The sequence below is a fragment of the Dicentrarchus labrax genome, unplaced genomic scaffold, assembly GCF_905237075.1.
Source record: "Dicentrarchus labrax unplaced genomic scaffold, dlabrax2021, whole genome shotgun sequence".
Taxonomy (NCBI): Eukaryota; Metazoa; Chordata; class Actinopteri; family Moronidae; genus Dicentrarchus; species Dicentrarchus labrax.
The window spans coordinates 19,051,028-19,195,206 of record NW_026136708.1 but is presented as its reverse complement, the minus strand read 5'-3'; the positions used below and the strand labels follow the sequence as shown (position 1 = coordinate 19,195,206).

Below are 144,179 nucleotides of genomic sequence, written 5' to 3'. Positions count from 1 at the left end.
CTGCATCATTACTCTGGAGATGAAAAGTGCTCCTCCATGGCAGGTAATAAATATATTTCTGCAGTCACTGACAGAACAAGATACCTGACTTCACAGACTTCCAAGGTGTATGGAGAAAGGGAAAAAGTGGTCCAAACTCCTGCAACTCTTGTAAAGTAAACAACAATGTTATTGTCAGACTTATGCATTTCAGCTTGTGGGCTTCATCAGGTATAGACCAATACACCTGGTCTGTCATGATTTGGACCATTTTCTTCAGAACATTCATTTTTAAAAAGCACAAACAGTAAACTCACCTTGGCTCTGCTGAAAGCAATATTAAACTTATTTCAGCATATTCTCTCTAATTCATCCACTAAACACAGATACGAAGTCTGAAACCTGACTGACATACTTGCAGTATCCGGGCCCTGCAGAGTACAGTTATGGTTTCTTTGGGGGGTTTAAGGGCAGCGACTGTTGTGTGTATGGTGACGATCGCCACCCTCTCCCTCTGCCCACTCATCCTCTGCCCCCCCTCCACACTCCTCCCCTCTCGGCTTTCCCTGCTGCCTGGCTTAAGCTAATCCCATTATCAGTGAGGCGGCCTGACGCTGATGTGGCCTGCTAACTGACCAGCTGCTCTGAGTCTGGCCACCACACACACACTGCAAGAAATGTCAGTCCAAGCAAGTAAGCTTAAGTCATCCGTCACGAAGCTGCAAGAAGCAAGTTGAAATTCAAATAACGTCAATACAGTTCATTTAAAGTTAAAGTTACTTTTTAGAAAACAAATACATTTTTGTAAGATTTTCATGTGATCATGAGAAAGTTTGAGATCTTAACAAAAAGCATGTGTGTGGGTCACTCTGGCGTACAAAGGCTGAGTCCTTATCACAGCGGCCCAGGTTTGATTCCAACCTGCTGAGCGTCATCCCTCCTCTCTCTCACCTTCCTGTCACTCTTCAGCTGTCACTATCGATTAAAGGCTATAGGGGAAAAAAGCGTGTTCGCTTGAATTTGGTGTTTTGAGTCTGATCGTAATGATGACACAACAGTTTGGTGGCTTATGCAACATAAAGCAGCAGGAAACCATGGCAACGGCACTGATGCTTCAGGCTACATTACCAGTTATCTCTCACGGGTGGAACTAACGCTAACCATGGTTTTCCTTTCATGGCCGTGCTATAGTCTACATGTGACAATGATCCCCTGAGGTGTGTGTACATAATGGACCCGGTGAATAACAATAAAAATAAACAAACATGTTTTGTATTGTTGTTGTTTTTTGATCTCAATATAATTAATTATTCAATGTGACAAAACAAGCTGTCAAAACTGGTTTCATGTGATCTGGGAATACCTTTCTTCATAATCACATTGTCATTATAAACTGACTACACAGCAGATGTTTTGTCTTGTCTTTAATGTAACACAAGAATATAAAACTTTCATAACAGTAACAGAAAGTAACAGTGAAAGAGCTTTGGACTTTGGAAACTGTATTGAGTTTAAATCAGGAAGATATAACAATGCAGATAACTGATGTCTCTCATTTGAGTACCTGTTAATTCAAATGTGTTGATTATGAATGTTTGTGATAAACTGAAGGATGTTCCTTTATGGGTTGAGAACATTCTCCTACTTCTTAAGATACATAAACAACTTAAAAACCCTCACAGCATTGTCACAAAGCTGAAAACAGGCCTGTTCTTCTGAGCTTTACTTTTTAGAGATATGTGGCTCTCACAGGACATTGACGCTACAAACATATGATGCATATATAATATGATGCATTACTGTAGATTAAACTACCCAACATTAAAAAAGTAGTTCAAATGAGCTCAACTTTAAACATCTACAGCAGTAAAATGCAACATCAATGCAGCAGTAATATTAATCCAAAACATCATATATTAAATAAAGCACTACTAGAGACCATTTTACTGCACAATAAGTACTTTTAATACTTAAATACATACATTTTGTAGTAAGTAAAGTAATAATAGTTACACAGTTTTGCTAAAGTAAGGCTTTGAATGCAGAAATGATCCGAGTACTTCCACCACTGCCAGCCAATCAGGAGAAAAGAGGTAAGAGGCAAACTGTTTTCTATGACGCAGACCGCCCAGCAAAGGATAAACACCCTGTGATATAAACAGTGACATGTAAGACTACTCTTGCATATTATTTGACCCAAACATGGTCTGCTGCTTGACTTCAGGCAGTAAGGATTATTATCAAATTAACATTAGCCACAGAAGGCCCACAGATGGTGAGACAACTACATAATTCTGCATTATGAGTAAACTATTCCTTCTTCCTTACTCCATCCGCTCATGAAAATTGGACAACTATTCTCTCACCTCACGCTCTGGGCTAGTAGTATCTTCTCTTGGCAACTAAAACATGATTTTATCGATGTGTTTTGGCAACACAAAGCTGAAACACTGAAAACTCTAACAATGGCTTGAAGCACGAGACACGTTTTTAACCACAACCACCATCTTTTCCTAATCTTAAAGGATAGGTTCAGAATTCTTCAAGCTTGTCTTCAGAGAATATTCAGGTGCTCATATGAACACTGAAACAGTTTTTAGTAATTCCTCCTGTTCATAGTGGTCATTAAGAGATCCCTTTCAGTGTAAGTGATGGGGGACAAAATCAAAGAAGCCATTTCAGTTCATATGAAGATAATATTAGGCTTTAGCTGTCTGTTACACAAACAGACCTTCCAAAGCTGTATTCCAAATGTATTTGGCAAGACCATTTAGTTGTATAAAAATGTAATTTTAGGGGACTTTAGGGTTTCCACAAGTGAGAGTTCCCCCATGAGACTATACGGAAAGCAATGCATTATTAAAAACAGAGACAAATCCTCGTTCAGACCCTCTGGATATAATTAATTCATGTATAAAACCCATTAACATTTCAATAAGCCTCTGGTTTGAGCATTTTGTATCAGAACTTATTTGCTTATTGTTTTTGTCACTTCTTATAATAAAAACCTGATTCTGAGTCTTTTTCAGCCAGTGATTTTTTGCAGTGTGCTTTGGCTCTGAGGCCCAGCAGCCTGCCAGCCTATCAGCCACGACACTGGCTCTTCTATCCGCTAGCTAGCGCGCTAGCCCGGACAGCATGTGGCGTGGATCCCTGAGGAAAGGCGGCGTTGGAGTTCCACAACGCAACACAATAATGCCGAGTCACTCAGAGCGTCGCTAATCCAGCTTCCCAAACAATGTGAGAGGCCCAGAGGGTCTGAAGGCAGGTAGAAGAAGATTAGTGCAACCTGGAGACGTTTCTTTGTGCTCAGTGTGGCAAACGAGCTGAAAAGTCAATTCTAACGAGGCATTTCATCTTAATTTGACTCTGAAGACAAGTGAGAGGAAATGACAGTTTGCTGGTTTTCATTTAATCATTTTTTAAAAACATGCACTTCTTTTTTTTTGACGTGCATTTCCTTCAGGGCAGCCAATCAGGCTCCAAATAACAGTGTCAGAAAAGTTTTAAAATAGATTTTTATACTACATCTATAAGCTACAGATGTTGATTTTACATTGTTCTGCAGGCTCTGTTTTTGTCCAAAGATGTCTCAAAATTATTTGTTTGGTCAGATAAGACACACAGAGAAAGTTCACATCATCACAAATAACCGCGGGTATAATTTCCACTGCAGGTAGAGGGTGACTAGAGAGTAGACTTTTACAGTTTTATTTTGTTTCACTCTCTCTTAAATCTCTCTAAACAGTGTCCTCCGACTGTCCAGATGTCTGCCGGAGAGATAAGAAAGGAGTTAATGGTAAGGAGACCAGGGTTGAGACATTTAAGGGGTCTGAGGGAAGGTGAAGGTGTGGTGTGCACAGTGTAACTGTATACTGTAAATGTTTATTTACCTGTTTTATATAGAATCCACCAAATAATTACAACTGTATGTTCGTTAATGCTGCTCTTAATGAAAGAAAATGGGAAAATAAGATTATTTTCACGTACCAATGATTGTATCCAACAATAACCTGCTATCAAAATATTCTTTTGGAGGTATAAAAATGTTCATTCACTCTTTTGCTCCCCTGATTTCTGCCTGTCAGGCTGTTGTGACTATCTGATGGATGGACCTTGTTGGGGCTAGATTGAGCCTGACAGGCAGCTCAACAGACAGTTGTTGGGGCGGGAAAAAAGCAGACTCAAGCAGTGCACATTGACATTTATACATCCAGAAGACACAGAGAGCTGTGCCGAGATGGACCATCGCTCGGGTCTAGTCAAATAATGCCTAACTCACCTCTAAGCGTGTTGCTGTGTTGTCAGACTGTTAACACACCGCCAGTGACCGAACAGTGAGTTGATGTTGGCTGTAGAGGCTACTTGTAAGCAAGCACAATATTGGTTCTTCTTCTTTCTGTTACCATTCCTCTTCAAATGTGAAATGGTAGCTTCCCCTTCTGGATCCTATCTCTGTTTTTCAAGCAATACGCAGCATATGCCAAGAAAGACTGTAACAACAGTCTGACTGATAAATTGCTGGCTTCCAACAACCGCTTCACAACGCAACAGTAAACCACTCTACGCTACAGAGGGCGCTGCTTTTAAACGTCATCAACTCAAGTCATTGTCAGATGAAAATCCATGCAGTGCTGGGCTACGCTAAAGAACATAAAATTAATCAAAACCTGTTACTAGTTAGTGTTTGTTAGTAAGTCTTTCCAACAATTTCCTGGTTCTGGTTTGGTCGAAATAAATCCGTAATTCCCGGAGTTAGATGTGAAAATATTCACAAAACTGGCTGCTGTAGTAGCAAAGTAATTCTAAGGGCAAATAGTTGTTTGTTGCTAAATTTTCAATCTGATATAAAAAAAACCTTTAATTCATTTGTTAGAAAGCATTTATTATGGAATGACCAATTCTTTTTTACTGCCTATAAGTGCATAAAATAGCAAGTAGAGTATCAATCTGCCCAACCTCTGTCACCAAACCTAAAAATGAAAGCTGCCCTGAAATAAAAACCTTCACTTAAAACCTGGACATTTTTACAGTTCTGTCAATCTGTCAGTGGTCATAAACTTTCATAGTCTCAGTAACATGTCACTCAGCTCAACACCAGAGGAAAAAGAATTGTTTCTTCGATGGGTTTCTTGTGCAGCGGTGATGTCAGCCGTCCTCTGGGTTCAGCTCTAAACCAACACTGATTAATAATTTATGGATCATCCCATTATGCCACTTTACACAGTTCAAAGGCTGCGCATTTGCATCCCAATTTGTTCACTCTGGTATAAAGACACGCTCAGCCTTTTTGCATCAGTATTTCTCTTATAAATGGAATTTGCGACGGTCTGTCCTCACATCAGCGGATAAAGAAGATTAAAGTGCGGGCATCCTGCGTTCCCTCCCTCCCTCCTCCTCCTCCTCCTCCTCCTCCCCTCTCCCGCTCCCTCCTTCCATCTCCAGCTTGGCCTCGGGGCTTTGATGTGTCTCGTGATGCTTCTGAGGAAGGCAGACATGAAATACAGTTGAGTTACATCCAGAGAAAGGACTCAAAACGTAAAATCAGGGTTTGTAAAGAGGGTTTTTGTTCTGGTGATGGTGAAAGAAACAAACAAGAAACTGATGTCGATAGATGTTCACTTTAATTAAATAACTTTAATTTAAACAAATATATAACTTAACTTGTGACTCAGACAATAAAAAATAAGACATTAACTATTATTCCAACTTATTTGTCTGTTTGTTATAACATCTTACAAGCAAACCACTAAAAAAATAAAGGCTGTTGTCAGTTCACAGTAGATTTATTTTATTTTGTAGCCCCTTAAACTCCACTGATCCACTTGTGAGTCTTGTCAAACTCGGGCTGTGTGGTTCAAGATTGTTCGAAACTGTTCAAACTTGTGTAAAAAATGATTCAGAAAAACTGGAACTGAAACTTATACATAAAATGATACTTTTAGACAGTGAGGAATAATTAGATTTTATCAACCTTAATGGCTATAAAAAGAGAAAAGTTGATGTTAAAGGGTCAAAACCCAAGTTTCTTTTGATGTCTCACCATTCTCCTTTAAAGAACTTCCACTCATGTTTTTTCTCCAAAAATCTATGTTTTATGAACAAACAAAGGCATCCTCCTCCTTGAGAGAGAGTGAAAGGAATAAAGGTTAAAAGGATAAAACTTTCCCCAAAAAATAAGAAAATCGACAACAACAACAAAGCAACAGGAGGTAAGTTGGGCAACGTACCATTAACATCCCGCTGAAAGGAGGCCGAGCTGCATTAAATGTCACTGCATACATCTGCTTTCTGTGCTCACAAATGACTATTGATTGTGAGCCTGACACATTCGGCCCCAAACTCCTTTATTTACAGGTTTTGGTTTTCAAGCTGTTTTTAGTGTGATAACGCTTCGAGCAGCGGGGACAAACAAAAGCCGAGCGGGGCCACCGTCGCTTGCTGCTGCTGGCTCGCCACTTGTTTTTGTGAATCCCTCCACATCGCCAGTATCCGGGCAGATATGTACAGTCTCCCTGCCTGTCTCATTTCAATTGGCCTCCATCTGTTTTGTCTATCCATGAAAAGGTCTATTATGATCCTCTGCTCTTTGTACAAATGGACTACTAAGCGGATAGGGACCCCCACCACCCCCTCCTCATTGACACCCCCTCCCTGAAACATTAGCCCTGGATTCCAAGGAGCTCGTCCTGCCACTGCTTTAATTATCCAGCGCCGGCGGAGGGATCTTAATTTTAACGAGTTTTAAAATGCTCCGTCTTCAGATTTGCTGCAGAAAAGAAGCAGAGAGGGTGGAGGGAGGGTTAGTGGGCTCTTTATTAACCCTACAGTGACTAGCTAATGTGATTGAAGTGGAACCACCTGGCGGGGGGAACTGTATAGTCAGCTGCCACTGAAGGCCAGCGAATGGGGAGGACCAGGTGCTGCGCTCCAGCCTCTTAATTGTTGCCATGTAATAGCTTGCTTCAGTGCACAGCAGAGCTTGGGGCTAGGATTAAAAAAAGCTGTTGCTGCTAGCTAGCACACAGAAGTCCATTTTCTTTCACTACCCCCCCCCCACTCCAACTGCAACACAAGACAGACACACACTCCTTCAGTGGTAATGAAAGAAAAAGGGAAGGGACTCAGGGAGGAGGGGATGAAAGAGGCCAGGAGTGCTGTTTTTATTTGGTTACGTGGCTCGAGGAGGCTATCTGAGGTGAACAGCCACCGTGTCTGGGGGTTTGGATGCGTCTCTATCTGCTCCTGGATGACAACAAGGCCTGAACGCTGCTGGATGGAACAGAATATTTGCCTTCAGCAAATCTGACTCCTGAACCCTTGGAGTCACAGAGGTCCAAATCTCAGCCAGGAAAGTGCACAAGTAATTCTTTGCACCCCTTCAACTAGAAAGAGGATGTAATCCTCTGCTACAGGAAGGCTGCACAATCTTCTTAATTATTTTTTTCTAATAATAAATCATGTAATAACGAGTTTATAATAAAAACTATTTTATTCAGCATCTGGATCTAGATCTGTATTATAGAAAAACATTTGTTCATTCGGGTAGATTCAGCAGTTCAGAATGTACAAACATGCCTGTCTCACGAAAGCTTTTAAAAAATTCCTGCATCTGCACCAATAATAATCACTGGTTCTTTGACCCACAACAAAATATATCAAAGAAATAAACAAGAAAAAAAAGGATTCAGAGTTTAATGATACAGCCTCACAGACAAGAAGGTCCAGGATCTGAACCCAGTGCTTGTTAGACATTAGGTAATACTTCTGGAGTCCACAAGAGTTTGTATTTTCTCCTCACGTCCACAAGCTCTAAACATCTGCACATAAACTATAAAACTATAAATGAAGGTTCGACTTTAATTCATCAGGTGGACACAAACACAACTCAACATCGATGCTAAAGCTACTTTAATTGTAAAACATGGAAACAAAATAAAACTCACAGGAACCATCTTAGGATCCTTACTGTTCCAACAATCACCAACTCTGGTTTGGTCATAAATTCTCAATTCACTGACCTATATGTGAAAAACAGCAGTTTCAGGGACTCACATGCACGTGCAGCCAGACTGGCATAGATTCTCTGCTCCACTATAACGCTGCTATATATTTACATAGCAAATAGTTGTTTGCTGTTATATTAATGTTCAAAATCTTATATTTATATATATATATATAGATTTAATAAAGTATTTACAAAATAAAATAAAAACCTCTTTGCCTTAGATAAAAATAATTTTACAGACGAGTAAGTTTTACACCTGCAATGTTTTGTTTCACCACTTGGGGGCAGCGGAAACAAGTTGTGAACACAACAGTGACATATCATCACGTTTTAAGTTGATATGCTGAAATTATTAGCATTAAAGTTGCTTATTTACACATTACACAATATCCTGCATTTGTCCACCTGATGAATTTAAGCCCCATATTCACTCTTCTTTTAGCTCTGTTTTGGTTTTCCATCAACTCCTGAGGGAAATATCCGGCTAATTAACTGCTAAATGCTCCACTATATTCACCAGTTAACTTTGCCTGTCTGCTGTAGAGTTGGGTTTTAAAGCTAAAACAGACTTCAGCACCCACTTTCTTCACGTATAAATCGAATTCTCAGGTGAAAACTGAACTGGTGTGTTTTTCTATTATTTCAGTATAGAGTCAGTCAAAGTGTGAGTGCTCAGACAGACTGTAGATGTAACATAATCTTCCTCAGTGTGACTGTGGCCACAGATGGAGCTGATGCAGTGAGGAGGATCAGTGGGAGCAGGCTGAGTGCTGCTGTGTTCAGGGACCTTTGGCCTCCCTGCTGCACCGGCTGCCAGGTAACCGTCCACTGGGCTGGACTGCCTGATCTCCTGTGGGACCCCGGTGCTGGGAGGAGCCCGGCTGGGACTGAAGCAGCAGCAGCAGCGGGATTATTCTACTTACAGACAACAGAACAACACGGAACATTAAGGAGGGACGATAACCTTGTAGTTGTGCATACAAGGAGTACTGCGTATTAGGAGAGTAATTTCGACTGCTGTTGTTATTGTAAACTAGTAGCTTTTTAACTTGCTTTCGCTTTTTTTAAAGGATGCAATAAAGGAATATTTTCTGCATTTATAATTGCTCACTCTTGAAAACATCCAGAAAAACAAAAAACAAAAGATTAAAGATTAAAAATGATACCAGAGACAAACAGCAAATTGACATGAATAAACTGAAGAAAATATATAAATGTAACACACTTATTTGTGAAATAATTTAAGCAATTGTTAAAATTTAACTCATTGTTATAAAATGTTATTTCATTCTTTTTATTTTAACGGTTTAGGACTTTTTTCCCCCATAATCTTCAATCTTCATAATAACATTTTTCCCCAATAACACTTGCATTTCATGCCAATTTTTATTTCACTATGTCAGGTATAGTTTTTACTATGTTCACCATCTAAATTTTGCATGCCAACATCTGCTTGGACAAATACACATTTAGAAGTGATGATGGATGCAGTTCATCCAGAGGGGAACATGAATGTTTGTACCAAATTTCATGGCAATCCATCCAACAGTTGTTAAGATATCGCACTCAAAACCCTAAATGTCAACCTCATGGTGACGCTACAGGGAAAGCTCGGAGAATTGCCAGAATCACGAGGATTCATCATCTGGGAGCCATGAGTGTCTGTAAAAAAATTCATGGAAATCCGTCTGATAGTTGTTGAGATATTTCAGTCTGGAGGGTCAGTGGGTCAGTGATGGAAACCCCAATAGACCAACATTAACTAAGAACAGAGAGCCAATAGTTTGTAATTTTTCAGTTTCTGCAGCTCTTCTGGCAACTTGCACAGGTGTACAGGTGTCAGTTGTATCATACAACTACTCTACTTAGAGTCAATCAAGAGAACTTCTAGACCTTATTACACTTCCAACACCCATATATCTCAATGAAATATATAATATATCAAAGTGAAACATTGGTAAATAATATGTTTAAACATAAAAAAAGTCTGGACAGGAGGTTAAAACATCAATCTAAAAACCCACACAAAGCTACGTTTGACTCCAAAATGATGTTTGAAATATAGTTTGTGATTCAGTACGGCTCCTTTCAAAGAATATATCTATGTCTGAAATATTTGCAGAGCTAAAACTCCAATCTGCAGACATTTTAAGTGCTCTCCAAAGCACTTCTGTCATATTGTGCAAAGCGTAATACAGAATTCATTTCCTTGGCCCGTGTATGCCACACATGAAAGCATTTAATCAGAGAGTGCAGGAAAACTCAAGAGAGGAGAGGAAAAATAAAGAAATAACAACAAAGGACGATGACAAGAATGAAATTGAACTTTACATCCTCTCATGCAACCTCTGAGTTGTCTGTCAGTCATATCCCTCCATGTTTACAAATGGATGAATGGAATACTTGCAGCGTTAATACTCTGAGCCGGCTTCATCCTGCCGGTGCTCAGCTGCCTTTGAGGGGAATGTATCTATAAAATGTCTCAGGGAGCCGTCTCTCCATTTGACAGCCCTTCGGGAGAACAAAGGCTCAGCACTAATGCAGCACAGATCAACCGCCTGCTTTTCTATTGAGCAAGGTGCCAAGATGCACTAGCTTTTAAAGCCAGAGCGCACAACGCCGGCCACTAGGGACCGTCTTCAAAGCCTAATGCAAAGTGAGTCATCCACCACCCGTCTCATATTAAGTCCCCCTTTAATTCAGCCCCCTTTGGTTAATTATTTGCTATTGTGTTTTACCCATCTGAGCCCGTGTCAACATTCAAAAAATTAGTTGGAAAAGGGGCGGTTTAGTGATCGAGGACGACCTAAAAGCACAGCAGCCCGGAAAAATGTGGGGCGGCGCGGGGGTTGTGCAGCCATCTGTGACCCCTGCGCCTCGCCAAACAGTGACAACCAGCGGGTCCCATGTGGTCGACCGGGTTCTGCCGGGTGTCACCCTCTTGTTGCTATTTTGTTGTTGTTATTTATTTACAGAAGCAGTCAGATGAGATGATGAGTGAGAGAGCTTTGCCTCCGGTGCCAGGAGCAGTCAGGGAGTTGTTGGAGGAGAGGTTTTTTTTTTTTTTTTTTGGCACCAACGTGGCGTCCAGCGGAGAGCCGGTCCAGCCAGCGGACAGAGGGAGAGCGGGGCCGAGCCATCTGTGGGACAGACATGGTAGACGTGTCTCAAATAGTGCCAGGAAGTGATGGCACAGGGGCTTATTTTCATCTCAACCGGATTCACGTTTAGTCACACTGTTTTGAATGGCAGGGGCGGAAGGGAACGAATTCCAATTACTCTCATTACTATTAGAAAATCGTTATCTTGTGTACTTTATGTATTTTACTTTAAAACATTCCAACTTGCATCTGTTACAGAGAATGAGTCACCTTAAGAAGGTAAAGAAAAAGGTAAACCGTGTGACAATGTCTCATAAGACACCAAAAAAACTGTGAGCATCCTGAAACAAGGGTGAAAACTCTTGAAAATCACTAGACGGTGCTTAAATGGCAAAGATTGCTTTTGTTTTGGTTTTTTGACTCAATAAAATTGGCATTTTATTGGATTTTTTTTGGCCACTTGGGGGCAGCACAACAAGCTGTTGACACAACATTGATGTATCCACGTCAAATCCACCTGATGAACATACCTCCAATATTTACTCTCTTTTAGATCTTTGTTTTGTCTCCAACAACTCCTGAGAAAGATATCTGCCTCTTTAAGCTAAACGTTCGACTAAATTCACAGGCTAGCTGTTACTTTGTCTTTTGTTAGGTGCTGGGCAGGTGGTTTAAAGAAGGTTTTTGCTGAGAGCTGTGAGAGTGAACCAAAACAGTAGTTGTGGGGCCAAAACAAAGAGCTGAAAGGCTACTACTTTTTGCAGAGTGAAACTACAAGGTGGGATGGGGAGCAGAAGTGATTCAATTATTGCTTTTTGAGTGTAATGCAGCACATGAATGTGTTTTGCTACCGTCAGTGTGTGGACTGTGAGTGAGTTTGTGCCACTGGCGTATTTTGTAGTTCTTACAATTTCAATTTATGTTGATATATTACTAAATTGATTTCACTATTACATTGTGGTCACAAACATCGTTGCTAGCAGGATTTTGTTCATTTTTTGGAGTGACAGAAACACCAGCTCTAGGAGGTGAGCTATCTGGGTGCCCCATAATAGTTGTGTGTTCATAAGCGTATAGTCATCTGAAAATAAGAGGTTAGTTTTTCGTACCTTAGAATGAGCCTTTTTCTTTATCTACAGAGGGAGCAGGTCTTCTTCTACGGAGGACCCGATGTTGTTTGTCCAAGTCACTGTAGACTTTTTCTGTATTAAACCAGACAACAATTTTTCCCTAACCTTAACCAAACTGCTTACGTTGCCTTAAAATGCCATAAAATGTTTAATAATGCTGTATTCACTTGCTGTTGTATTGAAAGATTGAAAGACGCACTGTCAGCGAACAATAATGATACATTCACTCGCAACATTTACACTCATGTTAAGAGAAGAAGTAATAAGTCGCATTATGTTTTCTTCAAAGTTACAAATGAATGTAAATGCCAGTGAAGGTGAACTAACCAACAGTTGTGTCATGGTTGCCATTAAGCTTGTGACTACTGGCCTGAACATACGGCCTATTCAGACAACAAAATTGGATGATCCCCCTCCCACAACAACACAGTGCCTTTGTCCCTGCACATGAAACACACCCTCAGCAGCAGCAGTATGATAGTGCCTGTAACTTCAGGAGAGCAGAATGCTGATGTAGAGTGAGAGAATGTCCCCGAGGTTCAATTACCGAGCCGCCACAGGTCCTCTCAGCCTTCATTAGCTGCCTGCTGGAGCAGACACTCCTTCCACGGACCCGCTGTGGTTGTTGTATTGTGCCGAACCTCGGGGAGATGCCTTTCTCTCCTCTATGCTCTCTAATGATCACACGAAGAGCTTTCTCAGAACTCTGAGGCGCTGCTGTGTGCTGTTATGTGGTTTGTTAATACAGCGGGGAGGGTCTCGTCAGCCACCTCTGCACCCTCCTGCCGCCTCGGCACAAACTGTTCGCCATTCCCACCAGAACAGTTAACTAGACGCCCGGGTGTTGGCATGCCCAGACAGGGTGGAGGCTGATCAGCACTCAGGAAGGAGAAGGTAACAGAGAGTCTAGCTCCGACCGTCAGCTTTTGTTTTTGAGACGTAACTTTTAGTTTTATTCAACTTCTGCGTCATTTCCAGTTTGTCCTGCCTCCAAACTTGACTGGACATCTCTTTTTTTAAATGTTTTAATCCAACCACAAGCATAATAGAAAAACAAATAGTAAAAGGTATTCTTCACTGGATTCATTAGCAAGTTTTTCTTTTATTGTCACTATATAGTAGTCCATATTAACATAAAAACAACAAAATACATTACATGAACAACAACACAGATAAATAAAATAGTGATTAAAACAAATTCAGACATTTGTTCTAATTTCCAAAGACAACCTTTGACCCTGACCCTTGTGTCACTTAGTATACGCTTGGTTAAAGCCATTATTATTATTTTTTGACTCAATTAATTGGTACATGAATGTGTAAATAAAGTTCCTCAAGGTGGGAACATTTCTGGTCATAAACATATGACTTGCACTTGTCGATCTTGGGAGACAATAATTATGAGCAGTAATGTTGTTGGAACCCCCCGGTTCCCAGAAAAGTGGGGAATATTTTTATTTTGCTATTATTTCAATGGTTAAAAGTAAGATTGAGTATTCTGTTTATAGGTTTCACACTCTTCCCTGTTAATTACATTCATCTTGTTTTGACTCATCTCAGTTTTTCCTCAAGAATATGTATAATGTGAATGACAAAAGAAAATTCTTAATTTTCACCGTCACTGAATATCATCCATGATGAACTCTGTGCTGACAATCACATTTAGCCTCAATCAAGACTCATCTCTGTTACAGCACCGTCTTAATTTCCTAAACCCTAGATGCAGATGAAAATTTAATCTGCTCGCTTATTTGGGTAATGGAGATGGAAATTAGATTATATCGTATCTCAGCTCCAAGCCATCTGGGACAAGACTGATGCTTGTAACTTTCTGCCCCGCAGAGTCTTTGAGATCCAGGAGGTGGCGAAAGTATAAGAGAGTTGGTGTGATGCAGGTTTTAACTCACTGAAATATGAAATGGGGATTTAAGTTTGCCCTACTCAATATAAACAATAGCTTTTGTCCGGCCTAAGCAGCGCAGAATGCACCTTGGGGGTCGTAATCAAGTTCCCCTTTTAGTTTTATGTTTATGAGCATGTATGTTCATTCAACTTTTTATCAAAGAACCAGATGTTTTCTAAGCAGTTAATTTTATCTACTAATGCTTGAACCGAGTTTCATGCTGATCCAAGCTGTCGTAATGCTCCCGCTGTGAGTCACATAACATTTATTTAGTACATTATGAGCAGTGATTTAGAGTTAAATGGCCAAAATGTTTAGCTGTAGGCAACAATTGATCAAGTCTGGAACCAGTTCCTAGATAATACAACATGTGTTCGTAGTTGTATTTTCGAACAGATCAGAGCCGGGCAAGATGTTTCCCCCTGAATCCAGTCTTTATGCTAAGCTACAGGCTAACATTTCCTGGCTCCGTACATAATGGGATTAAATGGGAAAATAGTCGTCTTTTCCAAACTGTAGCTTATTGGTCCTCCTTTACTCTAATGACTCATAATTTCATTATAGTGTATATTTTTCTGTGCAAGTGATCATTGACATCCAGACGTATTGACTCAGGCAGGGAGGGATGGCCTCTATAGCTGCACCCTACTGAGCCCCCTGTGAAAGGCTTCATATTTACAGGCCAATTATCTCTCTGAGGGAGGGTCGCCGTGACCGCAGGCCTCTCGAGCATGTTACATGAAGGTCAGCGTCGTTGATGGGGGATAATTAAGCAACCATCGCTCAAGAGGCAAGCGAGTGTGAGTCACCCGGTACTTTACCCATCAGAGGAATTTCTTGAAACGAAGGACGTATCTTCTGAAAGCCGAGACAGTTTCCTTGAGCGTGCTTGACCCTTTACGCGAACGCTTCAAAACACCCCGTGTGGAATCTTCTCCTTGGTTGTGTTCACTTCTTTTTACTTGGTTTATGGAATAATTTTGTGGCAGAATTAGCCCACAGGATAATTCAAGGTTAAAGAAAAAAGAAGCACGGTTCGCTCCATCGACTGTTTTTCTCAAACACAGGTGACAGATAATGACCTGTCAAAGGCCAGAAGATTTTGTGTCCCTACATCGTCTTTGAGGTGAGAGACTTCTCGTCATGGTCTGCCATTGCAATAATCCCCTTGCCTGCAGCTCCATTAGGCAATGAAACAAGTTGTCCAACTGTGTGGTTGGAGGGGGTTAATCCGCCAGCAGCTCCTCTGTAAAAGGCCTCAGCTGCCACCATCCCCAAACCTTTTGAAACCTCTGTCAGTTTATGGGGACTTCAGACGACCCTTTCTCCCTGACCCTTATTGATTCAGGTCTGCACCGCGCCCTCTTCAACTCCCCAACCACCCACACACACACACACACACATGCTGTCTCCATAGAGCTCAGGCCCTCCAGCTACAACACTGGGGTGCCGTAATGTTTCAATTACTGATGCCTGTCATTGTTCGGGCATGACAGGAGGAATCCATTTGAACAGTCTGGCTTCACAATTTAGAAAAGAAATATCATATTATCTAAAATCTTATTGGGTTTGGTCATCAATATATTTTCACTATTAATATTGAGTCAAATGACTCGTTATGAAATACAAAAAGGAGGACTTGCAGTGCCACAGTCATCTACTCTCTCCCTCTTTTATCTCATTGTGTTGGTTTTACATCACATTTACTGTTTTGGTTCAGTCTCAGAGCTCCCTCAGCCTTGTTTCCAGCTCTTATAAATCAACTGTATATTACCTGCCCAGCAGCAAACAGCAGACAGTCACAGCTGCAGACTAGTTGGTCAAAAAAAGTGGAGCATTTAGCAGCTAAAGAGCCAGATATTTCCCTCAGGAGTTGGCAGAGAAAAAACCAGAGAGAAAATCACATAACTGTAATGCTAGAACCAGTGAATATTTGGTTTATTCCCATGAAAATGAAATGAATCGATTATCAAAAACCGTTGCAGATAATTTTTCTGTCAATCAACTGATTGATCAAGTATTTTTAATGTATATTCCATCTATGTTTTACCTGGGAAAACTCAATTCCACATGCGTAGAGTTCATTCACTGACTACTTTATTTTCATTTAACGATCAAAAACATGTTCAAACATGAGAACCAACATGTTTCTTGGAAGCACATGTGCTTTAAAATCACGTGGAAGTTCTGACTTCAGTGTCACTGTAACAGAAGCTGAGACAAACATAGCTCCACTCATTTCTGCAGAGGGGTCAGAGGTCACAGGCAGCCATCTGAGCAGGTGGAAGTTCAGTGTCTTGATCAAGGACTCTACAGCAACACAGACAAACGCAGTGTGTTATGTTTTATACCAGCCTCAGATATGTCTGGTAACATTTTACACAAACCCTCACAAGGTCTTTAACCGTTCCTTCAACCTCTCTTTGAAACGACGAGATTCCCGAACAGATGTACGTGACTTGAGTGCCTCTGTCTCGGATCAATACTCGCCCGAGGGAGTGCGGCCGGTCTCCTCGCTCCTCCTGATTTCATGTAACTTACCGGCTGCTCGTCCATCAGTGACTCATTTCTGTGAAACCGAATCTGAAAAGCTCCGTTCCTATGGAGATCAAGGACCCAGGTTCGTTTTAAATCAATTACTGCAGTTACATGCAGGCATTTGGGAAAATTATTTTGCAGCTGATTGAAGTTTATCTGTCGTTATTTTTAAAACACAGATGGTCCAATACTGAAAATTGAGCTTTTTTTTTTTTTTTTTTTAAACAAAGCTCTTAGTATGACTCATAGCATAAAAGCAAGCCCATAATGCCTTTCAGTTTAATGCCAGCAATCATTTTGTTTGGAGTGGGTGTCAATTTTCTGAAAATGGTGGTTTGTAACGTCCTCATTTAGGCTTTTTATATAATTGTCATAAAATGTTTTGATACTGTACGTTGTAAAATGTGTGATTTTGTGATGAGGCTTTGGTTGCTATAGCAGCTGAACTGGCTCTGTTATGACCCCCAATTCACCCTGAAGCATCCAACACAAAGAAACACAAAGCTGCAAGACCAAAAACAGGACATTTACAACATAGACATTGCATGAAATATTAATTATATTTGGGAATGATATGTAGGCAGGTTTTATTATCCCCAATATGGAAGCCCTAAAGGGCCATGCATTCATACATTTTATTTCCTCCGTTTTCCCGTGATAACTACTACTAGGTACTGTAAAAGCAGGTACAAATATGGAATTTTATTGTTGAATTTCTCCAAATTGGTACAGTAAAAATGCTTGATATTAAGTATACTTGTATTCTTATATGTGTAGAAGTCAAATATACCATCCATAGCCAGGAACTGTTGAGCAATGTGTTTTTACTTTTTGGTGCAGTAAAAATGCTTGATATTAAGTATGTTTTTTTATTCATCATGGGCGCATGAAACACTTTAATGTAACATATTTTATTTCAAATGTAGGTTTGAATTATAGCTTACTGTTCTTAATGCCTTTATTTTGAAAGCCGGAAGTGAATATGCTGTAAATTTAGGTGCGGCTGATTTGACCACGGAGATCGGAGTAACGGCTGGCTTGACCGCAGTTATCATATCACAGTCGTTATCTCGAGATCTCGAATTAATTAACTCGTTATCACCGGAAAACGGAGGAAATAAAATGTATGAATGCATGGCCCTTTAGGGCTTCCGTAACAATATTAAACAACTACAATGCAAAGATCACAATGTAATTTACATTGTGGAACATTTAGGAGGCTCTATTGGCAGATTCATAGGTTTATTTTCATTAGTGTAAAATCACCTTAAAATAAGAATTCTTGTTTTCGTGTTTTCGTTACCTTTGAATGAGCCATTTTGATTTATGTGCCATGTTGAGCCACCACGTTTCTACAGTAGCCCAGAATGGACAAGCCAAACATTGGCTCTAGATGGGGCCTCTAATGATGTTTGTTTGTGTGCAGCACACTTTACACTGCTTCCATTTGCACCTCACATGGAAAGCTGTTTGCATTTGTTGCAGTTACGTTTCCTTACATTGATTCGGAAACATATGTACATTACATTGCTAAAATGTGACTGTTCTGAACAGGCTGAGCATACGAAAGGACAGTAGAGGAGTAAATTAGGCTGCAGAAGATGCCACAGATATTTTAATACCTTTTTAAATTTGATATGTGATAACTTTTTAACATTGAAAATTGTAACTAACAAGAATTGACACTGACCTTATCTGCTGTACTTTTCACAGCCAGTTTTAAAGCTCAAACGGTAGATGATGAGCAAATAATCTTTTGAAAGGATGAGTTTTCTCACAACTTTAGTTTTTTTGTATTTGCAGGGAGTCTGGTTTCACCCATAGAGACTTGCAGCAGAAATGACACTCCTTCACATTGGGAGGAACCATTTAGGTGAGTCTGGTATCTGCCTCCTGGCCACCTGACTGTGGAGGTATTCCAGGCACATTCGGCAAGTAGAGAAACCCCAGAATACGCTGGAGGGATTACAAATCCCATCTGGCCTGGAAGTGCCTCAGGATTCCCGGAGAAGAACTACTAGGACGTGGCTAGGAAGAAAGACATCTGGGCTACCTTGCATAGCCTGCTGTCACCATGACGTGCACCCGGATGAGTGGTGGTAAATGTACGGATGAAGCCACCAAAGTATCTGCTGATAACAAGGCAACGGAGAACTCAGTCCAGAGGGGTCAGGAAACACGAGCAGTCAAAAGACCAGCTTGTAAACTGAGATCCAACTTAGAGATAACAAAGGCAAATAGTAAAATGGTTAAAGGGACATGTGTGTGTAGGAATTTCTCCCATCTAGCGGTGAAATTGTATTTTGCATTAAAACGAATAGTGCTCCCTAGTGCCTCGCGTTTCCAAATACGTATTGCAACTACGGTAGCCGTTATGTATCAAGAAGCCTACCTGTCGAGGAGAAAGCAGGCAACTTCAGTGTCCCCTTGAAAGTCTTTCTCCTTCATTAGCTCTTTCCACCTGGGAAAAGCTACCCCGATGTTTACCCTCGTTTTTTAAATTTGCCGGTCACGTTGCCTTTTTAATTCCCTTTTTCACTTTTTTGGCGACGAGGATTCCTTCTCCTGTGGCTCGGCATAAGTATGATCCTCCATTATTAACTGAAGTGCAGTGCAGACTTTCAAACGTGCCGGGCAGTGACAAGAGCCTCTCACTGATCTCCTTCTCCGTTATAGCTGGTTTCAGTCACATGGACAGGTAGGCTAGTGCTTTATGTCCCTCTCGGCGGTTATAGTTTTTCAAAATGGCGCAACGACATGGGAGCCTCCATGGACTTGCCCGTCCAATGTATATACAGATAAGAAATTCTTCGCTTACGAGGATAAGTCAGATCATTGGCAGAGGTAATTTTACACCAATGAGGACACATTTATGAATGAAGACATTGATTTTAGCTAATAAAATACTTAAAACACTACAACCCCACTTCTGGTTCAACTTTGACCTACTGTGCTCCCCGTAATTTTGCACACAGTTTTCCTGTGCAATAAGGCATTATTATTATCAGCTGTGCTCACTTTCACTGTGACCTCCAAATAAAGTGGTTTAGATAATTTGGATTTACTGTTGGCCGGTTTACAACCTGTCTGATCATCTGACGACTCTTATTTGTGGGTCTTTTTTTTTTTAGCAATGTCGAGGTGTTTCCAGGGGGAAGTTTGGCTCCTCTTAATAAGACATGAATTTCTTTCTTTTCCCACTCAGTCTGTGTGCTGAATTGACATTATTAATATCTCTGTTCTCTCTGAGCTCCCTCAAAAGCCATAGTATAGTTCATACACTGCGTGTTTCAGGATGTCAGCTATATGGAGTAGAACGGCCAAAACTAGGGGAATAATACCCAAATTGAGATAAACCTAAATGATCCTTTAAAGGGATCATTTAAATAGAATACTGGGGGCCGTTGGTGTTTAAGTCCTTTTGGCCATTTTGGTTTCATCTGTATGTCCCCACGTCTGTGCCACCAGACTGTTGGACCCCTCCCTCCATCCCTGACCTCTCCCACTGCTCGGTGGCTCAGGTGTTCCTCTGCGCGGCCTTGCGGAGTTCTCTTTCAGTGATTCGTCATGCCTCGGCCGGGCTGCTGCGCCGGCGCGTGCCAGCTCACCAAGGAGTGCCGGGCCGGCTCGCCAGACGGCCACTCGGCCCGACAGCCTGCTGCTGTCAGCCAGGGGCCCGGGAGTCACCATCGGCCCTGGCAACCGGTCCACGGCCCTGCCCCCCATCCAGGGATAAGAATAGGCAGCAAACCCCCCCCGCCCCGCCCCCCCAACTCCACCTCCTTCCTCTCTGCAGGCTTTTCATTAGCTGCAGTCATCAGGAGGTTAGGACTGAATGAGACAAGTGGAGGGGTTTGAACACACACACACACACACACACACATGCACACGCACACACTCAGCTGTGTCAGAGCGAGTGTTTAACTGTATTGACCAGTGATTAAAGTGAAGTTGTGCTGTGAAGGTCACTGGAGCATCGACATGGAAACAAGCAGATCAACAAATACTTGCAGTGTGACTTCAGGCTGGATTTTTGTTTCATACTTTTTGTCTCCCTCGTGTTTTTAATGATTTCTATAGTTAATCAACGTCTGTCTGTATTGGTTGCTGATGCAGTTACACAAGATTTGACTCAGCTGCATACTTATAAACTAATTATTATTTTTGAAATAGATTTTCAAATGGGGTAACAATGACAGAATGATGTTCCAAATGCCAGCATGCTTTCAATAAAATGACATTTTATCATTTTGTGAATAGAAATACTTACCTACTAAACTTACTTACTCATTATCAAGAGAAAAAGGCGCCCATACACTTAATAGATGCTCCCAAAAAGGGCATTTGTGACATAATACTTAATAAATGGTCTGTTTGGGAGCATCTATTAAGTGTGCAGGCATCTTTTTTCTCATATATTGCTGTTATATAGTGCCTTCTTTGCCTGATTGGATGTGCATTTACTACTTTGTGAATCACTATTGCCTACTGTTCCTGTAATTGTATTGTTTTTATTGGCTTTTATTACACATTTATTACAGATTTACAGTTTCAGGTCGCAGCAATTAGCCTTAATATTATATATAACCATTTAACTGTATGGTAAGATGTGCGTGTGTGTCCAGCAGACTGGCAGCATTGGGGATGATCCGGGGTCATTTACATAATTATGCCCCTGCTTCCTGCAGTGATGAGGAGAGGAGTTGCTGTGACCTCTGATGACCTTTCTTCAGCTGCTCCGAGACTCAAACACCTTCACAGCCAAAGCCTCAACCAGAGCACAAACACAACGCCGGATTACATGCTGCTTCGTTTCCTGTGACTCTCTCGTTTGATTCCCAAGAGAGAAAGGGGGACACCGCCACTAACAGAGAAAACTACCATAGAGAAATTTGCAGAAATGAGGTGTGATTCCATTAAATTATAAACTCATTGTTAGTAAGGGAATCCGCCATTGTGATTGCTGGATTCAAGTTGCCTTTATACACACTCAACGCAGATGCAGCATGTAATTCAGCATTAGTTTTGATCATGTTCGTATCAACATAAGATCCAGTGTGAAACATTTAAGCGGATCTATTGGCAGAAATGGAATATAATATGTGTTTATAATAACCTAAATAAGACCACTAGATGCCACTAAATCCTGCAAACTGGTCCTTTAACTGTTCGCTATTCACTATTCTATTCTACTATTCACAACATGTACAGTATGTATGTGTTGTTGTTGTTCATCAAAAAAGCTTTTACCAAACAAGACAACAGTCATTGTGGTCATTTTTTGACTGTGGATCAGTTTTAAGTAATGCCAACGTGAGCTGTATACCTCCAACTCTTTGCCCCGTTGTTGTGTGGAAAACTTCTAGCAGCATGAAACCATATCACCAACACTTTTGTGGCATGAAGGAAAAGGCCCAATTATTGACTGACTTCTTTATTAAAACAATGTAGGTTTGTTTGGCTGACCATACACCAGTTGTTGCTGTTCAACAAGTGTTTGATGTAGTATTAAAACCACACTTACTGTTACTATGGTAACCATAGGTGCTGCCAAAACAACCAGGACTATAATCTTATGGATTTTTTCGTTTTCTGAAGAATCTGAAGGAAATTTTAAGATTCAAAGTGAATGTTCTGTAGCTTTGACCACTGGAGTCCATATTGACAGCGATTTAGGAATTAGAAATCCCAAATATTAAAAAAGAAATTAAATCTGAGCGTGTTCATTGCTCAGATTCCTTTGTAGGCAGGTCGTCTGTCTACATCCTGCCGGTCTGTTGTTTATCCGACGCTATTGGTTTGTCAGAGAACGCTCACATCTCTGCATCAATGCTAAACAGGCGCATTTGTTTCATGGCTGACTGTGAAGCAGGATTTCTGCTGAACCAGAATCAGGTTTCCAGGGGAGAGACAGGCTTCAGTTTGCTCATTAGAAATTCATTCTGAACAGCTTGTTATTATCTTTGGCCTCTGGATGTGTGAATAGATTTACAAGCATTAGGGCCGGGGCATTGTGTCGGGCTTGTGTGGAGGAGGTCCCGGCCCCTTTGTGTTTGCCAGGGCCCTCAAATCAGCTGTCCCCCCCCCACCACCACCACCACCACCCTCGAAACACACACACACACACACACACACACACACACACACACACAGATACAACCCCCCTGCCCCACCCATTACCTCAACCCTCTGAACAAAAGCTTACAGAACACACTGATGTTTTGCAGGATTTTAGGAATTACAGAACAGACGTGTGCTTTCAACCACAGTAGAAGCAAAAAGCTGTTCCCTAATTTCCACCGCAAGCTTGAGTACAGTATTTGTGTAACAGTGTGCGCGTCAATACATACCCATTGACTTCATACAGTCACCTATAACTGAGTAAAACGTTTAAGTGTTTGCACAGACAAAAAAATGACCATAAGACACTACAAATGCTTCACACTATTCGATGAGGAGCTGAGGGAGTTCAGCCTGTGGTCTTAAGTGTACGCAGTGCAATGCTTTCTGGGTAAATACTTTTCTTGGCTGCTTATTCTTTGATATTTCATGATTTTTGTTATATAGATACGAAATTCTCTTGCCACTGGATGTCGCATTGTTGCACCACTATCTTAGACAGAAATAAAATAAAACACACCAAAACCATATTTGTTAGTCTTTCCACTTTCTTTACAACAATCACCAACACTGGTTTTGTAAAACCCTAATTCAGCGAGTTAGATGCAAGAAAATCTCTGGTGCCGTTACAGAATTCAACTAACTGAACGGTGTTAAGACGATTTTGCATTGGTGCATCTCAGAAGTCTGGCTTAGTTAATACTGAGAATATAATTTATGAAAAGACAATTTGCTGGTTAAACAAGCATTTAGTGTGCAATGAGTTGCCTTGTAAGAACACCTGAGAGGGTACTAACACACATTACTACAAGGACAACTAATGAAACAAAGGAAAGTTGTGTTTAATTAACTCAAATTATAAAGTAATAAAAGAGACTGCGAAGGCAAGGTCGGTTGCAGCTTGAAAATTTGAAGGCAGTAATTTCTTGTATTGGATCGCGATGATATTGATGATATTATAGTATACTGTTATTTTCCTCCTGTTTTCATCTTTCATATATTTTAGTATTTGTACGATGCTCATTTGCTTAAATTAATGAATGAAAATAACTTTTGTACCTCCACTTATTTTTCACTCTCATGTTTGTATCAAAGTTGGATATATTCTTGTACTTATGGCAGAATTTTTATTCATTTATATTTTTCTCTCACTAGAAAGCAAATATAGTATATTCCAACAACTCTGAAATTCCTCTCAGTCTCTCTCTCTCTCTCTGTTCTGCTGGCTCAAGTTAATTAGCTTTCCCACTTTGAGAGCCCTTTCAAGCCAACAAGGCGATTAAGGTTTTACTTGAGCCCTGCTAATCAGAGGGGAGATGGGTATCACAGCCAGCTGTATCCTGGTCTGCAAAGCTGATCAGCAGTCATCTGCAGACCCTGACCTTGGCAATGATATCACAGGTTTAAACAGGCAAAAAGGTGGACCTCAGTGACACTCAGTCATTCATCACAGAGTGGAGAGGATAAACAGTACAGTGGAGTATATTTCTACAGTTTATGCCAATAAAATTAATATACAAACATTACATAGGAACTGTTTGAAAGGTCCACCACAAATAGGGTCTCTAACTTGGTCAGGTATTCCTTACATGTTATTAAATCTTTGTACATACTGCAGCAGTGTTGGCTCAATTCAATTCAAGCAGCACTCAGTTAAGACTTTATGAACAGTTACAATCTTTGTATTTCTATACTTTAAGGCTACAGAGGATGTTCTGAACACACTCTCATACACTGATCAGCCCTAACATCATGACCACTGACTGGTGACGTGAATAACACTGATTATCTGGTTATCATGGCTCCTGTCAATAGGTGGGATATATTAGGCAGCAAGTGAACATTTTGTCCTCAAAGTTGACGTACAGTTTTCTTATCTTTCTTATCTTTATTTATTTATATTTTAAAAGTGTTTTTTTCTTGTGTGATGTTTGTGTGATTAGTATATTTTATGCATCAATGCACCAAGACAAATTCCTCGTATGTGTAAAAACCTACCTGGCAATAAACCTAATTCTGATTCTGATTCTGATGTGTTAGAAGCAGGAAAAATGGGCAGCGTGAGGACTTGAGCGACTTTGACAAGGACCACATTGTGATGGCTAGACGACTGGGTCAGAGCATCTCCAAACCTGCAGCTCTGTGGGGTGTTCCCGGTCTGCAGAGGTCAGTACCTATGAGACAAGTTTGTCTCATAGGTCTTCTGTTATGTAGTTAACAAAACATGAACGCTGTTTGACGGCCGATTTGAGCAGACAGAAACGTGCAGAAACAATCTCTTGATAACACGGAAGACACATCTGCAGTTAGTATGTAGCATCATATTATTGTCACTCTCATCCCTGTCCATTCTGCATCCCTGCACTACCATGTTCCTACACTGCCTATGCCATCCTCCGAGACACATTTCTGGGATTGAAACATCCTCAGTGATAGTGGACTTTCCAGGACACTTTGCAAAAATATCTGTTAATAGATCAACATACACTCTGGCGTAATAACCGTGCGTGTGCATATCTTTACTTCCTAAACAACACACAAAGTGATGAAGGGTGCGTTTGATCAATTGTTTCCATACTTTAAATCTTTTTCTCGACCAAACCACAAACTGTATTGATGTCAGCACTTGGAAAAGACATTTTGAGACGTTTTACTCTTCATCATCTCTTCTTTCATGAATATGGCCTATGTTCTGAAAACAGAAAGACTTGTAAACTGTTCAACTATTGTCAATGGATTTAGTTTCTTTTTATTCAAATTTAAAACAAAATAAATTGTTATGATTTTGAAAGTTAATTTGCTATACATGATATCAAGTATTTCTAATTTCTTTATTCAAAAATATAGGTGTAAAAAAAAATGTTAATGCATGTTTTCAGGGATGCATGAAGCTGGGGGTGGGAGGAGAACAATGTGAAGCGATGGAAGTTGTGGTAGTAGTACAGGGAAGAACTTCAATCTACTTTCACCCCCCGGCATTCAGCCATAAATATGCACATAAAAACATTGAAACTGGGTCCAGTAATATGGAAGATTAGCTGCGACAGACACAAATATAGATAATGACAGAATAAAGATGTAAAAGTCCCACCTGCTCCGTTGTGATTGACAGGAGGCCTGTTGGTCGTGCAGCTTAGAAACATTACAGTATATTTAACAAACGAGAAACATGAGGATTTACCACTTTAACTTTAGCACCCACATGTTGAGTGAACAAAAGTCAGTGCAGGCAGCAAACACTCTACAAGTAGAAACAGCTAAAGCTTAATCTGCACTTAAAACACACGGTTCCTGTGTTTGCGTCTGCCTCTCACTGCTTGTTCTTCTCCACTTGTTGACTCTCGACGACACGCTTGCCTGCCTCTGACACCAACACCTGCCAGCCTGGAAAATGCCCCCGGGGTTTGTTTGACTTACCTCGGCCTACGCAGAGAGGCAGCGAGGCCGTGTTTACTCTGTCTGCTCCTGCCTCTTTCTCTCTGTTTTTTGTCTCTTTGTTTGAGTGTGTTGGAGATAAGAGGAGGCGCGTGCAGGGCAGCAGCAGCTGAGAGAGGGCAGCCATGATGGAGGGCAGGCAGCGGAGGAGGAGGAAGAGGAGGAGGAGGTGAAAAGATGCTAGTTGATGTGAGAGACGGCTGGAATATCTGAGGGAGGTGGTGTGATGTAACTCACCACCTGCTCGTCAGGAATTTATGTTCTCCAACAAAAAAACCCCCCTGACATTTAGAGATAAAGAATTTAATACAGTTTAAAGTTAAGCAGCAGTTCCTTTTCTGAACAATTTAAAATGTGTCTGTTCTGTGTTATTTACCTTATATGTTTGAGTAATCTGCCTGTAAAACAATCTTATTATCGCTATTGTCCAGAAAAAAGTTTACATACACCAGATTGATTATTTACCTTGTTGTCTGGTTTGAAATGTTCACAAGGACCCTAATTGGACAGATTTCACTTGAACCATTTGTGTCTCTTTTTTAGATAGTTTCACATATTGGATAGTGCTCCTGGTGTATGAACCATCCATCCATCCATGTGGATGTATGATGGATGGGTAAATGAACATTTGGACGATGGCTGAAAGTATGGGTCGATGTTGGGTGGATGAATTAGTGGAAGGGGTAGGTGGATGGACAGACGGATAGATGGATTTGTGGATGAACAAGTGAATGGAAATATGGGTGATGGATGGGTGGAACAATGGATTGATGATGGTTATAAGAATGGTTGGAAGGGTGGGTGGACTGGCGAACAGATAGATGACAGCTATATGAATATTAGCATGATATGATGGATTGGTGAATGGAGTATGGATGATGGGTGATTGACAGAAATACGGATTGATGGATGATAGATCATTCTTATTCATTACTCATCATTCATCATAATTATTATCATCATTATTATTCTTAGTCATTTCTACTTGTATAATTGTTAGTATTGCTATTGTTATTGCTGTGAATATCTGTCTCTCTGTCTCTGTCTTTCTCTCTTTAACCCTCCACCCTTTCCCCCATCTACCCCCACTATCACCCTCTAACCCCGACCGGTCAAGGCAGGCAGCCGCCCGGGGGCTGCTCGAGGTTTCTACCTGTTAAAAGGAAGTTTTTACTTGCCACTGTCGCCAAGTGCTTGCTCATGGTGGGGACTGTTGTATCATTGTCAATAATTTTATAAGTAGTACTGCTTTATTTGAAAACTGTGCTGCGATAACTTTTGATTCGATTTTGGGGCTATACAACGGAGCGGACAGAAAGACGGATGGATCGAGGGCTGGTTAGTTGATTGGTTATTTGGTCGGTTGTGTTGATTAATAGATGGGGGAGCTGGTTGGATGGATGGATTAACAAATGGATAGAAGTCGGATGGATGGATGCTTTAATAGATTGGTGGACTGATTGATTGTGATGATGGGTTAATGGTTGATTGGATGGTTTAAAGGAAGGAATGGTGGATGGGTGGTGGAATTTATAACAGATGTATCTTAATGATGAGAAACATAAACACTACTTGTGTGAGTGTGAATTATTGTGAGTTGCAATAAATGACAAAAATAGAAGCTTTAAAGTCTACAAATGATTCTGTTTATCCCTTATATGTGCATCCACAAGCTGTAGGTAAACAAAAACACATTCATTTATCCACACACACACACACACACACACACACACACACACACACACACACACAGAGGTTGTAACATTACTCTCTGTCCTGGGCTAACAGCATTAGAGAGCAGTGGATGTCTGATTAAACCAGACAAATTGAATCACATCGTGTTGCTTTCATGTCTGATAACAAGTCGCCTGACGTGAAGAAAACACACAACAGCAGCAGAAAGACACAAAACCACCAACAGCAGATCTGATGAGGAAACACATTAACGCCGACTGACCACAGAGCATCTGTGAGGAGACACTAAACATATATAAATGCATGTGTTTTTATCTGGATTCTCTCCAGCATTGAGTCAACCTATAAAGCTATATTTCCCTTCACAAGCTTCTGAAGGCCTGAATATACAGAGAGCCAGCACAACAGACCAGCCTCTTACCTGAAGCAGTTTACCTGCTTCAAGTATAATGTGAACACACAAATGCAGTGAGCTACCAACTGTTCACTGACAAAGGACTAAACTATAAAATCAAAGTAAAATGTGGCCTCGATATAAATCGGATGCCACAAGGTGAGGTACATAAAGGAATGGCTTTCCCAGTTTGGTGTGGAAGAGCTGGCGTGGAGGCCTTCACCGAGCTGTGGTATCTGAGTGGGAGCTAACCCTGCAGCAGGTTCAAGATCTGGGAGAAAGCCTGAAAGATGAGATGAGTGGAGGCTGTTATAACAGCAGCTCTTTAATGTGTTAGAATAAATTGTTACCTCCACCAAGGATGTTATGTTTTTGGTGTCAAATTATGGAAAAACTACTGGCACTGACATATATAGTGGGTAAGCTTGCAGATTTGCATGTCATAGAGGACTGAACTCTTAGTACTAGTTTTTCCTAAAATTGGACTAAATACACAAACAGTTTTCACATCAGAATGTTTTTCAGACCCAGTATGGACAGTCGGTTGGAGGGATGATGAAAAGATAGATGGTTGGCTGGTTGGTTCTTTCACACATGGATCGAATGTGTAAAAGCTTTCAAGATGGAACATGACTCGACAGCAGTAGCAGCTCTGTGAATTGAAGCTCTACTTTGGCAAAGTGTTGCTTTGAAGCTAAATGCTAAGGTCTGCTAACAATGACAATGCTAATATGTTGATGCTTAGCAGATATAATGCCAAATTTCATGACAACAACACAAGTAGTGTGGCTGAAACGTTTCATTACATAAAGCTGATAAAAGACTAAATAAATAAAAGAACATGTTTATTTTATAGCTCAGCTGGGAGACATGTTCATATGTTCAGTTTGAGGTCTGCAGCTCTGATTTCTGTTTAGACTCTGTTCTCTTTATTTTCTGTGGAAACGCTGTTGTGGTCCATTATAGAGAGTGTGTGTGTGTGTGTGTGTGTGTGTGTGTGTGTGTGTGTGTGTGTGTGTTTATGTGTGTGGGTGTGTCTGTGTCTGTGTGCGTGTGTGTTAATATGCGTGTGTGTTATCTGTAGCTCTTATCTGCAGTCTGCTCCCCAGCTGGCTTACACCTGTCAGAGCCACACAAGGAGGGAGACACAGACTGATGGCCTGCCCCTGTGTGTGCGTGTATGGTGAAAGTGTGTGTGTTTGTGTGTGTGTGTGTGTGTGTGTGTGTGTGTGTGTGTGTGTTTAGTGAAAGTGTGTGTGGTAAAAGCTAGAGACTGGGAGAAAGTGCAGGAGTATGTGTGATGGAAAGGTTAAGGTGGAGGTGAGACAAAAAGGTCCAGATGTTGTGAAAATTCTCAGCAATATCTCCAAAAAAAGGTTGTTTTAATCATTATTTGTTCTGTAGTCACTGTTCTCTGTAAGTCCTGATAAATTATTGGATTTCATTAATGCTTAAAACATATTGAAGGCTTTTATTATTCATCTCTTCAGCTCAGATACAGTACTTAAAGAGGAAAAAGCTGTTAATTCATCTTTTACTTTGTTATTTTGCTGATATATTCAGAAAACAATTCATTCATTGAGATTGAAAGTTAATTGATGACATTGGAAGAAGGTGTTGATGAAGACCGTCTGATTCGATTGAAAGCTCCAGATCAGCTACTGAAAAAAACAGCAACTTATAATCTAAATTTTAATACCAACATGGATGAGCTGAACAGCTAGTAAATAGACCTTGTGGTGAAATTATTTTCAGTGTTGCAAATTACCAGATGTTACAAATGAGTAGTGGATTTATTTATATGATAAGAAGACACGTTGGTAAATGGAATAAATAAAAGTAAAAAGCCTTTTAAGAATCATATTGTGAATGGGAATCCATTAAAAGATCATTAATTTATTCAGGACAAAATGATAAAATGGATTTATTAATTGGCACATTTAATAATCATGTAAATGCAAATGTATTAACCTCAAAAGTAGTTTTCAATATAAATAAACAACTGATTAAAACTGAGAAAGTTCATTATTTTTTATTGAGTTTCTTTCTTCACGTTGGAAACAAACAGCAGTTAATTTGTGTTATTTGCTCGGTGTCGTGGAATCCAAAATGTTCAACAGTTCAAATGTTCTCAAGTAACAATAAGCAAAAGATTTTTAACTGGAGGACTTTAAGTTAATGTGCGCCATGTCGATCAAAGAAATACGTCAATTTAAGAGTTGTTATTTGTGTCGAGTCGACTTACAACAAACCTGTACAACGGAGTAAATTTTTCTGCAGTGGTGGAAGAAGAACTCTGATCTTTTACTTAAATGACTAAAACTTATGTATATAAAAATATGTATATATTTTGTTGAGTTATGCTCTGCGTTATCCCAAATGTTTCCAACTATATATTTAAACCCAGAGAAATGGGTAATATTATTTAGGTAACACTGCCTTTCTTACTTTATTATCTATAACCTAACATGACAGAGAGACAGAACTTAAATAAAACTTTTATACATTACCTTGTCTGTGAACAATTTCTGCCTGAGTCACTTCAGATTTTCATCAGCAATGGTGACTGTTTAACAATGACTACAACAACTCCCATGATCCCTTGCTACTTAAGCAGCCTTTTACTGTTGTAGCTGCTACAGGCAGTTTGAACTACTTCATATACAGTTAGCTAGTTCAGTCCACTGTTTCCAACCTAGGGGTCCCAGGGGTCAGGCCCCTTTCAAAGGGTCACCAGATAAATCTGAGCGGTTGTGAGTTGAAGTTCTGATAGACAAATCTGTTTTTATTTTTTGTTTCTGTTAACATTTGTCTTGTAAAATGCAACTTAATTTAATCTCTTTGTGTCTCAAAACTCATTTAAAGAAACCATAGAAGTTTCTTTAAGTAACTTTAAGTAACTTAAGAAAACGTTGACAGTTTTTAGTCAGAGGTCAGAAGGCAGAAAAGATTAGAAACCACTGGTTTAATCTTTAACAATACAATATATTTTATGTCGGTATCTCTTGTTTTTCATATAAAATCTTAATTTGTAAAGTAACAAGCAACTAGTTTATTACATGTAGTGATGTAAAAAGAATATTTCCGTCTGAAATGTAGAAGATCAGAAATATTAAGTAGCACAAACATTCAAGTAAAGTACAAGTACCTGTTAACTTCCCATCACTGGCACAGAAAATGTGATGATTTTTTTTGTCCGACCACCTTAAATGACTTTCACTGAGCGCCAACACCAGTTTAAGTCAAGCCTTAAAGTTGCTGCTGTGCAGAAGAACAAGGTGGCAGCCACATATCACTGTTTAGAAAAGCTGAAAGAGAACTGGAAAGAAAGAGAAGAAAGGGGGGAACTGCAGGAATGTCTTTCAGATGCAGAAATGTTTTTGTATGTGTTGACCTGTTGGTGACCTCTGACCTGACCTCCGACCTCTGGTAAACACAGTACACACTGCTCACTCTTACAGTGTGATCGCATTTACATGTTCATCCTGTTACACATAAATATAAAACAGAATATAAGTGCAGTTATTTGCATTCTGTATATGTTATTGTTGATTGTTATTTTGTACTTAAGATCATTTATACTGTGTACAGTAGGTTCAATCTTATTATTGATGAGCTTAACTGTCCAAATTCAAAAGATGGAAGATCTGGAAAACTTGAATTCATGGATATGAAATAAAAGAATAGGATTATTAAGTTAACAATTAGTTGTGTTTTGGCTCTTGTTTTCATTGTATGAAATATATATAAATAAATATATAATATGAATCCTGCAGAGTTCTGTTGTGTATGAACATGTGCTGTTGTGTCTTCTTCATCTTCAAGAAATCACATTTGTTGGACACATTTTAAGATACAAGAGTTAATTGGATATATATTGTACTTCTCTTAATTTGATCAGGATAACAAAGTCATTTTTGTTTTGCCACTGATAGATCATAAAAAATGGAAACATCAGAAATGTGTGGTTGTGACGTCATCAGTGCAAATACCTTCACATGAAGCTGCCGTTGGGAACGCAGAGGTCACGTCCTCAGTGACGTTTAATAGTTTAATGAGCCTGAGGTCTCTGCGATGCAACACACAGCGGCACTTTAATAGTAATACAACTGTGAAAATACTCTAAACGGTTAGCTAAATGTTGTGTCAAAAGTGTCAAAAGTAAAAGTTTATTATCATTAGATTATTATAACTGTTGCAGTCATGTGTAAGTAGAATTGTACTGTCTTAGTTGCTGACTATTTTACAGACTTTTGGGTAATTTAACCAAACCCAAAACATCATATTTGATCAGATTATCATATGTTTTATAAATTCTTGATTGAGTAACTATAAGGACAATGTAGCGGTGGAAAAAGGACAATATTTTATACTCTGATAAAGTACCTCAGATTTTTTTCTTAAGGACAGTACTAAAGTAAGTTTCCAGTGGTTACATTCCCCCACTGGAAACACCTTTTAAACATGTTGGTTTTTTAAGGTTTATTCTAATATTTTAAGTATTTTCAAAAATGTAACTGTTTTTAGCCCCAAAAAAACACAAATAAAGATCAAATTAAAGAGTTTTGTATTGTCCATCAGTCCAGAGAAATCGTTTGGAGATCAGATGTTTGTGGGGGGATTTTAGCCTCAGTGCTTCTAAACTGCTGGCTACGGCCCTGGCTGCTTTTTAAGCTGCATTTAAGTTGGTTTGGGGTTTAAATCCAGCTGTTAAACCAAATCTGGAAATATATTTATTATGTTAAAAAACATCCAGAAGACACACAGGACAGAATGAAAACTGTTTCTCAGTTTGGTTTTTATTATTTTTGGACATTTAGCAAAATACTGCAGAAACATCCAAAGCAGTATAAGAGCTAACGGTTACAAAGAAACCAAAACAAACATACAAAATCAAACAAAAAATCATGATTGCATTCAGTTATTATTCAAGAGCGGCTGATAAAACTCATTGATTGCTATGATGTCACTTGAACACACCGTTTTTTTTATATAAGTTAAAGAAAAAATAAATCAATTTGGCTACATCATTAAAAAGCACAGCAACAGATCACAGAGAGCACACAGAGCAATAATTTACACAAATAATTTAATAAATACATAAATAAATAGAAAAAAAAAAGGGAATTAGATATACTGTATAGTGGTAATACAGGAGGCTTTGTAAAAAATAATAATCATATTATACCCAGCCAGTGATAAATAAGTGATCAAAAAACAATCAGTTCAGTTTAAGGCAGTTTTACAGCAGGAGTTTCTAATCCAAAGGCATTACCGGCTACACTAGTTTTTACTCTTTTTTCTTTCCAGGCAACAGCTACTGATCCACGGATCCACAAGCTATGTTAAAGCTAATCAGAGTGATGAGATCAGGTCTTTTCAGGCCCTCTGGTTTCTGTTTTTTTTTTTTTTTTTATTGGCTACAGGTCGTCCCCTCTCTTAGGTCTAGAAGCTAATAGCACTTGTGCAGAGATGCTAGAAAAATAAATTAACAGTCTAACGCTTTAAGTATGATGTCAGAGATCCTTTAAAGGAGGGGGGGGGATTATAGGCCAGGAGGGGTTCAAACACACACCCAGAACCTGCTGAAGTGTCCTTGAGCAAGGCACTGAATCCCTGCCAGCTGGAGGTGAGCGGCTGACCTCTGACCTCTACAAATTGGTGCATTTGGGTCATGTAGTTACACTGCAAAAATATCCTTTAATTTCCTCTTTTACCTCAGTGAGTTGTCAAAATGTGTCTAGAAACGGCGATGAGTGAATAATTCCTCTTTATTCTTATGTGATTTGTGCATTTTCTTGAATTTACACCCAGAATGAAGACAAAAATAGGCAAATCGCTCTCAAAGTGTTCAAGAAAATTAATAGTTCATTGTTTTAAAATTCTTACACTAGGAGAACATTTTAACTTTTGGTGATTTTTGACCAAATAACTGAAACAAGAGGGAAAATAAATCACTCCCATCAACAGTGAAGTCAACCAGTTACAGTTTCTCACCAAAGTCCCATATATTTTTTTACTTGATTTTTAGAAAAGTAAGATTTTAGGAGCTCAAAAAAATCTTTATAAGGCGGATATTTTTGCTGCGTAACCCTAAAATCCTCCAAGAAACAAGGCTGGACTTTGCTGTCTTGTTATCTGAGAGTATGAAAGCGGCCCAAAAGTCCCGGATCAGCAGGCGGGGCGGAGCGGCATCTGCAGCAGGATCACCTGCCGGTTCTCGGACGGGTGGCATTTGTTGATGTGTCTGGTGAGTCCCGGGGAGCTGTAAAAGATGGCGGGGCAGTATTTGCACGGGTAGACCTGTGAGGAGTGTAGCAGGCGGATGTGCCGCTCCTGGCTGCCCCTGTTGGAAAAGTTCTCCCCGCAGACCGGACACAGGTGGCAGGTGGAGGAGCTCAGGTTCAGCGGCGCCGCGCTCTGCTCGCAGGCCGGCGCGTCCTCGTCCTCCGACGGTTTCGGGGAGCCGTGCTGAGACGCCAGGTGCTTCCTCAGGTATGCCTGGCGCTTAAACTTTTTCCCACAGTGATTACAATCATACAGCCCTTCCTCCGAGCCGGACTCGGACGGTCCTGGGCTGGGTGTGTCCCTGTCACTAGAATCCTTCACTTCATCCGCTGTCTTACCGGACGCGGACGCCTTGTCGCTCTCCAAATTGTGCACACCGTGTGCTCCGGTCTGAGGCTTCGGTTTGTGCCACCGCCGGTGGGAGGCGAGGTTAGCCGGGCAGCTGAACACCTTGTCACACTCAGGACACCTGTACTCAACCCGGACTATCCTGGAGCACTTGTGCTGCGCCAGAGCGAACGGGTCTGCGTACGCCTCCCGGCACAGCTGGCACACGAACTCGCCCATGGGGACGTTGTCACCTCCGGACGGCTGTGGTCTTGGAGGCTTCTGGTCAACCGGCGCCTCTTTAATCTTGAGCCCGAGAACCGGAGATGTGGTGACATCATCCTCAAAGTGCAGTTTCCGGATAGCTTTGGTTTTCTTGGACGGCGGTTTGCTTTTGCGCTCGGTGTCGCTGGACTGCCGTTTGGTCCCGGCGGTGGGGAGAGTCCCCGTGGATGTGGCGCTGGTGTCTGTGCGGCTGCTGTTGCTGGAGCCGATTTTCAGGTCCACTGGGGCGAAGAGGTGGTCCAAAGCGGTGAGCGCTGCTGGTGTTGGGAAAGACTCCGCGGAAACCGGTGATCCGAGGTTGAAGCGTCTCTCGAAGTAGGAGCGGTCGTGGTCCTGGCTGACGGGGCGGGTGGGGCTGTAGAGTGCTTGGTATACCGCCTCCGGGTTTCCGAATTGCACCGGTTTGGCATCATGCTCCGGAGCCGTGGCCGCCGCCCCGCAGGTGGGCGTCGGCGTCTGTGCGCGCACCGGGACGGAGGCGCGAGGCGCGGTGGAGCACGGCGGCAGCGGCGGCGCATCAGCTGCTGTTTGTTCCGTTTCCTCCTCGTCGGAGCGAACCCGGTAGGACACCGGGTTGGTTTTCTTGTTCCTTTTCACCAAAAATCCTCTCGGCATGTTCGCGCTGGACGGAGAGCTGAAGGCACTTTGGACGCTGCTGCAGAGAGAAGAAATCCACTTTTAAGCGCTTGCGGACAGAAACATCTGATGCGTCTTTTTGTTGTCGTTTCCTCCTGCTACTGATCCTCTGTTCTCCTCCCGAGGTGCTTTCACCACAACATAGCTGCACTCTTTTTAAGGCGACATGATGACATTGTTCCCGTCCCCCCTTGTTGCCTCATCCCCGACCAATCAGAAGGAGCCGAGGTCCCCCGTGGATTTGGGGAGTGGGTGTGGGAGGATGGAGAGGCTGATGGAGGAGAGGAGTGGGGTGATGGAGGGAGGATTTGCAGATTGCAAAGCAGATGTACCTGAGGGTTTTATTGTATTTCACCCCCCCTCCGCGCCCTTCCACCCTCCCCCACACACACACACACACACACACACACACACACACACACACACACACACACACACACACACACACACACACACACTCTCTCTCCTCCTCCTCCTCGTCCTCTTCCTTGTCGTCTCGACCCGGGCACACGCCAGGAGCCTCCTGCTTTTACGGTCTGATGAGTTTGTATAGAAATCTACACGTGCCTCGGCTTTATGTGTCTCCTTCGGGTGGTGGGTGGGGGCTCTGGTTTGTCCAAAAAGGAGACATCCGTCCACATAACGGCGTCAAGAAGATGTGACTGGAAACAATAACAATAAGGAAATATGAGGGAAAAAAATGTAGCATTGTAAGCTGGATATAAAAATCCAGAGAGGGATCAGAAGGGAAGAATGAAATTTAAGAGCAATTTTGGAAATAAAGGCTAGAACAGCTCCAGTCCTGAGGTAAAATACTTCATTGGACTGTTTTCAGGACCGTTGAAGAATTTGGGTTCATAATTTATAATATAAGACATTCAAAAACTTCCCCGGACGACTCGAGGTCCCAACAACAGATTTAAAAAGCGCTTTTACGCACTGAACAATGCGGTTCAATTCGACCAACCAGATTAGACAAATAACCAAACAGCAAACAAACAAACAAACATTTCAACCCACTGTGACCCTGCAGCATGTGCGCTGGCGTGACAGTTAACTCCGGACATATGAATCCGTCATTTTACGCATACATAATTAATAGCGAGAGGAGGGTCTCCTGCTTTGCATCACAATGGCTGCGCTTGTGCAAGCTGTAGACCCGCCGTGATTGAAAAGGAAATTGCACAGTTGAAAAAAAAAGAAGGAGAAGAAGAAGTGGGGGGCCCCCCAAAAGCAATCTGGCCCCCAGATACCGTCGGCGCGTGCTGTGCGTAATCAGTGCGCTTTTTCTGTGTCTCCAAATGGGGCAAACCGAGATTATCTGCGGGTTAAAACACACCAAACCCAATTCCTGCAGGTCAGATCTGACCCGGTCAGCCGGATGTAAGTCTGTCCTCCATCGTGAGGGATGACGGGATGTCAAGATGGGTCGGTGCTGAGCTCGAGGAGACCTCTGCAATGTTTAAAAGAGCGCATGCAAAAATCAGCGTGTGGATGTTAAAGGAGTGTGGAAAGCAGCAGTTTTCAGTTGAGGTCTTCCAGCTCAGGATCAGGTTGATTGATTTGGTCAAATATTTGACTGTTAGTGTTTTCAAACTTGGATCTGAAATCCAAACAATTACCATTTAAGACAATATATCATTATAACTTCCTACAATTCTTATTTTCCTTCATTTTTCATGAGTTGGTGTTTTTTAAAATTGGTTTCTAGTAAAAGCGTTTTACATTTTGTCCACTATTGAGTCCTAAAAGTCTCTTTAAAACAAGTAAAACAGTGATGCAGTGGTGAGATAATTTTAACGTGTTTCCAACATAAACCAACTTGTTTCAAGAATTGTCCTGAGTCATTTTACTGCAATCTGAATCATTCTGTCTTCTTTTTAAAGACACAAGACACCCATTTATAGATAACAACTTAAATAATATTGGAAACATGTTGAAATAATCTTATTGTATGAAGTTATTTCAACTGTTTTAAGAAAACAAGATTTTCAGGAGGCAGAAACGGACAAAAAATAATTTAAGAGATTGAGATTTCTTTCTTGCAGTGGATAAGTTTTGTATGTTTTTGTGTAGAAATAATTTATATATTATATATAACTCAATTTATTATGAATGTTTGTGACAAGTAAATAAAAAAAAACATCATTAGGGAACATGTTTTACTAATACCTGTGTAATAAATATACCATAAAAACACTAACATAACACAATAACATCATAGCAACATTAATGTATAAAAGTGCAGTAAAGTTTCAATTGAAGTCACTATACTACTATGAATTAATTATATTTATATCCAATTTCCAATAAAAACTTCTATCCAATAACTCTTTATATTTAATCTCAGATTTATATTTGATTAAAGAGTCCTTATACATGTAGAATTCAGAATAATCTGGTGATTTGCATCGTTATTCAACAACAAATCCACGCGACTGAATCCTGTAATATGTGACTTTCTATGTGGACACCAGTGTGTTTTCTGGGCCTGCGGGCTGTTTGTAGGTGCGGACATATGTTGTTCTGTGTGCGGTTATTTTCCCGACAGGCTTCAGCTCAGGCTCATTAGCATACAGCTGTAGAGTGACACCCTCCTCCTCCTCCTCCTCCTCCTCCTCCCAAAAGCTTTCATCTCCAGCCGCTATACAGGCCGTGTGATTGGTCACGGTGCTGCAGAGTCACCGAGGGGAGAGTTCATACTCACAGTTACAGTTGGCACATTGTGGAGGAAATAAAAACACACACGTCAAAGTGTGGTATAAGTAATGGGTTTCCACACTCAGATATAAACTCAAATCAGAGACATAAATCATCAATTCATCTGATGTTGACATGAGGAAAATGTACAAGCTCAGAAACTGTTATTGGGGGGAAAAGTGGGGCTCAAGTGCTGGAAAAGTCTCTTAATTTGATAGAATTAAGGAACAAATGAAAAAAAAATATGTATAAAAAAACCTTTTGGTGACTTTATTAACTGGAAGTCTCTCTATTTTAAGTTACTGTAACATGAAGGGACTTTTCTAATTAACTCATTAATGTCCACAGTGGAATTTGATTTGATTTTCTTTACAGTGAATTCATTTAAATGTTTCAAATCAGTTACATTTTGAGGTTTTTCTTAACATCCTTTTTTTAGTTGTTAGCCACAAGAAAACACCTCTAGAACAAAGGTTAGGAATATATATTTTAATACACATTCGGGACTGTTGCAATATAGATACATTAAGAATAATAAAAGTGCTAAGTTGTTGCTTGTTCCTGGTCCAGTATTGCCATCGTGCAGATTTTATATTCCTATAGAATGAAATGAGTAACCTCTAGTGGCTAACGATGAACTACGGTATGTTACAAAAAGGCTGTATCTCAAAAACTACTAGATATGTGCATCATTTTCATTACCCTCGAATGATATATCTACAGAGGGAGCGGGTCCTCTTCTACAGAGGTGGCCATGTTGATACAGTAGCCCAGAGCGGACAAACCAAGCACTGGCTCTAGATTGGGCCTTTGTGGCCGTAGTTTAACATTTAGAATCTGATTTAGGATTGCACTCATATCACAATGTCAGACTCACAACAGTTTAAAAAAACTATTTTCTAACCTGTCTGTAAAAGAACAAATAATTTTTTTTCCAAAAAATGTTGAATTATTCCTTTAACGTATTTACTGTGTTAGGAGCTCTCCTGGGAGACACTAAAAGCTTTATACAACTTTTAACACATACGCAGTAGAACTCACCTGGAAACACACGTTGATGTGTAAAGTTGTTGGAGTTCTTCTTCAGAGGTACCTGGTGAACTTTTCGACCACTAGTTGCTCTACGGAGCTCCCGCTGTCGGGTTTATGCTATTCCACTGATCCACAGCTGGTGGTTGTAACGCGTAAAGAAGAGGAGCAATGCACCAGCAAAGACAAGGAAGAAGAAGAAGGCATAAACTGATCTCGAAAACACTCAAAAACATTGGCTTTGCAAATGTTTTAATAAGGAAGAGAATACAGTCAACACGTTTTTTTAGACTTTAAGGATTCACACATTGTGGTGGGAATTTCACAGGATTAAAATTCATATGATGTCACAGCTGTCCCGGGTAGGCGAACATGGGCAGCAGGTTTCGGTTGTAGCTCAGATATTTCACAGCGCTGCTCCTCAGAGACGCTCGACTCTCAGCATCTTTAAATCTGCCCTGAAGGAGGACGTTTGAGTCGGCGGCGTCCTCCATCACCTGCTGCCTCGACTCATCGTCCTGCAGGGACACACGGGTGGAGGTTAAAGACACAGCAACGCTCTGAGTGACTCTTTAAATGACAGAGAATACTGTTGTGGTATTACAACATGTTTTATATGGGTTCAAAACAATTACTCTTCACAGCTGCAGTCCTGGCATTTTAAATGTGTTACTTATTAATATATAATGTATTTTATTCAGCCGTTGTAAAATGGTTCGGCAGACATTTTCAATAAGGTTAAAGAAAGAAAGACATGAAGGCTGGAGATTAAACTCAAACTAGTTGATTTCGGGGATGAAAATAAAAGTACGAACTGTAGTTGAGGTGATCTGCTGAAGCTCTTGCTCAAAGTCGGAGAATCTGTCGTGATAAACGGCCAAACACCAGCTCTGTCTGAAGAAACTGCAGGAAACACACACATTAATACACACCACCAGATCACACAGTGATTGAATCAACCTTCATGTCTTCAGTGATTCAGTACCTCAAAGGTAACAAAGACACAATGAATCTTATTTTCCGGTGATTATACACTAATGACAACATACCCATATAATAATGATATAAAATTTCTGCCAATATATCCTCCTAAATGTTACACACCGGACAAAGAGGTCTAATTATACAGTATTTCACACAAAAAAAGCAAAGATTATAGAAAAGTCCAGATTAACACAAATTTGTGTCGCAGAACTTAGTTTTTTCTTATTTCCTCTGCCATTAATCATCTCACGACCCCTCATATTTATCTGCTGACCCTTTGGAGGGCCCTGACCCCTAGGTTGGGAACCACTGGACTAAACTGTATAACTACGGTAAAGTAGTTCAAACTGCTGCTCTCAAATGTATCCATCAGTATTACTAATCTATGAATAATATATGATAGATATATCTGTCAAGGTCTATTTGTCTTTAACTTTTCATACTTTAAGTACATTTTATTTTAAGTAGGATTTTGAATGCAGTACTTTTACATGTGATGGAGTATTTATACATTGGTACTTTTTACATATCTATACTCGACAAGAGGCAGGTGAGGAAATACCTTTCTTTGTAATTTGGGTGAACTGACCCTTGAAAAAAGTTCAGTATCAGCAAACCCTTAGAGCAAGCAAACACACACACACACCAGAAGCTACACTAAGTGTATTGACTGAATAACCTCCAGCCGCCACACGGTCAATCAATTATTTTAACGGCTCACGTCGCTCCGTCAGCCTCCACAATGACTTTAGGAGTCAGCTGAGTGAGCGGCGTGACGAGGAATCAGCCTCTGCAGCGGGGAGACTCCGGCTTTGTCTCGTCCTGGACCGGCCACAAAGACAGATTGGGGAGCTGCATAAACAGATTAGGAGTTGGGGGACAATAGTCGTCCATATCTGGGGGTCATTTGTGTTGAAACCTCAGAAGCAGGTCACCCGTTGTTTGACAAACACACACACACACACACACACACACACACACACACACACACACACACACACACACACTGCAGAGTCACACCAGCAAACACACAGACAGCATGAGGACAAAAGACACTGAAGGCCTAAATCTCTCTCGCCTGTTCAGACCACTTATGTGTTATTTTGATGTTTGAGGTCAGCAGTCAGCAGATGAGTGATGGGAAGTTTGACTACCTGCAGCTTTCTGAAAGCATTTCCTCTCTCAGACTCACAAACAGTGAAAGCAGCTTGTTTTTGTTCAAAAATTGGTCATGACAACAGCTATTTCTTTTTTTTTTTTTTTTAACTTGACTGCATGCCATCTGTTACATTTTGGTACCAAAAACTGAACGTGCAACATGTATTCGTACAATGACTGGAAGTGGATAAATCAAATTACAGACACACGGTACAAAGCACAATAACAGTGACGAAAATATCAATTTGGTAAAGCTGTTATTGGTTTTGTTGACAACAAACTAAAACCACACATCATTTCTGCAGGTCTATTGTACGATAAGTCGTCTGTTTACCTGCTATTTGTTTACCTCCTTATTGAAGCTAATAAAAGACTTCAGTAAGATGATATTCAAGAAAAATATCTCTTCTTACACTGTTATAAGTTTGTTGTGTGTAATGCAAGAGGCATTTTTTCTGATGATAAATTGTAATTTAATATTTATGACCTGTGTTCACTCCACTTAGAAATTTATTGTATTTCCTAGAGTATATTTCAACAGCCTATACAGAAGAAATCAAAGTATAGGCGTGAATTAACGGATACTACTTAACAAAGTAGTCAAATTTATTCAGAGGAGTGAATGATGTCGAACAGTAAACTATCCTTTTCTAACATCCATCACAGTTTACAGACTCTGACCTCCTGTGCTTACTGTAGTTATGTGCTGACATTTGTCCTGTGCAATGTGGGATTCTTACTAACATTTCAGCTGTGCTCACTTCCAGTTTGACCTCCAAATAAAAGTGGTTCAGATAATCTGGATAAACTGTTGGTTTGTTTAAAACCTGCCGAATAGTTCTCTGTAGCGATGTCGCCATGTTCCCAGGGCTGGTTTCACTATGACTTTAATAGATCAAACTAATAGTCACATAGATGTCTCAATTAATCTGTTGCACACAGAGTTCTGTCTATGTAAGTAGGAGTCATTTGCCATGAAGTCTGGAGAAATGAAAGGTCCAGTGTGTACCACTTTGGAGGCTCTATTGTCAGAAATGGAACATAATATTCATAAGTATGTTTTCATTAGTGTACAATAACCTGAAAATAAGAATCGTGTTCTAATTACGTTACCTTTGTCGCTGTTTTTCTCTCACAGCTCAACAGCTAACTAGCTAACCTATTTACTGGCATAGTAAATGGCATAAAGCCTGCCACTTGCTTGATTTGATTGGCTGTATGGGCCAAGTTTAACATTAATAAGCAGCACGACAATATTTTTTACTTTTAATATTTATGCACGTCTAAGAACTGGTAGAAACCAGTAAGATGCGGCAATAAGAGAGGAGCACACGACAGGAGCACCATACCGTAGGTAGGTCAACAATAGTTTTGCAGATGAGGCATTTCTGTGTGATCAGCCTCTATGATTGTATATGTGACAATAAAGAGATTAGATTTCCTTTCTAACGGCTCGCTCAACAGCTTTGTAAACAAACCACAAATTACGAGCTATGTTTTTTTCTTTTTGTTATGTGGTGCTATGGCAGGCTTTACTACAAATGCCATGTGGTGATTGTTACCATGGAACCCTTGAATCTGTGGGTTACCCTGCTTAGTCTTTATTTTTATTAAACTTCTAACTTATTAAAAATATTAAGAGCAAAACTAAGACATAACACTACAGGCTAAATCAGAAACACTGGTGGAATCCTTTATATTCTATAAATACAGAAAGACAAATCAAAGTTTTCTTGACTCAAAATGTCTGCAGTGAATCATAAACAAATAGTAACTGCCCTTTGTTCTCCCACCTGTACAGGTCATGGATGAGGCCCTGCTGGTAGCGGGTCAGCAGCTGGCCGAGCAGCTGCTGGTGTTTCCCGTACAGACACAGGTAATTGGAGACTGGGAGGGGCTTCAGGGAGAAACAGGTGAGTGTCTCCACCAGCTCATAGCAGTCGAGATGTAGACAGAAGTAGTTCCCTGTCTCCACTCGCCCGGTCACGACACTTCTATCCTGTAACTTTACATGAACAAACACACAAGATAGTGAGATAACTTGTTTCCACTTGTACTAACATGATAGATGGATTAAAAGATACGGTTGCAATATTCTATTTTTTTTCCCCCCCACAAAGTCTGTTGATTTCTGAGATGTGACTTTCAGCTCCAAACCAATTGGTTCATACCAAAGGCATAAATCTTTAAAAATGTCACAATAGAAAGAAATAGTGCTGTGTCTCTTTCCCTTATATGTGACACATCTTACAATCACAATAACAATATCTCACATTTTCAATTCAGATTTGGGCCATTTTCATACACATTGCCCTCAATCTGATACATATCTAGTTTGTGGCAGTTATAATGGGATTCAACCAACTTTCATGTCACTCCAATGTGATATTTGTCATGATACCGAGACAGTGGTACTCGTGATGAAGCTCCAGAAGCTCCAGCTACATAAAAACTGAAATAAAAATAAAATACTAAATAAAAATCATGCTTTTGTGTAGTGTCAGTTTTGAATAATTCTGAAACTTTCTGTTTCATTTGGTGATTTCTCTGTGAGTCAGGTGTTGTGTTCACTTGTTTTTCTTTTGTACAAGTGGGGTAGTTGAGGGGGCAGTTCAGACTTCACATCCTGGTCTTGAAAATAAACCCTTGCTGTTTCAAGCAGACTGTATGTAAACCAGAGAAAACCTACCACTGACAGATACAGTAAAAACTTACATGTTCAGCAGGAGCACCTGTCAGGCTGGTAGTGGACGGTTTGGTAACGTGCAGGTAGTTATATCCTCCAGGCAGCTTCCCACCTGAGGAGAGGAAACATATGGTGAAGGTTAATGTGTGTTTATATAATTCATATTGTAATAGAGAACAGGAATCTATTATTCATCATCATCGATGTTAGAGCTGCTTAAAATATATAAAACAATAACTCAATAATAGTGAAAGCAGCAGTCATTCAACTGATCAACTAAGTGATCAGTTGATGAACAGAACATTCTCAAAAACAACTTTAATAATTTATCATTTGTCGATTATTTATAAAAAAAAATATCAAAGATTCTCTGGTTCCAGCTTCTGAAATGTGGTGATTTAAAAAAAAAAAGGAAAAGTGGAATATCTTAATAAAAATAAAGAATTTTGCACCTTGTACTCTGTGACTGTTTCTTACATATGCTAACCTAAAAGAATAATCAGAAATATAATTCTTGACAATAATAAAAAGCATCGAAACATCAAAAATTCATAAGAAAAAAAAAAGTTAAAAAGACCAATCGTGGTGTTATTATTAAGAGAAGGTCCTTTAATCAGAAGAAAATATTCAAATAAGATTAATTTCAGTGCTGAAACATGAACTGGCAGCAAAGCAACGGATACATTACAATGTGTATTTCACTGTTAGCATCCGCCCACAGAGGAAAAGAGAGCAGAGGCAATGAACTCAGATAGCTGGCGGCTATATGGCGTCTCTGCTCTCCCTGAACATTGAAAAGTTCATGTGTGTTTCATCTCTCTGAGAAGGGCGAAGCAGAGTGGCTGTTGTGTTTATGTAACCTGTGAAGTGGCCTTGGTTATTCCGTGAATACACAGCGGCACAATACAGCATTGTTATGCCCTGCTATGGTTTGAGTGTTTGCCACAATAACATCGGCAGTGCGTGGGCGGGTGAAAGATTGGAGAATGTTCGACAAAAACATAATGAAAACATTTTGGCAGTGTAAATTCTCTCAGATAAAAGCAGACAAAAATGGACGGACAGGAAGAAGAACACATAGACACTGAAAACCTATGGAAACCTGACATCTGCTGATGAATGTGAAGGAATTTTGCGTTCATGATTAACCTACAAACTATTTAATGAATGCCAGTTGGAAATGGAATAAAATAGCAGTGAAAGGTAATATAGTAGTGAAGTGGGACACGTTTATTGGGTGTCCAGGCCACCCATTCGTTCTTAATTATTCACCAGTACACCACCAGTACAAAAGATGAATAAGTGAGTTTGCACCATTGGGTCTCATTTACTGTGTGGGAGAGTCCCTGAAGGTTGTATTGAGAAGGTAAGTGAAAGGGCCGTGTGTTGCTCTTCTGTACGGAGATGTGGTGATTAACCAGACGTACAATTGCAAAACCAACCAGTTAGTCATCGCCATCCTTGAAGTCTTTTCTTTTGTAAAACCAAAATATAGAGTTTGAAAGCATTTCTGATAAACCATAAATCTTGCTTGTTCAATCTCTCTTATGAGCGTGAAATGGGCTTATTGTGAAATCCACTCACTACAACAGCGGTTCTCACCAGCTGCCAAGTAACAGTGGGTGTTTTTCTATCGTCTGGCCTCTGGGAGCAGTAATGAGCCCATTATGGCTTAGTGCACTCACAAAGGCGAGATTTATGCTTTATCTGGAGTGTATTTTTTGGTTTTCCAAAAGGAAAGACTTCCTGGATGAAGACTAATTGGTTGGTTTTGCAAATGTACATGTGGTCAATCACCCCACCTCCATTAAAAAGGCAGCACACAACTGCTACTCTGAGCTTTTTTAACATGACCGTACGGGACTGTGTGTGTTGGAAAATATCCGGTTCTTTGATGGTTCTCAAAACTCAAAAATACAAAACAGTGGACATAAAAACAAGTCCAATACACATTCCAAGGATTAGGAATTGGATAAAAATCAAAGAGCTAAAAAGCTAAAAAGCTAAAAATTACGCATTGTTGAACCCTACTGAAATATACAGTAGTTTAAATCAGTTCAGTTTCAGATTATGGGACACTTTAGAGGTGTTAGTACACGTTCAAACAAATCTTTAACACTGAATCTACAAAGTGAACTGGCTATAAGGAATCACTAGTGCCATTGAACAAATCAGTAGGTTTTTTTTCGAGTTCCCTCACTGGTGACTGAGACAATGACGCTTGTCAGCTCAGCTGTGATATACTGTGCGTTAATTCCTCCGAAAAAGCTTACTGAAGGACAAACAAACAATGTAATTTCTCTGTTGCAGATGGTCGGATAGCTGAGCTGTTAACCTTACAAACAGTGCTTGTACTGAACTAAATGTAACAACAGAAACCAACAACAGACGTAATGAAAAGTAATGCATTCACTTGCTGGTGTGCTGATGTACATGCCGATGTGCATTTGAGCAATAATGTAATCGCTTAGCTTAGAACTACATAGTGACCACAAATCTTTGAACAGAACTAAAATGATTCAAATAAGAAAGCATTTTTTGATCATTTTGACAATGATGGATGATTTGTTTCTCACAATAACTTCTCTGTAGCAATGATTGGCGAGGCTCATGGGTATTGTAATATTAGGACACATACCAAACTAAACTTAAACCTATAATATAATTATATTATACAAGAGAATCCAGCGTTTCTATGTTAAGGAACATTGAGGAATCATTAAAAGAAAACGTTGTACAGTTGGAAAAAACTACTTCCAGAACCAGGGCATCTCCCACTCTATGGTCTATCAGTGAGGTCACACACAATAAATCAAACCTAGATGGATAAAATGTAAGAAACTTATGAAAGTGACTTGAAATCAGACCTTGAATCTTAGCCTGTTTGTACAGCGGTATGAGGCGATCCATTTCAGGTGGAGGCTCGTCCGCTGGCTCTTGTGTTGGGTCAAACAGGGGCAGCATCGTTGCCGCCAGGTCCTGGCCAACTTCCTTGGAGCTGAAGTTGGCGTGCGACCACTCGTCTGCGTGGTAGCAGCGGGAGAATTTGGTGAGAGGTCCGGCAGCATAAATGGCTGAATCTCTGGTCTGGAAAGTGGCATTTATGACTAGCCTGCTATCAAAGACCAGGAAGGAGTTGTTGATGCTCTTGAAGACGTTGTAGTCAACTCCTTTATTGGAGAGGTTAATGAACACCTGAAAGGAGATGATTTTATTTTTTCTGTTTTCTTGTGATATCATGATTAGATTCAGTGTAAAGGTACAAATTCTAAACATTCAGACCACATTCTTCCTTAACCAACTTTTTCCTGTTGAAGAGCTGACGTTTCTGCACGTCCCCTTCAACTTCCCTGGTGTTCATCCTTATATTACAGGGTGTCTCTTTGCAATAGCTTGATCACACCTTTTCACTTTCTTGCTGAGAGTTAGATTATAAAACTGATTCCACTCCCATTTCCGCCTGCTGAATATGAAGCTACAGCCAGGAGATGGTAAGCTTTAGGGCTGCAACTAACATTTTTTTCATTATCCATTGATCTCTTGATCTTTTTAGTTCAATCAATCAATTAGTTGTTTGGTCCATAAAGTGTCTGTTTTATAAAACCCAAGGTGACGTCCTAAAATGTCTTTTGTCCACAATTCAAAGATATTCTGTTTACTGTCACTAAGAAGAGAAGCTGAAATCAGATAATTTTGACATTTTCTCTTAAAATAATACTCAAAAGGATTAATTGATTATCAAAATAGTTGGCAATTAATTCAACAACTAATCACTTAATCAACTAATCATTGCAGCTCTACTTAGCTTAGTATAAATACTATGTGGTTGTTGATTTGACAGTGCATATAGCACTTGACTTACTTACTATAGCAGAATGTAAGGACAACAAGGCCTCACTTACAGGGTGTTTCTATTTCAGACTAAAATGAAAAAAGGACAGGAATCCTGTCTGAAACAATGAAAATGGGAAACACACCAACATCATTTTGTGTTTGACAAACACAGTTTGCTTCCAGGAGAGAAATTAACATCCAACCAACAGCCACAAGCTGGTGAATTCAGCCTGTCGTTTGTGAGCTTGTCAGCACCACCAGACAACCTGGCCAGTAACCCACTATTGTTTGGAGAACATTTTCCTTTGTAAAAAAGAAATAACTGACTGGGAAAGCAGTGAAATCATCCAGTGGATTTTGAAACTTTGACTTACTCCACAGTGCAGATGGAGGGGCTCTGCGTCGGTGGTGAATGACACAGATGTGAGAGGATCGGGGTGTTCTCCATTGTTCATCCTGGCCAGCAGGCAGTTATTGTGGACCTGGACCTCTGCCTTTTCCATGGCCGTCGCCACAGCCTTCTCCATGACAGGGTCGCTGAAGCAGGAAACGCCAAGCTTGGGAGGAGGGAGGACTAGATGGATACGATATCCCTGAATGCCGAGGCTGAGCAAAGTCTCCACAGTGGTGAAGACATCGATGCTGTTTCCATAGACGACGGCATTATCTGGTAAGATGCAAGGAGTAAACAGTTAGCCTACTGTCAGAGACACTAATGTCAATATATCTGGCCAAAACGTAATGGCAACGCATCCACTATTCCCTCCTCTACAACTATTTTGGACAACAGTTGTAGATGTTTTCATCATCAACACTGGACATCCAGTTAAAGTAATACCTCATGCTAAAACAGCAGCAGTTACTCCTGTTTATGGAGAACAGATGTCAAAAATCAGACGTTCTTATGCGTTAAAAAATATAAAAGAAAACTACCCACCACAGTAATAACACTTTTGCTGAAAAAGAACATTTTGGATTCATTATTCTCAATTTCAGCGCTCTCGTAGGCACAGTGAATGTTTATCTACTAAATTATAATATTTCAAATAGGAAAGAAGCTCTGCAATTTATATGAGCTGAATGACGACCATGAAGCATTGATTTCTAAAAAAAAAAAGAGTAGTTTGTAAAGGAGCTCTTTATTTTCACAATAGAGATATGATACAAATGATTCCCTTTTTTCAATCCAAAATTTTGTTCTCAAGTTTTCAGCAGCCTTGGTAGAGGACAGGAAGCCTTCAGATTCCTAAACCATGCACCATAGGTGCATGGAGAGAGAAACAATGTGAAACGAAAAGTAATGTAAAAAAAATCTCAATGGATCTTTTTTCCTGTGCAAATACATCCTTTGATGCTCGCTCTTCTGAGAAGCCTCTTGACATTTTACAAGCTCCTATATAATGAGAGTATGTGATCCTCATCTCTCACTGATTATATTACATTTAAAGCACAAAGCCTGGAGCAGCAGGGCCGTCATGCCAGCGGTCTGTGATACAAAGACAACAAAAACTGAGATTTAATATGTGCATTAATTTGTATTTTTAATTGTTAATGTCTTTTTTTTGTTAGTGCTGGAGTTCATATTTTGTTGTTTGTGCGACGGATCCTTTTATTACGTGTAAACACGTAACCTCTGTACCTTGCATTATGCTTATGTAAAAGAATAATTAGAGGTGTCATTATACTACGGATTCCCATTTGGATCGACTATATAAAGCCTGATCCATTTCCAAACCTTTGTTTTGTTTATTACATAAAACTGCTTTTATTTTAATGTAGTCTCACTGTAGGCTGTGTATTCACTGTACTTGACCCATTACTGCCATTTACTGAATATCAAAGGGGTGGGGATGAGGCTGGAAAATATGTGAAGTCTTACTAGTTAACAGAGAGGAGTAGAGAGTAGATATGTATTCAATTATCAGAATGTGGACTATCATGATTTTAACAGAGGTGTAGCAGAACTGTTTCTTTTGATACTTCATTTAGCTAATAATACTTCTTTACTTAAGTATGTTGAATTCAAGACTTGGAGTATTTTGAGTAATGGAGTATTTTTTACACTGCAGTTGGAGTAACACTGAGCTTTAGCTGGCTGCCGTTGAGTGTCTCTGTCCATGGTGCTGAAGGAGAGGAGCGCTGCTGCTACTGAACCATCAAGGCCAGCAGAGTGCAGAGCTTCTCATCAATAAATCTATATCCCACTGCTCACTTCATCTGTGTACTCCTGCTACTATGACTAGAACCATCCAGAGAAACGTGTTTTTATGTCTACAAAAAAAAAAAATGGGAATGAAATCTTCAGAAAGTCAAGGCACACTGCTTTGTTAAGGTAGAAAACTAAAAAAGCCTCAGGGTCCTGAGGTAGACTGGTATGCTGTCTATATAAACTTAATCTTGTAGCCACTGTAATAAAGACCTTGTACCTTTCATGAAGGAATGTGCCTTGTCCTTTTTTTGGGGAATTAATTCCCTGTTTTAGGGGACACTGATTGTCTACTGGTTCATCATTCATCATCCTGGGCCACTGCAGCAAGGACTCAGCCTCAGTACATGGGTCGCCAGCTCTACCCACTGAGCTAACCGGGTGCCCCCACTGTAGTTTATTTTGACTCATTTGACTGCCCCAAATACCCACTAGAGCACCAAAGTGGATTAATCCTGAAAATACTCGCCCACAAATGGGCTATTTTCTCCTGTTTGAGTAACGTTGGATATAAACAAAACTACAGTGACCAGCTTTTTACTTTGCCGTTCGGAAAAAGTGAAAATATTTATTTGAGATTTGTTTTACTGTAGATTTCCATCTACAGTTTGAACCAATAGACTTGGAGCTGAGAGCCACAAACACAAAGTTTTAAGAAAAAAACACATTACTAGGTTTGATGGGATTTGTTGTCAATATCCTTTAAAGCTAGTGCTGAGACAGGACAGAAATGACTGCTTTAGTCTAAATTTACATTCACTCTGTTCCTGTTTGCTGTTGTTATTAAAATATGGAAATAAACATGGTATCTGCGGGAGACAATTTACATTTATTAATGGTTTTCCTTTATGACTGGGATCAGCTAATTAGTATGTATAAAAGCCTCACTCTAGATCACTGCACAATTCCTTCAGAGAGCAGATTAATTTTGCTTAATGACACTGTGTATTTTTTCCTACTCTGAAAGGCCTGGCTCTCAGAAAGTGATATGATAATGGAAATGGATGGAAGAGGCTGACCTGATTCACAGAGATGAAAGATTTCTCTGCAGCTAATTAGCTGCTAATTATACCGGGGCACTTCAGCGCTGACTGGCTGAGTAATGACATACTACTACAGATTAATTTTAGGGCTGCCTGTGTGTGTATGGGTGTTCACTTACCCTCTAGCTCCACAAAGTTGGCACACAGCCAGCGGCGAGCAGCCATGCAGTCACAGAGGTCGTTGAGGGTGAAGAGGTTGGATGGGACGGGCCCGCTGTATGTGTGGTGAGCGGACTGAGCCTGCAGCTGGCTGTTTGTGACGGGCTGGCTCAGATCCACACCAGTAGGACTGGGAATCTACAGTACAGCATCACATGACACACATTTGATTTATAATGTACATTTCAGAGAACAATGTCACCCAAAGTGCCTTAGAAACGGTTGAAACAGCTCAGGATCTTAATAAAGATAATGAATCATAGAAGTAATGTAGGATTGTCAAAGAACAGATTAATGGGATAATTAATAGTGGCATATTCTAACGGACATACAGCATTTTGTTTACATGGGTAATAGGCCTTTAAGGAGGTGTTAACTAAGCAAATAACTCACCTGGTACTGCAGGCCTGTACAGAGTATGAGGTGATCGTAGGGCACCTTCTTACCACCAGACACAAGGACATATTTGGACTTCCTGTTGATGCCCACCATCTTCCCAGTCACCGCGCTGACACAGGCACGCAGAGGCAGCTGGGCCAAGTCTCTGCGGCTGTATGCATGACTGCAGGAAGTTGAAGAAGACTGAGTTGATCGAGAAACCTGGAAAACTACTTCCAACTTCATCACTGCTGACCATGGACTTTTAGCTTTTCAAACCTTATTTTATTGCTTACATTGTTTACATTTGCAATTTTTAGCTAAAGGTCTCTACAGCTACTGGATGGATTTCCATGAAGTTTGGTTCGATCATGTCTCCCCTCAGGATGAATTCTAGTAACTTTGTTGATTCTCTGACCTTTCATCTAGAGCCATCATTAGGTATTAAATTCACTTTGTCCAATTCCAATACTTTGGTTTATGACTAAATACATTTAAATCTAATGGCATTGTGTTCAGCCTCAGCTGTTCGTGTCTAGTCCTAATTAACAAATGTTAACATGCTAACATCCCAAACTAAGATTATGAAGATGTTAAACATTACACCTGCTAAACATCAGAACATTAACATTGTTAGCATGCTGATGTTAACATGTAGCTCAAAGTACGGCTGTGCCTAAATATAGCCTCTCATATGAGCGGCTAGAATGGCTGCAGACTCTTATTCTTGTTCTATAATATAAAGTTTCACATTTCAGTTTTTTTTTTTTAATTGTTGCATTTTCACTACGGAGAGGAAAAACACTGAAATCCCCTCGTTATGTGTCTTTCATTACAATCGGAAGTCGCTAAATTAATTTATGAATTTAAAACAATAACTGGGAAACTTCTGGAGCTAACGAATGTAGTCGTAAGTAGTAGTTGAGTTTAATTTCACATAAAATAATTAAACAATTTAAATGTTTTTAGAACTGTCTCATGGTATGCTGAGTTTTTAATGTAAGATGCCAAAACATAATTTTCCATTTTCATGTCTGATGTCGTACATTCACTCACCTTGTGGACAGAAATCCAATGTCCTCGTGGTTGTAGTCACTTGGGAAACCGTGTGTTGAGATGAGGGTCAGGTTGTTGAACCTCAGGTGAGGGCTACGAGAGAACAAACAACAACTGAAAAGCAAGAGTGCTTTTCCCCAGAATACAGTGAATACATACAGGACACAGTATGTTAGGAATGTTTTCTGTGGAAGGACAACTGCGACAGCTGCCTTCTTCATCCACTGACGTGCAACAACATTTAGCCTGACTAATGTCAGGCACGTCAAGAGATAAAGAATAAAAAAAATGTAATAAAACTCTGTACAATAGATGAACACAATGATACTTCTCCAAAGATGCTTTGGTTGTTTAGGATGTTTCTCAGACAGTCTGACCCTGAATAAGGTGGATAACAGAAAGGCCCTGAACACCCAAAGTACACCCACACAGGTCATTTTACTGGCTGATTATACCTCTTCTCATGTCTGTGAAGGTCTGATCAACATCTACCTCTCTGTCCTGTTAGCTGTGTTGCACGTTAGGACAAATGACACCATTATCATTCAAATAGTTAGTTAGCATAGATTTGCTCATCTTTATCCGTAACAGAGGTTTAACCAGCCAAAATAACTAAAAACAAATGTGTGGATGTGTAGTTATTTATCTATCTTCATAGTTTTTGGGGTTTAAACCAGAGGAATATGCTGGCAAACAGCAGTTTCAGCAGTTTAGGTGATTTTATTTTCAAAAACATGATTCAATAAGTTTTTAAGACTGTGGGGTGCAGTCTGGAAATATTTAAATTGAAAATTCATAGTTAGAAAATTTGCTTCAGTAAAACTCAAACACAGTCGCTCTATTTGAGAGTCTCCCTCAAACATATATTCTGAGCATTATTAAACATAAATTAAAAATCTCAGGCGTTGAATCAGTGGAGGTTCTCACGTGGAAATTCTGCAGCCTATACACACATTTGTGGTTCCCAATGGAAAATCCTGAACTGCCCTCCTACCTCTTGTGTGTTTACAGTCCACAATATACAACATCTCTTGTGATGCAAATGACTTCTTTTGTGGTGGCATACGGGACATTACACAGCTGATAACAGCAGCTCCAGCTCCTCCGTCCATTGAATAGCACAGTGTGTACCTCGCGGTGTTCAACCTTATCACACAGACGCCTCTGATCGCCTTCTGCGCTGTTCTTATCTCAGCTTCCTGCTAAATTAACGCCCAGTGGCACAAAGCTACACCACCAGGCACTAAAATGCTGGTAAACTGACAATATGGGAATATATGCTGTGAGCGAGATGATGACAGCTGATGTTAACCAGCAGAGATTTTGTAAACTTCACATCTCTGGTTATATTAAACCATTGTGGATAATATTGCATATCAGTGAGAACTCCTTTATGATCATTTACAGGATTTTTGCTTCACTGTTATGAAGTATCTTGATTTATCAGATATTTAACTTGGTGGATCAGCTAAAAATGGACAATCCCATCTGATTATTATATGATAATGAGGATGAGGAGAGGAGAGCCAGATTTTTAATTGTGGCTTTTAGTGGAGCTATGGATGCTACTACTCTACGGAGGTGTGTGTGGATGCAAAGTTGGAGCCAGGAGTGGTGGGATCGTGATGTGAATGACCGATTTCATCCAAAATTTCAGCAGGTCAAAGGCTACGTTTAGCGAGACCTGGTGGGAGACAGTCGTATGAATTCCAGTACGATTGTTCAGACTGAGGTCGCAAAAAAAGCCTGTATCCGAATAAGGACAACATACGTGGCCATATAAGTGGCACAAATCAGAATTGAAAAGATCAGATTCCATGTGAGCTGGACTGAAAAAATGTTGCCCACTTGTGCCTGCATGCTGAACCTAGCCTAACAATGGTTCTCATTATTGATTAACCCTAATGATTTTGTCATTGATTGACTAATTTTCCATTTCCTAAAACAAGAGCCTAAGCTGACATCCTCAAACTGCTTGTTTTGAACAGCCAACTGCCCAAAACCCAAAGGTATTCAATTTATGATGATATAAAAACAGAAAAAAGCAGCAAATTCTCACATTTGAGTAGCTGGAACCAGCAAATTTGGGCATTTGTGCTTGATAACTAAATAACTGAATAGTTGATTAATCTTATGTCAATCGACTAATGGATTAATTGACTAATTGATTCTTTACAAGTTATATCACTCTCTTGTAGAGAGCAGCAAAATGAGCATGTTTAAAATGAAAATGAATATACATACAGATTTATTGATCAAAACAGAGATTACAGAATGATCAAGTCAGGAATCCTCAACTGTCATTTCTGAGTTTTGTGTCATCAGTGGTTTGATCCTTGATTTTGAACATGCAAATAATAATAATGATCAACCATCAGACAATGACTGCAGTCAAACTTTCCTTGTTAATCTGTGCCAGAAGGTGGATTTATGCCACAGCACTGAGGCATTAAGGCCCATTATTGGTGTCTGGATGTGACTGAATCAGAAGCTGCGGATTTGCTCTGTTATCAGCCGGTGACAGACGGCCGTGGTGACCCTGCAGCCTGACCGCAGCGAGCAGAGGGCCGAGCCGCCACAGAGCTCTTTATCTGTCTGACCCTGTCCCAGCCAGTAATGGTGTTAGGGGGGTGGTGCTGGTGCTGCTGGGCTGAATTCAATGAGCACATGGAAAGCTGTGTTGGGGTGGGGAGGGGTGAAGGGGGATGGACGTTTGGGCAGGGCTGATAAGGGGGCCCCAGCAGGCCGAAACTGACCCATCATTCACTCTCTCAATGCGTCGCCGCCTCACCATTAGTTCAGCGGACACTAACTGCCTCATTAGTCAACTCATTAGTGACAGCAAACACAGATCGCTGCAGCAGATCCCTGACGGGGGGAAACAGTGGAGTGGCTAATTAAAGGGGGCCAGCACTGGCCCTGCTGAATGCCAGGCCTCAGACAGCTGCGTGCGCCCGCCCCAGCATCACTGCCATGCCAGCCTCGCCAGCGCTGAGAGCTGTGAGATCTCACTCCACAAAACAACGACCCCGGTTGCCTGGCAGCTATCGCCCGGTTCTGAATCAGCAGCCGTGCGCTTCTTATTATCTGCCGGAGCAGTTAATCTCACAAAGGCAGGACGAAGGCAAACATGTAAGACGTCCGACCCGGAGTCAAGTGACATTTCCAGAGATTGGATTCCTTGAATATAAAACGATTAAAATAATGAAAGAAAAGCTTCATTGTGGGACTGCTCTCCTTGGGTTCAGTGTTTCTGTGGACACTGGAGTATTTCTCCACAGACACATCCGAATCTGTGATCAATCATCATGTGAATACTTTTATTATGACAGCTGCTAGCTGTCTATTATACCTCCTGCATCATCTCTGAGCACTTTACTACTCGACTGTGTACTTGACACTTTTCTTCTGTTACCTGCCTGACCGACACAGACAGTTTTTCCTCTGCTTACAGAAGTTCTGGGTTTAAGTTTTGATTTGGTGCCTGGTCCTAATTTGATTCTACTGCAGGTTGCAGCATGTAATGATTCCTAACAGTGTAATTTACTATGATTAAAAGCACTTCTAGTATACAGTACAGTATACAGAAAAAACTAAGTTTTAATATTTATCATTTTAATTTTCCTCTGCAGTGTTGCTGTAAATACCCAGCCACTAACCCAGGGCTTCAGACTATGAAAGCCCAGATTGACTGCATGTCAGTTGTTTTCCGGTAACATAAACAATAGCAGAAAACACACCACTAAAGTACAATATCAGCTATTAACTTGTTTTTAAGTTTTTAACAAATGTATTGTCTTAGATTGTGTTACGCTCACATTATGGTTGTCCTCTAAATAAAAGATAAGGCTGGTGTAATATTTGTCTTATTGTTCACAAATACCATGAACTGACTCAGACCAACAATGTGTCTCACAGTACTTTCCGACTTCCCTGTCTGTGGCCCATTGGTTGCTACTGAAGACATACATGTTCAAAAAAGGTCACAAGTTTATAGTTTCCTAAAAAAAAGCCCAGGAATTCCCTAAAACCGCTGGTCACTGTAGTTTTTACTAAATGTCAAATAGGAGGAAATACTGCCTTTGCTGGGGACTATTTTCAGTGGTGGATTAATACACATTTGGTGTGGTATTTCTGGAAGCAGAGTGCTGTAAGCACTGTTCTTGTTGTGGACTTGGAGATGACAGGGTGCATACACAATGCACAGATGGTGAGAGGTGTGTGCGTGTGTGTGTGTGTGTGGGGGGGGTTAATAGGGGCCCAACAGCAATTTTGTTCCCCAGGGCCCTTTAAGAGGTTAATCTGCCCATGGTTACAGAAGAAGAATTGTGACATTATTTGTCTCTGCTGCTACTAATTCAGACAAGGCCAGTGTATACACAGTTTACTGCACATCTGGGAGGAAAATGATACCGAGGAGCTTGTTCTGAGACGGACTCACCAGAAACAAAGCACCTCAAGGAAAGATAAACCTGTGTCAGAAGCCCCCACCACCACAATCCTGGCGTTAATGGTGACCTTTGGCTCCATGGTTAACTTTCTGCTGATGAGGCTGAGAGCAAACGGTTCCTGAGAAACACAGAGAGAAGACAAGTCAGTCAGATTCACTGGATTTACTTGAGTGAAAAAATCTGGAGGGAATTTGTCACTCCCAAAATGACTGGTGCCATTTTCTGAAAATTAAATAATCCATCAAATGCACATAGACTTAATTATTAATACACTAAAAGCATGACAAAATGATGTGTCCAATTTTTCTCATTTGAATATTACAGGATGAAGTGGAACTAGCTTTCATTAAAGCACTTAATCTGCCTGCTGAAGGGACAGTCCAGCTTTCAGGCAAAAACCTTTATAGTCTGCAACATTTAAGCAAGGTTTGTGCCAAATCTTACGCTTCTGAAATCTGTGCCAAGTGAAGCACCGTCCTTTTACAGGTGGTTGGCATATTCAGATTTTTCCAGACATTAGAGTAGCTAAAGTAGATACACCTTGAAGGAAGAGACATTTCACAATAGAAACTGTGTTTCTGAAAGGAACTTGACTACCTGTATTTTATAGGCTAAAGCACTTTAGATTAGAGAAAAAAAGAGAAGGAATTATGTTTTACTTTTTTGGGCATTTTAATGTCTTTAAAGGATAGACAGTAAAGAGATGACAGGAAATTAGGAAAGAGATGGGGGATGACATGCAACAAAGGTCCCAGGATAATATGGTAAGTGGTTGACTAAACCCAGAGGTCACCAGGGAGCTCCTAAAAATTGTTTGTAACCTCAGTTTCTTTTGTGCACAGCTCTGCTTCCGATTAGTCTACAGACTTGTCTGGTAATGCCATTGAAAGTTTGTGTTTCTGCACGTATTTCATATTATGTGTTTCATTTTTTTCACACAAATAAAGGGTTTCAACAGGTTTTAAATTTAAGATATTTTTAAGATCTTTGTAAGACCATCATGAATGCAATTTAAAATCTATTTGGTCCTTTAAATATTCCCTAACGTAAATTCAAACTGTGAAGAAAGCAGGTTTTGCACCTCCCTAAAATAATTCAATCAAAAGCCATTGCAACCAAAACCATCAACTAAGATATTTCGTGTTTCAACAGAGAATCGCCTCATAATGGGAGCTAGTATGATTACTATGTACACTAACAAAATGTCTTCTAGAAAATATGTTTACATCCTACTAATTTCCAACAGCAAATAAGTTTGCCAGAAACTTTTTGCCACCTGAATATTGTTTTTTAATCAACATAATGAGGAATGGTAGCTGCCAAGTCAGAAAATGTCCATCTAGAACATAATGTCTGTGTCTCCTGGGACTTCATTCAGTGGGGAAAAAATCTTATGCAGTTGCAAACTGCCCCTCAACATGTGTTTGGCAAAGCAGATTATTAATATATAACAACATTTCTAGAAGACTAGTTAGAACATAATTTTACTGACCTAGAACAACGTCCTACTCACACTCTGTGGTGGGGAGGTGATAAACTGGAGAAGCTCAGGTATTTGCTTTGTGGTCCCACTGAACAATTCAAGAAAACATGACAGCCTTTTTCTGAATTCTTTGGCCAATTAAATTGTACAACGTCGAGATAGTTGTGTTGATCTTCGAAACACTCTTTTTGTATTTTTGAGATAGTATTTATTCATATTTTCTGCTTGGTGTTCTTTCATCCCACTGTCTACCCATGTTTGTGTATTAATCAAGTGTTTTTCCTGTATTCATATGCTCAGAACTCAATAAACACAGAAAAATAAGAGAAATGCAATAAGTGAAGCTCAAGATTCTAATGAGATGGAAACACAGAGCTCGTGTTGACGTGTGACCTGACAGTTAAGGAACACTTTTCCACAATAATTACAAAAGAGTCCCACAGGAATTAGTAGAACACTGCGTTCTAATTTCCCAATTCCTCCACCGCCAAGCGTCTCTGGTCCTCGCCCATGTGATCTGAGGCAGCTAATGGCTCCTTCATCATCTATAATTAGGCAGATTGGCCCCACAATGCACCTTGTTGGATGAAAACAGCATTGAGCAAAAAAGGGGGAAACCCGAGGGTGAAATTAACCTTTGTGTAATATTCAAATAATTTCCAGGAGGGCCTGTGTGCCCGACATCTGTCACATACTGAGAGATGTTGTGGCACAGGAAAATAAAAGAGCATATGGCTATTTTAAATGATAAATGTATGTGTACGCGCACCAAAAAAACAAGTGATCTTATAAATAATTTTAGTAGTAGTAATAAAACAAAAGCAGCTACTGAAACTGAAGAACATATTCCTCAATTGTTGTAAACTGTAAACATTTAGCAGTTCACATTAAGGTTCTAGGTCAGTTTTGAATGAATTCAGCAACTGTGGCAATGTATTGAGTTCCCAAATGCAATGATGAAGCGTTCTGAATCTGCTTGTGGAGTGGAAGAGATGAACCAGAGGTCAGCAGAAAAATACTGCTTGTTATTATTTTTTATAGAAGTCATCCATTAAAACACTTTTATCAAAACAATATTTACAAACATGTCAGATAAACAATCATTTTTAAGCTGTGTGTCATGCAGACGCTGTATTGTGACATTTATTGAAAATGAGTATTACTTTATATGTAAAAATTGTATATTTGTTATTGCATGTAGGCAAATAAATTAAATGCCTATATGCATCCATCTGAATACTGCAGGAATTAACCAGATGAGGTATTCAGATAAACAAAGCTCCTGTCTCATCTGCATGTGCAGTGGAGCAGGTGCAGCGGCTCTTATCAAGCTAGAGATGCCTCACCTTCCCTAAACACAATGACCGTAGCTCTGTGTAATATGATCCTGTATTGACAGAGAGGGAACAGGTGCTTTAAATTTGATTAATCATCCCGAGGCCCACATCGGGAGGCAGGGGAGAAGCTCGGAGGCGAAGCTCTTATCTGCACGGTAGCCTGAAAATCATGACTGCTGTGTTACCGAGGTGAAGGGGGGGCGGACTGGGTTTGATAGAGTGAAATGAACATGTGAGTGTACGCGGCGACGCCTCTGGGTCTAAAGAGCACTGCTGTACACGCGGCAAGTATTTATGTTAAAATAAATCACAGCAAGAAGATCAGAAGATTTAAGACTATGATACAAGATTGAGGGTTCAGAGGAGAGGAAGAGGAAACCATTCAGAGCTGTGATTATCGTTATTCACCTCCGACTCATTCTTTTACCACCTTCTTAGGTTTTTATTAAAAAATAAATAAAACAAAGTTGCCCTCAACTATCGGCTTAAGTTGCTACAAACAGACATCTAGCCCTGAGGGAGAGAGACATACCTAGGTACTTATAAACACTTAAATAAAAAGATGAACTGAAAGCTGGGGTGGTAAAAGCGTTCTGAGTGGCTGCACTCAAAGGTGGGCAGACTTGTTGTTGAATATGATTCATTCAGACTCAACTATCTCATCGTCTTCACAGTGAATACTCTATGTGAAGAATCTTATATCAGAACAAGAGGTTTAAAGCTTTAGATTTTCCAAATACTTAGTGCCTTTTAAAATCTTTTGTAGATTTTAGAGTTATCCGAGAGGACACAGACAGAAACTCAGGTAAAACACTCAACACAACTCCATTATTCCATTCTAACTTCCCTTCCTTTCTTTTTAGATCTTAGTTTTTTTTAAGTGTGTGTTTAAATGTTTACACTTAAATTGACTCCAACTCCTTTCACCACTTTCACTTAAGCTAACACTTCATCTACTTTTGGCGATTATATCTTGTGAATATGCCTCAACTAACAACAACTCCTTTGAGCACTTTCACGTCAACTTCTTTTACTGCTTTAACTTGACCTATTACTCTCCATATGAATCATTTCTAAAGCCAAAATAAATCAACATTTTAAGTTTAAAATGTGCAGTTTTAAGCAGAGGTCTTCTTCATAAAAGTCTACTCACAAATATATTTTGTGTAGACTTTCTTTAAAAATTACTTTGAATTCTTTAAGTTTCATAGATATCTATAAAGCTAAACTCTCACGACATATGTAAAACATGTATTTCTGAACTCTGAACTGAGTTGACCGACAAGAAAATATTTGTGGCCACCTGAAAAGAAATATCTATAATACAGATGTATTTGAAATAAAATTAGCAAACTGAACAATTTTCACACATAAGATTTTCTTTTGTTCAAATGTCTTTAGAAGTCTTTGTTAAGTGTGTTCAGAGGTGACCATTATTATGGACCATTATTTGGAAATGCTGTTTGAGGATTCACTTTATGACAAGATGTAATAGAAAATAAAATGTGAATGTTCATTCCATCATACTGTGTTTTCTGTACTGGAGTTTCCCCTCCATACCTTTAAGTGAATCACATTCTATGTCACTCTGAGCTTTATCCTTTTGAAACAGCACCGTCTAGTGGTCACATTAACTCCCTGCTGTGTTCCCCCTGTCAGCGGCCTTCAGCTAATCTAAATTCCCTGGCAGGCTGCTCCCTGTCAGCCAGCTGCTACTGTGCCCACCTGGTCCTCGGTGATCTGCGTGGAAGGGGCGTTGATGCCAAGCTCCTCCAGTGGGTAGATGATCTGGCGTCGCGGGCGGACGGGGACCGCACAGTTGAGGACAAAATCCAGATGGTGGATGCAGGAATTCTGGGTGCAGAAGAAGAGGGCACAATGACAATGAGCTCAGAATGAGAAAAATCCCCTCAGAGGTTAAACAGCATCAGTGTGGGGCTCGGGAGGCAACTGGAAGGCGACAGAGTGATAATGAGCTCCGGTGAAGAGGTTAGATGATGCAAGGTTTACACCACTGATATAAGCTGCCTGGAAAACATCACCCAATGTTTCATCCACTGCCTGAACAGAGATAATTCTCTGGTTATCTTCTGCCATTATTCTATTTGCACATCAGCATCTCCCAATCTGGTGCTTGTTTGTGGAAGGTAATTAGCAGAGGAAGTTGAGGCCTCTACACGTTGAGGAAATGTCTTATTATGGTGTGGAGAGGTGGAGCTGGCAGCACTGTCGGCACCTGCTGCCCCGACCCCGGGGACAGCAGCCTGCTGAGGGCGGCACTCTGCAAAAAATGACCTTCTAAAAGCTACAGCATTTTAACATGAACAAATCCATTTGTCTGAAGAGCCAAAAGAGGCTGTAGATTCAGTCTCTTTGTCCTAATGAAATCCTGGTGTATCACAGGAAAAGGAAGGAAATGTTACTTTTTTGAACAACTCGAGTCTGACATCTTAAAACCTTTACATTATACAATGAATAAATAATTACATGGTATCACTAATTTATCTTAACTGGACTTGTATGCAGTCTGAAGTGTCGAATGAAGTTGTATGAAGTTGTAGCAACAAGTAAGCTGGTGGGTAAAATGTTATAATAACAAACATCATTGCCAAACAAAAAGAAGACCCAGGTTTGGCAGAACTAAAGAGTACATTTCAACATGTCATTAAATGTTTACCAAATCAAAAATCATGCCTTCTCTCAGGTTTTATCGACTATTTTGCACAAGGTTCTACATATTTAGCAAATAGAAGAAGTCAAGCATCTAAAGGTAGGCAGGCAAACTGTCTGAACGTGCTTCTCGAATTTGCCTATTCTTATATTCATGCAATCGGTGTTAAGAAACTATCACTTCTGTTAACTGAAATCAAGAGTTTAAATGATATTTTTTGCAGTGTATGAACTGACGATCATTACACTAATGACAATGTGTATCTGAGCAGACATGCACAGAGACTGGAAGGGGCCCAGAGATAAGGGGCCAGGAAGGGCCTGAAGGTCCCTGTGCACCCACCTCCTGGCTGTGGTAGGAGGGGTAGATTCTGTGGTACAGGCAGGATTTTTGAGCCAGCCGGAGGACCTCCTTAAACAAGTGTTTGGTGAAGTGCTGGAAGGAGGGTTTGAGGACAAAGTGGAGTATCTGAGCATGCTCCTCGTAGTGGTGATGGCTGAAATAGATGAAGTTCTCGATGTTGTAGTGGGCACGAATGTACTCGATGTCCTGAAAAAGACAGATTAAATAATGAAGTCAGTTTTCTGTTGACAAACTCGGTAACAGAGGAATATTTCCAGGACAAATTTTTGCTTTTTTGATATTTTACTTTAATTTTTATTTTATTTTATTTTGCTTAATACAGTTCCCCTGTTTTTGTCTCATTCAAATAATAAGAAACACAGGCGGCTGCTGACTGTAACGTAACAATTATTTCAGAAACATCTTAATCATATCAACCTGTCCAAGTTTTTTCAACATTACTTCTTGATTGAAATTACAGCAAAAAAAGTGCAGCAAAAATAACTGACTTTTATAGTTCATTATACTTTCAATGTATGTGTGATATAACCCCAATAAAGCCAATAGAACAGTCCAAAACCCACATATATTAAACTTACAATGATGAAAGCCAGAAATAATCATAATTTATAATTGGTAACTGAATGATTAATACTGGATATCATGAAAAACTGTTTCACTTTAATGAACACGTGGCAATTCGGGATGGAGTCTGTGGTGCTATTTGTAACATCATTCACTCAATGATATAATACAGTAGATACTGATTACATGTAATGTTGTCACACAATATGTTACGCAGACCCAAAAACAAGCACCAGCCCTTTCAGGTTCATCTGAGGACACTTGTGAACTGCACTCACCTGCTCGTCTTTCATGATCAGTATCCCAACAACCTGACTGTGCACCTGGGCCACGAAGGCCTGCACCGGCACCCCGTCCTGACAAAGAGCAGAACAAATCAAAATACATGTAAAATACATTTGTGTACTGAATTGAATGGGAGCTAAATGCACCTTCTTGTATTAGTCCAGTGCCATGAATACACATGAAGTGGCTGCATTCTCATTTGAGAAGTAATTATCAGTTTTGGAGCTGCAGCACTGACAGCTGGGGTGTCAGTCAGAGAGGAAAATCTGTTCAACTGAATTCTCACCAATCTGTTCCCTGGCATACGTGCGATATTCCTCGTTATTCCAAGACAATCATCATCACCAGCTCGAGTCACACTTGATTGTCCAAAACAATCATCATTTCATTTTAAAAGTCAAAGTGGGCTGAGTTAGATTTTCAACCTTGATATTTACTCTATTTACTGTTTATGCTAATTAAATGATTTCCAAACAATGACCATATTACAGGCCAGTTTTAGGAGGATATATTGTATAGTACTGAACACAGTTTTATTATGTCTTTATTATGGCATACTTCAGCAGTGTTAGCAAAATTAGCTTGAAAGTTTTAGCTGCAGTGGCAGACTGTTACAGCATCAACAATGAACAAAGATAGGGAAACAAATAAAAACATCAAAAAGTAAATAGATAAGTATATTCAAAGAGATGACAGGAGGAAACTTCCAAGGGACAAGGGTGCTGGTTTGGCTTCAGAGGTAGGGGGCACAATGAAGTCACAGGCTCTTAAACCAAAGGAAAAAAAGGAAGAAGAAAGGACAGAAACTATGTGAATGCTATTTCTTGAATTTAGATACATTTAGCAAAGTACGCATTATGGTGAAATTGGTTATTATGCCTAAATAATAATATTAATGCACTAATCCTACCCAAATCACATTTAGTTAATAAATAAATACCTGATAATTTTCAATTTTTACTAAAAAGAGCACTGTCCTATTTGATTGATTTGATTGAACTTCTTAGGAAAATACCAGTATGCAAATAAAAATATATGTACATTTGGGTAAATGCTTTTTCAACCCCAAAAAAGGAGGCATAAGTATTTCTTCCTCTGCCCTCAGTAGTGTCTGCACACCACAAAGCACTCATTACTGTTCATAAATGATTACATATTGCTGTGAGTAGCAACATTTTGATAAACTCAGAGGTTCTCTCATCTGGATTATGGTGGCTGTCAGAGTATGATGTTTAGAGAGTATTTCATAATTATATCAAACCTGTAAAAGTGGAGGGGACAAATATAAGATTTTTATGTTGGATACATGTTTACATCACTAAGATGATGTACTTCATTATTGATTTCTCCAGTCTGGTCTGAAGGAAACACATTCACAGAGTGCCTGTAGAGTGGCTGAAGGTGTGTTGATATCACCGTGTGTTGACTGACCGGGTCTCTGCGGGTCTCATAGAAGCAGTCCAGGTCCTGCAGCAGGGACTCGTTCAGTCTCAGATCCTTCACCAGATCGGAGACAGATGGCCGGTCTGTAGCTACAGCCGGCCTCACCTCCACACTCCTGCAAAAATAACCACAAACTGAGAGGGATACTGGTTCGTAGATGTAACTTTCACAGCCAAAAAATGCGTAGGGACCTCTACCCTGAACCCTAACAATATTGAACTTCCTAACCTGAGAGACACAACCAAGACAGCAACATTGATCTGACAGTGACATACTGATGCTGTCTGTAAAGTCATCTGTTGGTTTTTTTAAGAGGACAACCCACCTGAGTCCGGTCCGGGATAAGACGTAGAGTTCACAGTGCAGCGATCTGGTGTCACGGTGCGGCACCCTGAGGAAGCTTTGCAGCAACACGAACTCCGGTGACAGCATCGGGACAGTGATGATGCAGAAGTCCAGATCCTGAGAGACAGAGACAAGATGTAAATACTTCACCGAGCAGATAGGTTCAATATATCACTTACTAAATAATCCTCAGTGAACTTAAACTTTATAAACTTTCCAAGGCCCGTAAATAAATACCATGTTTGTTCAATAACTTGGAAATCCTTCCTGCTGTGTAAAGGAATCCTTTTACGATTACAAACTGGGACTTTTTCCTTTACCTACATACATATACATACATCTTTGACATATTTCCTGTTGTCTGTTTGTGCAGTTCGTAAACAACAATGACAACAAAAAAACTGGTAGAGAGCATCAGGCAAATGACTTAAACATAACATGCAAAGGTTATACTTACAGGGAAAAGTCTGAAAACGTATGGAATAAAGTCCACTGATCTGGAAGATAAAGAAAAAGGAGAAGAAGAAAAAAAGAAGGAGGGGACGTTAAGTGAAAATATGTCTGTGCCAACTTCAGAACCAAAGCAGAGCTTGCCAAAGCTGGTGATCACTGTGGTGGAACAACTGGCCAACCAATCTGCCCGCTGCTTCCAGCTCAACTTCTCGCCTTCAGCTCTGTCACGCTGTCACTTTAAGCGCAGCTCTCATTAATAACATGCTCACTCTCTGCAGGAAGCGACTCGACTTCATATTCAGTAACAGCTGGGAGGTAAGGCGGTGGTGAGAGGAGCTCAGCAGGAGCCAACTAACAGTCACTCTCCCTGCTTTAACACAGCATATGACTGATGTAACTCTGGACAGCTGCCATCAGCACCACCTCAAAAAATTGTATTCTAAGTGAGGAAATATTTAAGTAAAAAAATATGGAATATAATGTTTTTTTTTTTTTTTAGAATGGACTTCGGGTATCTGACTTTTGATTTCTGTGAATTATAGAAACTTGTAAGAATATAACGGCACAAATTACTGTATCTTCTTCACTTCTTCTGTTGTATTTCTCATATTTTTAAATACAACTTGCTATTCTGTCCAACATAGTGCAGCACTTTGTTTTACTGTGTACTTTCCTTGGCTTACAAATCATGTTACATGTCAGAAAATGTTAAATATATCTTTTTTTTAAGTTTAGTTTAAATTCTATTTCTATTTACTTTAATTAAAAGAGATATGTTTGAAGTTCATCACATATACATTCACAACATATAAAATCAAGCCTAAAATGTTTCATGCTCAAGACTATTTAAACATGCTACAGGGAGTTTTAACTGGTTATGAAACAGTCTCAATTTAATACTAATGCCTCTATATGACCTACATAAACCACCATCAGGAACAGGTGGTAGAAACACTACCACTTTTGTCCACAGGGATTGCCAAGATCAACACAAAATGAAAGCTGCTTGTACAGACAGACTGACCTTTAATTTTACCCTTACCCTGACCTCATCCTGACCTTACCTCGTTTCATAATTCTTGTCAATAATGAAGAACTGAATACAAAAAGCGTTGGGTTTCTCTGAAAAACGTCCTGCTTCAGTCGACTGTGTCTCCTCCTGCTGAGATGTAAGTGACGACAAAAACAAACATACCACAAAGTAAAAGGTAAATACTAAAAACTATACAGTTTATAACTGCTACACTAACGGACAGAAAGTTTATGTCTTTATGTATCTGACCAACACCAATAATGTGAGTGAGTGAGTGAGTATACCTGCTGTGAATCTGAAGTTTGAGTTGTCTGGTTTTCTTCTTCTGTTGACTCAGACTGTGAAGCAGACTCATCGTGTTTTATATGTTTGTACAATCCATCAAACTCACTCAGCTCAAAGCTGTCCTGCAACCGTTTCAAATCGACCTCAGACGTGACACTGATGAAGCCAACAGCGACTCCGTCACTCTGTGGAGAACAACACACAGTCCTTAACAATAATGTTAGTTTTAACATGTTCTGTTGTAAACATCTTTCTCCTGCACAGTCAGAGATGAACCTTTACCTTTCTGGTGTGTTCACTGACAAGAAAAAGAAGGTTCCAAGTCAACCTTGGAAAAAAGTAGTTGACAGACCTCTCTCACCTCAATGTCCACTCAATGACCAAAAGCTGTTCTCCTCACAATTGGACAACTGGAATTGTAGGTGTTTAAAGATTTTTCTGAGCACTTAAAGGGTAAATTGCCTTAAACTGAGCACTCTGTCTGCTGATAAAGATCATGTGATATTATCAAAAGCACCAGAGCAGCTATTACAGGGACCTTGAGGTGAGATAAAAATATTTTTGAATCCTCTATATAATATCATATTTTAGAAAGTCAAGTTTTTCAGTATGAAGCTGGGCTTAGAAACAGCTGTTTATTCTCAAGCTGCTTTGAGTTTGAAGCTGAAACGCTTGTGACCCGTAAAGCACAAGTAGACACGATCTGTCTGTAACAGATTGTCTAAACAGATAAAAAATAACACAAAAAATATTAAAGTGACACATTCTGTAGCTAAAAACTTTAAGGCGTTCAGTGGAATGAACAGCCCAACCCTCTGGGGTAATGTTTGACTGTTTGTTCTCTGAGTGCTCAACATATTCAGACAAAAAGCCCAAAATGCTTCAGATGTCTGGACACAATATGTTCAGTGAGAGCATGTCTTGGCCAAGTATCAGCTCGTATCTGCCATATGCTGCCATGAACACATGTCAGCCCGAGTGGCGGGGAGGGGAGAGAAGATCTGTCGTCTCGCAAGTCCAGAGGGAACAAACCCCAGTAGGGTCTCTGACAATCAGTCAAAGCACCATCAGTGAGCTGCTATTACATTATGTTCAGACTGGAGCAGTGGATCAGGAATGACTGGGAACAAATCACATTCCTCACGTAAGGTCAGACAACCAGGAGGGATGAGCTACAGTAAATGGTTTCTCAATCTAATACATTCTGTTGATGACTTTTCAAAAATGTTAAGATCAAAAATGAGTGTGAGAGAAAGCTAAAAGCTGGAACAAACCTCACAAACAGCTGTGGGATTTTCCTCATTCTGTGTCTCAATGAGCTCTGCCAGGAAGTACGGCTGACGTTTGGACAGTATTTTTGTCTGCTCTGTAAATATGCGCATGATGTCATCGTGATCTTCAACCCTGTAATGTACAAATAGAGGAGCAGCCTACACATTAAAGCTCCACCAGTAATTTTTTATATTACAATGAATCAGATTACTCTGTAGCATTAAAGGGCTCAAGCCCTTAACCCACTAATAATTATCACCAAATCAGCTGGGCTACAAGACGTTCTTCATGAGCTGGTGGTGACTAAACCAGAGCTAGAAGAAGAGGTGGATTTTCATTTATCAGGTGGACACAAACAGGACTCCAATAGGATGATAATTTTAATCCATGTCCTGTGATTTGACAGCATGTAAGGGAGTTCTTCCACCCCCAAGTAACCAAAAAAAATCAATTAATGCAACTTTACCTTTAACCAGTTACAGTGCAACAGATCAGACACTGTACGTGACAAATATATCACAACGTCTACTTCAAAATATGAGTGCAATATTTGACTGTTAAAGTATATGTTTGTCTTTTAAGAAAGAGGGGATCTATCCAGCTGATAACATCTTAAGTTGAAGGCAAATGTACACATTGATGTCCACCACCTTGATCTCCACTCTCTTTTAAATACACTATATGAATATGCAATATATACACATTGTTTTCTAGGCCGATACTATGTTAGTAGGCGAGGAATCAACTGATATCACCTGGCTGGGCGGATATGAAGCCTTGGGTAGTGCTCATGTCTGTGACAGATTAATGCTAAGCACTGAGGCCCGGGGTCAGTCAGGCGCTGCAGCGGCTCAAACATCTCATCCAGCGCTGGCTCTGGACAAACAGCAATCACAAGACTCACAAGTCTCTACAAAGTAAGTTTGAACAACTGATAAACTTAACAATGAATTTAAAGCAGTTCTTCACCTAAACCCCCGACATTCGGGCTGACCAGGCAGATGTACTCAAGCTCTGCGACAGCATTAAAGACCGCCCTGAAAAAAGAAGCATAAGAAGAGAATTATAATTTTGCAGACATTGCATTAACCTTTATGAATCTATATTTTGTGGCTGCTTCTAACCAAAGAACCTAAGAGTAACTACCGTTTTCATATTCTACATTTTACAGTACAGCTGTCTATAAGCACTACACCACACATCAAATGTTTAAACATATACAGCTATATTTTATTCTTCAGATGATTTCTTATGGAAACACACTGGAATTAATTTAAATTTGTAAACTAGGTATTCCAGATAAGAATACCACAAAACCCTGACAAATTGCACCACTTTTACACAGCTTTTAAAATATTTTTTCGTACCTCATTATTTCCTTCACACTTGCTGTGCCGAAATTCGGCTGTGCCACAAAAAGGTGGAGGAAGAGTGTGTTCAAAGGCTGCAGAGGGAAGAACAAATAGCCAGCTTACTTCAAACCTTAAACAGTGAAAAAGTCTTAGTGTGAGTATATAGCCATATTAGTTCTGTTGGTGCCAAAGATGCATGTGATCCTGTCCAATTAAAAACTATTAGCACACATAAACAGGATTAATCTTGATACAGACTGTGCATTTTTTACTGCTGAAGTGTTTCTGCAGGAAAGGTTCCCAGCGATTCTGCTCCACCAAGTCTCCAACAGGGTGATCGAAGAAGGAAGCGTGGGCCAGAATTTCCTCCTTGTCATTGGCCAGAGTCACAGCCAGATTGGCTTTCTCTCTGGAAGGTGAAGGAGCGTAAGGGGGGAAACAAGAACAAGAAAATCATGTAAAGATGACATTGACACTTCCTCAGTGACTTCTTTACAAAAAGATGCTGGAAGAATACTTTAGGTATGTCATCATTACTATAATTACTTACAAGGGCAATATTCCACAGTCTATATTATGTATGTAATATTTCAAAGTACTCATGCAGCATAAATAATCCACCTTCAGCTATCCACCCATTCGTGTGTTTGCAATGAACCAAACGGAGAGAGGACTTCCTTTTTACATACTTTGACAAAGTAAAAGGATCAAATTACTAACCTTTAATGGTTTTCACTATCAAATTACAGAATAAGTAATTAGATTAGATTATAGTGCCAGTATAACAAAATGGAGATCTCCCAAAATGGGCATCTAACCAGAAAGTACAAACAGAAAATCACATTCTAGATACATATTAATGAATGATACTAGGAAACATACACAGAATGAATAATAAGCCAATATGGACTATGTGACTATGATATGTATGAATATAAATCTCCCCCAAAAAAGCCTTTATTTGCAGTCAACAACTAACTTTGGGTCAGTGTTAAATGACAAGTGAATTAACATAATAATAATAAATCAGATAAAACCTTCTTTAGTTGTCATCAGCATTTGTCAATTATTAAAGCCCCTTGGTGACTTACAGGTATTTACTGTGTGCCTCTATACAGAAAGCTTGTCTCTACACTAAAGACACTGAAATATGTTAATATTTATTATCATTATATTCATTTATATGTCTTACAGAAGATGAATTACATTGACCCTTCCAAAAACCGCCAGAGCTGAGGGGCTGATGAGGCTGTCGATCCCCTGAGCATCCGCTGATTCGCTTCTTCTGACGGTCACAGCTTCCTCTTGCCCGCTGGCCGAAGTTATAGTCCTCATCTTCAATCCACCATCACAATACCAACAACAAAAACAGCAGCAGCCAAAACAACAACAACAACAACAACAACGACGACGACGTTAGTTAAACAAACTATCTTAAATGTCCAAATGTTAAGCCAGTCCAGAACAACTGTTACTTACCTTATAAACTACAACGTCGGTCTCATTGGCGTAACTTTCTAATACTTTCTAGTGTTTTCTGAAATTGGAAATAAAAGCACAAGCTCCATACAAACTACAACTTCTCGTCGTTGTCATCGACGGTTGTAGCTAGGGAACGCACAAACCCCTGTCACCATGGTAACAGAACGCCGCGGCGGGAGAGGGGGGAGAAAGTCAACGGGAACTCGCAAGGCATGCTGGGTACTGTCATGGTGTAACTCGTTAGCTCGCGGTGGCTGTGAGCGAAACGTTTCATTGATCGGTCGTAGTTGTCGAGACGCTTTAAGGTAGTTTTTTGGGGGAGTTTTGGACAAGACCTGCCGGCAGAATGGCTTCCACGGCGGCAGGGAAACAGCGGATACCGAAGGTGGCGAAGGTGAGAGGACAAAAAGCCCGAATCCGAGCCACGAGCTCACTTCGGCTAAGCTAATGATAGCACATAGCGCTAAAGTTTAGTGGTAGCGGAGTTCTCCAGTAGCCGCTTTCAGGACACGTTTATATGTTTTATTTTGTAATGTCGGATATTAATGTGCGTTAAAATGTGTTGTGGTGGTAGTATTAGCCACACGGAAGCTGTTTACCGCCGACTTTACTTTCCTACCTGAGCTAGTTGTTGGCTGTATTAGCTGTTGTAAATATTTTCTCCACCATGCTGCTTTTTTCTTTTCTTTTTTTTAATCTGGGGTTTTATTTTTATACCTGTTTTTGTCCACGAGTGATATCCTATTAGGTGTTTCCTTCTCTGATGCTCTGAGTAGTTATTTGAAACCCTTCTTGAAAAAGCCAAATCCCATTAATGTAAACGTTAGTTAGACAAACACAGCTACCAGATGTCTTAAACATTGCATAGACATTAGGTTGAGTTGGCAGTACTGCATAGAGTAGTAGTATGGAGGAGGAGGAAGAAATACACAACTCCACATGGATGTATAAAGCACCTTTATATGCCCTGGCAGTGGTGAAACAACATATGTACACAGTTATAACATTAAAGTGAGTTGTTTACACTCCAGTGCTCCAATAATGATTATTTCTGCCACAAAAAATACTGATTGAAACCCTCAAACCATCATGTAATGTCCACTAAAACATGAACTGGGATTTATCTTAGCTCTCACCTATATCATTTTATGCTGGCTCCCAGTTACCTCTAAAATAATCCCAGTTTATTGAGTGAAGTTTGGTTTGCACAGTTGACAGGTTAAGTATATTCAGCATTAAGACATCAACATATTATGCTCACAACTGGAGCAACGACATGTTAAATGACTTCTTGTGTTTCAGGTGAAGAATAAAGCTCCTGCAGAGGTTCAGATCACTGCTGAGCAGCTGCTGAGGGAGGCCAAAGAGAGGGAGCTTGAACTTCTGCCACCACCACCAAAACAGAAGATCACTGATGAGGAGGAGCTGAATGATTATAAACTCAAGAAGAGAAAGGTAAGTGTTTACCTCTTATTTTCTCCACTGACGGCATGTTTTGATGTAATTATGCAGATGTGTGAAATCTCCAATTCATGCTCCTAAGAATTTTTTACTCACATTTTAATATAATTTCTTGTCCAGTGAGACATACAAGTGAACCATGAGTTGAAAGAAAACGTTGTTTTCTTTTACTTTTTGTCTAACTATTGTCCGTCTTTTCTTTCAGGGGTTTGAGGACAACATCAGAAAGAATCGCACGGTCATCAGTAACTGGATAAAATACGCACAATGGGAGGAAAGCCTGAAGGAGATCCTGAGGTATTGTGCCTTTAGCTACAAAATCATTTTTTCCTGCAGTTTTAGAAATTATATAGTAGGAAAAAAAACCTAGAATGTCAGTGTAGGTGGCTTCAAAGGTTTGATTGTTTTGCTCAAGTACATCATGGAGGGACTTTCTTTGCTTGTCCATACAGTTTTTCTCAACTGAAATAATAATGTTCTAGTGGCAAACTTGTATGTGTAACCTTCTGTACGACTGCTTCATACTTGGATTAGCCTTTTGCACATCAGTATTTTGAAGAAAAAAGAAAAACAACTTAACATTTTGATATTGTAGGTACCTTTCGCCTGTTTTACACAAAGCTTCTGCTAGAACAAAATCCTTAACAGTCCTCCACGTCCCTGCTATATAATCTTCCTTCATCAATGCTTCCTCTGGTTTCAGGGCTCGTTCCATTTACGAGCGAGCGCTGGATGTCGATCACCGCAACATCACTCTGTGGCTGAAGTATGCCGAGATGGAGATGAAGAGCCGCCAGGTGAACCATGCCCGCAACATCTGGGACAGAGCCATCACCATCCTTCCACGTGTCAACCAGTTCTGGTACGAATTACATCAGTATACAGCAACATTTGCCTTGGCTTCTTCTGGTAATGACCAGTGGGAAATGTATTTCATTAAGGAGCAAACAGCAACAATCAAACATTATACATAACAAGGTTGTATTACAAAATGAGTGTTTAGAGTTGAAAGACTAGATGACATGGAAAAAAAAAAATCTATATAGTTTTTTTATATACATATATACTACCAAAAGCCTCTTATGCATAAACTAAAGCATACAACTCAGTGTTTCCTCTATGTTGATTTTGGAGCGGCGGCCCGCCGCTGTTAAATTTCTGCCACCACGGTATCAGAAATGGGGCAGACGCACAATGTAGTCCCGGTTGCCTTTTAAATGATCCTGCCGACATAATGCACCCCTGTTGGCTGCCGCTCACATTGCAATTTAACAAAAAGTAGAACTATTCGGAGGTTATTGGGGCTGTCCAGTGTAACTCCACATACTGTTGTGTTGATGTAGCTTATTGTCAAAACGTTCACTTTCTTCCAAGTCGACTATTAAACTAACAGCTCCACCAAAAACGTCACCGCGGTGGGTCCGTTTTAATTGGACAACGTTCAACTTGTCAGTTCTCAGCTCAACGTCCTGATATCAAACATCTGGAAACATATATATATATCTGGTAAATATATTTGTTTGTGTCGCAGCGAAGTGTCACTTCTGTTTCATACGTAAAACGTTTGCCGGCGTGAGGGACGGGGGGCGTGACCAGGGGGGTTGTTCGGATGGGCCTGCCACCACTACTAAAAAGAAATCCTAGAGGAAACACTGCAACTAACTTATTTCACTTGTCTTTTTGCAGTTAATATGAACTATAGATTGTAAATACTACACTAAATTAATTAAACGAATAGTCAATAAATCAACTGATCAGTGCAGCTCTTAAGTTTCCAAAGTGGAGTGACAATTCTTTTGTCTGAGTTTGGACATATTGTAACATACATGCCTATAAATCAGACGTCGTAGTTTGTAGCATCATTTCACATGTACAGACAGAAAAAGTTGGAGGAATGGACTTCTAAATTGTAATGCAGATTCTTTTTTAATTGGATTGCATTGCTAGGAAACAGGTGATTAGCTGTTTACATTAGAAAATGCAGGAAACAGAACATCTGTTGAGAGTGTGATTAAAACCTCAGAAACCTCTAAAAATGTCGTTGGTGTGTAGCCTTCTTTTATTTTTACACATGGCTATCCAAAAGCCTGCCTCCGTTTAATTTATGTTTTTACTTTTTTTCCTGTGAAAGGTACAAGTACACCTACATGGAGGAGATGCTGGGCAACGTGGCCGGCTGCAGGCAGGTGTTTGAGCGCTGGATGGAATGGGAGCCTGATGAGCAGGCCTGGCACTCCTACATCAACTTTGAGCTCCGCTACAAGGAGGTGGACAAAGCTCGCACCATTTATGAGCGATATATCCTTTTGTTGGTGTTTTCATGTGTTGTGTTCTGAGTAATAACCCACTGAGATGAGGGGTCTCTGACTTCATGTTCATCATAGGAGATACAGGGCTGCCTGCACACTCCTCAAGCAAACAGAGGGACGCAGCAGCAACAAGGACTGTTAAAAAAAAAACTGATACGAAAACACACACAAGGAGGCACATTATGGTTCTCCCTCAAAGAATGTTGAAAGTTAATTTAGGCACCTAGCCATAAGCATAAACAAGCAGACATATTATTGGCATATATGTTGATGAAAACGCTTTTTTTTCCCCCCGGTGTATATAATGTAGAAGAAAATACTAGATACTATAAAATGTTGTGAAAAATGCTCATCACTGTTTCCCTGGCCAGAACCCAAGATGACATCTTCAAACAATATTATAAAACTGAGAAATGCAGTAAATCATCACTTTAAAGAAACTGGAACTAGATAATGTTTTGTGTTGTTGTTGTTGTTTTAAAATCTTTGTAATATGTTTTGTAGAAGTGCAACAATTAATCAAAATAGATTATCAAAATAGTTGCTGACTAATTTACTTTGGCTTGACTCATCCATCAATCACCTAACCTAATTATTTTAGCTCAACTCTGAACAGACGCACCAAAAGAAGACATCGGTGACAGTCTTTGTATTTTGATGGTATTTGTTTTTTTATGTAAAAACTCCTTAACTCCGCTGTACTCGTCATGGTTCACCCCGAAGTGAAGAACTGGATCAAGTATGCTCGTTTTGAGGAGAAGCATGGCTACATTGCTCACAGCAGGAAGGTGTACGAGAGGGCGGTGGAGTTCTTCGGAGAGGAACATGTGGATGAAAACCTCTTTGTGGCCTTCGCCAAGTTCGAAGAGACGCAGAAAGAGGTTTGTGCAACATAGAACAAAACTAACCTGTAACATATTGTATGAATTAATTCATTGCTTCGTAACCAAACTTGTTGAATGACTGATTGTATGAAATGTCCCTTCCTTTACAGTTTGAACGTGTTCGGGTGATCTATAAGTATGCTTTGGACAGAATTCCTAAACATCAGGCACAAGAGCTCTTCAAGTACTACACGATGTTCGAGAAGAAGTTCGGAGACCGGAGGGGAATCGAGGATGTCATCGTCAGCAAGCGAAGGTTCCAGTACGAGGAGGAAGTCAAGGTATTTACAATATGAAGTTGTAGAAAATCTATATGGTCACACTCAAATATTTATAAAAATCAGAAGCTCTTCATCTGTGATTCACATGAATTAATGCTAAGATTTAGTTATATCTTGATTTTTTAAATAATCAATCTGATATCATAATCGTGAATCGTGAATTAGGTTTAGGGGCATTCACACCAAGAACAATTAGTATAACAGTAACGATGTTTGCATCCACACTAATGAACGATAATCCCCCATGAAACAAATAAACCTGACCTAAAACAAGTGAGGTTATGTTACATTACCTGTTTTAAGAGAAAATATATCTTAAGAAGTGTTGACAGAGTACAAACATACATAAAAGTTACTTCCTTTATTCACTGACATTTTTCTATCAGGCGAACCCACACAACTACGACGCATGGTTTGATTACCTCCGCCTGGTGGAGAACGACGCTGACCCCGACACAGTGAGAGAGGTTTATGAGAGAGCCATCGCCAATATCCCCCCAATCCAGGAGAAGAGACACTGGAAACGATACATCTATCTGTGGATCAACTACTCTCTGTATGAAGAGCTGGAGGTCAAGGTCGGTTCACTCGCTTTTCTTCTTCATCATCATCATCATCATCAACCTTCATTTCCCTTCAAGAGACTAAGGAGAGAGGAATCATGTATATTGATGAGTTAGAAAAAAAACAAAATAAAAAAAACTTAGCTGACCTGCAATTATTTTCTAATGAATTAAGAAGCCATTTCAAAGAGAAACAAATGAGAAATCAACAGTAAGCTCTGCTAATTATGTTGGATGTATGTTCATTCTTTATTTAATCTTTTTGTCAGGATCCTGAGAGAACACGACAGGTGTACCAGGCCTGTCTGGATCTCATCCCGCATAAAAAGGTAAATTTATTTTTTGCCCTTTCTTAGAATGATTGTTTTTTTGTTTTGAAAAAATAGTGTTTCTGAACTAAAACAGAATGCTTGTATAGTCAATATAGTGGTTAAACTTTTGGTTCTATTATTACCAGATTCCAATAATCTTATGTTTTCATTTCAGTTCACATTTGCTAAGATTTGGCTGCTATATGCTCAGTTTGAGATCCGACAGAAGAATCTGCAGGGAGCCAGAAAGGTCATGGTAAGATTCACCAGAACTGATGGGTTGTCAAAATAATAAATAATGATAATAATAATAATAATAATAAATTAGTAAGTCTAGTTTTATTAGAGTTTAATCTGTTCTGATATTAACTGTGTTACATTTACGTAAATGTTTTCTGCGTCTCTCCATTTTAATTTTACTTTCTTTAACCAGGTTTAACCAACCATCGTTGTTTCTCTTCTCAGGGTACAGCGATCGGTAAATGCCCGAAGAACAAGCTGCTGAAGGGCTACATCGAGCTGGAGCTGCAGCTGCGTGAGTTTGACCGCTGCAGGAAGCTGTACGAGAAATACCTGGAGTTCAGTCCGGAGAACTGCACCACCTGGATCAAGTTCGCAGAGCTGGAGACAATCCTGGGAGACATGGAAAGAGCCCGAGGCATCTTCGAACTCGCCATCGGACAGCCACGACTGGACATGCCAGAGGTATTGATAACCGATCTCTTCAACCAAACACTGGCACCATCTAGTAGAGGGGCTTTGGGATTTATCCTGCTCGGTCTACCATTTGCCTGAATCCATGTCAGCGCAGCACAACAGTTTTTTTTTCCTCAGAGTTCTTCTGTCATCTTTTCAGGTGCTGTGGAAGTCCTACATTGACTTTGAGATTGAGCAGGAAGAGTTTGGAAACACCAGAAACCTTTACAAAAGGCTGCTGCAGCGCACCCAGCATGTCAAGGTAAGGACTGCAGTTTAGCTTTCTGTGCTCATTGAAAATCTGGGAAAAAATGCTTTCCAATCTGAGAAAGATTTGAAACTGATCCCAATTTTCTTAATGAACCAACCAAGTCATTACTCTGAGATGTGACTCCTCTTCTTCTGGTGCAGGTTTGGATTAGCTACGCCAAGTTTGAGCTGTCCATCGACAGCAGCGACAGGCTGCAGAGGTGCCGGCAGATCTTTGAGGAGGCCAACAAGAGCATGAGGAACTGCGAGGAGAAGGAGGAGCGGCTGATGCTGCTCGAGTCCTGGAGCGACTTTGAGAAGGAGTTTGGCTCCGACACCACCATGGAGAGGGTCAGGAATCTGCTGCCGGAGAAGGTGAAGAAGAGGAGAAAGCTGACGGCGGAGGACGGGGTAAGAACTGGACGTCGACCAGCAAACCAGTTTATAACGGAGCGCTGTGATGTTATATTGAAGACGCAACAGAATGTCATTTGCAGTGTTATTTATCTATTTAAGATAAAATTTTAGTCTTGATCTGATGGGGAACAAATAGAGGTTATAAAGTATTTTGGCATTATGGTTTTATAATTATATCCATGCCAACAAAGCTTGGTAATCAATGTATTTTTTTAAGTTATTTATCAAAGAAAAATAAACCTGTTTTGGTTTCAGCCTCTAAAATATGAGTATTTGAATATCATTGTAAACTGAATATCTCTGGTTGTTGGACAAAACAAGAAATTTCAATTACTTCACTGTGTTTTACATTTTAAAGACACATTGACTAATTTAATAAAGTCTTAGCTTCAGCCTGTCATAGGTATTAATCACAATATCTGTTCCTGATTCTTTCAGTCGGACGCAGGTTGGGAAGAGTACTACGACTACATCTTCCCAGAGGACGCCGCCAACCAGCCCAATCTCAAACTGCTGGCCATGGCGAAGATGTGGAAGAGGCAGCAGATAGTGGAAGAGGACAAGGACGTTCCAGAAGAATCTCCATCGGCTGAAGAGACGACATCGCCGGCGTCCTCCGACGAACCTGCAGCTCCTCCTGAAAACATGGCAGAGAAAAACGACTCCGACAGAAACACTGCGTCAGAAACAGAACAGGAGAAGACGTACGACGACCGAGATGATGATGATGATAGCAGCAGCAGTAGTAGTGAGAGTGACAGTAATGATGAAAATGATGGAGGGAAGGAGGTGAAAGAGAAGAAAGAGAACAAGAGCGGAGATGAAGATAAGGATTAGATTTATGTTTTTGTCCTCCGCTCAGCGACAAGAGTCCATCCTGGATTGATTTTTCTACTGATGTTTTTTTTTACAAAAACAACAAAACCAGCTCACAGGCAGTCTTTATTGTATGACCATGTTTTCTTTGCCACTGTGTCATTATACATACATCAATTCAAACTCGCTTGTTGTCTTACTTCTTAAGCAAAAGTTAATTTAGAATTTACAGGAAATGAATGGGTATCCGATCAATTAGGAAATTAAAAATGTGTACAACCAGTGGCTCTCTGACTAAGCACTGAGAAATGATGAGCAGTTTAACTATGTACAATGTAACCGAGCAAGACCTGTAATTACATATAATTCACATGTGATTATCAGGACACACAGCAGAGCGTCAGAGAGCCACAGTCTACTGTTATTCAATGTCTTCTGGTCTGACAGGATGTGGCAGCGGGATGATCGACTTCTTCTCTGTGTCTCTGGACAGAGCTTTCCTCATATCTACAAGGAGGGGGAAAAAAATATATTGTCAGTTATTTTGTTCTGGAGAAACAGCGCCCTCTTCTGCTTTCTGTGATAAAGCCATATACATCTTCAGCACAATTTGTTTATAATGCTCTGGAGTTTGATAAGTGGAGTGTGATAATTGAAAGTCATCGAAATACAGTAAAATGTGAGTTTCCCTCCAGTGGATTTTGCTTTATTTGTTTTCTGAAACTTCTGCTGAAGCCCCAGTACAATTGAGGTTAATACAATTGTATCTGTGCTGCTCAAAACTTTGAAAATTAAAAAGGAACCTCAACAGAAGATTATTTCTTCAGTTTCAATGAAAACACCAGGATGTTTCCCAAAAAGAAATGTTGGTGTTGAATTTTTTTAATACTTTGAGCAACAGAAACTAAATTCCATTCACCTCCATTGTATTAGGTAAGCAGACATCTAAAAAAAAAATAACTATTTGCAGGCATGGACACAACTAAAGGTAGTTAAGAAAATTGTTCATAATTTGAGTTAACTTGGCCCTTTAAATGCAGAACACTGACATTCAAGATATTTATTTAAGGTTCTCTCAGACTGCCACCTCCACTGCTTTCACTTGCTGTACTTTATGTAACCAACTACTGTACGAGACCTCAGACTACATCTGCACCAACCCTGCTGAATCAGTTTATCGACACAAACCTGGATTTTGGTTTTTTTGAGAACCCCTAAAAACAAAGCTTTCCCAAAATGCCAGCCCTGTGTTTTAGATGGGCCATAGTCTGAGGCTGCTTTCCAGATTACACTTTTTCTTTTCACTTTCCGTGCTGCAGCTGTCCTTAAAAAGTACATACTGTTTAATGCAGTATTATTACAATTGGGACATACTACTTCTTCATAACATTACACCCTGAATTTTTTTGCCTTTTCCTCATACATCTGCCAAATTTGAAAAAGTATGCTATTTGGAACGGGTTACTACCCTTGGAGAGGAGAAACAACAAAACACTATTTGCCGAGCTCACCAGAAAGTTCTGCTGTTGTTATTTTGTAATGTATGCAACATGCAGCATTATATTGGCGACAGTAAAATGACATCTCTGTCTGGCTTGCATACTTCAAAGTACGACTGGATGCAGTACAATATCCTGGTATTTTTAGCGTACTGCATGTGACATACTGTACAGTATGGTAGAATAGGTGAGAGTCTGCAGAGCAGTCTTTAATGCAAGAAGAGTCACATGATCCCTTCATTATTATATTTGGTTATTTTGGTTTCAGTTTCAAGAGCTCAGTAGCTTTTGAGTGTTTGGTAGACGACTCAAGTTTCACACCATCACCTAAACGCACCACAGTGTCAGATGTTTCATATCCATCAGTACTTTCAGTTACATTACCACTCAACAGGTGATTTAAAGGACCAGTGTGTATGATTTAATGGCATCTAGCGGTGAAGTTGCAGATTGCAAACTAACTAAACACTGCTGGCATCTGTACTCGACAACCTGGGAATATATATTATATATTTTTTTTCACTTATTGTCTGGTTTCCGTTTTGATAACTCCTCTCACCGTATGCGTCTTCATCAGGTTCTCCGTTGCTAGCCGAGTAATACTCGATCACCGTCCTGTAGACGCTGTAGCCCAGACGTTTGTACATGTTCACCGCCACTTGGTTGGAGACTCGTACGAAGAGATCCACGAAGAATCCGCCCTTCCTACAAGACGACATTAAAAGTCACAGTAAGCCCTCCATGATGGTGAAATAACTTCCCTCAGCTCCTAAACCTCAACATCTGTTACTGCATAGAAGGTGATTTTCAGAATAAAAGTATCAGAACAAAGGGTATTGATGTGTTGAGGGAATTTTAACACAAAAAGCTTTAAAACCTCACGCATTGAGGGAAATGTGTATTGAAAAAGAGTTGTGATGTTTCCTGGGCATTGATCGTCAAACATTCATTTGTGTAATTTTGGTTGAGAGCTGATGGACAAATGTAGAAAGGAAAAACTAAATTTAGAAAGAATTCAAGAAAATTTGGAGTTTAGAATAAAATTTCATCAGATTTTAGGGATCTTACACATTTTTGTTTCCCACATCTTAACACAAACTAATCTCAAAAAGCTGTGTATGCACACTCTGCTTAAATATATTTTTGTTCCAGTATTTGCAGATTTTAACTTTTTTAAACTAAATTTTAATTTGGGATATTCCTTCAATTATCAGTCCAACATTGTGTTTTGTTGTTACGGTCCAGTATGGGCCGTATACTCTGGAAAACGATGGTACAAACCTCTCTGAGATTTCCTCCAGCATCTCCATGAGTTTGGCGGCGAGGCCGAGTCTTCTGAACTCAGGGGCCACAGACAGAGCGGTGACATGACCGTGCCACTCCTCCCGAGCCACAGATCCCTCCGCCTTCCCCATGACTGCAAGCAAGCAACGAGTCAGAGTCACATGAGCTTTATTGAGTTTATTGTACTAAACCCAAAAAGAAAAAAAAAAAAAGAAAAACATAAAGAAGTATGCTGATAAAGTGAAATGTGTGGCTGTTATGTTAGATTAATAAACCAAAGACAGCTCACTTCAAATCTGAAATCCGATGTTCTTCCTTTCACCTTAATAATGAAATTATTTTCAAATGATTCAGGATTTTTAAAGCGTAATAGAGCATTTCATATGAGACACTTAATGCAGCTTTTAATGAGCAATTTGATAAGAACAGAAACATATGTCCAAAGGGCAAAACACATGAAATGTTCAACATTTATGAGACAGTAAATGTTTAGAAGATTGTACTTCATTAAACTTTCTGATTAACATGTCATCATATCGACTGACCACCAGATGGCGATAAAGTTATTCCCCAGCTTTTAATTCATGTTTTAATCGTTCACTTATTTCTATTTTTTGTCTCCCAGGGAACATTATACTTGTTGATCGGATTCTGCTCGAATATATTTGTTGTTGACATTGCTTTGTCGTCGTGTACAGTTGGTTTAAAATCCAACCAGGAAGAGATAAATGGTTCTAGAATTCTAAACATTCTACCACCAGCAGTTGGAACGTTCTGTTGCTAGTAGCAACCACTTCTGCCGCAGTTCCATAGCAACGGTAGTTTAAGTGACATTGTTACATCATTGGGGGTTTGTTCTAGAAACGAAAACAGGGTTTAGTTTGTTAACTCTGAGTCGAGGGAAAACGTTTCAGTTTGCCATGGTAACTGAGTCTGTGTCCTCCTCTCTGTCCAGACCCTGAAGGAGCTGTTTGTTTACTCATTCACACAGTCCACGTAGACCCCCAGATCTGGGACCAAACTAACTGGCAGCCATCTTTTGGACCATTATCTGTATGCAATCCATTTATTATTGATCTTACATTGTTTGTGTAATATAAAAATAGTAACATAAAAGTAAACTGTTGATTTACTGAAAGGCTACTGTTGATTATGTATAATACTTTTACTCGTGAGTATATTAATACCATGCTGTACCTCCTAGGGAGATTTGATGTTCTTTCACTACAATACATGTAACTCTTGTTTATGGTATCTCATCTTCTGTCCGTAACAAACCAAAACTCAATGGCACCAAATGTGACGTAACAAGGATGATGGATCTGGTTTATTCTTTCTTCCTACGTATGACATTATTTTTACTTTATTATTTATTATTACTATGTTGTTTTTTCGAAAAGCATGCACAGCCAAGGCTTTTATGGTCTGTTGTTATGTCTACACTTTTTGTATATTGCCTTCATATACCATAATTAAAACAGAATTAGTTATGGAATGGGTACAAAAAGGACATTTAGTTTCTTGCCAACAACAGGTAAATGTGATTAATGTGTGCTAAAAGTTTTTAAAAAACCAGAGGAAAATCTATTCAAGAGGAGATTGATTGTGAAAACCTCATGTGGTGCACAATGTAAGTCTGTTCAAGTACATAGAATGAAAACAAATGGTTAAGTGAAGTAAGCAAAGTTAAATTCTCTTATTAAAAAAGGGACAATCTCACCACCACTCAACCATCCAATGCAATAAAATATTAAAATCTGACAAGAGGACTTACTGTAGCCCATCAGTTCACCACCGGGAGCCTCAGCAACGATGAAGTACTCCGGCCAGTGGGCAAGGTACTGGAGGTAAAATGGGATCCCATACTGGAGGTGAAGAGTTAAAGAAAACTACAGACTTCTGTTCCATATAAAACATACAGATATTAGAAACACTCCTCTGTATAACACAATACAGTTCAACAGCAGCACCAACTACTTGATCCACTTATTAAACTGACAACTGAGTGTATATTAAATGTGATCATTTAATATAACCAGACCTAATGAAAGAGAGACTTATGAGGCTTATCAAGTTACATGTGAAATGACAGATGAGCTGATATTTCCATCTGAATATGAAGGATACAGTTTCTGTCAAAGGGTCCAGGTTGCTGTTAAACAAAACAGACAAACAACAGTTAGTTTTATCCCTCGTCAATAATAGTTATTCTAGGAGAATAGGGATATATTTTATAAAGATACAAACAATCCAAGGTAAGCAACATAAAATTACACCTGAACAACTGATCTGTATGGTTAAGGTCCTAGCTAGCTTAGCTACATAGCTAGCGTAAGCAGGCAAAGAGATTCAATTTTTCACGAAACCAGAGTTAAATAGCTGATTAAATCTATGCCGTTTTATTCAGAGGATATTATAAACTCACACTGTTTCAGTCAAGCACTAATAGGAATCATTTACTTTGGCAATAACAACGGCACTACCTTAATTCTCTATTTTTTTAAATGGAGTTTGGCACAGCATTCTTTCCAGCCAGCACTCTTATCTGTGGTCACACTGCTAACGCTGCCGCACATCAAAAACAAGGACGTGCGGATAACGTAACACAAGACAGCTGGTTAATAAACAGAGCCTACATAGTAAAACTGACAAGAGTTCACTCACATATTGTTGAATTTAAATAAATCATCGCAAGTAAATGGTCTCAATGTTGTCATCTTGGCTTGCTTGCTCTGTGTCCTTTCACCTCACAGAGGAAGAGACTCATTGGTTTACTTTAAAAGGCAGAAATAAAACGAGCAGCGCCCCCTGTCGAAACGGAGGTACTGCTTTAAAACAATATAGGAACAAATACTAACTCATGTGTAATGTGTATTTATATGAGTTTGGCCTGTTTTCAGTATTCAAGGTTGTGTTTTGCAGTGTTGCAATGTAACTAATACATTTAATTTAAGTGTCTGTTATTACTAGTATTTAAGTAGGCTACAAGTGTTCTTTATACTTCTACTCTACCACATCTAAGAGGCAAATATATCGTACATTATACTCCATTTGTCTAATAGCTTTAGTAACTAGTTACATTTCAGATTTTTATATCTTTAAAGTTCAGTAAAAACCATGAATCTCCAAATGTGTTGTTTATGAGTATTTGTAATAAACTGAAGTGTTCCTACTTTTTAATCTAAATAAACTATTTAAAAACCAAAGCTGAAAAGTCAAGGAAAGTTCACTTTTTAGAGATACGTGGTTCTCACTGGACAGCGACACTATAAACATATGATGGTCTTAAATATGATGTGATGCATTGCTGTAGATCAAAGCATATAAATAGTTTAAATTAAATCAGCCTTACACATTTAGAGCAGTAAAATGCAACATACATATTAATGCAAGGATTTCAAAACTTTCTTTTCCTTTCATCCAGAACACAATATGTTTTTTTCTTCCAGTGATTAAATATTCAGCATTTTCATCAAAGTTTGACTTCACTGGTAATCCTGTTCGTTATCACCATCTGCTGTTAAAATAAAGAACAACATCTAAAAACATCTAAAACTAACATTAAATCTGCTTTTCATCACAGTTAAACTGGATACGAACCACTGACACTAAAGGGAAAATGACAACTTCATGTTTATGCGGGTGCACACACTTTAATTTTCATGTACCAAACAATAACATTAGCTGGGAGTACTAATTTACATAAAACTTGAATTGCATTCTCGTGTGTGTGTGTGTGTGTGTGTGTGTGATTAAGCGATTACATTTTCTTTTAATCAGTCTTGCATGTCTGTTACATTGGGCTAATCTGTTCTTGACATGTGAGTTAAGAGATCCTGAGCTGTTCCTCAAAACAATTATTGGCCCCTTTCCAGTGCCAGAGGTGCTTTAAAAGGGTTTACAATAGTTTATAAAAAAGAACATGTCAGTACAACCTTTGTAGCTCCAGACTTTCTGCACATTGAGTGCAAATCATTTTTCCCTCACAGGCTAAAACTAAAAAAAATGTGAGTGCTTGGCAAGGTACAGTAGCTTCTGTAGGGGTGTTAAATGCTCCTCTTTCAATGATGCAGCTTGAGGCGAACCTGTCAGCACATCGCATGTCTTCATTGACGAGTCTGGGAAATCCTTCTTAGAAAAAAGTACCTTGTTTTCGTGACAGCAAGGAGATAACAAGAGGAAGCACTCAGGATACACTGGATCTTTGACACATTTTGCCTATGCCTTTTTAATTGTAACACAAATTGTGTTGATAGAGCACACAGTTATTTATTCTATTTCACCCCTTCAAAAAGTAACTTTAAATTACTTTGCTTCATTGTACATTAATATTATATAAATAAAAAATAGTGCTGTATAGATTTTACATCAGTATACGGTATAGTATTTATACAGTATATCTTTACTATATTCTTTTGGTTAAGTAAGTTCTAAGTTGTAAGTTTTAACTGAACTGCCTGTTGTTTCTTGATGCACCTTTAAGATTAGGCTTCTTTGAAAAATAGGTCAGTATCTCTATAAAAGCCATCTAGCTATACAAAAATAAAACAGCATGATCAGTAAATAGCTCTAAGTTATCCATGTGAATGAGTGTAAATATGTCCAGACAAAGTGATAGAAAGTGGTGACACATCTATGATGTATCACTGCTTTTTATCTAGTGTATGCTTGGATAGGCTGCAGCCCCCCAGCCATGACCCTGAGGAGGAATATTAAGGAATAGAAAGAATAGAAAACATATGGATTGATTATGGCTGAGATATTATAAAAGTCAGCTTCCTATATGTTGAAAACAATTGTGTTTTAGCTTTTGTTGCGCCAATCACAAGCGTCCACTGTTGCAATCCCATTTGCCTTTTGATTATACCTAATTGTTAAACTGTGTCCCTGTGAACCCAGCAGACGTCATTACAGCGTTGCTTTTGTCATCCATTTATGGGTTTGTTTTTCTTCCCAACATAATGGGTAACCAATGGACTTAGAACATCTCTCACAGGTATAGTAATCCACCGCAACTCCAGTTGCTCTGCTAATCCTCCACTGACACAAATGCACATTCACAGGAAGACACACACAGATACAGTCCAACATCACGTGACCAGCTTAGGCAATAAAGCCAAGGCTTTATATACTACCTATAGGGGCTGCTCTCCCTCCAGGGAGATCATTGCAGTGCAGGTGTCTGTTGGTGTATCTGAGTGAGGGAGCAAGGACAGTGTCTGCGGACACAGGGGAGAGCTGCCACACTCAGCTTGGTGGAGCAGATCCAGGCCAGAGAGACACAGAAGGCAAAGGAGCAAAGGGATTCACAGGGATAAAGTTGCCTAGCAGAAAGTCCTGAGGGCTGCTTGCAGAGGGGTTTCTTGTGGTCTCAGCTGTGAAGCACTGGAGAGAACAACAACAACAATGTTTTTTCGCATCCCTCGACTGACCCCTGGATATATTAGATACCTCCAGGTGGGTAAAGCGCTTTAGGGCGATTTTCTTCTTTAGATAGATTAATGATTAGTCTTGGACATCAAGGGACATCTGCAGTGGTGCAACAGTTGAGCAAATTCCGTTAGAGCCTCTAATAACAAACAACTTGAGCTCTAGAGCCTCGGCCCTGCACATCTCCCTGTCTAACCTGCTTCAGCAAAAATATGGTTGCATTGTAGCAGACAGAGCCGTTGTGTGTCGATTTTAAACATAATAAACCAAAGATTTTATTTAATACTGCTTTAATATTCATTAAATAGATCCTTTTATGCATACCTGAAGAAAAGTTAGACATAAAAAGAAATTAGATTTGTTTTGAACTGTCACTTTAAATTGATGCCTGACTCATCATTGTGCACAAAGTGCCCATTTGTGTCTGTGTCATGGCAGGATTTAGAATAGAGGATTACAGCATTTCTTTGAATGGATTTGAATCAGAGATGCCTTAGCTCCCCCAGGGTCAGGTAAATGCCTTCTAATTGGATCTCCAGAGGCCTAGCATGAGAGCCATGTTCCCAACCACCCTGCTGGGTATTTCAGAGACCTGCAGCTGGATTTAGGAGCTTACAGTGTGTTTGTTTTAAATGGGCCACCTCAAACTACATTATCTGTGTCTCAGCTCATCAGAGTTCATGTTAGATAATTCTCACTTGTTGATAAGATTCTGTTGCTGTCTGTGAAGATCATGTATCTCTAAAATGAATGAAACCATCAATGATCAGCTTTGTAACAATGCCATTTTCAAATATTCCATCAATGGGGTTTTAAATTGTTTTTTATTCACCCATCGGGAACATTCAAGAGCTTCAGTTTATATGAAAAATTCAAAACCACCACATTTGGAGACCCTTGATTTTCTCTGTCTAACATAAAAGTGATGAGCTAAGAAAATAACTGCGTTTATATCTGACTTTAGGACATATCTTGGATTGGCTCAAATTTCCGAGACGTCTCCAAACCCGCAGAGGACTGACACACACAGGCAATGACTGTATGAGTTGGTTCAGTGTGTATTGAAACATAATGGAGGTTGTAGTGCGGCTCTTCCCTTATGGTAAGACCATCGCTGGGATGAGACAGGTGTGTGACCAGTGTCACCTCTTTAAGGACTCTACTGCGGCCAGAGCCCGGAGGAATGCTGCTAACACACTGCCTTGGTCCCTGGCGCTGATCGCACCAGGTGGTGGCTGCCGTGGCTGCGTGGGTGGTGGTGACCCCTGCTTTCTCTTTCAGACGCAGGCAGCCCAGACTGTGCTGCAGAGCCGGGAGGCCCCTGTGATGGCACGCATGGCCGTCCTGCTGGGTTTCATGGGGATCGGCATGTCCGGCTACAGCTCCCGTCAACTCACACTGCACTACAAGCCGTCAAGTCACCTCTTTAGATGAGACGAATGGATATTTTACTTAAAGATAAAGTTTGACATTTTGGGAAATCCACTTTCTTGACTCCAAGCTGTTGCCAGGCAACAAGCGGAGACTTAGTTGAGAAGTTAGTTGTTATTAAGCAAGCTTCGACACATAACAGCAAATTGTCAATTTCACACTTCAGGAATAAAGAAGCAAGAGATAAGGTCCTAATTATTGAGCTTTAGAGATGCTGACAGGTGGATTTTATTTTCATTTCACAAACCCAAGCTAGCCTTTCCCATGTGTGTGGCCTATCTCACCAACCAAGCAAATAGTTGAGTTTATTTCCCAAAATGTCTAACTATTCCTTTAACAGCAACATTAAAAGATTACGACTGAGGGAGGCGATGCTACCAGGTTATATGTTTCTGCTTTTGTTTTTCTCTGTGCAACCCTACAGTATTTGTGGTTCAGGTTCAGTGTCATCCTTGTTCTGGGTCTCATTATGATTTTGTTGTGTCTGAGATGAAATGATTGTTGCCTTAAGGCTCAGTTTGTTCAGTAAATAGTAATATTCTCCCTGTTTGAAACTACCGCTCCTTTCAAGCACGGTGTAGTTTTGTTTCTTGTGTTTAATATGCAGTGAAACTGAAAGGCAGCTTTTGATGTGTCCGATGAACTTAGTTGATGTTACACTTGAACCACAATCCCTCCCCATGTCCCGTGCCTTATCATGGGAGTATTTACTCAGAATTTACCATGTAAAGGATATTTTTCAAATGCACCAATGGTCTTTAAAGACACTTTTGTAAACGCAGCTTGAGCTGAGCCCTTTAGAAATCTTCTTCAAAATCCTCCGTTTTTTAATCACCATTACTTTTCCCCTGGCATTTTCACAATTTCCATGATGTAACACAGAGCTGGCAGCTCCCTCCTCTTTCGGAGGACAGCCAGTGTTGCGACGTCTTGTCCTGTTTGCTCTTTTTTGGATTTCTTGAGTGAAATTGCAAATAGACAAGAAACGGAGAGAGATATCACATCAGAAGCAGCTTTAACTCAGAGGATCAAGGCATTTATATTTCAGTCGGATTTCACTCTTATTTCTGGAGTTGACAGTCTGAGTTTTGGTGTTTCTAAAGATATCTTCCTCCTGTGTGTGTGTGTGTGTGTGTGACAAAATACCAGAGGAGTAAATAATGAACTGCTCTCTATCTGTTTGGCTGCACTCAACTCCTAAAAATGCCCAGAGAAAATACACTCCAAACAGAAACATAAGAAATGAAAATGACATTTGATGTGTGAACAATGCTACTTTGCACTTTGTACATACTTTGTGTACATATCTTGTACATAATCACGTACATATCACTTTGAAGCTGTTTGAGATTATTAGAGCATGACATTGGGTGCTACCAGCCTGTGTTGCGAGCTGGACGGGGCGACATCTAGCTGGATTGACTCACGGCACTGCTGTGTTGTTGTCAGGCAGAGGAACCAGGACAGCCACCCTGGATACCACCTGAACCAACATGTGAATCCACCCAGATCTCTCCCTGTTGCACACCACTGTCAGACAAGAGGAATGTAGATGAATGACCACTACGGTCTCCTAACATAGGTAGATTTTTTTTGGCTGTATATCTGATGCGCGTAATAGAATATGACAGCATATGAATGTTTCACCGACCGAGAATGAAAATTAGCAGTTATACTGTAATTGTAAAGATTATTGTGTGTCCTGTTCTGGTTGAACAAACAAGAGTTTATGTCTAAATATGTAAGAAAAGATCAGGATGTTAACAGGTCAACATGTGTGTGCAGTGATACAGTGATCCCTTACAGATCCTCTTAGAATACCTGTCTTTTTTAGACCAGCTTATACTTACATATGAGATGGGTCACTAACCCTGAAATGGAGACACGTAAGAGTGTGACAGTGCAAGAAGTGTGGTTATTTATGCCACCTAACCTTGTGACAGGGATTCTAGTTGAACAAGGGTATTCAAATGGATATTTGATTGATGAAGGAAGGGTGATTTTGAATGTTTTAAAAAAAATAATAATTTGCTAGTTTATTGTTTGTTAGGTTTTTTTTTGTTGACTGTTAGTCCTTATTGTGGTACAGAGGCATTGGATGTCTCAAATACCACTTTAAAGAACAATCTTATCTGAGTTTTTATTGAAATCTACCTTAAAATTGTGTATATTTATCCCAATCATATGTAAATCCTTGCTGATTTTCCAGAGTTTGTGCTGTGAGTTAATTACAAGGAAATCTGATTTTATAAAAGACATAGAGGTTCTTTTATGTTACACATTTGCATTGGTGCATATATACAGTATGAGGGTGTTGTATAGTTTGTAATGTTGGATTACATATAGTTGAGTAGTGAATTTAACTCAGTTGTGGTGGCATTAGGCTCAGATCGACTATCTGATGCATTTTAAATGATGCACTTCATTAATCCTAATTTTGTGTTAACAGATATACAGCAAATCAAGTGTTTTTGTTTTTAGAACTAGAAAGAGACAGGGAGAAGGAGGGAGGGAGACAGTGTCCTCTGACAATATGACGGTATATGAAAATACAGAAGTGAAGCATTATAAATGTGAAACAAAGCACCTTTGAACATTTATTATTTCATATGATTTAATCACTCTGTATGCAAGAATAAATAAAAATGATTGTTAACAACTGGGCAGATGTTGTTGTTGATGATGTTTTTGTGTCTTGTTTTGTGAAAAAGAAGAAAAAAATACTTCCTTCATTCACTAGAGGTCAGCATAGACTTTCAGCCATTTTCGCACACTGAGGCAACAGTGTGAGATTTACTCTGCCATTATCCATTAAGGTGTGCAAATGGACTGGACTGTGTGTGAGAGATGGAAATTGAAACCATTGACCCTTACAGAAATTGTGGCATTTGATTAGCAAGCCAAATAGTTTCAGAAACAAGTGGCACTTCTCATAATTCCACCTCAAACCTGCTTAGTCTGTTAACCATCACTTTAACACTGTTTTGATGCACAGAGCAACATTTTGGGCAACTTTTATGCTGCAGAGATGCTCCAGTTCCTGGGATACATAAACGCGTTTTTAAATGTGCATCTCACTTTTGAGGTTCGTGGTTTGTCACTCCACACCTGAAATGTGTTTGTTTCTTGCCTATTCACCATTACTCAACCCAGGAAAGTTGATAAGTCACCCAGTGTTGCTAGTTAGCTGCTAGCAATTCATCCTCAAGGCTACAGATGCAGAGTTCTGACCCAGTTATAGATCTAAGCTGCTTTGGAAGAGAGCCCAAATCTATCCCAGTAGGAGCCAGCCAGGGTTACAGTTGTGCCACTCTGGGCTCAATGGGAGCTTAGAGTTTGAGTTTAACAGAGAAAATGTTTGGAAATATACTGTGAGCTCCCGACACCTACAGGGATAACACAAGGTTTGACCACTAGTTGGACACATACAAACATCACTGTGGTTGTCAGAAGCCTTTTGTGGAGGCAAACACACCCATTGGTCTGCACTTTTTATCAGGTTCCCAGCCTCAGGGAAGAGAGGAGCCAGGAGTCAGGGACAGCAGACACAATTTCTTACTCTCCCTCGCTCTCTCCAAGTTCACACACACACACACACACACACACACACACACACACACACACACACACACACACACACTCGCGCACACACACACAGAGGTCCATTGTGTGTCTGTTTCAGTGGCTTCTCCTCAGGAGGCTCTTGTTACCGTCTCTTACAGCCAACAACAAAGAGCTGAATGTCTTTGCTACCAAAGAGATGGATGAGAAGGACTGAGGGACATATCCACAAGGTCTTCTAAACATTTAAAGCCTCAGTATTGCCTGTGTGTGTATGTTCAGGTGTGTGTGTGTCCCTTGAGGAGTTGTGAGTGTTTGTGTCACCTGTACTCTAATCTTACAGTATCATACGTGTATCAAATGAGAGCAAATACCAAGAGTAGCTTCATATATCTGTGTATGATGTACTGCTGCACCCGTGCTAGGCTCTGTAACAGTTCCCTCAGGTCATCAGTCATAAGTGTCAGCTAACATGGTCACAACTCACAAGCAGACCAAGATTGCGATTATACAGATATTTAACAGAAAAAAAAAAAAAAAACAATATATAAGGAACGCATTTCAACCTCTCACACTATCTTCAGAGTCTCAGCTTGTAAAGAAACCTTTACATGGAAAGAAAATGACTATAAGTTACACATAGATAGATAGCTGGAGGCAACACTGTTAACATAGAAGGGCGTGCATTGTTCCCATGTGTCAGTACCTAATGGCAGCCAAGTTCAATCCCTAATGTTTGCAACTATCGAGTAAAGTGTCCTTAAGCAAGACATAGAATCCCTCTCAGATTCAGGGTGGCTCTTCTGTTGCAGATCTTGACCCTTGACCCCTTTATAAAGGGGATGTAAGCAGATAGGAACATTTTCTCAGGGGTCATACAATATGTCATATCAAGTCAATTTCAAGAGCTCAAAGTTTACTGCTAAAGTTTTGTTTAGAGACAGAGTAGATCATCACCTTGTTCATCTACATTTAACAGGGCAGGAATCATAGAGTATTATTCTACAGTAATGATGTCCATTTCCTTATAATGAACATGAGGAAGCTGTCTTATGAAGGAACAACAGTGGAGAAAGACTGGTTGGCAAGGTGTTTTAAAATATACAGTCAGGATGTAACAAAGTAATTGTTACAAAAATGTGCTGAGAAAGTTACTTCCTTAATGTATAATCAATGTTTTTATGATAAAAAATTATCAAATGACAATGTGAAAATAGTATAATAGTGTGAAAACCTACAGAAAAATATCACCTGAATCTTGCCTTGGCTTTACAGAACTTTATTGCGAGCTTCATCTCATTGTTTAGCTATTCGGCCCTTGACTTTATAGTTTTGGTGGAACATTTAGAAAGATGAGTGGCAGAAATGGGATATAATCTTCATAATTATGTTGTATGTTAATGTATAATCCCCTGAAAATAACCATTACACTGCCATGTTTCTACAGTAGCCCAGAACGGACAAACCTAACACTGGCTGTGTTTCTTCGCGTGTTTTGTGACCATCGTTGTTTCTCCTACAAATTTGGAAGCTGAACAATATTCAGTTAATTGTAATCTGCAACTTCACTGCTAGATGCACTTACATCCTACACTCTGGTCCTATTAAAGGTGACAATATGCCAACATGTCATGGGTTCAAAACGTGTTTCCACTGCTCCCAAGTGGCCCAAAAAAGTTATTGCAGCTTTACGTACACTGATTAGTAGCTCTCAAAATCATTTATCTTACTTCTACCTGTGTAATTTAATTACTACTCTTAATATTACTCTCCCATTCTACAATATTACAATAGTTTTAAATATTTTTTGGTGTATTTACATAATTATACATATTTTGTCATTCTCTTTTTATTCACACACAAACATAAACACACTTGTATACACGTGGTCTGGCATGATAAAGCACAATTCCTTTTTTTAGCCTGGTGGATTTGTCTGGCGGTTTCTGTGCGTCTTCAGTGACGCAGCACATTCTTCCTTCCTTTAAATGGCTCCTCTTAAACAGCGGAAGAGCTTAGCCTTGTTTTAAACGTGTTCTCTACCTCGAGCTCATTAAAACACCTCTTGTGTACAGGAGCTAATGATTTTTTTCCCATGCTAATGTAAGCGAGTGCCGTCATGCACACACACAAAGACAAAATAATCACACATATGAGCAGATACATGCATAAAACCTAAAACATTAAATATTAACCAATGATATTAGCTACTGTGTGTGATTAAGTTGTTGTTCTTGGCTTATTTACAGACCGAGAGGGGACACAGCAGCTGTTTGGATGTGTGATGTTACCTGGCAGCTTGTTGCCAAACACAAAGAGGTGTGTATGCCAAGACACATCCAATCTATTTTAGGTCTGCTGGGCAGAATTGATGAGGTGTGACTGAAAATTACCATGTTGTGAATTGACTTAAAGGTCCCCTCCAGACATGTATTAAGTCATACATACAAATAGTCTTCTTAATAAGGCAGTAATGTGTGAATGATGTGTTTTTTTCTGCAAAAAGAAGTTTAATTTCCAATTCAAAATCCTCGAAAAAGGCATCTTCTCCTTCCAAGAATCTATGAATATGCAAATTCTGAACTTTAAGTAGCCAATTATAAGTCTTCAGTAATTTAAAAATATCCTCTTGCAAGTATAAATGTGATGGTATGCTCCTTACACATATGGAAGTTTGTCCACAGATGTATAGAGACATACTAACTCCAATGCACAATTGCCTGACAGACCAATAGAAAGAAATCTGAAGTTACTTCAAAGCACAACTGCATGAGTGAAAGAGCACGTACTTTCCTCTGGGCCCTGTGTTAAAGCCGCAGTAATGACTCAGCACTTCAAATTCACAGGTGTCAGATAATCAAACTACCTGCTCTACAGCTTTAAGACCCCCCAAGATCTTTTACTTTTCCACTACCTCACCCCCCAACGGTTCTGTCTCTGACCTCTGACATTTTCTGACAAAGGCTTTTAGTTCACCCAGAACCAATTTAACTGAGCAAACTCAATAATAGGTAGGTTTTGAGCAGGAAACACTAAAGGGGAAAAAGTGCTCAAAGTAGTGATTCTTTGGTTTGTAATTTAAAAGTGTTTAAACCTCTAATATTTCCTTAAATTGCTTTGCCAATGTGTTTAAAGGTTTCAGGGCAATCTATAATTACACTACAGTGTCTCCTGTTGAAACAAGCTTTTTCTCGCTAATGATTTAATTTCTGATTTACTCAAAGATATCTTTTCTTACTCTGACCTTTCTTGCTCGATCTTATTGTATATTTCGATGATTTACAACTTTGAAATTGACATTGCATGCAAAGTGTCCTACAGTGTTTAAATGAGCACATACACTTAAAGAAGACAGTAATTTAAATCCTATATGGCACTTTAAAGTCACTCTTCAGATACCAACTCTTCATTAAAGCTACACCAGAGTCTCTAAGGAACATCTCTGAGAGTTGGCCTGTGAACATAATTAAAGCTTTAATCTCTGTTCTTGGCTAACAAGTTTTGATGTGGTCCCGTGGGTTTTGCACTGGACAACTGTGTGACCTGTGAATCTCATCAGATAGTTGTTGAGTCATGGTTAATCTCAGCTGGCGCCTTCCGTTTGCTGTGTAACCACAACAGGACTGAGCCAAAAACATCTCTGTTGTGGTTACTTTAACAATTCTTTACATTTATAAAGATGTATAAAGAAAGTGGACATAGATTATGTGACCAGTTTTGGTTTGCTAATTAATATCAGGAATCGCGTGTAATCTAACCTAATTAACATGGATAATATATAATTATATATATTTCGTATATGATGTGATGAACGGGTAAGCTAACAGTTAGGTATTTATGCACATGTCATGGAGTTATAGCAACCTTGTGAGGCAGCTGATCGAAGTTCACGTGAGAATCCATGTGGCCAGGCCTTCAAGCTGTATCCAACCACAGTGGTAATGGACCAAACAGCATCCTATGAGGAATTACCGGCAGCTATGGCATGAGCTTATGGTGTGGTTTTAACGCTAGATGCGCGTGACGAGGTGTGAAGTAACAGTTTGCTCAAAAACAATAATGGCGGGGGTTAAAGAGGTCATATCAGAACTGGAGAGTTCATTGAAAGAAAAGCAAAGAACGGCACTGAAATCTTTTCTTGATTCTTGTTACAGCTGGATAGTACGCTGAGGAGAGCTGCAGAGTCAGCTAATTCTCCGTGTTATCCTCTGTTAATATAAAACATTTATTTTAACCACTTTAAAATAATAAGAAGGAAGTTTAGAGCTGTACTACAATTTCTGAAGCACTTCACATCTTGGCGAAGCACACTTAAGCAATTAAGAAGTGAAGCACACTGTCCTCAAACATTCTTCAGGCCCAGATCTGCAGTTTAAGCTGTACAGTGCATCCGTGTCCATGTGAGACACTAGAAGCAGGTTGGATAATCCCAGCTGTGTCCTACCATGACTGTGTGATCCTGTCAGATCTGACCTGCTGTCTCAATGGTCTGAACATCTGACGCAACAGTGACTTATTTGCTCCTTAACAATGCACATACAGTACATGCCGACACACATACGGTACATCATGAAAGGCTGTATCGCTAAGCAGGGCTGGATTAACTCACTGGAAGGCCCCCCGGATGAAAGATGTGGGTTACGGAAACTTTTTCATTTTAATATACCCTGCCAATTATACTAAGTGGCAGGGTTAAAGTACAGTGTTACCATGGTAACTTAAGCGCATAATTGTACAATCGTAAAATGCACTTTATAAGCACAATATATATTTAAATAATAATAAAAATGGCCATAAAAGTTTTAATTTGGTCTCTTCTACAAAATAGGGTCTTAAAATTAGATATAAACTGAAATGCATTAAATTAGACCATGTGTTATGGTAAAGCTAATGGATAATTCACCCTCCTAATACAGAGCACATGTTAGTTTGTCCTCAGAGCTATGGATGTTAATAAGGTGAGAATGTTTCTAATTTGTAAAAACTGGTTATTGTAGGTGCAAAGCCCATCAAAAGGATGGATTAGGGACATTATGTTGGCACCTTAGACTGTAAATAACCCCTGCAGAGATACTGTGGGAATGCACGTTCCAGAGAGGGTCTCAAATGGACAGATGACTGGCTGATGACCTTCAGTGTCAAAGGTCACTGACCCGCCAGTTAACAGGTGATGGATACGTCCTAACAGCCAGTCATGGGTTGTGTCAGCTGGTACTAACAAAGAGCTGACCATATTAAAAAAAAACCCCATATGAAAGCAACATTGAATAACACCTTGTATGACTAAAAGCACTGAAGTCGCTCAGAAGAGACCGTCCAAAATGGAGTCTGTGTGTTTCTTTGGGTTTCTTTTCCTGTAAGTTATACACATCTAACAATCCACATTCCCCACTGACTTACTGTATAATGTGGACATTGAAACGGGAATTTTAAGGACCTTTGAATCAGGTGAGTGGTCTTAACCGGAGCTAAACTGTGGCTATTTTAAGAGGTCAGCCCACCAGCATAATGTGTCATTTGTTTCGCCTGGCGTCAGAGGTCTTAGAGAGGGAGGAGAGAGAGAGAGAGAGAGAGAGAGTGTGTGTGTGTGTGTGTGTGTGAGAGAGAGAGAGAGAGAGAGAGAGAGAGAGAGAGAGAGAGAGAGAGATATTAGATTTATTTGTAAAATACACAACCACAAACTCTGAAAATGAATGTCTTGTTTATATAACACATTATACGCACATTTCTACCCATTCTCGAAACTGTGTACGTTATAGACATTACTGTAATACAGAGCGGTGGATTTTTATTTTATACAACAGTCTCTGTCTACAGTAAATATGAGATCAACCTTTTAGGAAAACAAACCTATAATCCAGTTGTTTTCATGTCACAGACTCTCAAATACAGCTTTGACAGGAACTGACTGAAGAACTGATTTAGTGCCTGAAACTAGAAAAGATTTATTTTATTTGGTTATTTTGCAGTTTGGGAGATAAAAAGTGCAGAGAGAAGATGACTGAATAAAAACAACAAATTAAACAAAATGTAACACCTGAGAGTATTTCTGGATTTTGTCAATCAATTGATCGATCAGACTTTTCCAGATGTAACACAATCATAAATTTCCTCTTAATGTTTCCCATTTTTGTTAACTAATGGCAGAAATACTGGCAAGATAATTACTAACATACATATTTACATATTATTAAGCAACATAAGTAAATATTACATCATCTATGTCACATATAGACGGTAATAAGTACTTAAGTACAATTCTGAGGTATACTTTATACTATTTTACAACATTTCATTGTAGTTTTTACACTGCATTTATATGAAAACTAAAGTTACTTTGTAGATAAAGCTTTTAAGAATACAATGAACAGTTTATAAAATATGATGAATTATTAGACAAACCTGCCCCACTGAACATTAAGTGGTTAAAATTAGGTCCACCTTGACCTGCAGCAACATTAAAACACTGTTTATGACATTTTGATGCTGCATTTAAAAAATCCCTTTATTTTGAATTTCGCTGCCATAGATGATGCCACAGATGTAGGCCATCTACTAGTAAAATCTGACTTCCTAGAAGCTGAATAGTGCTTCACTGTGAGTCAGACAGCTTCCAAATATCCGTTTCCGTGTTTATTTTTCAGGCTCCAATTCATTCAAAACATGAAAAAAGTTACATTATTTTGCATGAACGCGTAGCTCAACGCTTGCATTGGCCAGGGATGAGACGTATGACCCCTTCCTCCCTCTGCCATGGCAACTTCAGAAGGAACCGGAGCAGGGAGGTGGAGAGAGAGAGAGGGGGGGTATGGGAGGAGCGACGCTTTGAGGTCCAGGTGGTCGAGACTGCGTAAAAACGCACCAAACACACGCCAAACACTTACGAAATAGTGAGCGTCATTAAAAAAAAAAAAAAAGAAAGAAAGAAAGAAAGAACCTCGACCCGTCCAGCTCCTGGCACCTATCTGAATGAATAAGCTGTTTGCAGAGAAAGCCTCCTGGATTTACTGCAGCAGAAATAACTCAAAGAGCGGAACGCGCTTCAGCTGGTGCGTCGCTGCGATCTCTCCAGAAAACGAGAAGACACTTCAGGGGAAAACATTTTATTGGCCAAACTTTTTATTTATTTACTTATTTATTTATTTTTTTACAAAAGATCAAGACGGCTTGTTTCAGCGACAAGTGGAGATATGTTTAAAAAAAGCAAGAGTAAAGTGCTGGTGGATTATGCGTCAGAGGAAGACGACATGTCCTGGCACTATCATCACTCCTACAAGGTAATGAGACGGATGGAAAGTCAAACAATCCACCGCTAACAACGAGAGTTCATGTTCGGGGTCTTTACTTAAACAACGGGGGTTAAAGATCGGGGGAATGATCGTGTGTAACTCTACTTTAATGTCTTATATTCCGCTCGTTCTGCCCACCGTTTCACTTGTTTCAGGATTTAGTTTAAAGAAACACTGCTCAAATTATTTGTAGAGATGTGTTTTTAGAGTGAACCAATAGGCTACTCAATTGGTTGTAAAGTAAATGAATAGTACATCCATTAAAATAATTATAAATAATCACAACTACAGTACAGTAATTACTCTTAAATCTCTTAAATGACTGTGGAAGCTGCTAAACCTCCTAAAAAGTAACTAAAAACATCCTGTTAAATTGAGATCATGGTGCAGAGAGAGGAGGAGGAGGAGGAGGAGGACAAGTGCTCCAGCTTAGAATGTCATGTCAGCTGAGGAGGAGAGTGATAGAAAATAGAGAGGTCAAAGAAGAACTAGTTCATTGTCTCCCCAGAGAGAAACAAACCGATCCTATAAACATATTTTAGAAGGAAGTAAAGTCACAATTATAATTGAGCACTTCAGAGACATAATAAACCCACAGGTATAAAACAGGAATATTATAGTTACAGTTTAAAGGTTTTTAGACTTAAATTTGTGTCAGCTTTGAATCTATTTGTGTCCTTTAAATCTTAAAGATAAAAGTTTGGACTGGCAGCACTTGTTTGTCAAGAGGGAGCAGCTCACAGTGACTGTTGCTGCTGTCTACTTGTTATTGGAAAAAAGAGAATGATAAACACTCAGATGCAAACAAACGCACGCACACATTTGCACAAATCCTTCGTACACATCCACATTCGAAAGGTGAGCAGCGGTGTGTGAGGTCCGGGAGCCTCTGTATCATCTGTATCAGCACTTGCAAGCAGCTGGGCTCTGTCAAGGTGTTTAGGGGGGTATAGGGGAAAATTCATGATAACACGCTCACAAAGACACACACACACAAACAGAGACACACACACAGAGACACACACACAGACATACAACAGTCCTGTCTCATAAGAACTAGCAAGCTGACACGTTATTTCTTGTGTAGTAGAATCCTTTTTAATATAGATTAGGCTCCTGGTAGAATTTAAATAGGTTAGTTTCAGGTGTTTTTCAGGTGTCATTGCACTTTGACTTACAGTAAAACCACAGAAACTTACAGGTTATTGTACGGGTGATGAAAACCTTTCAACTGGGTAATGAATCATGGCTGTATGGACAATGTTAATCAATACATTTAAGCATTCATAGACGTTCTGATGTATCAATCGGACGTGTGTTACAGCATTTGAAGTGGTTAAACTACACATTAGATCCCGACCAATATTGTTTTTTTAAGACTGATTTTTGAAGTGATGAATTGAACTTTTGAGCTGGAATGAAAATAGACCAATTCTGCACCGATATGATTCTGCAAAGGTACTCAGGAGGCTGCTTTCTTAAACAAATAACTATGAACATGTTATTAACATGAGTAATGTAAAAACTACAAGCCTTTTTGCTTTATATACTGGATGACATATACACCAAAACCGATACAATACAATAATATATCTGCCATAGACCGATATCAGGTCATCATTGGTAGGGCTCTACTACACATTAACAAATAAGATAATAATACAGGAGAAGATGTTAATACTTTTGTTGTTTCAACAGGAGAGAAAATAAAAGTTCATTTTAAAGCATTGTGAACTTCTGATAACAAACCCTGTCACATTTTTATTCACTGCCTGTAGCTGCTTCAGTGCCATGCCAGACAGCATTCACTGGATGTATAAATGTGTCATGTATAAGCAATTGGGAAGATCAGCCAACACCATTTCCCAGCATTTTTCATTTGTTGTTGTGATAATGTCGAGATCTGTGACCCTTGTCTGGGTTTTATTGGCCGTTCTTAACTTCTACCCTGGGAACCCAACGCATGTGGTCCTTACCTCTTTGGATCTGCTTTGAGTTCAGCTTGTGTGTTACTCAAGTGGTACCAGAAGTACTCTGGCATGAAAACAGCTGATCTGAGATCAGAGCTGCACTTCTCCTTAGAATTCCTGGGAAAGTCATCAGGGAGGTCTCGTCGAGTCGCCATGGCAATAAAGTACATCCAAGGGTCAGGGGTCGGATCATAAAATGTCGTAAACACAGTGAAGAGGCAGATCCAACCCGGTAGTGATACAGGATGAAGGATAAAAAGTTATGAAAACACAGTCTGGACATGCAGGCTTTTCCTTCCCCTCATTCAAATTGCACAGAGCACGGAGGATGAACGGTAGATTATCTGGAGCATTTTTGTGTCATGACCACGTATCTGTTTAGTGTCTTTTTAAATTCTTTTGGAGATCCTGAAGTCAGTAAAAATAATAAAACATAGAATCAAGTTTAAAGCTACATGAGGGAAATTAAAGGAGAAAGCCGGGGTTAAAAATAGGTTACAAAGTATATATTAATCTGCTGATGATTTTCTTGATTTATTGATAAATTGCTTGGTCTGTACTTGCTCATTACAATTTCCCAGAACGTAAGAAAATAAAAGTCAAAGGATGCTCCGATTGCGAAATTTTGGGCCAATAAAGAAAAACTGGATAAGACTTTATTAATCCCACACCACAGAATGTACTTATTACAGCAGCTCAAGATACAACACAACACAAACAGAGAGTTATTTATTCGTCCATTCGTTCCAGGAAAAAAACAAAGAAATGTTCAAAGATAAACACCTCTTCTGTGTTGCAGCTCAGTTTATTTCTCTTCTCATCCCAGATGTGAGATACAGCTGAACAGCCGCTCACTGTCCGTGCTGCTGCGGGGAACTTGTGCCAGTGCTGACAAAAAATGGCTTTAACATCAACAAGTTGGAAACAACAAACACAGCATTAACCAGCCTAAAACTGATGTAACACGAAAGATAAACGTCGGCCACTGATATCGGTGATTGTCATCTTATTTGCCGTCGTCTGTTAACAGCTGATACTGATGTTCGGCCAATTTATATCGGTGCATTACTTTATACATTTAGTTACAGTTAAAAACCCAAATATATATGAAATGTACTATTTTAACACAACCAACACAAAGAAAAGAAGCAAATATTCACATTTTGAGGAGCTGGAACCCGGACGTTTTTGAAGAATCACTTAAACGATTAATCAATCATCAAAACAATATTAATTGTTCATCGTTATTCCAGTAATGTTCCTTTGAACTGAGACAGATTCAGATTAACAATATAGATGAGATAATTTAAATAACATGTTTTTGTCGCGCAAAGAGTGCCATAGGCAGGATGTGGTTAGGGATGGGAACCGAGAACCGGTTCCAATTGAGAACAAGTTCTAAATTGTCTGATCCATCGGAGTCGTATACCGAGCTTATCAATTCTCTTTTATTAATGCCAGCGTGTTTTTCTGACAGCTGCACATTGCGAAACAAGGACATGAAAGTCACGTGTCTACACTGCTGGAAACAAGAAAGAGTCAGAGGAAGAGACTCTACTGAATACTGCTCTTTCTCTACACTGTGTTCAGACTCAGAGATAATAAAACAGTTGAAGCTGAAAACCAGTGTAGGGCTACTTTTTCTCCCACACCGAAAATTGATCAGGAATCCTTAGGGGGACTGACAAAGGTGCAGATGGTAATAATGGTATTGCGATCACTAAAAATCAATTCCCCTCTCTAGTTGTGTTAAAATGTATCACATATACAGTGTGTGAACGAAAGGTGGACAAAATAACAGAAACACTTGATATTTTAATCCAATCCAATAAAATAATCTTTAAACTAATACTAGATCTGCCTGTTTTTACCTTTAATTATCCAGAGAGGTTACAAATGCTTTCCTCAAAAAGAAAACCTCACTTTTACACACGTTCCAGCTCAGAACAACCACAGTCTGATCTGTTAGGTTAGGGTCAGGGGCCTCATTCAGGGGCCCCATGCGGTGCTGCTCTCTTTCCAGCAGCGTTAATCTCGGTGGTACAGGGATGGGACCAGTGACCCACAAGTCCTTCAGCCCAGCTCTGTTACTTTGTCTGACTCTTGTACAGAGCCACTTAAACATAATGCTGTGTTTACTTAAAGCCATTACAAAGGACAGTAGCTCTCTTTCTCTTTCTCTTGTTTACTACCTGTTATCTCAATCAAATGAGCTGAAAATGTGCATCAGCGTACAGACAGACACAGACAGAGACCTGCAGGCAGACAGATAGAGACAGACAATTATAAAGGGATAATGCAGTCGTAGACACACAGTGGAAAAGAGGGAGTGCATAAAGGGGGAAGGGAGGAGAGAAAATGCAGGATTTAAAGTTAATATCTGTCCTCCCTCCACAGTGCTCTAGGGCGACTACAGTACAGGCCCTGTGCGGCTGTTTGCTTTCTCACCACTCACTCTTTATTGAAGTTCAACGGGGCTGTAAGAGGCAGCTGGGAGCTTGCAGGAGGTGCGTGCGTCTGTTTGTCTATGGCTTAAAGCGGTAACACACCTGAATACTTCAATAAAACCACTTTAATTCCACTGTTGGGTGCCCTCTTTGTGAAGTGGGATCATGAGAGCGCAGATCAGGTCTGAGCGAAAACTTCAGACGGCTTCACGTCTAAATCATTAGTGGTGAGGAGAAGAAAGGTAAAGCTGAGTTGAACGTCCGTCGATGGGGCGAGGGTTCAAATCGGGGAAGTCAAAGCGTTTGTGAATTTCGTCTTACGAGTTCATCACAATGCCGTTCAGGTCAGCCTCAGACCCTCTACCCCTAACTAAAACATAACTCCAACCCTAATTCTTTTGGTGTTTTTTTATCAGTTATGTGGCTTTATTTGTTTTTCCCACCAATACTTCGCAAAGACCCACTGCTACCTCACTCGAGCTATTCTTTTAAGTATATCTTGTCTAGTTTTTGGTGAAAGATAACATTTTCTGAGTCCCTGGGTTTGGAGAATGTGGAGTACTGTTGGTGTGCAACGGCTTTTTGGACACTTCGGTTGGTACTTTGGTATTTAAATTCACTGTGCGTCTTTATTGCCTAGAAATCTGGCTTTTTTTTTTTTAAAGACAACACTGAGCTAAAATTTACACACAGACTCAGTCAAAGAGGGAAAGACTGAGGAAAAAATGGCCCCCTGAGGTGTGAAAGCCGAACTCTTGCTTTCTGTTGTTTGGAGCGTTTTCTTTCCAGAAACACTACTCTCTCTCTCTCTCTCTCTCTCTCTCTCTCTCTCTCTCTCTCTCTCTCTCTCTCCCTCTCTCTCTCTCTCTCTCTCTCTCTGTCTCTCTCTCCCCCCCGAATTCTCCCCTCCCCTCACTCTCTCCCTCTGTTCCAAGTTGTTAATGCTTTTACGCTCTAACAGTAGTCAGCAATCAGTATGTGTGAGTGTGTGTGTGTGTGAGTGTGTCTTTGATCTGCTCAGGTGGCGGAGACCCAGCAGACTTTGCTCTGACTTGTCCAACCACCGTTTCTCCTCCTCGCTCTCATGGAGTCGTTACATGTTAGAAGTTCTTACAGCTTTGATCATTTTACAAGAATTCTGGCTCCACTTCAGTAATCTCAAGCTCAGCGGCACGTCGGGTGACTTCTTGCTGCCCTCTTTATGATTTAATGTTGTAAAGTCTTTTGGAGCAAGTCCAGATCCAGTCATAAGGTTTTACAAGCACTGTGCAAGTCTATGACAACGGTTGATATCAGTGAAAATGGATTTCTTAATGAATTTAAGGAAATGACTCTTAAGGAGTGCTATGATGAGGTTTATGATAACCCTCAGTGTAATACTAAACTAGATCATGTTTAAGACTGATTTTTGTTTTGCCCTGTGCACCGATGTAGTAGTCATAATCTGTTAAAAAAACAAGATATTTACATGGCTATATGCCAAGATGGTGCAGTTCGGGGAAGCCATTAAAATGACACAACATGTGATAATTTTCCTTTGTTCAGATTTGTGTATCTCACATATCAAGTTGCTTTAATTCAAGCTGTGTGGATATGGGAGCCCTACCCGAAGCTGTCTTGTTTGTTTTATATTTATTAAGGCCAAATCTGTGACTTGAATGTTTTGGCTTCCAAGTCAAGTCACTGTAATTCAGTTAGATTGAACTTTCTGGTCATTATACTTGCGTACAATGAAACACAGGCTGGAATGACTTCCTAAAAAAAAGAGAACAAGTACAGAAAAATAGCAGGCAGATGTAATAAAAAGTATATAATGAATAACACTGATAAGTTATGATTTGCAAAATGATTTCAAGAGGCAGGTTAATCACAGTGAAAACTGTTTGCATTGTAAACATAATTTACAAGTCAAGTCTCATGGTAGTCGTCCAATTCAAGTATCAGTTGTACAGCTCTATGTATTCATTAATCATTATCACTGTTATTATTAGATTCATAGAACAAAGCAAAGTAGCAAAGTGCCTCAGATAACATGATAAAAACAATGAAACTTTAACGCAAATATTATACAAAGGATAAATGAAAAATGGAAGGAAAAAAAAGCCTGGAGACTGGCACACAATGGAACCAAAATAGCTCCACTCATAAACCCAAATAGTTTCATGTACTGTTGCATGTACTGGTGCATAGGTCATGAATTTGTTTTCTCTCTCTTTTGTTTAAATATGCCCTCTGAGCTCAGTGGCTTCCCCTCATCTTCCCCACTCCTCCATCCATCCATCCATCCATCCCTCCATCTCGCCCTCCAAACACAGCGTGTTTATGTTACAGCTTTAAAGCGGCTGCCCTCTCTTTTTACAGGAAAGTCTGCACACACTCCACATACACACATCCTTGTGCCACACTCTGTGGATGTGGTGTGTGTGCGTGTGTGTTTGTGTTTGGTGGTTGCTATTTGTGTTAACTCACTGCTGGCGTATGTGTGTGTGTGTGTGTGTGTCTCAGGACAAAGACATAGAAGGAGAGGAAGAGGAGGAGGAAGCTGTCACTGCAGTATCCAAGGTAAACAGCACAACTTCACAGGTATTTGGATGTAACACAGGCACAAACACGCTACTTTCTTTTAAACTTGCACTCAATGTACACACCCTTACCCCCTAAAGATACGCACTCGTCCAACATGCTCTTATCTGCTCACACATTGACTGCACACACACACTAGTATTGCACTCATGATGCCGCAACCATAAACGTCTATATACTTACGTTAACCTCAGTGCTCCCAATGCACATCAGCAGCTTCTTCCTGTCACATGATCAGAAAGTGTTTCATGGGGGAGCGGAGGTAGAGCAGGAGTGTCAGAGGACTACTGAGGCTGCAGTGTTTATCTATAAACACACCAGCCTTCAGCTGTCATCCCCTGCTTTATCTTTAACCTTATCACTGGAAGACTGTCTTGTTTGTTGTTATGGCGCATGTGTGTGTGTGTGTGTGTGTGTGTGTGTGTGTGTGTGTGTGTGTGTGTGTGTGTGTGTGTGTGTGTTCTGTTTTCTTTATCCTTAAACTCAGAGTTTGGAACTGTGGAGTGAGGTCACTTTAGTTTAAGGTTAATATTTAATGGATAATTCTGGTGAGCATCATTTTTTATCAATGATATTAAGATTGCTGAGATCTGGGAAAGCTCCAACACCAATAAAGATAATGTCAGAAAATAAGAATTATCTTGTAATGAGACGTTTTTATCTGCAGATAATGGAGTCTCCCATGTTGAACCGCCCTGTTGTAGCCCAGAACAGACTCAAACTCTACACACTGGTCCTTTAATGTCAGTCAGACTATTTGGAAGAAAAAACAAAAGCAAACAGTAAAATTATCACTCAAACAGTCTGTTGTAAACATTCATCACAGTTTACAGACCAACTTCCTACTTTGAGCTCCTATACTTTCTATTATTATTATTGTGTGTGTGTGTGTGTGTGTGTGTGTGTGTGTGTGTGTGTGTGTGTGTGTGTGTGTGTGTGTGTGTGTGTGTGTGTGAGGGATTATTTTAGAAATGTCTGGTTCACACACTTTCAGTTTACCCTACAAATAAAGTTATTTTGATGATCTGGCTAAACTGTTTATCTCGTTTACAACCTGTCTGACTGCCCATACATGTTTATGTATTCCATGATCTCAGCAATTGTTTTTTTGACTATGTATTATACTGGGAAGCTTTTTCAACACAGCTGTGGACAGTTTCATAGACACTATATCTCAGACAGTATGGGTCTGATATAAAAATAATCAGAATCAGAAACAGGAATACTTTATTGATGGGGGGAAATGGGTAAATGAACCTGTTACAGACTCTGCATTCATCACAATTTAAATTTTTATTTTTATTGACATTTCAATTTGTAACAGATGTTTGTAGTGCAACGTAGAAAAACCAAAACTCACATACATGAACTACATACATAAAAGGTGTGAAAGGTCTACTAAAGCCAACCAAATTGTGTCTTTTACGCACTCTGTAACTGTTACAAACCAATATTGGCACTAATATATGGAAAACGCCTGATGCTCATGACTTTTAAAGAAAGCCTGTTTAATTTATGTACCACTTTGTGGCCTCCTTTTATTTGGTGTGATATTTGTTTTGAGAGGTGTGAGATTTATGGCCCCTAAAACTAACTTTTTTGTATTTATGTTATTATACTTACATATTATATGTTAGTTCTACACCTCTTCTATATATTTATAGCTCCACACCTTCCCTGGCACAATGCTTTAGAATTTAGGACTCCACACATGATGGATTTATGAACAGTTGCTGCAGCACCATCCAGAATTTGCTAAACCATCAACAGCACTCAGCAAGTGCCAAAACAAGATCCAAGGAGGATATCTTAGTCAGGTAGATTTACCTATAGGTAGGTTTACCTTATAAGATGAGTCGGGTTGATAACATTTATTTGTCTGCAGCATCTATAATCATTTAAATAATGATTTTATGATGTGGGTTTGAGGACCTGAAATGGAGAAATCTGCAGCTGTGTCCACTTTAAACATTGTGAGAGTGAGCTTATGTGCTGTGTCTCTGTTCATGAAAGATATGTAAGATCTCCTGATCTGTACTGACAACAAGTCTTTACTCATGTGTGGTCATGTCTGAATTCTGTGTAAAGCTTGACTGTAAAGCTCAAATACTCGCAGTGAATTGTCTTTGAACTCTGGCTGCGGTCCTTCTGTATGTATAGCTACTGTAGGTGACGCAGTTCACAGGATATGTTTCATGACCTGTCCTGTTTGTGAGGATACGGGTGGCTGTGGCTGGAGAAGGGAAGGAAACGCAGCATTCTTTCGAGGAGCTGGGCCTTCTGGATGGGAACAATCACCGTGGAAGAAAAACAAGGCTGAAAATAGCCACAGACTGCTCTGACACTGTGGAAGGCTACAATTCTTCCACCGTCGGTTGTTTTATGCTCATATTAGGAAACACAAAGTAGACATGGAGTCCTGGAAGTGGAGTTTACCGTTCACTGTGAACGGCTGATTCTATTTCTAGATGGAGGGAGTTTCATGATACCATTTTCCAACATTAAATGAATCAAGCTTGCAAAACATTCTTGATTTTGCACTTAAAAACATACATTTAACAAGTGGCTCTCATTTGTTAAAGGGCCGGTGTGTAGGATTTAGTGGCATATTGTGGTGTAGTCGCAACTCATGGGCTTCCACCATCCCCTTCCAGGTGTGTAGAAGAAACTATGGTGGCTTTGAAAAACGCGGAAAAAGGCGGACAGCCTTATCTACAGCCAGTGGTTTGTCCGTTCTAGGATACTGTAGAAACATGACCTCCACAGGCGTCTGTAGATAAATACGGCACAAAACTGAGGTCAAACTGTCAAACTAGGCAGTGCTGATCCAATACTGCATTGCCTTTTCAGAAACATATTTTAGCGTACTGTTTATCTGTAATACAAGAACGTGTGTGACCAGGCGCACCGCCATTGTTTCCTGCTACAGAGGATTCAAAATCGCACAGCCAACATGGCAACGGCCATTATGCCAAAACCGAGGCTTTAAAACGGTTCTCCACAAACAAATGAATGACTTCACAATAGTCTCACACTTGATCAGAACCCATTTAAAGTACATGTTTTTTTTTTTTACCAGAAGCTAAGACTTTTACATAACCTCCAAAAGCAATGACCTGCTTGTTGTCTCTAAAAAAAGACTGTATTATGTCTGATAACCAGAATTAGCAATATTTCCAAATTCAAATGCCTCTTTAATCTCCCTGCTTCCATCTCTGGGGTACGAATGGAAGAATTTGGTCCAATAAGAGCTCTATTGTTCTGCCAAGCGTGGAGCTGTAGGTAAAGCTCCCCCACACAGCGAGCCTCAGTGAGCTGCTTGGTTTACCTACTTTTGGCTTGAGAGATTACTGGGCACTGAGCTGCTTTTGGATCTAGAGGCCCGGAGGTTAATGCTGAAGAGAATGGTGAATAGGCAGGCCTCTGTATGTGCACACATGCATGCATGCACATACACAGCTGGAATTTAGTTACACACACGTATACACACAGATACACTCAATCTGTTTTGGCATCTCTGGTTTCTGTCCCTCAAAGCTCAAACTACAGCAAATCTGATCCACAGTTTACACTTGACGGCGCGCAGGAAACAAGAAGCAGAGCGAGAGGAGAGACAGAAAGAGGAGAGGCTGGGTGTTGACAAAGTTGAGATGAAAATGTTGTAAATATTTTTTTATAATAGTAAACTACGAGGAACTGGCAGAATTCTTGCCCTCAGGCATGTTCACGGAGATGAGAGGTGAGACGAGGAGGATTAGAGTTTTCGTTTATCAGTAACAGTGCCTGAGATACCAAAGATAGGCCGAGTCTTTACAAATCCATCAAATGTCACATAGCTTTCAAACAGAGGTGTGAAGAAATTAAGAACAGTACGAATACTTTATTACTATACTTAAGTGTTTTTTTTCAATCTGTACTTGAGTATTAACCTTTTGCTTTTAACCCCCTACATTTTTACACAAATACGTGCATTTTTTTTCTTAAATTTTTAAACCAGGCTTGTTACTTCAGTTTTAATGCATTTGAGGGGAATTATGTATTATATTACGTCTTCCCAACATCAAGACCGGTGCACATCACGCATAAGAGACATAACATGATGAAAAAGACGTAACAAAACAAAACAGATGAGAGGCAGCATCGACATTTGAAGTTGCAGGTAGCTTTGCACAGAAGTACTTTTTACTTTTATACTTTGAATACTTTTCAGAGCCTGTACTTTTTCACTTTTACTTGAGTAAAGAAGTTGAATCAGTGCTTTTCTTTTATTGAAGTCTCTTTTTTTTTTTTTACACAAATCTCTGTACTTCTACTTGAATAGACAATGTGTATACTCCTGCCACCTCTGGTCTTAGATGAGATGTAGAGCTTGTGCAACCTGTATATCAGTAAGACAAGCTGTCTTGTATAAGTTCATGTTATCTACACTGACATTCTGAAGCTTGACCTCAGACGTGCTAACATATCTTATTGTACGTTCTCCTGTTTGCTTTGAGAAATGGCTGCTTTCATGTCCAGCTCGTTGTTTGCTTGTTGTAGCTGCTGTCGCATCCTCCGATCTTGAAGATGAAACGTGCGTGTTTCATGCATTCTTGCTCACAAACACTTTGAATCCAGCACCTCCTCAGTAGGTGAAATATAAAAACAAAACAAGCAGTTAACAGGGGTTGCCTGGGTCAGATGCACTCATCTAATAATGTTGAGTACTGAGAATGTTTTGATAACGGTAAAGCAAAGGCAGGCACGGATGTGAGTAGGAGTAAACGTTATGACCTTGACAATTGACATTGGGAATTCTTCCCAGGAATGGAGAGAAACGGAGCCAAAAGTTTGTTCCATAATCGCTGTGGAGGGCGGTATCTGTGCGCAGTGGAGAGCTTGCGAGGGCAGGGAGGAATTCTGATGTGACGGGGGAGTTTCAGAGGGAGTGGAGGGTCTTCCACTGGAATGTGCCGTGCGTTAGTGCCAAGTCAATGCCACTCAAACTCTCTCTGTATCTGGAGTTATTAGTTTTTTTTGTCCAGCAGCAATAAGAAAGTTGCCTGGTGTATGTTGGTTGTAGCTTTACAAATCTACCTTAAAGGAATAGTTAAACATTTTGGTTCGACATTTTCGCTTTCTTGCTAAGAGGTAAATGGGAGGATCAATATCACTTTCATATACAATAACGAGCATCCTGTTTCCCCCTTTGCATGAAGCTAAGCAAACTAGCATGCTGACCACTTAGCTTAGATTGATCCCATTCTCTTGTTGGTATGGTAAATATGAAGCTAGAGTGAAATCAAGCTTCATATTTATGGGCATTCTTGTCTCCAAGAATTCACTGTGCCCAGTTGAGCAAGAGCTAAAAAAGTGAGTTTCCTGGAATTTTAAACTATTTCTTGGTTTCAGAGAAACCTTCTTCTTTGTACTTGTTGAAGTGGTGTTGTATGAAGTGTGTACTTATCCTTGGTCTGTGTAATATAGCAGTTTTCCATCAGAAAGGGCTGATGGAAGGTAAAGTGGGGAAAATATTTGAAATTTAGCATACATACAATGATATAGATTTTTTTTTTAGGTGTGCTTTTTTTATGTTGATAAAATACAGTTTTCCATAGCAGCCCATCACTTAGCTTCCATACTGGTTCCATACTGACAGCTTCTCCGGACTGGGGGCGTGTTGACCACCATCTACTGTATGTAACACACTGACTATGGATGAGAACCTTATGTAACCCCACAAAAAAACATAACTCACCCTTTAACTTGAAAAGAGGGGTTTGAAAATGGATGATGGCTGTATGGATGATTTAAATCTGAGGGAGAGCACGTTTCATCAGTTCAGAGCCAATGAAGCCCACAGCAGAAAAAAACAAAACTGCACATTCATCAATCTGAACACAAGGTTTCTTTTCTACATTCCTGTGAAGCTGACTTTATGAAATCAACCTCTTCAGGGAACACAAATCACTCACAAATAGGCATCAGAGATAATAAGCTAACATGCAACAGATGAGGGCAATCATTCTAGCTCTGCAACTCAACATCAAATGCTCTGTTGTCTGTCGGTTTCTGTCAGGACGCCAAGGTGAAGAAGATCATGTCCAAGAAAGAGAGGAAGGAGAAGAAGATGTTCTCCTCTAAAGATGACGAGCACTTCTTGTTGACTGGAGTAAAGCTGGCTGACCGCAGAGGGTGAGGTTAAACACACATAATACTGTTATCATGACAGATGTTTGCCCATGTACTGACGCTGCGTTTACATGAAATTCAAGTATCAATAACTTATAAGATTCCCTGTATACAAGCACTTTTAAAGACATTTAAAGGGATAGTTTGATATTTTTGACATATGCTTATTGGCTTTTTTAGATCTATAGTATGAAGCTAGAGCCAGAGTTATATGGCTCTGTCCAAAGAAAAAGAATTGCCTACTATCACCTCCAAAGTTTATTAATTAACACGTTATATCTCATTTGTATCTTTGGACAGAGCCAGGCTCAGTATGCTAAGCTAAGCCTACTGACTCCAACTTACTCAGCGTACAGTCATGAGAGTACCTCTGGCCAAGAAATAAAAATAAAAAATCTCTACTATACCTTTAAAGGACCAGTTTGCAATTTTTAGTGGCATCTAGCGGTGAATTTTCAGATTGAAACCAACTGTATGACCGCTCGCCTTTTAAGCCTGTAGGAGAAGCTACGGTAGCTGTAAATGTCACAAATAAAAATGCAAAAAGCCCTATCAAGAACTGGCCATTACAAGCTTTGTAAAGAACCAATAGGGCAATAGTGGCAGGGCTGTTGTACTGGATTACATTAATAAAGTGGTCAGTGTGGTGTATTTAAAGTCTGTTGTGGATCGTCGCCGTGGCCTGAACACAACCAAACTGTAAAAGTTATTCACCACTTTTCAATAATACTAGATTTTTGTAACATTGTGCTAAAAGTATTGGTGTGACCACCATCATGTAAAATGTATGTCAGACCTGCCCAGATCCTTCCTGGTCCACATCATTGTAAGGGTTATATACTCAGCGACCATCAACGGTGAAGTGTGTGTCGCAGAAATATTCACAAACCTGATTAGAAATAATGGAGTCACGTCCAACCACTTGTATTTGTTTATATGAGCTTCATTTGCCAGCAGTTATTAACTTTCAGACCTCTGGAGGAAGTGGAACATGTATGGCGAGGAAACGCTAAATTAATCACCCCTGTGTGACAAACAACCAGGAATTTCTATACAATGGCCTGCTGTATGGGGAACGTTCCCCTCCCCAGTGTAGAGATGTCTCATACACACTCACGCAATCCTATTTATAGTTCAGATGAGAGGTCAACTGATTATTCCATACGCTGAAAAGTTTGTGCTTCTCTTCCTCTCCCTGGTTTTCTCCAAAGGTCTCACAAGAAAATCAAGGATGACGAGAAGGAGAAGGAAAAGAAGGACAAGCCAGAGAAGGGCCACTGTTTCTGGGAGAGCGTTACCATGACGATGAGACAGATCTCGCCCACCAAAAAACTGGAGAAGATGGAGGGCTGGGAGCCGCCTCGCCTGGAGAACTTAACCGAGACTGTGACTGACGAAGCCCCAGAGGACAAGAGCCAGAACGGGAACACGCCAGTGTCCTTCCCAGACTCTCTAAGCCTCCCATTGGAATTGTCCTCCTGGGCGGGCCGGGGTCTTGAGGAGGACTCCTCCCGCTATGCTAACCTGTCAGACTCCAAGGATTCAGCAGCCGCCGTTAGATGGACAGCCCGCGCTAAAGTCAAGCTGGCCGGCATTAGCAGGATGAGCAGAGGGATTGTGTCAGAAAGCGCTTGGGAGGGGTTTAAATAGTAGCCATTTTACCTCTGATACCCCCTCCCTCCTTACCTGTGTACCATCAATAAAGAGGATGAGGACCTGAACCAAATATCTGCTTGTCTCTGTAGTCTAGTTCTGGACGAAACCGGTGTTTATGTCAGCTGGTATTGAGATGCTGTAGTCGAGCCCCGAACATAACACATGAAGTTTGTCTTTATTATTTTAGCCTTTAAGTCCTCGAAGACAACATATGTCTGTTTTTATCAATGGGCTATTTTGGCAGGACTGCTCCTTTAGGATCACTGACATAAACTGTAAATTACAGCAAATAAAAGCCTTAAACTACTGTACCATTTTAACTGTGATATCCACTGGCATTTAGATATTTTATATTACCAAGAAATGAAAAATTTGTGATTTTTATATAATTATTGTGGCCGTCAATGGTAGAGAATCAATGAAGAATATGCAAACCTGCTACTGAAGACTTCATGTTGGTTTTCACTTCCTTTTGTCTATGCAGTTAGAGTGAAGAATGTGAGTCTGATGCCTCAACGTATACATCAATGATGGGCTTAAAATCTGTGCAATCATGTGTGTGTGTGTGTGTGTGAGAGAGAGAGAGAGAGTGTGTGTGGGTGGACATGCACGCACATCTGTTTTGGTGAATCGCAGCTGGCATCGCGAAGGAGATGTGAAGTTCTGTTGGGAGTATGTAGGGGAAATAAATGTGAGGAGCAATCAGAGCAACCCCCACAGTGACATTGACTGATAGATGTTTAAATCTGATTCTGAGTAATATTTATAAAATCTGAACGGATGAAACGATAAAAAACAAACTCTGTGCATAGTTGTTTCTCAAGAAAAGCAGCGACTCCGTGCACCTTTGCCTTGTAACAATAGAGTGACATCATGTGTTTGCTGTTAATGTGAACCAAACGAAATCCTCCCGTCAGCACAAACCTGATGTGCTCTTCACATTGTCTAACGCAGGTGCAGGTGGAACAACCCAGCATGCACCTGTGCTGCACCAGCCTTTCAGACACATCTTGGTTTCCAGTTACAAACCAGTGTCCCTGGATGTTGTTAGCTCCACCAGCAGTAAAAGTGTTTGTGTGCTGCATTATAAAAAGCTGGTTCTTAAATGCTGTTTGCATATCTGTATATTGTATAGGACTGAGATAATGTAATTTCATATCTACAATGATTTTCTCTTTTAGGTAAATGAGATGCCACTGGTCTTTGCTTCTTTTTTCTCTTCTTTGTTTTAATCTGCTTACTGAATTTGTTTGATACTGAAGTCTGCTTCAATGCAGCCACACAGATACAGGTCTACTTCCAGGGATGTCTGTATCCTGTATTTGTTCACTAGAAGGCTGGGTCACATTTTCTCAAGCAGAATAAAGATTTAGTTTGACTGTCTGGCTCTACTTCTTTCAACAGTTTGCAGTCTGGCGTAAACCTACTCTTTGATTTACCAGACTTTTCTTTCACCACCCAGATGGTTTTCGCTGATATAGTGGCCGGAACAGAGAGTGTACCCAAGTTCTTCATCAGAGGGCATTTGAAGGTAGCCCGCCACTTGTAAAACATACTGTAACAGACTGCACAGTTACCACAGAAATTATTATTCTACTGTATAAAACACAACCTCAATTTCCACATTTGCACACAAGTCTTTATACTTTCAATTTAAATTCAGAGTGGAGCAAATTAGGAAGAATATAAATCATGAAACTTTGCTCCTCCTTTGTTCGATGACAACTTTTCCTTGCTGTTTTAGCTGAAAATACATATTATATCCCCATCCATGGAGTGGAAACTACGATTAGGTCAAGTCTTATAATATAAATATATTAAATATATTTATCCAATGAACAAAAGGACAATAGATTCCTTGAAAAGAAAACAGGTTTTTAGAAATATTTAATTCTTGTATAGCTAGTTCCTGTCCCATAAAAGTCACAATAGTACCATAAAGAGTATGGGAACAGTAAAGGATTATTACAAAAGTTGGAGGAAGGATACAAAACCTTTTTTTCCGCCATAAATAATGTTTTACATTTCCTGTCTGTCACTTGACAGTTTTGACAAAAGTAGATTGTAAAAACCTGTAGGGCTAATGAAGTTTTACATTATCTTCTCTTAGTGTCGACGCTTCCAATGTATGGAGCACAGCAACAACTCACAGAGGACAACATACAGGTTGTAAACAGAGACTCAAACACGACATGCATTCAGTTATTGCAGGAAAATACCACCAAAAGAGAACAGAGCAAAAAGCAGAATAGTTTAACGCCATTAAATGAACCACACGAGTCGCCTTATTCTGCCACACTGTAAGATTACCTTTTACAAAAAACATTACCAGTCACCACTTGCCTACCATTAACATGCTACAACTCCTTTTACATATAAATCATTTCACATATTCATAATACATTTACATATATTTTTTTTCTCTCTTATAGCCTTTTTTTTTTGTCCAGAAGGCAAACATTTGTGCGGAGGGAAGAAAAACATTAAAGTTCCTTTTATATTTCACCCATCACCGACATTCTTGAACTCAACAAACTAACACCTTTAATCTCCTATGTCTCATGGAAACACTTGTGCGTAAAGAAATGAAGAGATGAAAGAAAGTCCTCTCTTTCAGTTGAAGCCCTTTTGTATTTGGGTAAACGACATCTCGGGTAAACTTCGCTTGAAGAGCAACACTGAGGGTTTTAGAACTTGAAGAGGTCGATAAAGTGCTGCGGAGAGATGGGCATGAGGCAGCTGTCTGGATCGTTGGCTGTGCATGGATGGCCACAGTCCTGGAACACAGTCAAAAAACACATTATCAGAAAAAAAATAGACCAGAGGAGCAGCTACGCATACAGTTCACACACAGCAACTGGACATGGGACACTGGAGCCGGTTGCACCAGCTGGTAAGTAAAAAAAACTTGGTGTAGTTACAACACTGAATTAAATACTGCACCATGCGAACTAGTTCTTATGTAGAGATTACTTAAACAAGCAATAACTGAAGTTTTGGCCAGTGATTCCCAACCTGGGGATCGGGACCCCCACTAGGGGTCGCAAAGCCTTCTTGATTTTAAGGGTTGTACGAAAACTTATATATTTAAAAATATATATAGTCAACCTATATCTCAGATATTTCGTCCATTTCTCTGGAGAAAGCTAAATCAACATTGTTATTTTTAAAGTTTATATTATTATTTAAGATATAAACATTGAAGGCCTGAACATTAACTATATTCACAGATCCTTCCTTCTCTGCTAAACAGCCTCTGCAGTACGTAGTTAAACAACAAAAGAGCTACTAGAACAACGGCAAAGCATCAGTAAGAAGAAAACATGTTTTTTTAGGAGGAGAAGCCTATTAGGTATGTATGGTTGTTTTAAAAACATAATACAGAGAGAATAGTATAAAAAGTTCCCTAAAAATATGCTCAAAATTCACTCGCTTTACACAAACTTACTGTAGTTATTATAATCACTGACAAGGTCTAAATATACCACTGATATATATACTGTATACTATCACCTTTTAAATTGATACTAGCAGCGGTTTATTAACACATCTTGCAGATACAAAATATTATGTGACGAATGTAGGTCCAATATTCCCTGTCTTTGCGCAGTTTTTGGTCTCCTGAAGGAAATATCTGACTCTTTAGCAGCTAAATGCTCCACCATGTTCACCAGTTATCTGCTAACTTTGTCAGTCTTGAAATGTTTAAATTACTGTTGTAAATTGCTATAAAAATGATAATATGTATGCTTCACTCTAAAACTATGACAATGAGTGTCAACAATAACTTGAATTAGGTAGATATGCCTAGCTATGTTAACTAAAAATGTATCTACAGAGCAGAAGTTTCTCACATATGTTAAGAAAGCGACATTAAACTGAGTTCCCCAAAATAACAAAATATACTAAAGAAATTTGACCAAATTAAGTTGTTTAATCGGATATTTCCCTCTTGACTCCAAATTTCATGAATACGTATATCTCACAAACACAAATATTTTTCAATGTATGCATAAAGAAAAGAAACATAACACATAGATTTACAAAGGACTGGCAGTCAAACACAATTTATTAATTCACCTATTTTTAAAAAGAAAAAATGTAAGCTACAGATGTAAAGAGCAACTGATTTGTAGTATGTACATTAGTAAGATCTTTGCTAGCTTTATGTTTTAACAGCACCTGGTTTAGGTAAGTGTGACGACCCGTGCTGTTAGTCAGCAGTGACTGTGTGTTAACTGGTAGTTAATTGTACGATGGTTTGGTAATCAGTGCCTTCTGAAGACAACTGCGCCCAGACTATAAATCTAGGCTCTAGTCTCTCTCTTTGTGGCAGACTTTGTTTCTCCTTCACTTATTTCATGCATTCTACAACATTCACACACCACACTTGGCCTCCATGCATACCCTGCATTACTGACATTCACACCCCATGCTCTGTGATCTCTTTTCACTCTTACATTTCAGTTTTGTTAAATAAATTACTCGGTTTGATCTGTGGAATTTTGTGTCTCACATTCGTCATGGGTACTAAGAACATAGAAGGACTTTATACACATATTTAGTGATGGATTTCCAAATAGCTGGTGCAACCTGATCCTTGACATTAGTACAGAAACATCAGTGTTAAACTAAACGAGGTCTGACACATGAACTCAACATTTAGAAGAATTTATAAAACAAAAAAGGAAATTTTTTTTAAGGAATGCAGTTAGAGGCCATTAAAAAGTCAGTGGAAAGAGCAGCTCTGTTGACTAAACACACCTCGAGCAAAGCATGAAGACATCAGGTGAAACAGAGAACAATACGAGACAAAGATTAACGCATGGAAAAAGATAAGTCATAAATCAGATCGTCTGGGAAACATGAGACAAACTGGCAACCGAAGAAACACAAAGGCACGATGGGACAGAAAGTACCTTGAATAACAAAGCCAGGTGGCGATCCTTAGGGAATCAGGGAGAAGAGGCAGGAAGGAAGGGAGACACGCAAGGAGAGGGATGCAAAAAGGGCAGAGGTTAAAAACAATAGGGACCCAGTCAAGGAGAATTACAAGATTGAAGGTGGTAAATAATCACAGGGAGGGGGAGGAACACAAGTCATTTGTTTGACCTCTGGCAGCTACATATACATGTGTGAGTTCACTGACTTCACTGTTGGCAACAAGAATTACCATTATTATCAGTGCTTATGTTTGTGACTCATTTGTTCTTGTTTAATAATCAGAACATTGAGCTTTTTTTCACACAATAAATGTATCTGTAATTAATCAAGGCCACATCAGGGCTTTTTCTTTCATTTTTTTGTGTCTTTACAACAAGCCAAATGTTTATAGTATAAAGATGGGATTTCTACATGCTAGAGACAGATATCAGTGTGAGAGAGGCTGTGTGATCAGAACAAGTGTGAGTGTGGATGTTTTGACTCTTTGGCCAATAAAACACAATCTGTTCTGGTACAAACTCGACACTTGATTTGATAAACTCTCTGATATACGTACAGTTTAAGAGTTATCAGGTCTGTGAGAAACATCTCTTTGAACAGTGCAGGTTTAATTTACTGTACACACTCTTTGCTTCTACTTCTACTCAGCTACAACAACACTGGGAGGCTAAACCAATAACCAATTACCTTCTTTTTCCTCCAATGTAATGTGCAACGTATAATTCACTTCTGATGAACAGCACCGGTTGGTTATATGGTGTTTCTTACATGAGATGAACGTAGTTGCAGGGGTGTTTGTTTACCTTCCAGAAGAGGATGCTACAGTGTTTGCAGAAGTGCAAGGTGTCTCCGTACTGCTCCTTCATCGGATAATGTTTCTGCAGGGTGAAGTACATCAGCTTCCAGTCCACGTTATCGCTCTTGGTTAGGACCAAATTCCTACAGAACTGTACACGGATGGAAAGGAAACAATTAAAACAGCATTTAAAACACAGGGGACAGGAATGTAATTATAACTGGAAAAGTTTAATTAGATATAATTAAGGACAATTTGTCATTAACACCAACCCAACATGGGTGTTTATACAATGTGTGAGATAGTGTAAGTGTGTGTGTGTGTGTGTGAGAGAGCTATATCACTGTGAGCAAATTGAGGCAATTCTGCCCTCTAGTGGTCAACATGTGAACTGCACAGCAGCCCTCATCTCTTTGGATCATCACAAACTACTATTGGATGTTTTAAGCATAATAATTTTAAAATTATTATAAAAATCACAGATCTATCTAAAAACACTCCTCCAGTCCATGATTGAACTGATTAAATTAAATGCACTGTTCTCTCACCTGTTTGTCAGAGAAGTGAAAGTGGCAGAGTTTCTTCCACAACATCCTGTTCTCACTGAGGCAGTGCAGAGTAGGCGTGGCCTGTCCCAGGTTAATGATGTCATAGGCATCAGATAACTTGCAGAGGATCTTGTTCTGCATGTGTAGCGGCAAGTCGCTGAATGACAACCCGTTGCACATTTGCTGAGGAGACAATTAAGAGCAACACATTAAAATCACAGCTGGAGTAACACAAGTCAAGGCAAAAAAGTTCCAATCAAATAAGGGGTTTTCCAAGGATGATGTGTTATGATTCATACACAGTTGAACAATAAATGTTGTCAATACTTCCTCTTCCATATTTCATGTTCCTCACTCATTAAATTCAGCTTACAAGTGGGAGCAGTACTACTGCACATGTGACCATGAAGGCTTTCACATTGTTAGCCTACTGCCATTTCTAAAAGTCACATTTACATACAGGCAGCTCAAACTGGACCTGGAGGTGTGTTGAGGCCCAGCGCACGCTGAAACAACTTTTGTGAAGGGCTACAATGGAAAGCACACACGACAGAGTCATGCGCCTACACACAAACAAACCCCAATACACCTTCTACCTTGGGGATCTGCAGGTTGTTGAGCTGCTGCTGCCATTTGAAAATGGTCTCCAGTCGGCACAACCAGATGTTGACGTTGCCCACGAGGACGCACCTGCCAACATGGATGGTCAGACTGTGCAGTGTCGAGCTGAGGTCGTGCAGCAGCTCCTTGACAAGGCGCGGATTGTACTGGTCCTCCAGAACTAAAAACAAAACATAAAACACAAAGCACGATATTAAGATGAAAAAGAACATTTCTTTGAAACATAGTGTAACCAAAAAAGTCTGACAGGCACTTTACCACACGTGTTACATGTGACAGACTGTACTTTGCTCCACAAGGCAACACAACCCCATAATGATGGAGCACACTGGTCCTACTCGTTTTGTGGTTTGGGATTCAGTATAATCACACTGCCGTGACACACTGCTGTGACTGAGTAGTTTGAGAAACAACATGTCCTGCTTGCTCAGAGCCTTACTATTTATCTATAAGACATGATCTTTCTGTGAAATATAAAGCTACTTTTAGTGACACAACAAGAGCCTAAATTAAAATCTACAATGCGACGACACATAATCAATCTCCGTCTCAGGTCTCCTTACCCTTTCGTACAATCTTCTCCAGTATATTGAAATAGTTTTTCTGGGCAGCTCCACTCAAAGAAGTGAGCTGAGACCTGGCTATTAGCTGGAAAAGCTACGGGAGACAGAGTAGAGAAAATTAGAGCCAGTTAAAAAGGAAGAATCCCTTGTACAGGTTTCAACAGTTTCAAAAGGATTCTTCATCAATATGTGTGATTTTCATCGCTCACTTTTGCAACATAGTTGAATCTTCTCAAGTCCTGAATGGCACTGGAAAAGTCTAGACGGTTGAGGGCTTCACCAAGCGTGCAGTATCCATGGCGCTATGTGTTAACATGAAAAATAAAAACACACACACATGCACACATCTTATTAAAGAATTATTTAATTCTAATAAATTCTCCTGTTTTAATCAAAATCAAATAAATCCTTCATGTAAAAATTCTTGTATCAGCAGCAGAACTCACTTCTTTTGTGCTCCCTTTCTGTACGTAGATCCATTTATCCCTGAAATCAACTGGAAAAGGGAGAAAAACACATTATTCACTGGAGTACAAGTGTTTTGGTGTAAATGCATAATTTTGTGCCCGTACAGTTACAGTTAAAGGTATATACTACCTTTGTAAAGATCATTATTGGCTAATGTTAAATATTATTCCCCTTTCTTTATGGTGGTGGAGGAGGCTTGAAATGTACATACAGTTCAATCAAAACTTTCTGTTATAGTGTCTAGTGTTTGTTCAAACACTAGACAACCAGGACTGTGGTACTAAGCTGCAATAAACGCTACATTTAGGTTAATAACCGATCGTAACAAGGTGATTAAAAGTGTGCAGCCACAGGACATCTTACTTTTATTGTACCTGCCCTCTAATGTATAAATCAATGATGAAAACATGATAACATCCAGTCATAAACTAGAATGTGCAAATTTGCCGAGATAAGAGGAAGGAAATGGACAACTCGAACAACCTGAAATCTCAGATCTGTCTTTCAACAAGTTTGACATGTCAGACTGGTTTGAGCCGAGCGTATATATATATATATACATACATACATACAACCCTCAGGTCAACCGGCTGGTCGTTGAGGTGCATACCAGGCGCACAGGCGCAGATGGCCCTATTATCTAGACTCACTGCTCCACAGGGCTCATGCACACCTGCAGAATCACAATTTCCTTATAATCCTCCTTCCTACAGTGTTTCTTTTCAAGGGAATAAAAGACATTCAAGTCAGCCATTGTTGACTTTCTAGTGTTTACGTATTATAGTGCTATATAGTAAGTAGTGAGCACACTTCACAGTCCGTTCTCATTCCCAGGTCGTCAAATCCCCCCCCGAACAATGTTTCCAACACAGACTATCTGTAGGATGGCAGAATGAGACTAAACTACTGTTACTGAAACACACTTAGTGCAAACATATCACTGATAAACATTATAAATGTAACACCTCTCTGGATTCATGTAAATCTCAGGAAAAGCCATCACACTAAGTGCTTCCCTATGACGATTTCTGGTGATAAATTAAATTTAAAAAAAGTCCAATAAATCTCATTGCAAACAAAGTGCTCAAAGGGTGGCAGCCCCTTCACTGCAATTATGACTTGTGCCTACCAGTACTTCAGCTCTGTTTTTTTGTACAGAGGGCCTTTCATTTTCATACCACAAACTCTTTCACAAAGCCAAAACAGTGGTTATGTGATGCACATAATATGTGTTGAGACTCACATTGAGATTTGGTGTTATTGTTGTAGAAGTCCTTTTTCCTCTTTGTGGTGGCGAGCTCACACACATCCCCAACAAACAGATTTTCTTTGTTGTCACTGCAGAGCCTGTTTGTATAGACGAAGAATGGGAGGAATTTGTTAATAACACTGCATGCGAATGTGACCAGTACAGCTAAAATACAATAATTACAGACCGGAGGAAGTCCTGAAGAAAAGGTCTGTGACTATTTACTGATGTCTCGTATATCATCCTGTTGCACGGCATAATGGCAATTTAGGCGCTGCAGTATTTTGGACCTAACTGGGCCAGCAAAAGTTTGAGCTGAAAATTAGAAAGACACAGATCTCCAGAAAGTAAAAGTAGTATTAATAATCTTTCTGGTCAAAAATCTAGCTGCTGCTTTTTGGACGATTTGGACCAATAATCAGGCCAACAGATGCAACGTAACAGGAGTCAGAATAGGCAAGATGTGAAATTATAATGATTCACAATGTCTGTTATGGTGGAGGAAATGCCGCAGATGGCAGACATATATTAGAGTCTGAGAGACAGAATCATTGATGTGACTCGGAGAGTATTTTCTCAGAAAACAGGCAAAACATTATAAGATCTCTATCTGATCTCTGTTATTTCTGGCTGCCATTCAGGGCCTGCTTGGTTGATTAGTGGCCTTGTTATTACTGATAACATAGATCTTAAAATTTTGGCAGCTGACCTCAACTTGACATGTTGACATGGGAGGCTTGAATTGGCTCAACTCCAACAGAAACTAAAAGGAAAACATGTCAGCGCATGTTAATATACTGGATACAGATTATGTATGGATGGTCTGTTCATGAGGGTCTGTGCACATGAATATAAATGTTTTAGGAAAGTGCAGCAGATCTCTCTGCCGTACTACTATTGTGAGAACTTTCTCTCTTTTCTTCTAAAACCAATAAAATTAAATGACATAAAATAAAATCGTCTGTACTGAGATCTGTCCGTCTGTAACTACACATTCTCTAATGACCTTTAACTGACAGATCAAAGGGCTGGATCGGACTAGTAATTGACTCTCCATGCCGAGCACGTTATATGGGTCAGCTGATTGGGAAATTATTAGTATTGGGACAGATATTATCCCCACTACATGACATTTGATATGTGAATGTGTGTTTTCATTTATTTTAGGCATGACAGAGTTTATTTTGGGTTGTGGTGATGGAGCAAAACATTGCCCCTTTGAGAACAGAAAGGCAGCTCGGTTAGACTGATACAGTTTACAACCTTCAAAATAAGAGTATTTTTATTGGTTCCCTTTCTTCGCGCATTCAAAATAGACTCCCCTGCACTGTGGTCTACCACTGCTGACCAGGGGAGGGTGCATACGGCCCCTGCGATATACACAGACTCATCAGCTTCTTCTTTTCATACCCTCGTGAGGAGTTCCACCCAGAGGACTTAGAGCTATCTAGAGCTGAAACAATTAGCTGATTAGTCGCTGAATCAATAGGCAGAAAATGAATTGCCAATGTGTTCATCTTTTTATTCTGCTGGTTGCTGCTCTTCAAACGTGAGGAGCATTTGCTGCTTGTCTTTCTATATATATTGTAGACAAGTGAATATCTAGTTTTGGACTGTTGGTGGTACAAAACGACGAATCTGAGTAGATATGCTTGGACTCAAAAACATTATAATGACATATTTCACTTTTTTCTGACATGATATAGAAAAACAAAGAATCAGCAGATTAATTGATAATGAAAGTGTTTTCTAGTCTGCAAAGGTGCCCCAAGCAACTACTAGGCATCATTAGTGAAGCAACAAAGACATGATCCCTCAACAGCTTCCCACCTGCAAACAGTTCATAAGAAACTGTACCTGTGTGTTTGCGGTGGGGATTTCTTTTTACACCAACTGTGTGCCCAGCATTCCCTCTTAAGGAGAAAGTGGACGGACCATGGTACATTGAGGTTGACTGGAAGAGTCTCTGGATCTCACATAAAATTTACTTTCATTTAAAAACAGATTGATTATAAGGCTTTGCTTTAGAGAAAGACTGATCAGATGGTTGCAAGAAATAACAGGCATTTTAAGAGGTCACAGAGCACATACAACAGGGTGTTTATTCTCATGGAATGGTTACTTTCTAATCGTGACTTTTCAGAAGTTGGAGGAAACGTACATGGAGGTAAGCTGGAGAAGATATCAGTGCTTTTTGGATGAAGAAACTCATTTACTTTTTCCTCCAGCATATGTGCAAGCATGGCTTTGCTTGTCTGACTGCAAAGTCAACTGACTCGGGGTGAATGAGCTCTACAGTAATCCCTCGTCTCTATCCATTTATCCAATTGCACAGGCATACACACAAACACACATGCAAGCACAGTAATCTGTCTCAGTGAATTACAAGTGAGGAATGCAATAGCCTGCCTTTTGTATACAGGTTGCATGCGGAGCGCCGGCCTCCACAGAGCCAGTAAAAGACATCACACAGGCTCAAGAACGTTCAAAGGGATTTGTGGATATTTAAACTATATCCTGAAATACATGAGCCAAAGGGGGCGTGTAGGTGAAAATGAAGAAGGAAGAAAAACAGTTTGTGGCTGACATTTAGTTGTTAAACTTACTCACTGTAGGTACATGCTGTGTCAAGTTGCAACATGACTAAACAAGAAAGAAGCACAGACGGTGTCAGATAAATGGACTGTCACAGAGATGGACAGTGAATTGAGGCTCAAATACTCCGCTGACACTCAACTTTCCAGCACCTATCTAGCACTTGAGTGCTTGCAAGATAATAAGTGAGAGGGGCTCGTTTGACGTTAAAGATACATGATGATCTTCACTATTTCTGTAACACGGTGTACCATGCCAGTGGCCATCATAATGCTCCTCTTTCTTTCTGGCCTACATGCGATGGTCTGCTAAATGTACCCATGTCGCATGAAGTCACTGGCCTTTCTGAGTGAGGCTGCATTTGGAAAGCGGCCAAATTGAACATGATGTCATCAGTTATTGTCTGATGTTGTGTCCTTTGCCTTTTCATGAAAAGACTGCTGACAAGCTAATGTGACACTGTGAGGTTTTGTTGGTTGGTTGATTAAGAGAAAGGGGCGAAGCTGACGAGTGGGAGATGTCGCCAACTGGCACCCTTAACCCTATCGGCACCAGCAGGACACCAGTGTCCCCTCCACTGTTTATCTGAAGGGTTATCATGAACCGATTCCACAGAAGTACTACACGTACCACCAGTTTATCATTGTAGGTATTATTAGCATTTATTTTATGTATATTCTTACTTGGAATTTTTTACTTTGCACTGCTCATTCATTGCACTTCAAACTAATTGTACTTTACTGTCTTTGTGGGTGTTTTATGTCTTTTTCTTAAATTGTAATTGTTCTTATTACGTAAAACATAGCGCTGAATACTAAAATAATGTACAGTGAATGACAGTAAATTCAACCTTGTACCTTGCAGCACGCAGGCCCTTACAGTACAAGAAAAAATGGCATATTTGGTTATAACTTCTGCTTATGTGTTTTTATGGAAGTCCAACCAACGTGTGTTTGTTTAAGTTTGGCTCTAGCCAATTGTCCTTAATTGGGGAAGAGGCTGGACAGAGCTCACTGAATAGTTTGCTGTGTTATTAACTGGTTTTGATGCTTTCGTAATTATTTTACATTCTAGGCTTACCCACATGAAGTCAGAAAGGTCCATTTTATCTTGTATATAGTCCAACCTAAATTTGAATTAAATTATTCATATCAAATATTTCTTCATTTTTATACATAGCCATGGTTATCTCAAAAAACAAATGTGCAATACATTTTTATTTGAGGGTAATGAAACTGAGTGGCAGATAAATGCAAGAAGCACAGAGGAGCACAAAGTTTAGAAAAGCTAATCCATGTGCAGTTTAAACAAACTAAAAAAAAAAACTCTTTTTCTCTCTCGTTATATGACCATTCATTGTCTGTTGTCTTGTGTCAAGAGTACATGTTTCCTGCAGATAACAAGGTAAGCTATCATGCTGGGAGGCAATCCAGGCTGCCCACAAGGGCATATGTACTACAGACTAGAAATAGCCGAATCTGTTTTCAGTTCAGTTGCTTTCAACAAGCAGTCATTAAAGTCTTTCAACCCACAACACGCCTTTGGGAGGGACATTATTATAAAAGCATACCATAGATATTGTTTGAACTATTCTAGTGTGCTCCTGTCAGAAAAACATTCAATACGCACAATTTCAAGCAAAAAAAACCCTTTAACAGGATTTACAATTGTACCATCCAAGACTTTTCTTTTCTTTCTTGTACAGATACTGTACAATACGTCCAATATTGGAGGATTGCTGGATTTCAGGGCATCTGAAAACATACTTTATACATACAAACTATTATTATTATTGGGGTTATAGTTTTTATCTAAAGGCTCACTTCACTGTGCTTTTACATGCGTAGTTTGTAGTACACTCTCCTTTCTCTGGAGTAATGGAACAACTGCTGAGCACTGTGTTCATTAAAGATAATAAGTAAATTAAGAAGTCAGAGATTAGGTCTAATCCTTTTTCCAGAGGCTTTACCATGACTGAAACAGTCAGTCAATCATGTAGCCAAAACATTGGCTACAATTACCCAATTAGTTTTTAGTGAAGAACACAGGCCTTTGCAGGTTAATTCAGTGTCATTAACAGTTTAAATATTACAACCAGGTTGCATGACGAGTGCTCGTAAACAACAAGAATGTGTGTTATGGCTTTGAGGGGATACTTTGAAGTCAACTCAGTTCACACACACAAAAAACACCCGACCTCAATACTTCAGATTCTGATCTCAACACTTCAGCTCTAAAACATCCTCCTCTGTGATATTGTGAACACAATTATTTGTGAATGTTTCTCTTTTCTTTAACAAGGTAAACCGACAAGTTGGTCTCCTGTAAAATTGCCCTCTCGAGCGTCTAAACCCAACCCTATACTCAACTATGTCTGTTGCCATGACGCCCCTTTGGCAACAACAGGCTGTAATTGTGGGATGCAAATCACCTCATCAAAGACTCTCCGCTATGGCCTTGATAAGAGTGGGCTGACGGTTTCCTTTCTGGCGCTGAGTAGCTATGCCCTTATCGGTGCAATACGGTCAAGAAGTTTACCACTGTTATTATCCCTGCCACTTCTTCCCTCTCCCCTGATGTATCAAGCATTTCCACTAAAGGTCACTGGTTCAGTTTGTGCTTGTTCAAATTCAATTCTAGGATTTAATTTGCAGTCAGGCATTAACACACACTGTGAGCCGTCAATAAACAACTAAAATATACAGAGATCAGATCATTTCTAGTCAGTTTTGGTAGTCTAAGAGTTTAAGACAGCGTAATCAAAACATACTGTCATAACCCATCTCCCCTTCTCCTCCTAACAGATCTCTGCCGTCCTTTGTTTAATTATTCGAAAAATCCTCTCAAAATACTTTTGAGGTATTTTGTGGAAGTTGGAAGGTGTCGACACTCAAAGTGCGCCGTTGGCAGTCAGTTAAGCTGCAATCAATCATTAGAGCTCACTTTTAAACTGAGATAATAAGATCTAATCTACTCTTGGCTATACTGGTTCACTGGAGTAAGATTCTGAGGGAACCTCCAATTCTGATGCTTATTTCAGTATGTATAATATTACTGTAGAATAGGCAAATGTTGAGGCTACTTTGAGTGCATTTATTGCTGGGCTCTGAATATAACACGCTTATTTTATAGTATTATATATATATATATATATATATATATAAGTATAGGGAGACTCTATACTGCTGCAAAGCAAAGGGCTGACTAATGTGGTTGAAATCAATATCATTATGTTAGTAACATGTTTCAATTATAAAATACTGTAATCAGATAACAATTAATTCTTAATTAAACTAATTTAGTTAGTTTTTAATTAGATTTTAGTCTGAATCATTACTATAGACAGCAGAAAAAGTCCCACATTATGATCATCAAGATATAATACCACTAAATATCACAATAAATGTTTAGATTCAGTGGTCGTCCAGCCCCAGACTCATTAACCATATGGTTTGAACACAGAAAGTACGAAGGTTAATATCTTACTCTTTCAAGTCTATCTCTCTGTTGTTATCTTCCAACTCGTGTCCATAGAAGAGAATCCTCTTCCAGCCGTGCTCTGTCTTGGTCCAGCTCCATCCTGGCGACCTCCAGTCCTTGCCCAAGAAAGGCATTTTAGCTGGGGCTGAGGACTGTGAGGGAAGAGGGTCGCTGCTACTGCAAACACCTGGAGGAAAAACAAAATGCACATTATTTATCAGACTATGGAAGCAATGGGACGTAGTAAACAACTGAGTACCCAATTTAGAAAGTTTAGTCACATATTTAGGGTTCAAAAATACAGACTAAAATGTTCAAATTCATTAAAAGTATATTCAGGTTGCTTAAATTAATTTGACACTGAAGTCAAACCAAAAATCTGTTGTGATCAGGGAAATTCAGACATCAAGGTGAAAGAGGAACATCAGAGCTGATGAGGACAATCAATCGATTAGACCTCTGAAAGAAAAGTTTAAAAGAGCAAATGGAAACCTGGGACAAATGCATCCAAATGTGTGGGCAAGTTTTTGAATTTGCACCAGCTGAAATGACCTTCAAAGAGGAAAAACTACAACCTCATAAATAAATTCAGATTTTCAAAACATTTCAGTGCAGTAAATTTAAAATCCAACAATAAATTAAACTATAAAGGCGTTTCTTTGCCTCCATAGATAAAATCTGCAGCCTGCATGTTTATATCACCTTATTGTGCGACAAAACTACCAAAAATAAACAAAAAGGGCCATTAGATTTATAAGCGTTGTCTGTATAAAGCCTGATATTACCGGTAAACACAGAGACACAAAATGGCCCAAATGAGACAAATGTCTTTAACAACACACCTGACAACCACTGTGACGCATTTACCTTGAGCATTTGAAATAATAACAGCATTGTGGCTGTCCAACTCGTTTTAACGTTTATATATATATATATATATATATATATATATATATATATAAAATAATAAAGATGAGACAAGCTGTCAGTCGGTTCAACGCACATAAACACGACAGAAACACACACAGAATCTCAATTATTATACAGCAGAGTTTAGGGAATTTCTATAAAACAGGTAAACAAACCTTAAACGACTCCTTTGTTGTGTATCTGTCCTGTTTCTGTGACTCTCCTGCCTGCCGTGCTGGAAATATTGACGGAAGTAAACACACAGTGCGGAGCCTGGAATTCGTCCCCGCCCCCTTGCTGCTCTCTGATTGGTCGAGCCCTCGGTATTTATCTTGTTGCTACCCAGAAGCGCGTCGCTGATTGGCTGCCAGCGGCTGTCAATTATGTTCTTCTATTTTTTTAAATTTTTTATCCCTTCTGTTTTTGTTGGGGTTTTTTTATACACGTGACAGAGACTGCGCACATGTACTTGTGTTTTGATTTTGTGATGGAGGATGGGAAGGCGACCACTGGGCAGCTGTGTGAGTGATGATGTGAACATTTATTTAAAACAAATAAGTGTAATCAGAGGTTTTAAAGTGCTCTGTTATTTTATAGTTTGTGGTGATTTTAGAGGTCACTGTGCTGTTGTTATCAGGACGTCGTGCTCTGGTCTGCTTATAGTAGCATTGTACAGCTTTACTGTTGCTGTTTAATTGTTTTAACCACTTGTATTTACCAGTCTTTTGGAGATGTCTAAGTAAAGTCTAAAGCCTTTTAGAGTGAGTATTTATTCAAGTCACAGGTCCTTTAGAGCAAGTCAAGTCAAAGGTCTAAATATGTAAAATGCAAGTCATAATGTTGTTTTTACAGGTGTCTGAATGTTAATTTTAATAGTGTATTTTATAAAACTGAGACCAAAGTATTCTGATTGCATAGGTATTGTTTTAAAATGAGATAATTGCACTTTTTTGTGTAAAAACAACAGTATTCGGTGCATCTTTAATAATTTGTAGGCTGACATCTTTACATTTTCAAGGTTAATGGCCATGTGAGGCCCAGGGGCGGATCTACAGGGGTGGCTTAGAAGACACCTGGCCACCCGAGTTTGGCGTCAAATGATTCATCTTTAAATTCATCTTTAAAAGAACATGTTATAAACAGAAATTATTAATGTAATGAAATGTTATGGCCACATGTTAGACTGAGTGAGAGGATGAAACAAAACATATATTTGTGAAAAAGCCTTTAAGATCTGGAATAAAACAGTTTTAGTAAAATAAGCAATAATGATACATGTGACTGCGATTAAATCAGCATATATTGATACCCCCCCTTAACGTCTCCATGCCACCCTCCCACCCCGTGAATACTTCTCCAGATCCGTCCCTGGTACGGCCTACCTAACAATGTCTTTTTTTATTATTATTAAATGGTTCCTGTATTATAACAGGTCAAAACTTCTGCTTTCAGGTCTCAAGTCAAATCTTTAGGGATTCAAGTCTCAAGTAAGTTAAGACCACTTACAGTAAATAATATCAACAAGTCTGCAGCTCTGGTATTTATTCGTGCCATTACATATTATGCTTTGTGGGTGAAACACTAATGGAAAACCTGTTGCTTTGTCTTCCCCAGAGTCTAAAAATAGCATTACATATCTAGTATCCATCCAGACCGGTTTATGTGTGGTTATTGGTCCTCTGGGCATTGTTAGTATATGTGATCACAGTGAAGTCAGAGGTTTAGTACGGCCTGATAACATAGAGTTCTTTAACACTGTAATTAGGTTGAATCTTGTTGTTAGATACTGCCCCCTTTAGGCCTCATGCAGTAAATCCAAACTACAAGCAGCAGTATAATGTATTCCTGACCTCTACTGGAGGCCTTATTGATATAAATATATACTATTTATTGAAACAATAGAGTTATATCAATAGAGAACCCACACCCTACATTAAACCAAAACTTTACTTCATTAAAAAAAGGAAACATTTCGACCCTGTTGTTTCGCCTAAATATAAGATTACATGTGCAAATAACGTGGACACAAATTATTTGTAAGAAAAATAACTAACAGCTTTATTTGTGTATAAGTTTCGCAGAATTTACAGTAATTCAGTATAAAACAATGTTACACAGGCAGCAGCAACCCCAGATTGAACCTGGTTTTGGTAATAGTAGTTAGTATTTCAGCTTAGAGAACATTGTAACACTTTTATACAATATAAATCCTAAACAAAAAGATGATACAACGTCTAACTTCCCGGCAACAAAATCGTGGAAAGGGCAAGACATGACTTGCTTTGATGTGAATTCTGGAGAACCGAAAGGTGTGTTGACAGCAGCAGAGCGACGTGTATACTTGCATGCACTGTACACAAATATTTTTTTTCCTTCTGCGTGAGAACGAAACAGATTGAATGATGGATTTCGTTTAACACAGGGAGTCAACAATAGTCTGTCCTTTGCTTTCCCCCCCCCACTCGTGTTACAACCTCTGAGCTTTGATCTGCACAGAAAGTTGGACAGAAAGAGAGAGAAAGTGGTGAATAGACAAAGCAGACAGGGATTTGGGAGGGAAGTGGAGATACAGTTACAACGGGTCACTGGACTTAAGCCTATCAGATTATTAGGTACATTCCTCTCACACAGGACTCACGGACCTACTGATTCTTTGGTTGGAAAGTAACCACACAGTAACCAGTCTACAAGTTTCTAGTGTGGCTGCAGTTTAAATGAAATGATTTTACCAATTTTATTAAGAGAAACTTAACCGCAATAACAAGTATAGAAGAAGATACTAACTGCGGTGTGTGTGTGTGTGTGTGTGTGTGTGTGTGATCGTATGTACACCTTTCACCGTTAGAGAAGTGGGGGAGTACACAGGTCACATAAATTATGATTTAAGGGCACTTTCATGCTTGTGGTGGTCTGAAGGTCCTGCTGTGGAACATCATATGAGCTATAAGCCTTTACCTAGAATTCACTGGGACCACTTTCTATTCATAGTAACTTTTATAAATGTCAGTTGTAACTGTTTTTAAATGGATAATATATAATTTATTGATATTGTATAGATTAGTAATAAGACATTTTTTGGGTGGCCAGGTTGGGAAAATTCCCTTTTAGGGATGAACACTTAACTTTCAGTGGATCTGGACCAAAATCTATTTATTAATAACTAACTTATTATTAATGGATTAAGAACATTTGTTACTACAGTATTAGCAAAACCTCAGCCAAAGGAAAAAGTTTCACAATCTGGCAACTAAAAATATGTTCTTTATAATGTTTTTTAACTGACTTTTAGATCATGAATAAAGGATTTATTAACCATATATAAATTAAAAAAGTATTAAGTATTTTTTTAAAAGTACTATTAATTGAACTTAATATGTTTGAAATTAGTTCTTCAGTTGAGGACAGACATCAGTGTTTCAATATTTTTGGTCAGTGGATCATTTTTGCTGAATATCACTGAAGCTAAAATTCTAATCTATTTACTCTTCTGGATTTGTGTGTCTTCAAATGCACGTAGTTTTGACCTCTAACACAATATTTTCTAAATGAGTAGTTGTGTGATAAATCTATGAAGAATGCACAGTTTGGTAAATACACATTTTCAAGACAGTCAACATCGTGTTTCACGGTGTGTGGGGCTTTCCTGTGGCCTCAAACGTTACAGGGAACAATTTCATGCAAGTTTGAACAGAAGCAAACATGCTTTTTCTCAGAAGTAAGATACAGTGTTCACAGAAACCAAAAGAAACAATGATATAATATATATAGTTTTTATGTTTGTTTTACATTTTTAGTTTAGTTTCAGTTAGTTTTAGTTTAGTTTAAAAAAAAAATAATAAAAAAAATAATTCAGTGTTAGTTTTAGTTTTTTTGTTATAATATGGGGGTATTAAATAGTATTTGACAGGGACCAGATTTAAGAAGTTCAGAATAGGTATTACAATACAAACACAATGACTCACAGTCATGTAAACATCCCAGTCTGTTTTTTTCACACCTAGTTTTAGTTTTTAGTTTAGTTTTAATTAATAGTAATAACTTTGACACATAGACACACACACAGTGTTTTGATGTATTTTCTGCAATAAAATGTGATAAATGGATAAAATGTATCATCAGTACAACGGTGTAAGTTAAGCATTTGGCCTCTGTAGAGTAAAAATTAAATTGGCTCATCCAAGGTCTCTTAATTTTTTTCCAGTCTCTATGGCATTTTTGCAGCTGTACAGCCATTTGATAATCCTTGCATTGCGCTCAATAACTGACGTCCCCTGACGTATCTTTTCATGTAACTCGTCCTCAAGTAGCCCGTCGCTTTCACCGCTGTTCCTGGAGAAGCCGTCGTCCGATGTCGAAATGCTGACACTCCGGAGGTTTATTGCAATCTCATCCGAGCGCGCCGAGAAGTTCTCCTTCCCCAAAGACTCAATGACCTCACCGCCCAGTCCGCAGTACTTGAAAAAAGCATCAAAGTCTGTAAAGTTTTTGGAGTACCTGGAGCTGATGTCAGAGTGAGAACGACTGACCCCTTTGCCAGACCTCCTTTCAAACTCAGGAACTGTCAAGAGACCAGCAGATTTATTAGCCACACCAGCTGTCACCTTTGTCCCAGGAGCAGTATCTCCTGCGTTGTGTTGTTCTGCTACTCCGTTCCTCCTCCTCTCTGATTGAGTGGTAACTATACATGAGCTGCATTCCTCTGCTGTTCCCTCAGGTGTGGTGATTTCTTCCTTGCTGCCCTCAGACTCACACTCCTTATCTGCCGCCTCAGGTAACGGAATATTTTTTTGCACAGAGCTGAGCAGCAACTTACGTGTTATGTGGTGTTTCCGGTCATTTGCTGTCCCTCTCAGTAACTCGCATTTCTGTCTGTAAAACAGAAGGGAGTCTCGTTTTTTGGAGCTGGACCTACGCACCTGCCCTGGTGAGCAGCTTTGTGCACCGCATGTACGGTCCGTTGAGTTGCTCCCTATGGCAAGATTTCCACCACGGTTCGAGCTCCGGTTAGAAGACCCGGTGCTGCTCACAGAGGCTGATCCAAGACTGATCACTGGCTCCTGAATTGAGTTGACCACCTGTTGGCTTTTGACATATTTAGGTTTGCTTGCAGCGAGCCTTTCCACGGCGCTCATGCGTCCTTTCGCCTCACCCTCCAGTTCCATTTGCTTTCTAAGGTATTCAGGACCCTTCTCAAGGATTTTTGTGGTGTCACTGGTTGCCTCCATTGCGGTTTTAATGAAGATTCAAATCAGTTCTTTCCAAAGAGTGGGTAATCCTTTAGTGTGCGCTCTCTCCAGTGTGAGAGGTAAAAGATTCCATTCATGCCCGTTCTTTGCCTGAGCACGTATCACAACAGGAGACTTCACCTTGTCTGTTCAAACACATTACCCCACCCATTCTACGCAAGGCTAGTTTTAACCAAACACAAGCTTGTTCAAAGTACACCTGATACTATCACAAGTGAGAACAGTGAAAGCTGACACTGCTGCAGATTTTTTTTTTCCTCTCTTGTCCTGGTGGAAATGTGGGCCTTGTTGCTCAACACAGGACCAAAATCTTACATTATCCCCTACCAAGAAAACTGGTTTCTGTCTTTACAAAGTACTCTTCGCTATCTTTTTATCGACTCATTTACCAGAGACACTGACTCATCAAATAGGATTGGCACTCATTATAGTGTGAATGTTGTGCAATAAATGTTTACCCGAGCCTATTCATCCTTAAATCATGCAGCGTGTATGATGTTTCCCAGTGGGATTGCAGTTATTTGTCAAAGCCATCAAAAGAGTATTGTGCAAGTCTAAAGACACAAAGAGGAAAGATGTTTTATGGGTCATTACGTCAAGATTTTGGTTTAGTATTTTCTCTATTTCATAGTCCAAAAGTCCTATGAAAATGTGCAAGGTCAGTTTAGGGTGATTACACATTCAACCCTTTGGCTTGTCAAAAAAAAACACAAGTACTAACTTCATTTTGAGGTTTTATTGCATCCTAAAAGTTACACTTACACATTAATTTGGATAATCCCAGTTTAAGGTCATGACCTAGCAATTCCCCAAAAGCAACAGCACAAGCAGTTATAAGTCAAAAACCAACATGCCCACATGCTTGTTAAAGTAATATAACTGCACAATGAATAATAAATGTCAGAAACTCACTGAATTTGTTTTTCTAATCATGATCAATCTACCGAAACCATAAAACAAAGAATTTTATTCAACAGCTCAAGAAGCCCTCAGTTTTCTGTAAGTCCTTTATTGGCGCTGCAATGCCTTGGTGGTCCGCACTACAGGACCATACTGGGGTTCTTTCATCCGTGCATGTAAGTAACCTGAATAAATACACAAATATTCATCAAATAAATCAACATTGATAATGACTACAAACAGGTTTAATCGTGTTTGTGTGTGAATATTGTAATCATAGTGGTGTTGTGAAGGAAAGCAGAAGCAGCTGATCAAACGGATATGCAACATGTATATAATGAAAGAATGATGATTGATGATAATCAACCAAAATAAACTCTCTGCTCCACTTCACTGCTCTGCTCTACACAGCCTTTTCACACACTCTCCACCGAGTGTTGCTTAACGAGTGAGTGACAACAGGCCCGGATGAGGGTTTTCCACTGCATAAACCTTTAATCCTCACTGGTGGCTCCTGTAGGCCAGTGGTTCTCAACCTTTTTGGGACCCCCAAATCCCCATCTGATAAGATCTATATCGTAGATTGGCAGATAAACAGTGAAGTATGTGAAACCTATGGCCAGTCATTCATACATTCTCTTATTGAGCTAACTTCCAGTCAATAGTGAAAAATATTATATGTAATATTTCCACATTAAAATGTCTATAAAACACTAGACCTGTGTTATATATTTTGTTGAGTTGTGTACTTTTATTATTTTTAAACATTTTTATGATACATTTTTAGATCTTTGTCGTTTTTAACTATGTATTTTAACCTGATGGGGGATTTTTTTGTCATTGGACATTTGGATCTTAAGTTATCAGAGAAACAAGCTGAGCTAACGTTAGCAGCAGCTGGGCTGGCAGGACTTCCAGGACGTCCTTTGTCTGCCAAACAGCATCGGAGAAACAGGGATTTTCAAGGTGAAACTGCTTTATTCAGTGTTTTTTCCCCGTTTAATTAACTGGGTCCGATTTTTTAAGGAGAGAAGGAGACCTCTGCTGATAACTGGGCTCCCGGAAGAAACCTCCGGAACAATGAACTGCAAATTTGTATGTGTGTTTTTAATAATATTCACCTCAAGCTAGAAACATCTCAAGTGTAACACTGGCACAACAACAGTATCCAGCAAGTGTGTAGAATCCCTGTTGGATCATTATAGCCGCAACATCAAGGCTTGACTGCAATGGATGGAAATTAAAGAAAGAAAAAAAAAAAAAGAAGTAAGGAGGTAAGAACTGTTCCCTGCTTCCTTGTATAATTGGAAACATTCACTGGACTATAATCTGTAACATCTGTGTACAAACTGAACCTAAAAGTTACCAAATCACCAGATCCACTTGTTCAAAAGACAGAGGGCAGCACCAGAATACACAGTGTGAAAGTTATTAGAACAGGATTGCATTCTCTTTAGTTAAACTACCCTATAATGACTGTTCCAATCATTGCTTTCCTTTCCTTTAAGAGCAAACACAATCTTCCAGCATCAACACGAAGACACCTCTCTCTGATTTTTTTTTGTACCTGCAACAGAAACCAATAACCTAAAGGCCTTTTTATTAATTCCTCTCAAATTATTTAAGCCTACTCCTAACATTATTGCTCATATTTTTCAGTGTTTGTACATAATTATCATACCACATCTGTTTTTCGTGTTGATTGCATTTATTCAGCCGTGTGATTTCTTTTGATTGGCTTCCCTAAAATCGAAATGAACAGTTCACTTGGGGATTCTGCAGTGTTTACTTGCACTTTATCCTTCTTTGACCTCTGTTTCAAATTAATCACGATCTCCTTCAGATAAATTCTCAGATTTTGAAGTCTCGTGATAAGCAGAAGTATGCAAAAGTCTCAATATGATTAATGGTTCCTCTCGGGAATGACAGTGAATGTTATTCACTTGCATGTTAGGTTTAGGAATATCTTGTTGATATGCATATGGTTTATAAACACTAATAAACAACTTTTTTGAGGAAATAGAATGAATTTATTTGATGTTTATGTGATATTTAGTGGTCTTTTTTGTTAAATACTGCTGAAGTCATTCTACAACAGTGTCTTTTTGTCTGAAGTACGAGTATAAACAGAACTACTATATGGTTTAAGAGGCCTATGTAGTCACAATGCTAACATGCAGGTGTTTTCAATGTTCACCATCTGTTAATCTGTTAGCATGCTAAAATGGCTAATTAGTGCTAAACGCCAAGTACAGCTGAGGCTGATGGGAATGCCAGTTTTGCAAGTATTTAATCATAAAGTTTGACCTGACAATGGCACTAGATGAAAAGCTGACCAAAGTTATTACAGTTATTCCTGAGGGGGACATGAATGTGTGTGGCAAATTCCACGTCAGTCTATCCAGTAGTTGTCGGGACATTTCACTCACCAGGGGATCTGAATGGGCATTAGGAATTTTTCCCCTGGAGAGCATGAATGTCTGTATAAACTTGAATTAATGGCAATCCATGCTATAACTGGGCCAACATTGCCATCCGTAAAGCCAATCGAAAATAAGCATCTGAAAATTATATTTTTAAAAAAAATAAATGTTTCTCTGTTTCACAATAAGCACCAATTCATCTTGGCTTTGTGGTCATAGGCAATAAAGGTTTTTAATACATCTATGAAACACAAATGGAGCCCACACACACACACACACACACACACACACACACCTCCCAACCTTCTCTTTGGCTCAGGGGTGCAAGAGGAAACATGACACATCTTTTTAAACGCTAGAGTTGAAACTGAGCGCGGTGGTAGCGTTTACAGTCATTTAACCTTTTGTCGGACGGGTTGGCGAAAACTGTTAATGCCTAATTGGAAAAAAGAGAGAAGGAGCAGACTCAGGGAGGGATGAAGGGGAGCAGAGTAAACACAAACACTCACACTATTAGTCACTTTTCCCCTGAGCCCTCTCACTTTTATTTAAGTCTTAACTTATGCTGCCAGTCGGAAAAACATATTCTACACTTAATGTGACACTGCATCGTCTGCTAATTGTGTTTTTATTGAGTCATTCACAATAATTACCGTCCGTGAGTGAAACTGGCTGACTCAATTAAAATCTGCTTGCAAATGATGAGATATAATTGCTGCAGGCATCTTTTGCTTGCAGTTATTGTTAGAGTGTTATGTAAAGTAAGTGATAATTGGTAATTATGCATGCAGTGCTAATTAACAGGGATATAAGGTCACCTCCCACTCAATTAGTCAGTGTCTATTTATCAGAAGCTCATCTTACTGTATTTCAGAAAACAACTGTGTTTGGAGGATTACTGCTGCAGTGCTTTTTCGTGGTACATCAAAGGTTTTAATTTTCTTTCCCTTCATCTTTTCCTGTTGGCCTGTAACAGACTCTTCTAGCATTTACCACGGTGAGGAGAATAGCTGGGGAACATAAAAGAGCATTTAAAGAGCCAAATATTTCACCCCAGGAGGTGGTGGAGACCAAAACAGAGCCAAAAGGAGGTGAATATTGGACTTACATTCCACGTATCAACTTAAAGGTCCAGTGTGTAACATTTAAAAGGATCTGTTGTCAGAAATGGAATATAATATTCATAGGTATGTTTTCATTAGTGTATAATCACCTCAATATAAGAATAACTATGTTTTTGTTGCCTTAGAATGAGCTGTTTATATCTACAGATGCAGTGGTTGCCATCCGTGGAGGCCCCCATGTTGAACCACTATGTTTAGCTCAAGACAGATAAACCAAACACTGCTCTAGACAGGGCAGTACATGTTTTCTGCACGTCTCACAGCCACCGTAGTTTCTCCTTCGCACTTGAAAGGGGAGGGTGAAGCGAGTGAATTGCAATCTGCAAACTCACTGCTAGATGCCACCTAACCCTACACAGCAGTTGTTTAAAAGGTGATAATATATCAGGGTTAACAGCTTATTGCAATGCCCCCAAGGGGCTAAAATATCAGTTAATGCAGATTTAAGACCAAAGGAATTCCCTCATACAAAATGTGCTCAAAGTCAAATTTGAAAGAAGATGCTGCTTCCTGACTAAGCTGATTAGACTTCTGGTTATCTGTACTCATGTCCAAAAAATAATGCATTCTCCAGAAGAAATCTACTTGTGCACACAATTCATGCTGGAGGGAACTCCACTGCCTTTCCAAAACTGTTAAGTCTCGGGTGCTGTGGGTTTCTGAGTTATTATAGTTTGTATTTTTCATTAGTTTTTATTGTTTCAAATTTATTGTTTTTTTATTGGTTTAAGTATTAGTTTTAGGTTGTTTTTGTTATGAGGGTTTATTTGTCAGGGGCAAGATTTAAGAAGTTCAGAATAGGTACAATACAAACATTTTGTGAAGGCTATTGATTTACAGTCATGTAGACATCCCAGTCTCAATAAACAGATGTGTTAACAAATAAGACATTTCCTTTATAATTTTATTTTATTTTAGTTACTTTTGTAAGTAAATAATGCTGTTTGTGTTAGTTTTCATATTTTATAATGCCTACTTTTCATTTTTATTTTAATTTCTAAAATGTTATTTCTCACATATTTTCTTATTTAATTTATTTTCATTACTATAATTACCTTGGTGGGTTTTTGTCGTTTTCTGCCAATAAGCTTTTTATTGTTTCCGTACTTTGGATTTTTTCAGGACCAAACCATGTACTTTTGCCCAGAGCAAGGATGAATAAAATGTAATTAATTACACCAAATATTTTTTTTCCCCTAACATTTTACACATCATCGTCTCTTCTTACATCTGTGTGCCCGATGTTCAAGACTTGTAAACAGTGAAATTTGTTATTTTCTTCTAATTTAAAACTAAATAAATTCTTATGATTTTGAAAGTTTGGCAACATTCAGAAATTATTCTGTGGCACCGTTTATATAAATCATTTGCTACGCATGATGTCAAGTGTTTCTATTTCCATCCACACCATCCAGGTGTGTGCGTGTGTTTAGGGATGCATGGAGCTGGGAGGGGTGGAAGGAGAACAATATGAAGCGATGAAGGTTGGGTGGTACCAGCAAGAGCTTCAATCGACTTGTATCAACCTGCTTGTAACCACGCCCAACTGTGATGTCATGCTGTACGGACACACCCTGAAGTACACTTCAACATCATTTTAAGAAACCACTGGAGGTCAGAAAAAAACAAGCAAATTAAAGATAAATAAAACCTCGTAATGAAGACAAGAGAAGTGACATTTATTTGAATGTAGTCAGATAGTCTGGTTTAGTCAGCGCTAAATAATCCTTTTCTACACAAAACACTCACAACAGATTTTAAATCTAATTAAGATAATTCCTCTTTAATAGATATATAAATTTCACAGGGTAATGAGCATTAACACAAAGAGTTTCTTTGTGAAATACAACCAATCCATTTTCTTCTCATCATATTGAAGTGATTAAAATAATTGCAACTCACCAGGGATATAAACCAGTGATATTACAATATCAGATCCAAAGTAATGAGTGCCATACATACAGAAACAAATGTTTCCTGAGTCTTTTTCTTTTGACATGCTAAAACTTGAATTATTATAAATAGAAATTAGAATAAAAGTGATTCTCTTAGATCAGCTAAACAAAACATAGGCCTGGATTCCTTAACTGCCAGCTCTGGATTTAAACTTGTCTTAGCTAATATATATCTATTTAAGCCCAAATCATGGCCTGGCAGTAAAAAGGCTGTTGTTGCTAACACCCTGCTGATTCCTCCATTCACATCTGTAACCATGAGCATACCCAGACACAGGCTATACTCTTAGCTAGCAGCTGCAGTTACCTACCTGGGAACCAATACTAACATGCTGTTCAGACAATAATAACAGGACAAAAAAACATTCATGCTAAATAACAAATGCCGCCATTAATAACAAACACATTTCCTGACAACTCTGTGAATCTAAAGTGACACCAAATGGAAGTGTGCCCCATAGCCAGATGAATAATTTCTCTAGAAGAACATCTGTAACATGCCTCCTATGAATCCATCATAATTTGGAGCATATGAAAAGCAAACACAGGGATTTTGAAGACAGATAAAGACAACCAGGGAAATGGTTGTGGTTGCCTAGATGTCAAATCAGATAAATAGTGGCAGAGAAAGGAAAGAAAATGGTCAGGATTTTTAGAAGTAAACCATCTTCTGAGTATGAGGCATTCATTTGCAAAAACAAATATCTCTGCTTTCATTTATTTTCCCAAATCTTGTTTTTTTTTTTTTTTTAATCATTGTGCAGTTAAGGGGATATCAAACTGGTGTTTGTTTATTTGCTTTGGTTTATTGTCATATGTGGTGCTGTTGAACTGCATTGTGCTATTTAGGGAGGTGTTTCTGTTTAGTCTGCACTTATTTATGTAAATGGTGTGGACAAAATTTGAGCTCAACTTTATTGTCTAATATAAAAATGTACAAAAAAATCCTGCATATATCACCTGCACATGAAACCCTTGTGTCACGTGAGACAGAGTGGCAGCAGGGTTATTAAAAAGAACATAGAGGGTTTAAAATAGTTTGTTTTGGCCCATCCATCCCCGGTGCCTTTGGAGGAATTAACACAATTTAAAGACAGAACAGGCAACAAGTGAATAATTGTTTAGACGCTTATATGCTTCACACAAATGCTGCTTTTTA

General features: G+C 39.5%; 7 protein-coding genes and 1 long non-coding RNA gene across 13 annotated transcripts; 3 read left to right on the top strand and 5 right to left on the bottom strand.

Moving 5' to 3' along the window:
• Positions 1-33,072: 33,072 nt before the first annotated feature.
• insm1a (insulinoma-associated 1a) lies at positions 33,073-36,149 on the bottom strand. Its single transcript, XM_051408491.1, has one exon. The coding sequence runs from the start codon at positions 35,816-35,818 to the stop codon at positions 34,475-34,477; it is 1,344 nt and encodes a 447-aa protein (XP_051264451.1). The 5' UTR covers positions 35,819-36,149; the 3' UTR covers positions 33,073-34,474.
• A 3,654-nt stretch (positions 36,150-39,803) lies between these two features.
• cfap61 (cilia and flagella associated protein 61) lies at positions 39,804-72,017 on the bottom strand. Of its 3 annotated transcripts, none has more exons than XM_051408486.1 (25): positions 71,889-72,017; positions 71,602-71,744; positions 70,668-70,818; positions 70,425-70,501; positions 70,027-70,094; positions 69,813-69,933; positions 69,060-69,189; positions 67,785-67,970; positions 67,532-67,629; positions 66,472-66,511; positions 65,995-66,131; positions 65,658-65,784; positions 64,220-64,297; positions 63,357-63,563; positions 62,069-62,197; positions 57,514-57,641; positions 53,073-53,165; positions 52,032-52,200; positions 51,599-51,776; positions 48,605-48,897; positions 47,264-47,591; positions 44,426-44,508; positions 43,504-43,715; positions 40,384-40,471; positions 39,804-40,086 (listed from the first exon to the last, which is right to left on the bottom strand). In XM_051408486.1, exons 2-25 carry the CDS (start codon positions 71,742-71,744, stop codon positions 39,916-39,918), a joined length of 3,435 nt encoding a protein of 1,144 aa, XP_051264446.1. In that variant the 5' UTR covers positions 71,889-72,017; the 3' UTR covers positions 39,804-39,915. The 3 variants fall into 3 exon arrangements, with proteins under 3 accessions (XP_051264446.1, XP_051264448.1, XP_051264449.1); XM_051408488.1 differs by having other exon boundaries at positions 67,532-67,626; XM_051408489.1 differs by having other exon boundaries at positions 71,616-71,744.
• A 77-nt stretch (positions 72,018-72,094) lies between these two features.
• Positions 72,095-80,572, top strand: crnkl1 (crooked neck pre-mRNA splicing factor 1). Its single transcript, XM_051408490.1, has 14 exons — positions 72,095-72,285; positions 73,194-73,346; positions 73,558-73,649; positions 74,056-74,214; positions 75,484-75,650; positions 76,364-76,542; positions 76,656-76,826; positions 77,213-77,404; positions 77,659-77,718; positions 77,876-77,956; positions 78,166-78,405; positions 78,557-78,658; positions 78,808-79,056; positions 79,501-80,572. The coding sequence occupies exons 1-14, from the start codon at positions 72,238-72,240 to the stop codon at positions 79,897-79,899; spliced, it is 2,292 nt and encodes a 763-aa protein (XP_051264450.1). The 5' UTR covers positions 72,095-72,237; the 3' UTR covers positions 79,900-80,572.
• naa20 (N-alpha-acetyltransferase 20, NatB catalytic subunit) lies at positions 79,992-85,450 on the bottom strand. The gene is made up of 6 exons (XM_051408492.1): positions 85,326-85,450; positions 84,789-84,813; positions 84,436-84,526; positions 82,659-82,794; positions 81,937-82,082; positions 79,992-80,385 (listed from the first exon to the last, which is right to left on the bottom strand). Exons 1-6 carry the CDS (start codon positions 85,376-85,378, stop codon positions 80,300-80,302), a joined length of 537 nt encoding a protein of 178 aa, XP_051264452.1. The 5' UTR covers positions 85,379-85,450; the 3' UTR covers positions 79,992-80,299.
• Positions 85,451-99,918: 14,468 nt separating this feature from the next.
• si:ch211-225h24.2 (uncharacterized protein LOC564539 homolog) lies at positions 99,919-116,578 on the top strand. Of its 3 annotated transcripts, none has more exons than XM_051408642.1 (4): positions 99,919-100,360; positions 107,295-107,372; positions 113,431-113,546; positions 114,755-116,578. In XM_051408642.1, the coding sequence occupies exons 1-4, from the start codon at positions 100,274-100,276 to the stop codon at positions 115,191-115,193; spliced, it is 720 nt and encodes a 239-aa protein (XP_051264602.1). In that variant the 5' UTR covers positions 99,919-100,273; the 3' UTR covers positions 115,194-116,578. The 3 variants fall into 3 exon arrangements, with proteins under 3 accessions (XP_051264602.1, XP_051264604.1, XP_051264603.1); XM_051408643.1 differs by having other exon boundaries at positions 99,923-100,360; positions 107,295-107,351; XM_051408644.1 differs by lacking the exon at positions 107,295-107,372.
• A 491-nt stretch (positions 116,579-117,069) lies between these two features.
• fbxo25 (F-box protein 25) lies at positions 117,070-131,658 on the bottom strand. Of its 2 annotated transcripts, XM_051408639.1 has the most exons (11): positions 131,549-131,658; positions 130,470-130,650; positions 124,383-124,486; positions 123,118-123,167; positions 122,881-122,973; positions 122,672-122,765; positions 122,084-122,268; positions 121,488-121,670; positions 120,947-121,090; positions 120,119-120,145; positions 117,070-117,976 (listed from the first exon to the last, which is right to left on the bottom strand). In XM_051408639.1, the coding sequence occupies exons 2-11, from the start codon at positions 130,595-130,597 to the stop codon at positions 117,887-117,889; spliced, it is 1,098 nt and encodes a 365-aa protein (XP_051264599.1). In that variant the 5' UTR covers positions 130,598-130,650; positions 131,549-131,658; the 3' UTR covers positions 117,070-117,886. The 2 variants fall into 2 exon arrangements, with proteins under 2 accessions (XP_051264599.1, XP_051264600.1); XM_051408640.1 differs by lacking the exon at positions 120,119-120,145.
• A 172-nt stretch (positions 131,659-131,830) lies between these two features.
• On the top strand, positions 131,831-138,234 carry LOC127368142 (uncharacterized). Its single transcript, XR_007885586.1, has 3 exons — positions 131,831-131,893; positions 132,825-132,859; positions 137,596-138,234. It is a non-coding gene; the product is annotated as an uncharacterized LOC127368142 (long non-coding RNA).
• On the bottom strand, positions 133,403-136,932 carry fam110c (family with sequence similarity 110 member C). The gene has a single exon (XM_051408641.1). The coding sequence runs from the start codon at positions 136,595-136,597 to the stop codon at positions 135,545-135,547; it is 1,053 nt and encodes a 350-aa protein (XP_051264601.1). The 5' UTR covers positions 136,598-136,932; the 3' UTR covers positions 133,403-135,544.
• Positions 138,235-144,179: the final 5,945 nt, after the last annotated feature.

Bases quoted from the DNA above. Each gene is read 5' to 3' on its own strand.
- si:ch211-225h24.2 (XM_051408642.1), top strand. From the start codon at position 100,274: ATGTTTAAAAAAAGCAAGAGTAAAGTGCTGGTGGATTATGCGTCAGAG. The intron at 100,361-107,294 runs GTAATGAGACGG...TGTGTGTCTCAG, and splicing joins ACTATCATCACTCCTACAAG to GACAAAGACATAGAAGGAGA. The intron at 113,547-114,754 runs GTGAGGTTAAAC...TTTTCTCCAAAG, and splicing joins AAGCTGGCTGACCGCAGAGG to GTCTCACAAGAAAATCAAGG.
- fbxo25 (XM_051408639.1), bottom strand. From the start codon at position 130,597: ATGCCTTTCTTGGGCAAGGACTGGAGGTCGCCAGGATGGAGCTGGACC. The intron at 124,487-130,469 runs GTAAGATATTAA...CTATACAAACAG, and splicing joins AGAGAGATAGACTTGAAAGA to GCTCTGCAGTGACAACAAAG. The intron at 120,146-120,946 runs GTAAACAAACAC...TGATTCCCTAAG, and splicing joins GTAGCATCCTCTTCTGGAAG to GATCGCCACCTGGCTTTGTT.
- insm1a (XM_051408491.1), bottom strand. From the start codon at position 35,818: ATGCCGAGAGGATTTTTGGTGAAAAGGAACAAGAAAACCAACCCGGTG.
- cfap61 (XM_051408486.1), bottom strand. From the start codon at position 71,744: ATGAGGACTATAACTTCGGCCAGCGGGCAAGAGGAAGCTGTGACCGTC. The intron at 64,298-65,657 runs GTCAGTCAACAC...GCTCTTTGTCAG, and splicing joins ATGAGACCCGCAGAGACCCG to GACGGGGTGCCGGTGCAGGC. The intron at 52,201-53,072 runs GTGAGTGAATGT...AACTTCCTGCAG, and splicing joins ATTGGATTTCTGTCCACAAG to TCATGCATACAGCCGCAGAG.
- crnkl1 (XM_051408490.1), top strand. From the start codon at position 72,238: ATGGCTTCCACGGCGGCAGGGAAACAGCGGATACCGAAGGTGGCGAAG. The intron at 74,215-75,483 runs GTACGAATTACA...TTCCTGTGAAAG, and splicing joins CCACGTGTCAACCAGTTCTG to GTACAAGTACACCTACATGG. The intron at 78,406-78,556 runs GTATTGATAACC...TCATCTTTTCAG, and splicing joins CACGACTGGACATGCCAGAG to GTGCTGTGGAAGTCCTACAT.
- fam110c (XM_051408641.1), bottom strand. From the start codon at position 136,597: ATGGAGGCAACCAGTGACACCACAAAAATCCTTGAGAAGGGTCCTGAA.
- naa20 (XM_051408492.1), bottom strand. From the start codon at position 85,378: ATGACAACATTGAGACCATTTACTTGCGATGATTTATTTAAATTCAAC. The intron at 84,814-85,325 runs GTGAGTGAACTC...TTTGTTTAACAG, and splicing joins TTATTTAAATTCAACAATAT to CAACCTGGACCCTTTGACAG. The intron at 80,386-81,936 runs GTGAGAGGAGTT...CCCTCCTTGTAG, and splicing joins ACCTGATGAAGACGCATACG to ATATGAGGAAAGCTCTGTCC.